Source organism: Meleagris gallopavo, chromosome 3, assembly GCF_905368555.1.
Source record: "Meleagris gallopavo chromosome 3, MGAL_WU_HG_1.1, whole genome shotgun sequence".
Taxonomy (NCBI): Eukaryota; Metazoa; Chordata; class Aves; order Galliformes; family Phasianidae; genus Meleagris; species Meleagris gallopavo.
In genome coordinates, this window is record NC_139406.1 from 72,032,523 (window position 1) to 72,176,226 (window position 143,704).

Consider the following 143,704-nt stretch of genomic DNA (forward strand, 5'->3'; position numbering starts at 1 on the left):
TGTTGTATTTGGACAGTTTGGGTCCATGCAGACCTGGGACATGGCTGGGGAGCTGTGGAGGTAACTCTCAGTTCCCAGATGCAAAATAACAGGCTACAGGATAATGTGGCCACGTTTTATGATACACCACTCCTCCTGGACCACCTGGTGCCAACCATTTGTAGGATAACCCAATACTAGTCGTACTCATGACCTGCATCTCGGTCTGGGCTTGCTTGAGTCTGCCTTGGGCAGCAGCACCAGCTCATGGCTTCTTATCCAGGCTGTGTGCAAGAACTTCTAGTATCTCAGCCTGGCACCTCAGCCTGGTACCATCCTCTTAATGCTTCTCACCAAGATGAGACTCCAAATCCATGTCCTACACTTGTCTTCCTCTTCACCCCTAAAGAGTAAGAGCACATCTCCTCACATCATCTGCACCCCTCGTGTCATGACTATACTTCTTGCTTTAGATCCTATGCTCAACCCGTCCTTCTTAGTCTGATACATAAATAACTGCAAAGATTCATGCAGCAGGGCCAGTTCTGGACTCTGTCAAAATTCCAGCTTTCACTAGAGACAAATGACACCTGCCTCACAACATCTGTAAGATCCCAAAACACAGCCAGCATCATCGTCAGAAGTTTTAGAAGTACTTTGAAGTGCTTTGGGAGTGGTTAGGGACTGTTTTGGGATCCTCTGCTTCCCTATAGCCTATTCGCAAGTTTTTCAAAGATGAGTATATTCCTGTTACCAGATATACATTGCTTTTACAATTTTTACTGTTTCCCTTTACCCTATATTCTTCTTCTACTATCATAAAATATTAAAAGTTGGCTGCAAGTGTCCTGTAAAATCAGAAGATGACTGCAGACTAGTTAGAACTCAATTTTTCTTTTCTATAAGCCATCAGTACCAAAAAGTGATTTTATCATGGCTGCAAGTATTTCAGAAATATAGTACTAGCTGCATCCAGGTCTTAAACACTCCTCTTCCACCCACACAGGCACACATGTATACATGCAGAGCAGAGACCACGTGGAACAATAAAAAGCTCTGTAAAAATATTTATTTTAAAATAGAAGCTGCAATACAGCTCCACATGGAGCTGTGGATAGTATGGTTAGGATGCAGTTGGACTTGATGATCTTTAAGGTCTTTTCCAACCTGAGCAATTCTATGATTCTATGACGTACAAGATAGTTGTCTGTACTGCCTCTCTGCAGGGCATGGTGAAACGCTGCCTGAAGCAGCTGAGCAGGCTGACAAAACCCTGGTGGTGCCTTACAAGGGCTCAGAGCCGTGTTTCTCTCAGTCAGTCAGCAGCACCCCTCCATGTTGACATTGGCAGCACCTCACTGGTCTGTCAGAGGGATGAAGGGAAGCTGGTGACATCATGCAGCCTTCATCCTTCCACGGTGACCCACATCAAAGGAGATGTAATCACTGCCCAGAGGAATGAACGTGCTGTAACACACAATGAATCATGTTCTGAAATCCTCAGAGGTCAGACACAGCTCCTGGCAAACCCAGAGGGGGAAGATGATGTGGATGCTTGCAGTAGACCCTGGAGAGACTAACTAGGATGATGAACTAACTCCCTCACAGGGTTAGCCCTCTTTTGCTGCAATGGCTGGCTAACATGGGATTATTGGGTAGTTCTGCAGGGACACTGATGCATAAATCATGGTGATCCAAAGTGTTAGCAGAGGTCAAAAAAGAGAATGCTATTGTAGATATCCTAAGTAACAAGTAGCACAGTTGCAGATCCAAGCTGTCTGTACAGCCTGGAACCACCTCAGAGCTCTAGGCTCTCCTTTCCAGGCTTGTCAACCCAAGACTGTTGGCAAAAATACAGTCCTTCTGCCATGCTTTCCATCAGCTTACTTTGTTTCAGCAGTGCTTCTGCACCAGTAAGGGTGTTGTGATAATACAAGGGGAAATGGTTTCAAACCAAAAGAGTGGCGATTTAAACTGGATATTAGAAAAAAAAATTTACAGTAAGGATGATGAGACACTGGAACAGGTTGCCCAGAGAGGTGGTGGATGACCCATCCTTGGAGACGTTCAAGGTAAGGCTGAATAGATCTCTGAGCACCCTGTTCAATCTGTAGCTGTCCCTGTTCTTTGCAGGGGAGTTGGACCAGATGACCTTTACAAGTTCCCTCCAACTCAATTTTTTCTATGACTCTATGATTGAAGCCATTACTTCCCCAGTCTGACCATGCTTCACAGAAGAGACCTTGGAGGTTGTATGCTGTACTCACTGCATACCTAAACTCTTCTCAGCACCTCATGGCAAGCTCACTTGAGAAGGCCAGAAGATTTAGAATAGCATCTTTGGAAGAGTAAGGAAACCAAAGATTATTGGCCAGATAGAGCCATAAATGCTCTTCTTTTTTTGTGTGTTTGTTACTGTTTCTCTTCTGTTAATAAAGAACATGTGTCTGAAATGTTTTCTAGAGCACAAGTTGAAAGTTGCCTTACTCTTTCTCTAGAAGAACTGTATAATGTCTCATTGAGTCTCAAAATCAACTTGGAGTTAGATGTGGTCACTTAAATGTTGTTAATTGTTGATCATTTTTATAGACATTAATTTTTACTTAAATGCTTACACACAGAGACAGATACACACATGTATTCTTTATGGCTAAATAGCAAAAAAAAAATCCTGTAAATTAAAGTGTTATGCAAATTCTCTGTATTTCTAGATCCTTAAAATATTAATAAAACATTTCAAAATGTCCCTTAAGCTCATTTTTATTATGCACCAGTAGCTAGGTCTGCCTAGAAGACCAGGAATCCATTGCATGCAAAAAGTGAAGATTATCATATCTCCTTTATCCATAGAATTAAATCAAAATAGAGTGTTCTCCATGAAACTTTTCAAGAAAAAGAACAGGCTCACAAGGCATCTGGTGGCCCCACAGGCTGACCTGGCTCCCTACTGTGGCTAATTAACTACAATCTCTGTGATGTGCCAGGCTTTCTCCGAAGAGAGGTGAGTAACCTATCCCTTGATTTAACCAGAAATTCCTTCTGGAACTGAGATACTTACTCAGCAGCTTCATCTAGGTACTGTTGTATTTTAGAAAAATGCCCCACAATGACATTTTCTGATGAATCAGTGTTTCTGTGAAGCACATCCTATTAAAACCTTGGTCAGCTGGAAAGCAAATGCTTTATTCTGGTCAGTTTTTTAGCTGAACTCATTGAAGACAAACTCATGGGTACCACCTCCACATCTGCTTCAGTATATCTCTGGAAGGAAAGATTATAATGTACAGGAGAGACACAGAGGGAATTTCTGTATGACTGAAATGAACTGAGCTCTTAGGTGCATCAGTTCCTCTGAGCTCCATGCTCTGCACAGCTGATGAGATGTCTGTTGACCATGTGCTGCCACTGTCTGCCTCAGCCATGAGCTGAAGGTGTTCTTGATCCTCAACACGTCACAAAATGTTCCTTGCAGGTACTTCTACATACTGAGCATAGTAAGAAATAGGATATTTGTGAACAGCTGCTTGGGGGACAGAGGTGACTGGAGATCTTTGCTCCTTTTTATGAGTATATTGCAGCTGCTGGCAGGTCTCTGTTTGCAGTTGACAAAGAAGCAGAAGAAAACAGAGGTTGTTGCTTACATAGGGGAGGAGGCCTGTGTCTGCATCTGCAAGGGACTGGGAATCCAAAGATTATTCACCACAGCTGCAAGCTTCATCATGGGCAGCTCCAGCAGAAGGAGTTCTCCTACTTGCCAAAAAGATCATCACAGAGTGTTTAGCTGTCTCTAGCCATACTGAACGAAGCAGAAATGTCATGATGTCTTTGATCAACAGTTCAAAGGAGCACTCAGAATGCTGAGGTTGCTTGCAGACTCATTTTCAGCTGAGCCTAAAGAAGGTAGGGGAAGAGTTTGTTCAGAACTGACAGTTGCCATGTGCTGACCCACTCTCCTAATAAGCTTCCACACAGAAAAGTGAGGACTTTCTCTAACAATCTGTCAAGTGACAGCTCTCTTGAGTCAAGTGAGAGAGCTGCCATTTGTATAAGCTTCTTTGGAAATCCTACTATGTGTGAAGAGGGTTTTTTTGTTGATCTTAGTCTGACCAAACCAAAAGATTGCAACTGCTCAGCAGAAGCGCTCAGATCCCTCTGGCCCTCACAAAGGCAAAGCTGTTGGTTAGAGAGGAGCTGGGGACAGATTTCCCATTGACATCACTTTCCCAGCTGTGACAGGAAACTACGATGCCTTTATTGTTCAGGTGCTTTATGCAGTCGAAACTCTCAGCAATAAAAAATAATGAATCTCAGTATGGATCATGGATCAAACTCCAGTGATATCCAATTCTGTGCAGTCCTCAGGCTCTCTTCCATAGGCTGCTTTTAAAGTTGTGCACCTCTGCTGTGCAATGTTGAAACATCTTTTTTCTACAATATACAATTGCTTGCATTTTTTTCCTGAAGGGTGTAAGAAGACCTCTCTCATCTACTGCAGTGTTTGCCTCTTTAAGGATCTCCAGAGAATGTGTGCATTGCTAAATAAGAATCCAGAGACTCTAGGGACTCCAGATCACACCTACCTGTGGTGCACTGACTTCACTGAAATACTTTCAGAGAGCTCACCACCACTTCCATGAATCCTTCCAACTTTTCTTTTTTGCTGTGTGATTCAGCCAGCCCTTTTAGAAAAACAGATTCACAAGTAGTCCTACTTCTGAGGGCATGTCCACACTTCTGATTAGGCCTAGACCCAGTCCAAAGGCCTGCAGATGGTAATGTCCATATTGCAAGGCTGGTCTGTGTTTAAAGGCATAAATTACCACCTACATACCACAGGAACATAGAATCATAGAATAGCCTGAGTTGTAAGGGACCCAGAAGGATCATCAGGTTCAGCACCTGGGACCATTAATCCCTTTGATCTTCCCTGTGGCAAAGATTATCACTGTGCCAGAAAGCCCTACGCAGTCCTGGAAAACAGTATCAGTTCCCTTTTGGAGAAATACTGAATGGGAGGTAAGTTCACTCTGGGACATGGTAAGCATATTTCTGTTGCTTCAGCCTGAGGCAACTAACCAGTCTCACCCAGGTCCCAGCAGCTAGAGCCTCCCATAAAACTTCTCCCCATCAGACACTAGCTGATGGCTCAGTAAATGAGCAGTGGAGGGAGAACTTCTCTGAGCTGGTTGGTGCCTTCCCATGGAAATTCCTGAGGCAGAGGTTAGATCAGATGCCTAAATGCCTGGAAACTAGTGGCTTAGGTCTGGGTTATTCTTCTTCTAAAATGCTTTGGAAAAGATTCTGTTGTCTGATTATCTTTAAATATGGACAAAACTGTGTGCTTGTTTATTTTGTCTTCTGTGTATGTTTTTATTGATGAACACATGCATATCAGGCCTTGTACACAGACAATACTGTACACCAAAACCAGGTTTAGACAGTGCAGGTCCTTGGCTTTACCGGAGCTCATCTCCTTTAGAGCCAGAAAGGGCTGGGACCTGATGATTTGCAATGGTCAGAGCCCTGAAAACCTCAATTTTCCCCTTTGCAGACAAGGAGAGAAGGAGAGTGCTGACTTTGGCAGCCGGGCACAGCCTGCACTGAGGGAAAATCCATTCCTGGTCCCTGCAGCAGAGCTTGTGGTGCAAGAGGTCTGTTCTCTCCAGTCATTGCTGCCCTGGCTCTGGGTGTTATTAATTGACATGAAATTATCCAGCCATTTTTCAAACTCTGACCCATTGTTTGGATGGGTGACCTCCTGTAGCACCAAATTCCACAGGTTGACTACATACTGTGTGAAGTAATATTTCTATCCATTTACTAACCATTAATTTCTGACCTTTGGGAAATCTGAAATATGTATGATCATGCAAAGGGTCCTGAGCCACTCATAGCTGTGTGTTGTGCGAAACACATTTGCTGTTTAACCAACTCCCAAGCTCATTTGGCTCTGACCTGAGCACCAGGCAAGACAAATCAACCTAGAAAAGCAAGAGGAATAGCAAGAAGCAAGCTGCCAGCTGTTAGATGAGCAAACGGGGAGCTACAGAGATTCCCAGAGCCAAATTCTTATCTTATTTATGCTAGCATTAATCTAAAGTAACTGCACTGAGTTATTCTGTATTTATCCTTCTGTAAAAGAGATCAGAATCTGACACTCACTTTGGAAACTTCCTTCCTCTGATTTCCATTTTTGCTGGAGACAGAATTAGACACCGTTGTGCCACAGCTTTTTCAAATATTTCTGTACAGAAAAGGATCACATAACCTACAGTCCTGGGAAAAAAAAAAAAAAATCCAGCACACAACTTTCAATAACCAACAGAAATCTCCAGTGTTTCAGATGCAGAGGTTGTGATGCCATGAGAACTGACCAGAGCTGAAGTCTGAAGTATCCTGTGTCTCCCTGCCCGGCCACATGCTAACATGAAAGGAAAGAGCTGTGAGCAGGTTTGAGTGTGTGTTAGCATTGCCAGTGTAATGTCCCCTGTTTTTCTTCCTCCCCTCCGTGTCTCTTGTGGCCATATCACACTGTTGCTGTAACAACTCAATACTGCTCAGTTGTGATGCTGTGTTAGGTAGTAACGTGTTGTTACAATCCAGACTGTCCTGTAAAGAATAAAACTACTTCCCTCATTTCTAGTAAAATCCTCAGCTTCATTTTTCTAATACACACTGTTTTCTTGGCAGTGTGCTTTACGCAGGATGTGCCTGATTTGCAATAGTAGTCCTGAGCTGTTTCTTAAACAATTACCTCGCAAAACAATCTGAGACATTTAATTGAAATGGCTTCACCCTGTTTTAAAACATTGCAGTGTTAAATAAACTTGACCTGTAGCACCAAAGCACTCATTTTTCTCCACCTACGTCATGGCCTTGAAATGCATATGCACATATATAACACCCTGCTTCTCCAGCTCAAAGACAAATGCAAGTCCCCATTTAAAAGCAATTGTCACGGAAACTGATGGAGGACAAGAGTCTACGAAAGAAGTGGTTTGGTCTTAATCACTGGTGAGCAATGAGACTGAAGGAGCTACAAGAAAGAAAGGGACAGACTCTTTAGCAGGGTCTGTGGTAACAGGACAAGGGGAAATGGTTGCAAATTAAAGGAGAGATTTAGACTGGATATAAGGAAAATTGTTTTACAGTAAGAGTGGTGAGGGACAGGAACAGGTTGCCCAGAGAGGTGGTGGATATCTCATCCTTGGATACACTGAAGGTCAGGCTGGACAAAGCTCTGAGCCACCTGATCTAGCTATAGGTGTCTCTGTTCATTGCAGAGGAGCTGGACTAGGTGACCTTTAAAGGTCTCTTCCAACTCTAAGGATTCTATCATTCAAAGTATTCCTAGCGGACACCTGTGAACCCAGCCCCTCTGCTGGGAGGAGAGGGGCCAGAATAGGGTGGTGAAGGTACCCCTGTGGCCCTTACAGAGCTCAGTGGGGCACAAACCATCATCTCTTCCCCCCACAGCAGACCCTGCAGCCATCTCTCCATTGATACATTTTCTCAGGTCAGGGCCAAAGGAAGCTACACAACAACAGCTCAGCACAGTACCTGCATAGCCGGGCTGTGCTGTGAAGACCAATAAAACTATTAGCTGCTGGCATCGAGCCAGTGATCCATTAATGACAGACCGGTATCTCCCCTGGAATGTAAAATGTTTTACTGAATAAACACTAAAGTGGGAAGCATTTGACTTCTGTCACTAGGGAGAACTCCGGCACGATTCTATCCTGAGGTGGGAGAGGTGGGAGGTGAGCAAGGAAACTCTGTTTTGCTGATAAAATACTATTTAGTACCAGGAGGAGCAGGCAAGATATATTTTATGGTGCTGGACAGAGCATGATGAATGAGGCTCAGTGCCTTTGGGGGATCAAGCCACTGACTGCAGCACAGAAGGAAGAGGGAGGCAGAGGGCTCCATCCTGCAGGATGATACTCTGAAATTGTGGATTTTTGTATGTTTTTCTGCCTGTGCAAGCAGAATTTAGAAAGAATGAAAGCATCCCTGGAGGTGTTCAAGAACTGTGGAGATGAAGCACTGAGGGACGTGGTTAGTGGGCATGGTGGGGGTGGACCAGTGGTTGGACTAGATGATCTTAGTGATCTCATCCAACCTCTATGATTCTGTGACCTCCATTTAGGGACAGAAATTATTACCCTTCAAGCCAGCTGTCCCATCTGCACCCCAAAGAGGTCCACGCCCAAGCCAGAGCACTGTGACGACACTCTTACGTAGAGTTTCCCAGTGAAAAAGATCTGAATGCTGGAAGTAAGGACAATTACTTTCCTATAATCCAAAAGAAGGCAGCTTACCCACACACAGCTGAGCACAGAAGGAATCCATCTCTCAGAATTCAGGAGGAAAAAAGAATGGACAATGAGATGGCTACATCCTACACATTATACCAGCGAAAGAACTGTGGTGTATGGCAGGTAGGACACATGAGGGATATTAATAAGACTAAGGAAACTTAAGTGGATGTGTCCCATTGTCAGGCTGTGTGCAAAAGTTGCCTGTGGGATACTGCTATCCAGCCTCCAGGGCAGGACGTGGGCTTGGAGGGACATGGAGACAAAAGGAAGGGAATGCAGTCTCGTCCCTGGGGAATGCTTGCTGCTGCCAGGAGCTGCTGTTTGGACAGAGAATGAGTGGTGGTTTGGAGGGTCTGTGAGGCTATTTGCAAGGGGCAGGAGGGAAAAGACTCAGGGAGAGCAGTGCAGAGCCTGGAAGAAGCCCAGTGCTGCCTGAGCTACCAAGCGTGGATCGCTTTGGTGCTCTGGGCCGGAGTCAGAGGTTAGCAGAATGCTTACATCCATGTTTTAAATCTCACTCCCATTTGCTGTCTGTTGGCTTTTAGAGGACACCTATCTGCACAGACATGTACCAAGCAGTTTGACCATGGCTTACACAGGAAGAAAACTGCTTGGAGACAGATCCTCAGCTGCAGTAAGCCAAGCAGCCATGGATTCCAGCCAACAGAGACCATACGTGAGACCTCCCAGTTTCTCCTCTCTTCTCCTGTTACATTAAGCTAAACATTAGCTTCAGTAGCTCCCTTGTTTTTGCACTTGCGATATTTTGCCTGAATCCATGTGCTGGGGTAAATACAAGGAGGATGATCACATCAGAACTGCACACAAATTGGCAGTGACTCACCACCCAGATGACCACCTCTGTAAGGGAAGATGGGGTTAGTTTTCATTTCTCACTGGTTTAGGAAAGTAGAAGTATAGCTCATGTGCTCTTTCTTGCAAAGATACCCTCCCTGAAAGAAGATCTTTGTAATTCTAAAGAACGAAAGAAAGTAGGCTGTCACCATCCACACAGAGATACTTGCTGTGTGCAGCCCAACAGACAAACAGATGAGCAATGGCATCTGAAGGTAACCAGCAGCTGCTGTTCCATGGCACAGGGGGAGCACATCTGGGCCAAGCTGTTATATTTGTGTGTGGAACTTTTTGTGAAATACACAGGCAGCCAAATATTTAGGTCTGGCGAGTTTCTGTGGGCCATTAAGTATTATTTACTTCTCACAAACACATGGCTCAAGAGGCAAAGAGCTGTCCAAAGTTTGAACTGTGTGCCAGCTTTCACATTAAAGTACTTCCTCTATTGTTAAAGATGAATGCTGTTTTTCAAAGAATCATAGAATGGTTTGGGTTGAAAGGGATCTCAAAGTCCAGTCCCAACCCCCTGCCATGTTCAGACCAGCCACCCACCAGCTCAGGCTACCCAGGGCCTCATCCAACCTGGCCTCAAGTGCCTCCAGGGATGGTTCATCCATCGTTTCTCTGGGCAAACCTTTTCACCAAGAGCATAATCAGAGTCAATTTTTGGTGGGAATGCATATGCCAGTCAGTTATCTGGGGGCGTTGGTCAAGGCTTCCCTGTGTTCCCCAGGACAGGAGGATCTACATGCCCTAACTCTAGGTACTCCTTCACCTACAGAAGCAGATCTGTTCCTTGTCAACACTACTACACACTATTCTGCTGCAAGGATTGAGTAAATCGAAGCATGTGTTTCTTCACAAGTTTAACAACAGTGTTTACTTTCCCAACTAGAGCAGGGGACATGAACCCTGCAACTGTCATCAGCTAAACCTTGTATAAACCAACATACAAGACTTGTGTTGGCCCTCACCGCAACCCTGTATTTCACCTCCTCCAGGTGAGAGGTTTCATACTTTGTGCTGAAAGGTTAAAATGGCTGAAGATATTATCAGTCCCAGTGATTAAATTCAATGACAGTTGTTACTGATTGGTTTGAGGAGCTCTAATTTGAGAGGCTTTGAGGGAAAATATTCACAGCATCAAAGCTGCTAAGAATCCAGAACATGTGAAAAATAATTTCAAGCTAGGGACACAGAAGTTGAAATCCCTAAAACCACAAGTATTCCCAGGCTTAGCTGCTCGAGCCTGTGCAGAGCCACCAGCATAAGTTCACCCTTGGCTGTGTAGGAACCCCTGGACATCTCCTTTTTATTCCCAGGGTCACATCACGGGCACACAGGGGGAGATGCGTGCAGCATGCTTTCCAGCAGGCATCACTCTCCCTCTTTTACTTCTTTCATCTAAGTTGGAAAAGACCTTCAAGATCACTAAGTCCAACCATCAACCCAACCCAACCTAATGAGTTGCATCAATAAATCTTGTCCACGTCCACACACTTCTTAAGTATTCCAGGGATGGGGAAACCAACATTCCCTGAGCAGTCCATCCCAATGCTTCACCATCCTCTCCAGAAATTCAATCTAATGTTCTGTCTAAACTTCCCAGGCAGACACTGTTTTCAGAGCTCAATAGTGGAGCTGTGCCACTGAGCTACAACTGGACCCAGACATGACGCAGTATTATCTCTCCTCCTAGTACAGTCAGTTTTAACAAATTCAAAGCCTGAGAATTCTGCAATTTATTTCCACGTTTATATACCTATATGTTTAAATTTATATTTGGTTTTGCTAAGAATAAAAATAACATTTTAAAATCTAATGGTCTTTTTTGCCTGTGGAACACAAACTTTCCAATACTTGATCTGGGTAGTGCTTGTGTTACAGTTTTCAGCCCTTATTGCAGCATGAAAACCTTTAGGAAATATTCAGCACAATTATAGAGTTTGCCACATTGAGACACGATGCAGGCTATCTGTATCAGCAAAATACCAAGCCCTGGGGTCACATACATACTTCTTCCCTTTTTGCTGCCTTCCAGGAAGAATCCCTTTGAATTCATGAGGACAAGGGATGAGCTGCTCTGTGCAAGTTGGGTCAGGCTGGGTCAAGGAGGAGCCAGCAGGGTGCTCAGGAAAGGCAGCATGACCAACCTCCATGATAGTGGCACAGCGGGGCTCTGTCCCTGCTTTGTTGCTGGGCAGGACAGCCTCAGGTTTTGCAAAAATAAATAAAATAAAAACAGACTGAGGTGTAGGGAGATCTGTATGCAGTTTGGGTGTTGACGACACAACACTCACCTTCTTTATTTAAAAATATGTAAAACTTCAAGATTTAGGACTTTCTCATCTTCTCTTATTTTGCTTGGTATCAAAATGACAGAGAAGAAAGAGATGGAGTCACAGAAGGTGGGATTCCACCACTAACTTTGCACAAGCTTATTAATATCAATAGTGAACATTTCTCGGTGATGTCTTTCCCACATCAAAATCCCTCTTTTAATTCTTATAAATCTCTCTCTTCCAGTGGGAGATTTTCATCAAAAAATCACCCTTGTTATGTAAAGATTAGAGAGTAAAAAAAGCACTGGGGAAACAGGTCTTTACACATCAGAGTCACTCCATCTTCACTTCTGTCCTTTTCCCATTTTATTGCTTGGATTGATCTGAGCTATTGGAACTTCAAGAATCCTGTGCTACCGAATAAAATACTCTTCTGCTGCTATGAGTGCGATGAGAGCTTCGGGAGGTGGAGCAGTGGGTCAGGAGGGGTGACTGACATGGAAAAAGCCCCTGCAGGATTAGGAGAGGCAGGAGAATGAGCAGATGGCATCACCCCAGGGGAATAAGGGACAGTGTCTTAAGAAATACTAATGAAGAGACTGGGTAGGAGCTGTGCAAAAGCTGGAGACAAGCGCAGAAGGAATGCAGCCTGCTAAAGACATAGCAGAGGGGAAGGTGTGAAGAGAAGGTTAAAGGATGGGATGGTTGTTTCCTGGCTGTGATGCAGCAGAGCAGTGTTAGAGCCTGGCCAGGTGCAAGGGAGTGGAGCAGAGCAGTAAGCAGGGAACGGCGGTGCTGAAAGGGATGGATCACTGCGGGGCAGTGGTTTACACTTACTTCATTATTTCAAAGTAGGCTGCGGCAGGTAATTACTCATGAGCCTGACCACGAGGTATTTAGCAGCTGAACCACAGGAGGAACTGCACGCACAGCCTGGCAGGAGGCAGGAGCTGATGATTAATACTGCTGAAGCCACTTCACAGCTCACCTCTCAGCAGGCCGTGTTCCTTCAGGAGTGGGTCTGCTGTGCACAGCCCAGATCCCGCCTGCCCAGGGATGCTGTGAAGACTGCTGTACCTCGCAGTGTCACAGGGAGCCAGGCAGAGCTGTAGGCTGGGCACCTGGAGACAGCAGGGACAAGGCATGGGAATGCCAGCCCCACACCCCAGCCTTGATAGGCAGCCCAACCTGTTCATGTGTGTTGGCTTCTGAACCTGCACTTGAGGCATGGAGCTCAACAACAGCTCTGTTCCATTTTACTTTGCCCATTGTGACAACAGGAGACTTCGTTCTGAACAGCGCTATGGAGCAGTGAGATAGATGTAGGTGCTGGCTGACTCCCCATCCCAGGGCTGTCCTGTCTTATGCGCCCTCTCACTGCTCTGGTAGGAGCCTACCAGAATGCAGGACACATGTTTTCTAACTCAATAGCAGCTATCCAGCTGGAGAAATGTGTTTCTCTGAATTATGGCCATATGCTACGTATCCCACTTCAACATATCATATCATGTTCCATTGGCACAGAATTTGACACTGCATAAAACAATCTGCTTTGAGTTTGAATCCGTATGCTTCCTCACACAACACAAAACCTCCCATTGGAATGGCTGCAAGTCTAAATGCCATCGAGCTCCTGGTGGGAGCTGTGCCACAGGCAGAAGGGATCAGAACTGAGAAGGTGTAGAGGAGAAGGCACATTCCTACTGGCCTCAGGGTGATCCCATCTGACTCCATCCAGAATTCAGTCTCCTAAGGAGACCCATTCCTCACTAGGAAGAAAGTCAGAAATATTTGTGAAGTCCTTAAATGGAATGCTTCTTCTTTATCTCCTCTTTCTCACTCTCTCCAGCCAAACTTAGTAAATCTGCTTCATGTTTAATGGCTCTGTCACCTTTTGTCAGTGGTGAATTAGTTTCCCTTGTCTCCCAGCAGAGCAGCCTTTGGCAGAGATACATCCTGGGCTGAACAGTCTTGCAGGACCCTCAAAGAACTAAAAGAAACAGCAACTGAACAACAGCAAAGGGTTGGCACAACTTCAACACAAATAATGAAAAGGCTTGATGCTAAGTATTGGTGAGAAGGTACAGGGATATGTTTTACAGCATTCTAGGTCCAGTAGGTATTTATTTCACACCAACAGAACAAAGCAAAGAAGACTGGGAAGCTGGTGGCATCCTGGATGCTGATCTTCAGTGGTGGAAGGTGGATGTGAGCAGGTGGATCAGCAGGCACTTACATCCAGCTTGTGGCTCTGCCAAGGGCTGGCAGACACCTCCCAGAGCTCTGCAGCATTTCTGGTTCAAGATAGAACAGAGATTTCTGCATGTTTTCATCTGGCCAGTTCAGAGATCTTCATCTGAATGAACGTGAAGAGTAAATGAGAAGAGGAACAGGGATGCCAAAAGACACAAAACCCAGCCTCTGAAAAGTCCTTGGCAGTCAGCTGCAACACATGGCAGTGTTGGATTAAGCATGTCAACTGGGAAGTTGAGATGACAGTTTCTAGGGAAATTAATGACAGTATTGACATCATCAGATCTTGTCTGACAAATGCATGGAAGCCTATCAAAACTGCACATTGTTGTCATGCTTTATGCTATTGTCAGCTTAAAGGCACTCTTCCCAAGGACAGGACTCTACTGCAGTAGAAGTGAACAAAGAGTCTCACCCTGAAGCCATCTGTTTTAAACAGAATACCTTACATTTGTTCCACTCTGCTCAGTGCTAATGGCATCCTAGCAGCAGCACTGTCCAGTTGAGGTGTCCCAATAGGCATCGCATTAAATCCTCCTTCCTCCCACTTCAAGTTGCCTGTATTGTCCAGGGGAGTAAGTTGCTGATGAGTGCATAACAGAAGTTTTGGGAGTACCATGGCTTCCTTTCTCCTTGGTCTCAGTTAGCTAATGATGAAGAGACCTTAAAAACCATGACACTGAGTGCACTGAGCTCCCAGAAGCCCTGCTGCTGTTTCTCCTGATGCCCAGGGACCAAGTGGGGCCCATCCTGGTGGACCTTTCTGAAAATACAGACAATGAAGCCAAGGAACACCTGGTCTGTGGGCCAGAAGCTGCCTGATCTCATGTACTTATTTGACATGCCCAGAAAGCATCACCAGGCCCCAATGTTCAGTACAAGGCCAGTAGACCATTAATGGTCCAAAAGACACCAGAAAATGATCTGCAAGATCCCTAAAACTAAACACAGAACATTACCTGAGCCCTAATCAGTCCAAAGCACTATTAAGTATTTCCCATATGTATCACTTTAGTTATCTTATCCTGGAATATCCAGGTCAACAGGATCATTTGTTATTCCACGTTCAGATCTCATTCCACTAAAAAGCCCACATTTTTTCCTGCAGGATTGTTAACCAGCAGATTTTGCTTGAGATTATTTTGCACCTAAATCTACTACATTTCGCTGTTCTTATGTCAAAGCACAGCTTGAATGTAGCACGATCATTTGGAAACTCATTTTCTTAAATCCTTGAGTTTCATTTCATTCTTATCAGTGAAGAAAAATAGACTAGCTGGGTATGATTTGTTTTGGTTACATTCATGTCAGATGTTTCTATCACATTTTCATTCTGCAGTTATGAAGTACTTGATGTTTTTCACAGTATTTTTCAGGCATTTGAAAAAGCTGAGACAGGTTGGCTGATCTGTAATCCTTGGTAGCTCATAACTCTTCTGTAATCCTAAATGTAACTCTTAGTATTACAAAAATAACTGTGGTTGGTTCTTTAATTATACCAGAGAAACTGTCATCAGGGCTTCCTGAATCATGTGCACTTTATTCAGATGTTCTTTCATGTTTTTTTTTCCAAGGCCTGTGTTTGCATTCCCTTGCTAGCTCTAAGTGTGCTTGGCCTCTTGTATCATGTAAGCTCTATTTGCAAAGGTGCTTCACACCTCAGCCTCCTCTGTCACCTGTCCTTTGTTCACCATTTCCAAGAAGTTATCATCCTTTTCCTTCTTTTCCTTTTACTTATTTTCTCTTCTCTTTTACACTTCTTAAACTTAAGCCTTTCCCTTCTACTAATCCTAGAGCAGTTTTTTTTTCCATTTTGGTCAAATAACCAAACAAGTCCTAATGTGGGCCCTTTGGTTTCATCCAGTGCCACCCTTGCCAACGGAACAGCTTGCTGCAGGGCCATCTATATAAGGACTTTTTCCAAATGACTGTTCCCTGAAGCTGCTTTCCCCTTTCAGCTCCTCTGCGCAGGACCTTCCCTATCAGCCCCATGAACGTGTGGAAATCTGACTTACAGGATCCATATGGTCTCGCTCTCCTCCTCCCAGTCCTCCACTAACGCTTGAGATCCAATTACCTCTGAGCAAGCTCCTCTTTATTACTTATATCTATCACAACCTCATTTGGCCCTGTCTACTACAGCTGACTCTGCTCTTCGAAACAGAAACTTTGAGGAACAGTCTGTGCTCTACTGGGTTTTTTGGTCTATTTTCTTGCAGCAGCTATCTGCTTAGATAAAGTCCTCCATTGCCGCTACCTCATCTCCTTGATACAATCCCAGAAGCTGCTCAGAAGATTGGCATCGACCTCTTCCTCCTCATTAAGTGATCGTTAATAGAGTTCTACGGTTCCTCTCTATTTTATCTCCAGCAGCTCTGTCGGACCCTGCTTTCTCCACACACATTCCTAACAAACCAGATAATGCTCTTCCTTTTCCTCCTGCCTGTCCTTCCTACACAAGTTACACACTGCTAATATTAAAGTGCCATGATCAATTCCGCAGAGCCATTGTGATGCCAATTAAACTGCAGCCTTCGTTGCATCCCAAGACTTCTTGTTCTTCCTGTTTATTTTCCACACTCTTGGCATTAGTGTAAAGACATCTCAGATGTTTGGCAGCTTGCCCTCACGTTATCCCTTTCGTCCTTCTGTGGTCTCCTGCGATTTCCCACTTCCACTCCACAAATGAGTTGTTAACCAGATCTCTGATTTTTTTATTCACCTGAGATCTTTCCTGTACACCTCGATGAAAGCCAATGTCCTTGGGTGCTTCTCACTTGTTCTTCCCTAGCAATAAATTTCGGACATTCTGACAATAGTGACATTTTTGTTAATTAAGCTCTGCAGGATGGAAATTCTAAGTGTCTTCCTAAAGAATGGGGCAGAAAGTTGTTAGTGGAAAAGTAATTTTAGGAAATAAAAGTCTCCAGCCTGATTTCAGCCTTCTCAGCTCCAGAGAGGGCTAACAGTGAACATAATTTAAAAAAACACCATTTTTGAGGCAGACTGCAGTGGCCAATGTGCTTATCTTAGGGTCTTATATTAGAGTCCAGACACAGTATCTGGATGAAAGCAGCCCCAGTGGAAACCCTGGGAGAACCCTTCCCAATTCCCAGCTGTACAGTGCACTAAATCATAGCGTATATTCACTGGGATTGGCACTTTTCAGGGCTGCAGCCACCAAGAAATAAGCGGCGATGAGCAGAGAGGAAGTAAGATGCTGACTCTTATCCCTCGCAATCTCCAACAGCTGGAACATCCACAGTTTACAACCAGCCTGACATTGCAAAGCAACAAGAACAAATATTTGGAAATCTGACGGCCTCATATAGCTGGATGCAGACAGAACCTTACTGCAGAGGAGTTTGCAGCACGTGGCTGCTGTGCAAGAGAGCAAAGAGCACACCACTGCTGTCTGTCTCCCAGGGTCTGGCAGGCACAAACCTTGGTCCTTCCCTGAGGCTTCAGGTCTGCTTCTGAAGCACCGTGAATAGAAGTTAAAGGAAGATGTTTCATCCAATGTCATCAGCTCTGTCTTTCTGCTAACATTTGGAAAACCAAATGATGCTAACGTTACACATTTCAGCAAACAGACTGGGTTATCATCTGCATGGAAGTAGTAAAGAGGAAGCCGGACTTGCTGTTCATGGAAGGTCCAGCATTTTCCCAAAAAAGCATTTGTAAACCTACAGCCCCACCTCCATAAATCAATGTAAGCTTGGAGTCTGAAAAGGAGAAGCAGACATAGAAAGGGCTGAAGCCCGCAGCCCATTCTTTTTTCATTCTAACATCCATTATTTAACCGTTTGATGCATATCTGTATCTCAGAGAAGTATTGGGCATCCACGTGTGTCGGAGCAGTGCAGGCAGAGGTGGATGGGCTGCCCAATGCCTGCTCATGTCCGTTCCCATCACCCAGCAGACCCTGCTCCCTCTTCTGGACAGCGATGTAATGAAAGGAATCATTTCCCCTCCACATGCGTGATTTTGAGCACAGGGAATCGAGAAATGGAAATGGGAATTCATATTGCTTTGGTAGAACACTGAGATCTGAGCTACACATCCACTGAATTGCTATATTTGGAGTTCTCTGTAACAAAGGACTTCGGTATTTGTGGTCAAAGCTGAAAAAATAGTGAGTGGTTTCATTTTGTTCAGCTCTTGGGGGAGGGCGGGAGAGGGGCAGAGAGGAACAATCCCCCTTCAGCCTTGCTGTATCCTTTTGCTTCTCAGTTTTGTACAAAAGAATATTGCAGAACTAAAAAAGGACATGGAAAGAGATGCCATCCTTAGCAAGAGCTCAAATGGGCTCCGATAGCATTACATTGGTTACAGCGTGCAAAAGACATGCACAGCAAGACCAGCGTCTTCTCTCCTTCTCTAAGTCCAAATGGTTTTGCTCCAAAGGAGATGCTGTGACTCTTTGGTGATTTTGGGGTATTCTGCTGAAGGTTAGCAAGCACAGGCATTTGGGAAAAGGGCTTCCCCACCGTTTCTGGCCATGAAAGATGTCGCCTAAAAAAAAAAAAAATCAATTAATGATGTTGGAGAAAGGTACAAAGTACTCTACAGTGCACATCCAGCACAGCAAAATCTTCACTGCTGCTTCCTAAGGGCTTCCTCGTCCTGCTGGACCTTGATCAACACACTAAGGCCACATCTGGGGCTGAGCAGGGAGCAGAGCCTGGTGACAGCACAGCCTGCCACGTGTGGGCTGCAATAGCAGCAGTATCAGGGATTATACTGAAAGGAAATTGCGTTCAAAGCCACAGGGTATTGTTGTAGCCAAAGGATCCGGCTGGTGAAATGAAGGGATCCTCCGTTCAGCCCTCACGCTGCTATGGGTGAATTTGGTACAATCTCCAAGTTTTACATTGCGTCCCTCTCCAGAGAGCACATTGAAGCCTGTCTGGTTGTGGATCTTCTAGGTCATTTTTCTTTGCTTTCCTCTGCAATGAGAGCAGGAAGGTGGCACATCACGATGGCTGCTCAAAAGTGCAGCAGGTAGAACTTGGAACCTGGCTTCAACGCTGCAATGCTTCTTACAGCCGCTCCTTCCAAATCTACTATCAATCATAAACTTGAAACACCAACACATGCCAAACAGAAATACTCCTCTGGAAGTTGTAAAACAACCAGGAACGGGGCCGGGCTCTTCGCAGGACTCTGAGCTGCTGCAATGCAATCAGCATAACCCAGTTCCACAGCCTTTGTTCGACACCCGTCTGGGTGGGAGCACTTTGCCAAGGTGAGAGCAGATTGTGACCTGGTAACAATCCCACGTCAGATGAAGCATTTCCTGGCACTTGGAATGAGGTTTTTCTGTGTGTTTTTGCTGTAGTTTTTACTGGGTTTCTTTTTGCAACAGAGACTCAGCCCCCAGGCTGCCTTCACCCTTCCTCTGCCCAGCGTGATGGGGGGGTTCCCTTCCCGAAACCACCTCCCAGAGAACAGCTCCTCATTAGCTGAGACACAACCAGGAAAGGTTTAATAAATACATTACCCATCGCAACAAAAATAAATATCATTTATAAAACATCCGTTATCTTTTGCTCATCAGCATAATACAGTGCATGTACACGTGCCCAGTACAGATGAGATTTACAAACGGCCGCCCGCATCGCCCCAGCCCATGCATTCCCCCACTGACAGCACCACGAATCACCCCGCTGAATGGAATCAAAGCGCGGCTCCTTCGCGTTTCTCAGCCATTTGCCACACAGCAAAGGTGAAAGGGAGGGTACAAAAAGTCCTCGCATCGGGAGAACGGCTTCAGGGCTCCGGGGGAGGGGGGGGGTCGGTCTGACAGCGGCACTTCAGCTCAGCTCTGCAGCATTCAGCCCACGTTGGGAGCTCAGAGCTGCTGAACCGAAGAACGGAACATATAAAAGCAAGCTGATTTTTTGCCACAAAAAAAAAGTTTAATAATACAGTAATAGTTGGAGTACCGTCCGGTAAAGGTGTATGGTTAAAAAAAAAAAAAAAAAAAAAAAAAAGTTCTGAGTATGAATTCACCTCGGGTAATTTGAGCGTCGTAAATACTTGCATTATAGTGAGGTAGACAGTAAAAAAATTCCTTTCTCCGTTATTAGCGCAGTATTTAAATCTTGCAATAATATTTTAAGGAGGCGATAATGTTAGGTAAGGAGGAAATATCTGATTAATGCTTAATTCTGTACAACTCAAATATAAACTTTTCCAAATATTAGACATTATAACATTTCGAGTGCATATAATGTTTTGTACAATAACAACAAGAAATGCACGCTGTTCATCTCCGCTTTGCACTTTCCAGTCCGATTAAATAAACAAATATTTACAACTTTTATATGAACAACGGTGCATCCCGAGCAAAATGTGCATTTTAAATTATTGCTCCTGGTCGAGTCTTTTTAAGTTGCATTTTTATCACTTTATATTATTATTCTCTTCTTTCTTTTTTTGTTAGTTTTTTTGTTTGATTGATTCCCCTTCCTTCCCCCCCCCCCCCCCAAACTTTCCCCTCCACCGATTCGCAGCTCTGCGGCCCCACACACAGCCGCCCATAGCGATGTCCGAAGGCACCGAGCCCGCTGTGGCAGCGCAGGGATCGGCGCGTTCCTTTGCCGGAGCCGCCACATCCGACGGCGTTTCGTCTCCTTCCCCGCTCACCCCGTCGCGCTGTCCGTCACGCCTCGCTCTTATCACAGCTTTTCGTCGCTGCCTTAAAATGTCACCTATCCGGTAATCACAATCTCGGGCAGTTCTCTCTCTCTCTCTCTCTCTTTTTTTTTTTTTTTTTTCCTTTTGATGGAGTGGGGCGGGCTGTTCCAGGCCCGTCACCCCGCAGGAATGCGAAAGAGAGCGGGCAGGAACGGAGCAGCCCTTCGCTCTGCCCCTCTCCCTCCCCGCCCGTTTCTGGCCGTATCTCCCCCCGTCGGAAGGGCGGCCGGAACGCTGAGAGCCCCGGGGCGGGGTTGCGGCTCGACGGACGTTCGCCGGCCCTTCCCCTCCCGCCGCTCTCCGCCCCGGGCCGCTCCCGGTCTCCCTCCGCCGCCGGAGCGGCTCCGCCAACGCGCAGCCCCCGCCGAGGGGCGGCCGCCCGCTACCTGCAGCCGCACGACTCGACCACCATGTCCTCGTACTGCTTGTACACCACGTTGTTGCCCGCGTCGATGTAGAGGATGCTGATGGGGGTCAGCTTGGTGGGCACGCAGCAGCTGGGCGGCGTGGAGCCGGGGTCCATGGAGTTCATGAGGGTCTGGATGATGGCGTGGTTGGTGGGCTCCAGGTGGGAGCGCAGCGGGAAGTCGCACACGCCCTCGCAGTGGTACGCCTCGTACTCCAGCGGGGCGATGATCCAGTCGTCCCAGCCCAGCTCCTTGAAGTTGACGTGCAGCGGCTTCCTGCTGCAGCGCAGCCGCGCCTTCTTGCCGTGCCTCTTGCCGTGCCGGCTGGCGAAGGCGGTGCGGCGCTGGCGCCGGGCGGGCGGGCGGCGGGCGGCGGGCGGGGGCGCGCCCAGCTCGGCCCGCAGCTCCCCGAGCAGGCTGCGCCGCCGCGCCCGCGTGAACACCACCAGCAGCGCCCGCTCCTGCGGGGCCCGCGGCCGCCGCCCGAAGCCCAGGCCCCGCAGGTCCAGCCAGCGCCGGGGCGGCGGCCCGCGGGCGGCCGAGGCGCGCAGCTCCAGGCACAGCCGCTTCCAAGGCCGGCCCGCCCGCAGGCCCTGCCGCACGTCGAACACCTCCCAGCCCGCCGCCGCCGCCGCCCGCGGGTCCACGCTGCGGGAGTGCAGCGGGCGCGGGGAGAGGCACGGGAAGAGCTGCAGCAGAGGGGCGGCGGCGGCGGGCGGCGGGCGGCCGGCGGGGGGGCGGCGGAAAAGCCGCAGCTCGGCCCCCACCAGCTCCTCCTTGTCCGAGAGCGTGGAGACGTCAAAGAAGTACTTCTGCCGCCTGAGCGGAGCGGGAGAGAGATCGTCTGCGGGAGAGAGGCGAGAGGAGGTCAGCTATGCGGGAAGAGAGGAAAGAAGAGGAGAGGAGAGGAGAGGAGAGGAGAGGAGAGGAGAGGAGAGGAGAGGAGAGGAGAGGAGAGGAGAGGAGAGGAGAGGAGAGGAGAGGAGAGGAGAGGAGAGGAGAGGAGAGGAGAGGAGAGGAGAGGAGAGGAGAGGAGAGGAGAGGAGAGGAGAGGAGAGGGAGAGGAAACTGAAGGACCCACATCATACAGGACGCTCCACACCAGAGGAAGGATGTGGCAACCCAGCTCCATGCACTTCCTTGGCCCCCCAGCCCTGCAGGCACTGCAGTGTGTGTGACCAGCAATGGCTCTGTGTTTGTATGCATACACAAATACACATATATATACACATAAATGTACATGTACATATATACGTTCAGCTCCAAGAGAATGACCTAGACTTCTTTTTTGACACATGGGCGTACAAAACACAGCTCACAAAGCCAACCACATTCTCCTGAGTTGCTTTCCAATAAAATGTTTACAGCCCAGCAAACACAGAAATTCCCCAAGCCCTCGCTCTCCCCAGAAGCCAGTAAAGCCCGTGTATATTTCAACAGTAAAAGTGTCACTGTAGCCTCTGTTGGGCCGCCCCTCTCCGGTTGTCCGTGCTCGGTCTGCTCCTGAGGCAGAGGGAGACCGAAGAAATACACAGCCCACGGTATTTATTGACAGCAGAGGTCAGCGCTCCTCCTCATCAGCGTATTTCACAGCCTCAGCTCCACCTGACAGCTCCGGGGGAGCCTCCTGGGGGGAAGGTGGGAGGAACAGCGGCACGACTGATGCGCACCGAGACCTTCAGGCGTGACACGACGCTGTAGAACCTTACGCTGCGCAGCGCGCAGTGACTCAGCGCGGATTAACGCTGCGCGTTCCCACAGCCCCCAGCGGGAACACGGGGCGGGGGAGGGGGGGCAAAGGGAGCCGCTGGGGCAGAAACCCTCCTGCCTCGAGGGAACCACATTAGTCCCTAACGTGGGCACAGCCCCATCCCTGCCGGGGATGGCTCCAAAGGGCGAAGCTCGCCCCGCTCGGTACAGCTCTTTGGGGATGGGGTGGAGGCGGGATGCTGCTCGCCGCCCCGTGTCCCACGTTGCAAAGGCTCAGCTTCAGTGTGCCGTGTCGAGGCGGGAACACGGCGATAGGAGAGGTGCAGAACTCGCCCCGATCCATCAGTTCCTGGCTCCTTTCTCAGAAAGGGGCAGCGATCGCGGCTGTATCAAAGCAGCAGCCTCGAATCCCATCAGATAAACACGATTTATTCTCTCTCGTAAGCGAATAATTCCAGATGAATACATAATCCTGCCCCTCTCCTGGCTCGCTTCCAGCGGGGCCGAGAGGGTGGGAAAAGAGCGGAGGGAGGGAACACAGAGCGGCATCACCGCCGCCCTCGATGGGGGGGCGTGGGGGGGCCGGCCCCGAGGGGGTGAGCTGCGTTCCCACCGCACGGAGCGGTGCGGAAACACCGTGGCCGCCCCTCCGCCTTTGTGCGAGCACCGCGCGCTGCTCGGGACCTCTCCTCCGCGCTCCCTTCGAACCGAGGGGGCTGAGAGACACGGTTTGAAAAGAGCCGCCCGCCTGGGGCTGCCCGACCTCCGCACGGCGTTGCGGTGCCGGCAGCATTCTTTCCTTTTTGTCGTTACTCCAACGAAGGGGCCGGGCAGCTCCCGGTATCCCCCAGCCCGGAGCACCCCCGGCCACGCAGCCCCTCCCCGCAGGCACCGCGGTTCCGAGGAGCGCGGGGGTTAAAGAGGGCTACGCGGAGTTTCCCTTTTCATGGCAGATCAGGTACCGGGCTCTCGGCCAACCCATCGGGGCTGCGATCTTAACTTTACATCACTGCAAATTATACCCAAACCGCATTCGAGAAGAATTTTCCCATTCCTAATTCTCTTTCAAGCCGTATTTGAACTCGCAAACCAAAAGCACGTTGGAAGTTTAAGGACCCTTCGCAGACGATAAGGTGAAAACGGGTGCATCCGTCCCCCTGGACCCACGGGCATTCCTCGGGCGCTGCCGATCCCGGTGGACCGGTCGCTGTGCTCCTCAGGGGGGACTTTCCCGGCTCTCAGCTCCCCTCTCCGAACGGGCGGCATCGCCGCCGCTTTCTCTTACGGCGCCCGACGAGATTTCAATATTTCGTTCCCTTCGCTATCGAGTAACCGGGAGAGACCGCATCTTCCTCGGATCTAACGCTGCCAAAGCCCCGAGAAACGAACGGAGGGCTGCTTCCTCTCTCCCTCCGCCAGCAACGTACCTCCGTTCCCCTGCTTTCCCGGCACCTCTCCGGAACGGCCGCCTCCGTTGTGCCGCGGCCCGCCGGCCCCGCCGCCCTCCCGCCGGGTTCCGGGGATGCGCCGGGGCGGAGAGCGGCTGCACGGGGGCTGCTGAGTGCCGCGGGGGGCCGTGAGAGCTGTGCCCTTCCCGTCCGCTACGAGAAATCGACGAGAAATCATTGTGCTCCCCCCCCTCTCTCAAATAATAATAATAATAACAACAACAACTAATTGTATAGACATAGATATATAGATATTCGAAATTCGAAATCCCTGAGCTCGGAGCTTAGAGAAGGAGCAAGGGGACGATTTGAAGGAAATTTCTGAGCGGTGTACGGGAAAGCTCGGAGAAAACAAAACACACAGAGCTGCCCTCAACCAACGAGGGCTGGGACGGCCCCTTTCGCCCAGAAGCACGCAGAGGCTCCCGGCTTCACTTGCAGCGCTGGGATCGCAGGGAAACGAGCACTTCGCCGTCAACGGCTCCTTGATTTTTTTTTTCCCTTCTTTTTTTTTTTTTTTTTTTTTTTTTTTTTTTTTTTTTTTCCCAGTAGGGCTAAAGAGGGAGGAGGCAAATGAGAGCAACGAGGCGCTCCGTGCCCGAGCCCGCAGCCGAGTTTGGCCTCCTCGGGCTCCGTGCAGCCGGTGGAACTGAGCAATCCTGGAGCGGAAAGCTCTCTTTTCTCTCTCTAAAGAAAAAACATAAACTAAAACTAAAAGTAAATCCACAGCCTCCTATCAGTCTCACCAGGAGGAATCCTGGATTTAAAATAATAATGATTAAAAAAAATTAAAAAAGGAGAGAGAAATTAAGAACCGAGCAAACGATCGGTCGTAGGCACGGATCGAAAGGGGCCACGGGGCGGCTTTGTCCCCCTTCCCCTCCTTCCCAGTCCCTTCAGGGCGAGGATCCCCGCGGAGGATTCGCAGAAGGGAACAAACGGAGGAAAAAAAAAAAAGGGGAAGGAGGGGGGGGGGGGGGGGGGGAGCGAGGGGGGGGAGAACGGGAAAAAAAATGAGAAAGAAACCAAGAAACCTCTCGCGAAATCAGTGTTTTTTCACAAAGTCTGCTCTCGCAGCGGCTTTGGAGACGGTCTGCCGCTTCCCCAGCCCCGAGCAGTCTCTGCTCCCTTTGCTCCGATTCGGCAGAGCGATAGCAGCACGGCCGAGCCGAGCCGAGCCGAACCGGATCGGGCCGAGCCGGGCCGAGCCGAGCCGAGCCGAGCCGGGCCGGGCCGCTCTCTCCTTCCCCGGGCGCTCGGCTCCGTTTGGAAGCGCTGCCGCAGCGCTCTCCGGCCGTCTGGTCTGCATTAGTGTTTTTATAAGGGGCTCAAACAAATCGAATACAAGGTCACCAAATAATTAACAGTTGTGAATTCCCTCCTTCCCCATTAAAATGCTTCCCCGCTTATATTTCATTTTCCTCTTGCCAACGACAACACCGCCTGGGCAAAGGCGCTGCGCAGATTGCGGTGCGCTGCAGCTCTCGGTCCACCCAGAAAGCCGCTGTTTTGCATAAACGCTCGACACGGGGAACTGCGAGCGGGATTTGCTCTCTCCTTTCTGCCGCCGATCGCAGCTCCTGCGCGGGGCTCTTCGCTTTCTCCCGCCCCCCGACAACAGCGGTAAAACACCGCATATCGGACCACCCCCCTCCTCCCTCCCGTCCCCATCGGCTGCACACGAAAGCGTACAAAGGAACTGGAGAGAACGAGACGATTTCGACCTATTCCCGTTTTCCGTTTTCCCCGCTGCGGGAGCCTTTAGGACACAGAAGGGCACGAAGGCACGAAGCCCCGCAGCCCGCCCTATGGCACCCGCTCCCCTCGGGGCACCCCCAGAACTGCTCTCCTTCGCCCCGCGTTCTGTCCTCAGTTCGCCCGGCGTCTTGCGGGGTTCGCTGTTCGCAGCCGCCGCTTCCCTTTATTTCCACCCTGCCCGGTGCAGCCCCGCAGCCCCTAATTGTAGAGCGGAGTGGCAGTGCTGGGGGTCCCGGGGCCAGCGAGAGCACCATCTGCGTTTTAATGAGTTACTTCATGTGCCAACAGCAATTTTCCTACATTCAGAGAGGTCCTGTCTGATCTTGCGACCGTAACAAAGGGGGGTGGGTGGGGGGGGGGGTGCGAGAGGGAACAGGGAAGGGGGGGAATCGCAGAGCTTTTCCCTTCTTTCTGTGCTCTTTACGCTGAAAATCTACATATAGATATACATATGTAATGCAGCGGCGCGGCTTTCCTCCCTCCCGATGCAGCCTGAAAGCGATCTTGTGAGCTTCGGGAGGAAGGAAAGAAAGAAGAGGTGCGGAGGTCTCCCTCGGTGCCCCCCAGCAGCGGGGCCGACGCTGCGGTGTCCCGCGGTGCCCCACTCCCGTGCAGCCCCAGTGGCTCCATCCCCGCGCAGCGCTGCGCGGCCGCTCCGTCGGTGAAGCGCAGCCCGTCCGACTAATTGGGTCAATTTGGGCGGCTCTGCCGTCTGCAAATGAATGGAGAGAGCCTTCCCCCCGCTTCCCCCGAGCAAAGGCCGTTCATCAGCAGCAGCGCTCCAATTAAGAGGGCTGGGAGCGCACGGGGAGGTGGGCAGGAACGCGGCTCCCACTTCAGAGGAACGGAAGCTCTCTTGAAGTTTTTGGTGATGTGCCATTGGCTGGTCCGCTTCATTATGGGAGACCAGACAATATTCGCTATGTTATGACATGAACACTCAATTAGATCACTGAGTTGAAATATTCCAATCAGTGGCTTGATGCTAAGCAACCCTCGGAAGGTCCAGCAGAAGGTCACAGCCCGTGACACATCAAATCAAAATCAATGGGGAAAAGTGAGGCTTTTCCTTCATCAGAGCAGGACTTCTGGTAGCGAATCGCCTCTACCGGAGCAGATTCTCCCATGCAGCGCAACGAGCTGCGGTTGTTACATTGTCTTTCTTCTGGCGAGGACGATCCCGAGCTTGGCTCCATCCCCACCAGCTCCCCGATTTTTTTCGGGGGAAGCGGCTGAAGTCGTTTTTAGGGCTGAACTTCTAGAACCTCACGCCTGGAGAGCCTCCCCCCGCACGCACCTTTCCCACAACGACGCAAAAAAACGCCCCCGTCGGGGGAAGGCGGAAAGCAAAACCTCTCGTCCCCCTCCGTCCATCGGAAGCACCGCGGCACTGCAGCCCCCGGCGGCGCCCCGAGCACTGGGTGTGACGGTGGGACGGGGGGAGGAGGAGGGAATGCGTGACCTTCCTTAGGAGCCACTGAGTTAGTTCGTCATTAACCAGGATAATGTAATAGTAATTATTATAAAACCTTAATAAATAAGGAGAGGCATTTTGAGGGAAGGGAGTTTCTCTTTTCCTCTAGATCCCCACGCCATCTCCGCCCTCGAGCTATAAAGCAACGAGAGAAAAGCGAAGCGGGGAACCCGGGGGTGGCGGAGAGATCCTGGGAATCCCTGCGGCAACACTGCTGCCTGCGGGAAGCGGAGATACCGGCCCGGCCCCGTCGCCCGCCCCGTCCTACCTGCGTCCCTCCTGGCCCCGGAATGGATGGAGGCGGCCCTCGCATCCGGGAGGTGCAAAGGGCGCGGGTGCGGCCCCGAGCCACGCTCCGTCGGGGCACGTCGGGGCGCGGCGGTATCCGAGCCCCGGGGCTCCGGAGCGGCTGTGTGCCTGCCCCGTGTACCCGTCGGACCGGACCTTTCCAGGTGACCCCGACGGCGCAGCCCCACGCGCAGCGAGTTTGAGCTTTCTATTTGCCTTCCAGCCGAAGCGGTAAGAGAGATCCTTTCTCTTAGGCGGAAATAAAGCAGAAGAGCGATGTTTCCGAGGCTGCACTTCCACCCGAGCTGCTCCCGCAGAGCGGGAGTAGCATTTCCCCGCCCGGTGAGGGCTCGGGACGGCTACGCGTGGTTCCCGCACCACCACCTACGGCCGCCGCAGAGCGGCTTTGCTACGAAACAACACAGCGCAATGCGCCGTTTACCGACAGATCCACCTTTCTGCGCCCCGAAGGGAGATAAGAAAGAAAAAGAAATGAAAAAAAAAAAAAAAGAAAAGAAAAGAAAGAAAAGAAAGAAAAGAAAAAAGGAAACGTGAGCAGAGCGGCGCCGGCTCCGAGGATCGGCAGCGCTGCGGACGGGGCTCCAGCCCCGGGGTGCGACGGGGCGGGCGGGGGCACAGCACCTACCTTGTCCCCTGTCTACGAAACTCGTGATGGTGTTGGCCGACTTGGAGGACTGGAAGAAGCTGGCGTTGATGCCCAGTTTCTCGGCGACGGAGTAGGTCCTGAAGAGGGACAGCATGTACTCGTGGGGCTCCGCCCGCGGGGGCGTCCGGCCCCCGGGCTGTGCCCCCTGCCGCGGCCGGCTCTCCCGGGGGGATCGCGGAGCCCTGCGGCCCCGCCCGCCCTTGGCCAGCTCTGCGGCGGCGGGGAGGGAGGCCGGGCGGCAGCAAGGTAAATCCCAGAGGAGGCCGGCGAGCAAGGCGGCGGAGAGCAGGGCCCGGCGCGCATTCATAGCGATCGCGGCGGGGCGGCGGCGGCCCGACGTGAGGCTCCGGCGGCGGCCCGACGTGCGGCGGGGACTGCGCGGCGGAGCGGCGCGGAACGGGGACTGCACCCGGGCGGGCCCGGCCCGGAGCAGCCCGCCCCGCCCCGCCGCCGCCCGGACCGCCCCGCCGCGGACCGCCCCGCGGGGCGGGCTGGGTGCCCGAGACGGCCGGGGGCGGCAGGGGCTCGGCCGGGCCGAGGAGCGCGGTTGTGCCCTTCGCTCCGCGTGGATGGGAGCAGCGAGTCGGGGGCTGGGGTTTCGGGTGTGGGTGTGCTCACACAGCGGTCGTAGGCTTGGTCCTGTAGCCGGGGCTCAGAAGCAGAACTTGTCACAAGTGGGGGTCTCTCGAGGAGATGTGCCCTGCGAGTAGGCAGCTCCAAGGCAGGGCCTGAGCTCTGGGAGCATAAGGGAAAGTGCATGAGCGAAGAGCTGCACGCTGTTGTCTTTGCCTTAGAACTGCCCCTAAAGGAACCACTCCGAGAAGGGCACGATGCTGGCCTGTGGGCTGGGAAAGGCATTGACAGATTGGCAGCACCTGGGGAGAGCAACAGAGCAAGCAGGGTGCAGGCCCCTGTGCCATCAGAAGGACTCACCCATCCCTTTGCACTGGACTTTTCAGAGAGATGCATCCCGCAGCGAAAGACTTAACTTCCAAATAGTTGCAGTGCTCAGAGCTATAGACAAAGTGGACAAATTGGCATTATCCCACCCATCCTGCTCATTCCTTACTGCTTCTCGACCTCCTTCTTGTCATCCTCTCCAAACCACTGCACTCTTGGTTCCTGCAGCCCTGTCCCTCCTCCTCTGCTCCACCACATTGTTGCCCTCTGTCCCACACCGAGCTTTCTGCTCTCCCCAACTTCTCCTGCTGTCTTCCATTTCCTCACTTCTTCCCACTCTGCTATCTGTCCCAATTCTGTCACTGGTGGATTTTCCTCTCCTTTCAGTGGGAGATGCTGCAGTTCGAGGGACATGTGCAGGCACATGCAGCAAATGCTCTGTCTACAGCAAATAAAGGGAATGTGTCATAATAAATAAAAGGAACTTGACATCCCTGACAATGCTCCTTCTTCAGCTGCAGTTCTTCATGGGCCTTGCCATCATACCTCAGACATTCTTTTTTTTTTCTCACTGCTTCTCATGTTCCACCCAGGGAGGGCAGCTCATGCCTGGGCTCTGGCACTGCTCCCAGAGCAGGACGTGCACACAGGGTGAGGTGAGGCACAGGGGGCAGGCACCTGTCCTTGTAGGTCCTGATTTGCCATGGGGACCTCAGTGCCACCAATGGACAGACCGTGGGAAGGGTGCCAATGGAGATGGGGACAGCAAGGGGACCTCCAAAGCCAATGAGAGGCTCAGTTTTCAAGTTCTTGAGACAGCTCCAACAAGGATCAAACTGATGCCAGGGGCAGGGGCTCACTTGGGTTAGAGAGGGCCGGTCCTTGGCTTGGCTGCTTTATGGTAGGATAGAAGTACTGAGAGATGATGGGAGATGAATTATGAAGAAACTGGGCTACAAAAGAGTATCAGTGACAGTGCACAAATGAGGCAACGTTTCTGTAGAATCAATTCCTTCACTGCTTCATCCTGTTTTTTCACCCCCTTTTATTTATTGTGCTTTCACTCCTCGTGCCTTTTCCCTGTCTTCCCATCCTCCCTCTAACCATTCCCCTTCTTTTCATCCACTGTTCCTTGCTCTGGTACCCCCACGTCTCCCCTCCCATCAGCTCCACTTCTCTGCTGCTCACTTTTGTTTCCTCTGCTCCTCTCTGCCGTTCCCATCCTTTCCGCCCCTCACTTTGCATTTTGGCTGTTTTTTCTGGCCGTGACCCAGTTCCTTCCGGAGCCTTATCGCTCCTCTTTTTGTTTCCTTCTGCCCCCTTGGTGCCCTCTCCGCTCTTTCCACGCTCTTGGCTGCTATCTCCCATCAGCTGCCCAGCTCCAGTTTCTTCTCTGCCAACCAACTTCCGCCCAACCCGAGCCCCCCAGGCTCTTTCTTTTCTGTGATGCTGCATTTCATTGTCCTATTTTCCCTTTTCTGATATTGTTCCATTCCCACATCCCCTCCTTGTGGTCCCCTTGTGCCGCACGGCTCCCACCCCGCTGCGTCGCAGGGTCCCCTACAGCTCCCCGGATGCCCGGCCCTTCCTCCCTTTGTCTCTCGGTCCATCTCTCCATTCCCCCTTTGTTCTCTGCATTTTCCCCCACCGGCCTCCTCTCCTCCCAGGGGAAGGTGGTTTCATACTAACGCAGAGCTGCAAGGGTCGAGTGGTCCCGAGAGCCGCCTCCATCGCTCTGACTTCAATCCTACCTGTGCTACAACCGCCCATGCTGCTCTTTGGTTTATGGCAGCGTCAGGCCCCGCTGCTCAGGGTGTCCTATTGACATCACAGAAGACAATGCCATTGTTCAGGAGCATGCAGTTAATTGTCCTGACAGTGAGCTAAGTGCGTGGCGGATTGAGAGCACGCAGTGGGAGCGGGGCTCTCGGCACTGCTGGGGGCCAGCGATGTGGCCTGTGCCCGACGTCTGGATGTGGGATGGCGTGGGGCAGATGGGGGCACGAGGTCTGGGAAGCAGTGCCAGTGGCACGCAGTGGCCCCGGGGCTCAGTGCACGGCACAGTGGCGGCAGCGGCACAATGAGAGTGGTGGAGTAACAGCAGCAGCCGGAGAAGAATAATGGCATTTTTTAAACTGATTTCCTTTCCGGTTTTCTCAACAATAAAAGTTGGCCACTTTTCAGTTTATAATTGCATTATAGATATTGTGTAACCGTTCTCTATTCGATATACTTTTAAACAGAAGCGATCGGGCGAAGCCTCTGAGCAGTAGTTTTACGAAGAGCTTCCCTGATTCCTTTGCACCAGAACACACCACTTTCACACATTCCAAGTTTTTTGCTTTCTGTCAGTTTGCTCATCTTGGAAAAAAAAAAAAAAAAAAAAAAACAAAAACAAAAACGAAATACCAGAAGCAACATTTGAAAACCAGGAGACAGTTACAAGCAAAAGTAAATTTCTTTTGCCCTTGGAAAGTCAATGGAGATTTCTCTTGTTATAGTCACAAAGTGGGCAGCGATACTCAGAACCGGTGCTAGAGTTGCACATGTGGTGCCCTAAGCAGCACTCTTTGCATCTCTGCTTTGTGGACTTTTGTGAGATTTGCTGAGATGTGCGAGTGGCATTTGCGTAGAGATGTGTGAATGGCATTTGTGTAGAGCCGATCCGTTTGGATCCAGCCTTACTCCCTCTGAATCCTTTTTTTTTTAATAATTATTTTTTGACTTAGAGGCTGTGATTTGTTTTAACGTGAACAATCCATGAATGGTCCACCACTTATGTTTATTTCTGTGCAGTAAAATCCCCCTCTACCAGGATGACCAGTGAATCTATCCAGGCGAAGTGGTAGTATGTGCTCCTTGCCCCTCTACCATAAAGAGCTGTGCTGGAATCACACAGTGAGGATGAAGAGATTCCTATGGGCACAGATTGGGTGCAACGTTTCCATGTGGTTCCATGCGCTGCCTTCTAGTTATGCACCGGTCCCAGCCAGTCCCAACGTGCAAATGGGACTCTTCTTCCAGAGACCCAGAGCTGAGGCATTGGACCCCCATTGCTTTCAGCTAAAAACATACTGAACATCTCTGCTTCCTCGTGGCAGTGCTGCTGCACAATGCCCTGCACTGGCAGGGATATTTGCACTGCATGGGGTCACGGTGTGGTGGGAGCTTGCCTGGGACCTCATGGTGCAGGACTGCCATAGGGCTGCTCCTTTCACTTCTGCCTCTGGGCTGGTATTTCACAAGAAAAGCTGAGGAAGGAACAGGGTAACCCGTCGTGACACTGCTGCTTTTTACGGCTCTTTATTTTGCCACGAAGCAGTGGCAGCGGCGCTTCTCTGCAAACTCTCTGCGTTTCTACACTAGATTGGAACCATATTGTCTCTTGCTTCCAATTAACAGCGTAATATATGGACATGAGGAAGGGAGCAGCTCCTGCCTTCCTGGAGCATCCAAACAGATCCCGGAGTCGGGCACCAAACTGCGGCATGAGAAAGTGAGGGTGTTTGTAGCGTCGGAGCGGTCCTCACTGTGCTCAATCTGGGGCAGAAAATGAAAATTCTATAGGAAATTGTCTTTCCCGTTTAGGATCAGATTTGTTTTCGAGAAATTACTGCTAACTTTGTAAACATTAAAATAGAAGCAATAAGGATGTGAAATTTCACACAGGGGATCTACAATGTTTGTATAATTATAAGCATATGGTTCCTTTACATGAGGTCTCTGTTAGACTTTTATTTACTGCTGCTTTGGGAAAACAGAGGTTCTCAAATTCACTGTTTATTTACATGTATAGGGAATGTCACAATCCCCATTAACCTGTCATAATCCGTAGTTCTGTTTCGGAGCTCCAGCTCTATAAACTCAACCACCGCTTTTATGATGGTTTCTGATTTCTCGGCTGTGCCATTAGCTCAGAGCATCCCTGTTCCATTCCTTGTGCCACCGCTGCTGGATGTGGCCGATGCCATTGTGGTGCCCAGGCAGAGCCAGCTGCCACTGCCAGGGGCGGAAAGGAAAAGCTTTGGTGCAGCTCTGTCTCGCTGAGGAGCTCGGTGGCATTCGCAGTCATTGTTTGCTTTCAGTCTGTCTTTCTGCTAAGCCACCAACACAGCCCGAAGAAGATCGGCGCTTCTGCTTCGGTGCTGGGTGCCCACAGCTCCGGATTCTGCGGGACACAAAAGGAGTTCAGCCTCCGTTTGTGGGCTGAGGAATGCTATTTGTTGGCTTTAATGCTCAGTGGCCATATGTCCAGGACTGCTCTTTGTCTCAGTGCAATGTGTGCAGCAACATACAAGCAGCAGCTTCTTTTTTCTTTTTTTTTCAAAAAAAGGGAAATAATTGACAGAGATGTATTGTACTTTTTCATTCTACAGTACAACATTTACAGATTTGTTAAATTGGGATTAACTCTGCATGTGGCTGTTCTTTATTTCATTATTTTTTGTTGGTGAACACCCAGCTGAGGCTCCCAGCATTGGCTGCAGAGAGATGCTTGCTGCCATGCACAATCTCATCCACAATTCTGCTTGCAGATTAATGTGGACATATAGAAAAGGCCTGTAGAAAAGTCCTGTCTTAAAAACAGAGGAGGGACTCTTTGCAAAGAAATGTACCACTGCAGTTTGTGATTGGACAATACAAAGGGGTTTCTTTGCATCCTTTTATTTTACAATCCCTTCTCCACTCCTCTGATTTCCCTCGCTCCACTTTCATCACTTCAGCCATGTGCAGACACACTGAGGAGTGCACCAGCTGGGTTCTCTCGCGGGCCCTGCCCATAGTGGGAACTTAGAGCTGCACAGTTACCACTCTGTTACCAGGACAGGTTCCTTTGCCCTGTGGATGTTGGGATGCAAGCGAGTAGCTGAAGATGGGAAGATGAGTACCAACTCCATCCACGATCACACAACAACCACAATTTCCCTGCATCTCTCCTTGTTGCTGTTTCTGCCCTATCACTTGTTGAAAATGAACAGCTCCATCCAAGGTGTGGGAGGGAGCCCTTGGGGAACATGTCCTTGCAAAGCAGAATCCCCATCAAGTCAGTGGCAGGAGCAGTGAGTGCTGCTATCCCTGAGCTGGGGGACTTGGGGAGACATAGACAAAGCAAGCCCTGTGCTACCGACAGCTCTTGTGGGAATTCCACTTCTTTCTCTATTTCTTTTTTTTGTTGGACTCTATCTCACCAAATAACCTCATATGCTGAATAGGTTCTCCTTCCCTTCCCTTCCCTTCCCTTCCCTTCCCTTCCCTTCCCTTCCCTTCCCTTCCCTTCCCTTCCCTTCCCTTCCCTTCCCTTCCCTTCCCTTCCCTTCCCTTCCCTTCCCTTCCCTTCCCTTCCCTTCCCTTCCCTTTGATCCATTCTGCCCATTGAGGCTGTCCCATCCCAAGCCAGCCTTGGCATCCTTGTTCCTCCTCCTTCCCAAATTAACTCTGTTATTTTGCAGAGTAAAAGAGGATTAAACAAGTAGTAAGATGTTATCATTAGAAGCTTCCTATTAAACTATTCCTATAAATACTGGCACAGGGAGGACACAGCTTCCTCAAGCTCCGCACATTAACAGCTGATGTTTCCTTAAACACTGTCCGCAAAGCATGTTGGCTGACCCCAGTGTTTATCGGTGCTCCCTCACAAACCCAGACCCGTTTATTTTAAGTTACTCCCATATTTAGTGCAGTAGTGCATTACCTTCTACATAAAACTGCCCCATTAATTGAGTTCCCCAAATGATTTTCAATCCCACAAAGGCAAAAGGATGAAACCAAAGACTGCTGAGGCTCAGTAGGAAGCTCTCACACAGCAGCACTCAGCAAGCCCCTCTGTCCCATCGTGTGTCCTGGTGCCTTTTCCAATTTAATTATCATTTTGAAATGCTGAGCTGCTCTGCTCCTTTGTGTCTCCTTCGCACGGAGATGACACAAACATGGGAATCTCATCCGCAGGAGCTCCCTGTGTGCTGTGCAGCCCACAGTTAGTGGCCACTTGTGTGCCTGGGGATCAGCTCCAGGCTCCACGTTGTAGAGAAGGAGCAGGCACGCTATGACTGCTAAGAACAGGCTGTCCAAAAGGTGTTTTATTAACTGAAGCTGGGGGAGAAAATGAAACTGAAAAGAATACGACCGCATATTAAACTACACAAAGTGGTCGTGACAACTGGGGATCTCTGTATCGTAAAACTTTAACAGCTGGATGCAATCAATGGGGATTTTCCTTTTTTTTCTTTTCTTTCATTTCTTTCTTTTTGGTTAAGCTTAAGAAAGAAAAAGGGAAAACAAGAAAGCAAAGCTTTGTCGTAGCCGAGCAAGCTGGTGGTGCAGCTCAGCATTCTGTGCTCACCAGCAGCAGCTGTCATTGCTGCCCTGCAAACCCCATCCCTCCCACACCCACCCCACGCCATCCCATCCCGGGGCAGCAATCTCACAGCAGGAGGTGTGCAATATCCAGTGAGCAGTGCTGCGAGAGATGGAGACCAAAGGGACGTGCGGCACAACTAATATTCTCCAGTGGGAACACCATTTTCAGATCGTACCAAGTAATTAATTAACATCATATATGTATTTTGTTTTGCCTCAGAGTTCATTGAATATAATTTGAGCTGAACTCCCATTGTAAATCTCATAGTATTTCTTCAGCAACGGGTCTCAGCTCAGAGGCAATGGAAACGCATGGCTGCTTGGCTGGGCATCTTCTGCTTTGTCACCTGTAACCACAGCACAGACCCAATTGCATCTCTTTTACCCTAGCACTTCCCTTGTGTTGATGTCAAGACTTTCTTTGAGGTAACTTAAGAAATATCACAGAATCACAGAATTGTAGGGGTTGGAAGGGACCTCCAGAGATCATCGAGTCCAACCCCCCTGCCAAAGCAGGCTCCCTACACCAGGTCACACAAGTAGGTGTCCAGGTTTTTGCAGTCTGAGATTTATCCGACTATGGAAAAGAAGTAATGGGATTTTGACCAAAAAAAAGAAAAAAAAAAAAAAAAAAGCATATGTTTAGAAAACAAGGCCAGGATTGTGTATAACTTACTGGAATCGTATCCATTGATAGCTCCATTGAGGTCTCCCTTATTCATTCAGGGAGTAATGGGATATTATTCAGCACAAGGAAGTTTGATGGCTGTGAGTCTGACTATTATAGAGCTGCTCGGGCAGCTTTACAAGCCTCTGCTTCCTCTGTTTGTCATTATTTCTGTGTCCGTTACAATGCAAACCAAACTGGGACTTCTGACTTGACACTTTGAAGGTTGCATTTCAATGTTTATCAAAATAACTTCTCATTTATTGATTCCTTGTGAAACCTACCACAGCATGAATATATCAGAGGAAAATCTGCTGCTCGCTTTGTCTTCTGCCCATCCAAATCCAACTTGATGCTGAAGGCAGATTCCAGAACAGAGCTTTGCTTCTGGGCAGACTCCAAAAACCCATTCAAGAGGAGCATGGAGCTCTGTGATCCTGTATTGGGGTTGGGATGATGCTGGAGGAAGCACCAGATGTTGGCTTAGCAGAAGGAGATAAGAATCTCGGAAGCTTCCCATTCAGCTTCTCTCTTTCTGAGGTTATCCCCAATTTCGTGTTCCATATTTTTCCCCCCAGAGTCATTTGGAAATGTCTGTGGAAAGACCAGACCAGGCAGCTGGAGGTCGGGAAGGGTCACAGGCTGCCCTTCACTCATGTACCTGGGGAGAAAGAAGGCAGCTCTGTAGAAGTGCTCTGGAGAATTGTTCTTCTTTAGTGAGGCACTAGAACAGGTTGCCCAGAGAGGTGATGGATGTCCTGTCTTTGGAGACACCCAAGGTCAGATTGGATGGGGCTCTGAGCAACCTGCTCTAGCTGTAGGTGTCCTTGCTCACTGCATGGGAGTTGAACCAGATGGTCTTTAAGGGTCCCTCCCAACTCAGATGATTCTCTGATGATTGTATGAAAATGCCTGGCAGGAGGAGAAGTGCTGGGATGGGGATCTGCACTTTGTATCCCGGAAAACATGTCTGAACAGAGATGGACTTTTGGGTTGGGCACTTGTTTCAGTATCAAACGTCCCCCAGTATTGCTGCTGCGTGGCGCAGTGACAGTGCTGCTGAGTGGCACGGTGACAATGCTGCAGGCAATGCCATGGGCAGAGTGAAGAACTGTGAGCCTCCAGCACAACAGGGGTTATCGAGGGGAGAGCCCAGTGACGTGTGCAGCCTAAGCGGCCAGCACAAAGCCCTAGGCAGCGAGGAGGCTTTTCCTTCCGCTCCGGGACAAATCACAGCCCTCGAAGCACCCGGGAAAAATCACTGGATTTGACTAACAGACCCCAAGGGGATGGGTTCCCACAAGGGAATGCCTTCGGCTGAAAACAAGAATGATGCTTCCACGTGGTGCAAATGCCGGGAGCCCCACGGTCACTGGCGGGATGCGGCCGGGCACAGCGCAGGAGATCACGGCAGATTCACGCCCGGAGGCCGCGCCCGGCCCTCGCCAGGCTGTATCCGGGCCGGCAGCGACACCTCGCGGCCACGCCTTTTCATTTTTATTTATTTTCATTTACTTTCGTGTCTATTTAATTTTAAAGTTTACTTTTATTTATTTGTGGTTTTGCTTTTACTGTTTACTTTTTAAAATTTATTTTTACTTTTTTTTTAAAAAATATATGTTTCTAGTGATGGAGATGTATGGGCAAATTACTGACGTGTGTGGAGTTGACAAAAATGTCTGATCTGACCCTGCTCATTTCTGTGCTCAGAGCAGCACACTCAGCTTCTTGCACTACAAGGATAAACCAGCAACAGCATTAGGGATATGAAGCAGCTGCAAAGCACATCGGGGTGAATAAACATGAAGGCAATTGGAGAAGCAGTGGGCACTGGAAATCCCAAAAGCCACCTCATGGCATGGGGAATGATGAAACAAAGACTTTTTCCAAATAGCAGAGAGGGGAAAAATTGGGCTTTGTAAAATTGAAAGTTATTTTTGTATGCTTAGCACGAGACATAGATTCAGGAACAGTTTCATTACAAGCAGCTCAGAATTAAGCAGCCTTATGAGGAATGGCGAAGGGAATAGGAGTTGTTCAGTCTGGAGAAGAGGATCCTCAAAGGAGACCTTATCACTCTCTACAACTGCTTGAAAGGAGGCTATAATGATGTGGGGGTTGGCCTCTTCTCCCAAGTTAAAGTAATAGGATGAGCGAGAATAATCTTAAGTTACACCAGGAGAGGTTCATGCTGAATATTAGAAAAATCCCTTCTCAAAGATAGTGATGAGGCATTGCTATAGGCTGTCCAGGAAGGTGGTGGTGTCACCACCCCTAAGGGTATTTAAGAAAGGTATGGATGTGGCACTGAAGGATGTGGTTATTGGGCATGGTGGGTGGGGATGGGTCAATGGTTGGACTAGGTGATCTCAGTGGACATTTCCAACCTTAACGATTCTCTGATTCTATGAATGCACCAGTCCATGTGTGCAGTCACCCTGCCCAAGGCTGCTGACCCCAAGTGCGTCTGTAACAAAACTCAGAGCTGGCACCCATGCCTACACTGTTGCAGCTCTATGGGCACAGGATCCCATTGGCCAGGAGGTAACACAGAATGTACTGTGCCTCTGCCTGCCCAACAGGGACATGGGCACCTGAGGGATATGTCACTGAGCCTCATGGTTCTGTGCCTCCTGCTCTTTGGAAAGATTTCTTCTTGATACAGAAGGGCCTTTCCATTATTTTCCTTCTCTAGCATTCACATTCATTTTGTGCTTTCAACTTGCTGATAAATGTAGCAGTCTGCTTTCCATTTTCACAGTGTGTTTTGCCCACAAACTTAATCTTCTCGTCAGATGTTGAGAGCTGCAGACGCACTTGGAGAGCTCTCAGCCCACATGCGCTGCCCCAGACCACACCTTTTCCTTGAGGAATTCCCAGGCTTTCAACTCAAGACTGTGATCTCGGTAAGCCCTTGTCTGTGTTATCTGAATATTTGCAATGCTTCTCATTGTTCAGGGTTTAGAGACAGCCAAGTGCACAGGGCAACTTGCCATCCTCCAGCAGAACAGCTCCAGGACCCCTCCAGCAGCACTCCTTCATCTCTGGGGTCCTCGCTGTCCCCCCATCCCGTGACCCATGTCCCCAGGAGGATGTTGATGGTGGGCATCCCCATGAGCCCCACGGAGCCGTGCTGCTGTCCCCTCTGGAGCAATCTGCAGAAAGGTGTTTGCCTTCAACACGCTCACTCTGCACTTGAGACAGTCCTGAAATGGTGTCTGGAGCCCTCAGTGCTTCCTCAGCTTTGGTGAGAGGCAAGGCAGGGCCCTGGGAGTTCCAATCAAGGAAAAAAGCCCACGGTACATAAATAAGATTTAGGACTAATGGAGCTGTAAGAACAATAATTGCAGAGCTACATGCTGGTAAATTTTTATCGCACAATAATACATATGGCACCAGCAAAGAGAGTCTCTGATTTCTTTGCTTAAGCATATAAAGTACCACACATTTATAAAAGCACCATTCCTATTCTGTTATGCTGTTCGGAATGTGTTTGAAAAGCACATTAAAGTGTGGGGAAGTGTCCAAAAAAGTTGGATTGGTCTGTTTTATGACTGACAGGAAAGGCCAAGCAATTATCTGAACTCCTGATGGGACAATTTTGTTCAGATGTAGTTTGGGGTCAGGAGGCAAGGATTTCATCAGAGAGAGTTCTCCAGATTATGAAACATACAATGTGTCCAAAACAAGGTCTGAAGTTGATTAGACCTAAGTATTCAAAAGGAAATGATTTACATGACAGCACTAAATGTATTGTCCGCTCCATGAGATTGGACCCAGCAGCGCTGAGATAACTCATTTGTGAAACAGGACTTGTGGACCAAGCAAGGAGACTCTTTTTAGTTTATTTTTTTCATAGTAGTGCTTTGTATGGAATAGTCTATGAATCTTCATCATGGAGCAGATGAAAATATGGCTGAATAAGGTGAAAACTCAGCAGGGTCCCACCAACCAAACTGGTGGGCATCAGCAGAGAAGTGGGGACATGGTTTCTAGATCGGTTAAGAGGTGGGATTCCCATGCTATTTATTTCCCAGTGCTTGGAATGAGGCATTTTTGGATGATTTTGTCCCATTTTGAAGTAACTTTCGTGGACAAATAATGGGCTCATGGATATCCTTTCTCTCTAAGATGGCAAAACAAATGTGATTGTGGTTGGCACATACTGCCTGCCGTGGCCATGAGGGGCACGTTGGGATCACCCACACTTTGCTCCAGTGACCATTCAGAGAATGGAGTGTGATCTCTCTGATCCTCCAGGCTGCCTCTTCCTCATCACCTGGAGTGTGAAGTCTGTCTTCTTAGGGAAAGACTGCATCAAACCCTGGGAGTTACCCCCACCGAGGTGATTGAGTCACCATCCCTGGATGTGTTTAAAAACCATTTGGATGTGGTGCTCAGGGATGTGATTTAGCGGAGGGTTGTTAGTGTTAGGGTAGTATGGTTAGGTCGAGGTTGGACTCGATGATCTTTAACGTCTTTTCCAACCTGAATAATTCTATGATTCTATGAAACATACTAATACATATGTTTACATATAATATATGTGTAGTTTTCCAGCATTTTTTCCTCTTCCTTCATTTTTCCTATAACTTTTTATTTAGCATTCTTGTGACCAAAGCGGTCTATTTGTGTTTTATCCTCAGTGTGCTGTTGTTTATTTCTATGGCTTTCTAATTTTTCACTTCACCTTCTGGTACGCATGGTACATTTATCTGTGAAATACTAAGAATGGGTATTTTATAATTGAAACAGGTTCATTTTTGTGAGCTTTCTCCTTCCAGGTGAGATCCCTTTCTCACACCTTCTTAAAGGGCTTTGCAAAGGTCCCTCATGCTTTTAGTGAGACAGGCTTGATTTCTCCGCAGGATTTATGATGAGTCACAACTTAATCAAGGAAGAAGAAAGATTCATTTTTCATGCAACTTGTACAGCATCATCACCTGGGAGACTCGGCACTAGTAAATCTTGCTGGCATACTGTGAAGGGTGATCCCAGATTTTCAGAGGCTCCCCAAATGCAAACTGAAGGGATACACTGCTTTATGTCTCCTTCCAAGCCCGAAAGAAATATGTTTGTGAAATAAGCCCATTATATGGTGATTTAATCTGTGGCAGATGTGCCCAGCAGTGCTGACATCATCCCGAAGCAGGTCCTTCTTCCTCCCCCATGCTCCCACCCAGCTTTACAGGAAAGATGCAGAACGTAAAGGGATTTATCAGGTGTCTCGCCATAAATGTGCTTTATATCCCAAAGTGCCTCGGTGAGTTGGTCCTCCTAGGTAAAAACAGCTGTTAGCTCAAAGTTGGGACAGATAAACAGAAAGAAAGGCTGCATGGGAAAGAAAGAATTTCCAGTAATCATGTATGTTATGGGGAGGTGGAATAAAATCCAATATGTATCTCATTTATCTCAAGCATGTGTTTTCTTTTGCTGTCAGAACTGTAGGTGTGTTCAGATGAAAGTGAATGAATGCTGAGCTGGATTTGCCAGCGAGCAGCAAAGAGACCTTCTCTGCCTGATCCACGGAGCCCCATCCATTCAGTCATCGCCGCTCTGCTGAGACAGCCAGCACAGCAGGAATGCGTGTCACCTCCTGCGGTGGTTTTGGTTCTCTCCTCTTCTGTTGCATGTGGAAAACAACCGCACTGTACTGCACTCATAGGAGAGAAGCTAGAACGTTTATTGATATCATATGGATGCAATACAGCGATTTAACAAAGTTTAATTATAATAAGGCAAAGATAACAAAGCTTACAATCAATCTAAGGTGCAATCCTAGTGAGTCTAACAAAGCCTAAAACTATTACTCATTTACTGAGGATCTGTATCAGCAAGACGTCTTGATGTCAGGGTGTAAGGAATCACTGCACAGGTGTAATTTCCACCTGCTGCAAAATTCATAGAGCGTTCGTTAACATTTGTTATCACGCCCAAGGCAGGCACTGGTTTCAGAGGTTTGTTCCCGCTGCCTCTTGTCCTGGCACTGGGCACCACTGAATAGAGCCTGGCTCTGTCTGCTTTCTTCTATCCCTTCATTACGGACATTGATGAGATTCTCCAGAGCCCCCTCTTCTCCATGCCAAGCAGGTCCAGCTCTCTCTTCTTCTCCATCCAGGATAGGGGTTCCCGGCCCTGCAGCATCCTGGTGGCCTTCTGTTGATCTCTCACTTGTATGTCCAAATCTTTCTTGCTTTTGGGAAGCGTGCTGGAAATTTTGCAGTCTTTTATATTGTGGCCCTACAGACAAAAGTTCAGGGATCCATCCCATACATGATCCCATCCATAGAATGGAAAACACCTGAGCTTTCACCATCCAAACCCCACAGCTTTGTGAAAACATTCCTTCTGCAGTGCTTGATTTTTTTACTCTTGAAGCCTTCAGCCAGCAGCAGGCACAGCATGTGCCAGAGACAGATGAGTGAGTGAGGACAGTGCAGAAGGACCAGTTCTGTCAGTGGGTACCAAACCCAACCTCTTTGGGATGCCTTGGGCTTTGGGAGAGTGGAAAGCTGTGCTGACTGGGCTGAGGGCAGAGTTTATCCAGATGTGACAGAAATATGTGTATTTTCAGAAGGGAAAAAAAAAAAGAAAAAAGAAAAAAAAAAGGATAAAATTAATTGTTACTGTAGCCTTTTAGGACTTGGCTTTGTGCAAACCGTTTCAAGCCACTGCCATTTCTAGGCAGGTCGGTGGGCCAAATCCGATGATAAATACAAACCTTAGAGATCATTATTCCCTCTTTGGGCTTTAACTGATGAAAAGCTCTGTTCTGTTTGGCTGGGCTGCACTCCAAAGCCTGGTGACCACCCCGCTGCAGCAAAATGCTGAATTAGAGTATTCTTGAAAAGCAAAAACATCGCTGGAGCTTTTACTGATAGGAAACAGATAATGTCCGCTGTGTGTCTTTCTCTGATCTTTTGTGTCCTATTTTCCTCCAGGCCTGAAAACCTTCTGGCATCGTGGCCCTGTGGCACAACAGGGCTTCATCCTGGCTCAGCACTAGTTAGGACACATCTCTCTGCTTTTTGAAAGCATCTGCCAAAACCTGGAGAGCAGAGTCTTCATGGGTGTTAGTAGTGAGGGCTGGACTTTGGTTAAACTTATGTTTTACTTCCACAGGTTTTAATTTGGGGCATGAGCTGAGTGTAATTTCAGAGCCAACATTAACAATGAGCCAACATTAACTTGTAGGCTTAATGTTCAGCTCCACCTCGCTTCTGTTTTTACGTGGGAATGAGTATTTCAGGACAAAAAGAAACCCAAGTCCCTCCATCATATCCACCTCCACTGTAGTAGGTGAAACTTGCTTTCCACAAGAATTCCCAAGCACATAATGGCAAATTTCCCCAAACCTGCTGCAGCTGTGCTGGCGGCTGGCCAGCGAGCTGAAGGCAGCATGGAATTGAATATCAAGGTGCAATATACATAGCCCAGAGCTACCAGCACGAATGGCTCTGCCCCAGGTCTGGCGGCAACTGTGGTCGTGGCAGGAGAGAACATGGGGACAGGGTGAGGCATCCCTGGCAGAAATAGTGACACTGCTGAAGTGGGCAGCATGTTCAGGACATCGCAGCCAGGGCCTGGCTGCATTTGGACTTTAGCACCCTCCAGTGTTAGGAATTGCTTAGGGCAATCAGAACGTGTATCAAAAACTGTTTGCCTCACCCTGTGAGGAATGACAAAACGTTTACCTGGAACAGATTCTTCAGGCTTATGTTTGGGGAGTGCCGGCAGCCATCTCTCATGCCTTTGCTTCTTCTCTGTGATACTCAGCACCAGGACAAGAGGCCACGGGCACAAACTGGAGCACAGCGGTACCCTCTGAGCTCCAGGCAGCACTGCTGTGCTTTGTGGTGCTGGAGCACAGGCTGCCCAGAAGCTGTTGAGTCTCCTCCTTGGAGACAAGGCATCTGGGCTCCCTGCTTTGGGTGTTCCTGCTGAAGCAGGGGTGGCCAGAAGGGTCCAGAGGGCCCTGTCAGCCTCAATCTGGATTCTGGGGTGCTCCACCAAGGAAGGCTTCTGTGAGCTTTGCTTCCTTGTAACAGCGACCCCTCTTGGCCTCAACAAAACAATGTCTCTCAATTTTCCTTCTCTGCAAAGACTGCATTAATCCTTTCTTGAATTGAGAACGATTTTTACCTTGACAGAGCAACAGTTTTGCATTCCTCTTCTTTTCCAGAGCTGTAGGTGATGATGCTCCTGCTGGTGGCTGCCAGAAGTGTTGGTGTTCAGCTTGGAGGGGACTGTCGATGAGCCCAGGTGCCCACAAGTGAAGAAGAAACATCAACGAGAAACACTACAATTAATGCATTTTTAAGAGTTTCCAGATAGCAGTCATCAAGAATCTCAATACCTAAACTTATGCCTTGAACACACTGGGCAGCACTTTCCATAGCAGAGCCAAAGTAGATTGGGCTGGGGAGGACAAAGCAGGTGGTGGTACACACCTTGACCATAGCAGGGCATTGAATCTGTCCCCTGTCACGTTCCTGTAAGGACAGCTAAGGAAATGCAGGCCAGATTAAGTCATTAGTCAGTGGGTGCACAAGTGATCAAAAAACATGCTGAACTTATCACAGTTCACCATCGAACTGAAAATTCTTTTTTAATGGGGTCACCCAGGGTCTGTCCAGGGCCTGTTTCTATTTGATATTTTCATTGGTAACTCGGATAATGGAATAAAGTATGCTTATAAAATCTGCCCATCACACTAAGCCAGGAGGATTGTGAGTGTAGTGGGGCCCAGGATTAAAATTCAAAATAGCTATGAAAAATTGGAGAGGTTTTCCAGAATCAACAAATGGAACTAAATAGAGACATGTGCAAAGAGCAAAGGGGTCAAAAGGACTCCTATTGAAATGGAGGTGACTGACTAGATGGCAGAGGCACCTGGGAGATGCTGTAGAGCCAGCATAGGTCAGAGACAACATGGCACCCCTGGCTGTGCTCATGGGGATGGGAAAGGTGAGAGGTGGGGGTTTTGTTGTGGAGGAGACTTTGCAGCTTGATCTTTGTGTCCAGCAAAGTGCATCAGCTTTAAGGAGTGGTATAAACAATATAGATAGTCCCAAGAGACCAATAGAGGAGTTTATAAAATCTGACCTGTGATGAGAGGTTGAAAGAACTTGGGGTTGTTTGTCTAGAGAAGATGGAGGGGGGCAAAAGGGAGCGGCATAATGGCCTTCAGAAATAATCATAAGGAGGAAGAAGATGAGTTGCCTTGAGTTGCCTGAGAGTGGGACAAGGAATAGTAATTTTAATTGGAAGTAAGGGAGATATAGGTTAGATATGAGGACAAACTTATCAGCTGTAATCAAAGATAAGCTCAGAAGCAGGCAGGCAATGTGGGTTGGGGGAGCACAGCCATTACACCTTTATAAGAACAGATGAGGCAAAGATCTGTTGGAAATGGTCTGTGACAGCCCATCTCACACCAGGGATCAAGCCAACCCATCCTATTTTGCTGAGATTGGTTTGTTTTCCCCACAGCCATTTTCTGGAGTTTTGCAGGAGGGAGCTGTGGATCTGCTATTGGGGATGCAGGGAAATGTGGCAGGAGGAGAACACAAACACCTCTCTGGGGCATGAGCAGTCTGAGCACATGGTGCTGGTACTGCATGCACCTTATCCACAGCTGAATGCCTTTGCTTGCAGAGCAGGCACTCATTTAACTTCCATCTGCCCTTTGGTTTCCTTGCTCAATGGGGTGCTTAAAATATTTCCTGGGTACTTGAGGGCTGAGATGAAGTTCTGCTCTGATGCCTCACTCCTGAAGAGTACAAGCAGGTTTAGTGCTTGGAGGAGGATCTCTGGAACTACCCTACTCTGTGGTAGAATTATAGAATCATATAATTATTTGTGTTGGAAGAGGCCATTAAAGGTCATCTGATCCAACTCTCCTGCAATGAACCGGGACACCTACAGGTAGGTCAGGTTTCGTAGGGACCCAACCAGCCTGACCTTGAATGTTTCCAGGGGTGGGGCATGCACCTCCTCTCTGGTCAACCCGTTCCAGTGCTTCACCACATATTTGTAAAAAAAAATTCCTTATATCCATTCCATAGCTCCCCTCTTTTAATTTGAAGCCATTTTCCCTTGTTCTATCACCAAGATACTGCTGAAGACTCTGTTCCTTTCTTTCCTGTAGCTCCCCTTTAGATACTGAAAGGCTGTTATCAGGTCACCTTGCAGACCTCTCTTCTCAAGCTGAGCAGCTCCAGTTCTCTCAGCCTGTCCTGGTAGGAGAGGTGTTCCATCCCTTCGATCATTTTTGTGGCCCTCCTCTGGACACACTCCAACAGGTCTATGTCTCTCCTGTACTGAGGACTCCACATCTGGTTGCAGTACTCCAGGTGAGATCTCACCAGCACAGAGCAGAGGGGCAGGATCACTTCCCTTGCCCTGCTGGCCACACTTCTTGTGATGCAGCCCAGGACACGGTTGGCTTTCTGGGCTGTGAGGGCACATTGCTGGCTCATGTCCAGCTTGCCATCCATCAGTATCCCCGAGTCCTTTTCAGCAGGGCTGTGTTCCATCCTTACATCCTCCAGCTTGTATTGATAATGGGTTGCCCCAGCTCAGGCACCAGACTTTGTACTTTGATTTGTTGAACCTCATGAGCTACACCTGGGCCCACTACTCAAGTCTGTCTGGGACTGTCTGAATGGCATCCCATCCCTGTGGTGTGTCAGCAGCACTACACAGCTTGATGTTATTCATAGACTTGCTAAAGGTGCACTTGGTCCTACTATTGATGTAATTGATGAAGATATTAAAGAGCATCGATCTTGATACTGACCACTAGGGAACATCGGAACACCACTCTTCACTGATCTCTGTCCAGACATTGAGCCATTGACCACCTGTGGGCATGAGTCAGTCTCCACAATGCTGTTCCTACATGAAGTGCCAAAAAATACAATACAAAAGATTCAAATGGCAAAGATAACCATACTACTTTGTTCATCAGTACAACAGAACAACTCTTTGTCTTTCTATTTCTCTATTGTGAGACAGCCTGTGATAAAATGTGATTTGAAAAGCACATATTTAAATAATAAATGCAATCTGCTTGTTATTACAGATCCTTCCCTGAGCCATGAATCAATGCCTTTTCTCTATGACAGTCCTGGATTATTCAAGCATATAGGGCTGTGTTCTAGGAAAACAGTAAAAATTGTCTCCTCCATGATAAATTTTAGAAGCACTTGTTATCACCTCCTCATATCGAGTATTTTTAGTACTAGCAAAGTATCTTCTTTTCAGCTCCCTGGAGACATCTGCTCTCCATATGGCTGCCTTGCTGCCGCTCCCACAGCCTGTTTCTGAGAAGGAGACTCCCGATATGACAGATTGGAATTATTTCCAGCTCCTTGAACCCTTTACTGATTCCTGACTCAGGAATTGAGCTTAACAAATTCTACACGATTCTGTATTTTTTAATCCCTCTCAACGAGGAACTTCATGTCACATTGCTTCTGTTGTCAACAAGCTGCCCTTGGAGTACAGAGCAGAGAGCTGATGTGGTGCTGAGCCCACCTAGCATGGGTCGTCCTTATGAGCCCTTCTGATCCCCTGCAGAAGCCCATAGGATGTGACAAGGGGCCACCATTCCACTGGTGTGGCTGCTAGCCCAGTACAGCCCCTATTAAAAACCCCATTTCTCTGACCCATATCAGAAAATCAAGGCCATCCCATGGTCATTCCGTGGTTTCCAAACCTTATTCTGTAGAACAAAGTTTTGTTCTGCGATCACAGAGTGGGAACATTGGGAACATCTTTTTTTGTTTGTTTGTTTTGTTTTGTTTTGTTTTGTTTCCTTTTGTTGACTTGGCAGTGGATGTTGGAGTATGGATCAAGAGCTAAAAGATAATCACTTGTGTTTGTGTGTTGTGCACATATCTATAGTTACCTCTTATTTCCCGCTGCACCCTGACACGTGTGCACACTGTCTGATCTCACACTATAAAACACATGCTCTGTTCAAATATGTTTCCTCATGCCTTACTGCAGGAGCTGTCAGTGTGAATCTTTATGGAAGTTGTTACAGTAAAAAGAGACAAAAAGCTTTGTCGAGTGATGCACTCAGCTCAACAGAATGACATTGCAAATACCAGAGGGAGAAAACCCCACAGACAATATTTTAAGGGCAAGACCTTTATAAAAACATAGTGGTCAGTGCTGAACGTTAATATTTTTCACTCTTGATCTTTGCATATTGCAGTAACAGTCCAAACACACACTCTCTTTCCAAGTTATCAGGAATTAGAAAGCTGCCTGTGACAAAAACCCAAAAGCCGTGTTTGGGAGTACCGTGCCAAAGCCCCATGGGGCCATAGATCTGGGCAGCACTCATGTCAGAGCAGCATGGTGTGCTGAGAACCATGGCTGCTCTTGTGCTGAGCCAGCACTCATTTTGTCCTGAAAATCTGTCACTTTGAGCTTTATGCACCGTATCATTTCCGTGCTAAAACACAAAGGATACAAGATGTGGCTGTGAGAAATTCACCCAGCCATATTATCTTTGATAGCACAAATTCAGTTGTTCTTAATTAGAAATAAGAGAAGCCAATTATTTTGGCACGTATGTGCCACATACGAAATTCCTGGAGAAAAGCACTCTGGGTCCCACTGACAATACTGGGGACAAAGTAAAAAAATAAACCAGGGGAAAACCCACCATGTTTCTGCTATATTTTTGTTTGGAGAGAAACTCACCTGTCTTTTTATCCACTAACTAAGAGATACGGAACACAGATTGATTCTTGCAAATTAAAATAACATGTGGGCTTGCTTCTTTGATTTGGTTCAGAGGTCTGTGCTTCATGACTATGCAAATAAATCCTACATATGAAGCAGCATATAGGGCACATTCAGTAAGCACAAAACTGCTCGGCTTCTGCATATGAGACAATTTCTGCAGCTAAACAATATTAAACACATTAGTAATTCATTGCATCATTAAGGACCTAACGGGCAGAGATCTGTCAAGTTCGGTATGCTGCTTTGTCTCAACATTTCCTACATCCCGGGTTAGAGCAGGACAATTCAGTGGCATGTTCTCCAGCGCTGAGCCACTGCCAACATTTTCTTAATGGGATTAAGTTGTGCCTTGTTACTGTAGAAAGACATGTTTTAAGTGCGCTTGGCCATTTATTTCAAGTAGGATTCTCTTTAGATCCACTATTACCCTGGATTTGTGAACAGTAAAGTTTTTATTTCATTACTCACCAGAATTCTTCACCTTGAATTTATCCAATTAGTGATAGAGGTATTAATAGAAGAAGAAGTAAGATGAATCATTTAGATCCACTAGAACTGTTAGATGCTTTTCCCTTCCATTAGTATATCTATCAGTAACCAAATAAACACTTAAATTCAGCCTTTTGACGTACGTACAGTTCCGAAGAAAAAATACCGAAGAAAAAACAGCATGGAAGAACTCCAAGTCTTGGAAAAAGTGCTCAGGACATGGAGTGGGACTGGGGATGGAGGGGACTGCCTAAGGAGCAGCAGGGACCAAATCATTCTTGGGCCATGATATAGGTTGCAGTCACAGCTACAACAGTCCAAACATGCTGAAAATACTTCTGTTTGTTTCATCTTCAGCTAGGACCAATACCTGGGTAGAAGTGCCTGGCAAAAGAGTCAGCAAAGGTTTCAGCTGGGCTGAGCAGGGCAGCACAAAGCCATGCACTGCAGACCTCTGTTTGCCCAGGCATTTGGCACGCTAGGTACAGCAGTGCACTGGAGCTCTACAGTAGCTGCAGTCATTACAAGTAGTGGATAGAAGGGCAGCACCTGTTCAAGTGGTAATGATCTCAGGCTGTGCCGGGGACTTTCAGGTTGGATATTAGGACAAATTTCTTTTTGGGGCATGGTGGGGATATGTTAGTAGTTAGACTAGATGATCTTAGAGGTCTTTTCCAATCTTAATGAATCTATGATTCTACCATGGACACAAAGTCTTCCTGAAGGCTCATAAGCCATCACAAAATGTCCCCTACAACATTTTTCTCTAAGAATACATCAAGAATGAGAATCTACACGTTTTGGTTCTTGCAATTGCTCAGTAGTGGAAGTCCCTCACTCGCTTAAACATGGATTTATTACAGACTTCATTATGATCTTATTTCACAGCTATATAATTCTGCTGCTATTAAGTTATCCCAAAGGACTTTTAAACACAACAAATGAATAAGAAAAAAATTAGGAGGATTGCCAGAATGTGCCTGGGGAGAGCATTTGTGTATTTGATTTTGATGTTTTGATGACACCTTATTCTTCTCTCTCAAAGGGTGGTTTCTAAACCAGGAGTGAGTATGTCACAGCTGCGCTGGTGAAAAGGAGAGAAAATTAAGACAAAGTTTTATCTCAAAGATGGATGTTTTCGATCTTTATAGTTTTATTCAAAAAATCTTTCCAGTTCTGTGGACCAAGCACTAGCACTGTTGATCAACTGTAGTCTGTAATCAAGCAGGGTCACCTTGATACTGCTCACACTGGGCCCAGGACAATACTAACAGACTCTGCATCCCCGACAATGGCTTCCAGTGCAAAGGCCACTATTGGTAGAATTAGAACAAATTTATGGCAAAAATTAAAACATTTATATTTTAACATCTCCAGACTTTATTAGGTGTTCTTTATACAGTCATCTGGTATGTTTAAAGAGTGAGCAATCATATAAAAGGAAATATGGTCATAACTGATTGAAGTAATAAAACCCTGAAACTAAATAACATCTCATAACTCATTACACAGCGTATATTAGATTTCATTACATCAGTATATGACTTAGTAGTAAATTCTCCTGTTGGTCATAAACCTCTAAAGTGTTGTCATCCTGAAAAATGAAATTAAAAAAGAAAAGAAGACAATGCCAGGATGCTTTGGTGGTGCTTGTACTGTTGTGGAACAGCTCCACCTGCTGTTGGGGTGAAGAAGCCTTCATGAGCCATGGGTGATGCTGGGGCATTTGGCAAGGACCTCAGAGAACCTGGTCACCAAATGTGTTGCCCACAGAAATAGCAGTGCTGAGGCCTCCTATTCCCCTCCTTTTCACTGAGGGGCACTTACTAACACTTGGCCTATTGAGTCCCAAGGGCTGCCCAAGCCACAAGTGCCTTGTGCTGTCCTTCTACGGCCTGAGCACAGCCCATAAGTCTGGTGCCTTGCCACAAGGCCTTCTGTGCCCATTTTCCTCCTCCATTTAACAGCTTATAATTACACCGAGCAACTGGTCAGCAATTGTGCTGTCTGCAACATCTGGGAGATCTTAAGGCCGATCCCAGTCCAAGCAGCACTGATGTAATTGTTTTGCTGGGTGAAGGATGATAACTCTCCCCACGTGTGTTTATACTCCTTCAAAATAATCCAATGGTTTTTTGAAGATCACTTATGTCAACATGTGCTTTATTGTGTCTTATGTGTTGTTAAAGTGCTGGGTGGAAGCAGCTGGGAGAGAAGTACCCATTCAAAGCATACCTTCTCTTGTTCTTCTCGAAACAGTCTGTTGGATCACTGCAAAGCAGAGAGGCTTTAATGACTGTTTTGGAGGAGTCCAGGCACACAGCAGATCCGTGGGGTTATATACATGGATTAAAAGCTAAACATAAAAATGAATCAAAGAAATCCCCCAAAGCTCTAGGAGTGGAGAAGGCTACTCCCCTCCTTTCCACAAAGTTTGCAACCAGTTAAGAATGAGGCTATGCAAAGCCAGGTGCTCCATACCCCAAACCTGCACTGAATCCAGCCCTAGGGAGCAGCCACAGACTTTCAGGCTCTTCAGCAGGAGCTGCTGCTCCAGCAGAAGCTGCCCTCAGGGCATGGACAGCAGATGGGCAGGTAATGGTGCTCTCTGGAGCAAGCCAGGTGAACCTGGGCTGCTACGTACAGGCTTTAAACAGATAGGAAACATCTGTCATAACTGTATGACCAGCCCTATAATGGGAATAGCAGTCGTTCCTTAAGACAGCTGTACTTCTGAATGCAATATGCTTTGTTAGATTTTCCCCAGAATTTTTTATTCTGTACTTTGCAGGAAAAAAAAAGAAAGTTAACCCCCCCCCCCCACCTATCACTGCTGTCAGTGCAGACTCAGGTTCTGATTTTACCCTTCTACAGCCCGAGTAGTGTTAGGCAGGGATGAATGCCATAATAAAGCTCCAAAATACTGATCTCACTCTGGTAACTCAGGTTCTGCAATGCACAGAGCAGGGCTGAGCCAAACCTCACCTGGCAGCAGAATACATTTTGCTTTTTATCAGAGCCACTTTCACACTCCCACAACAGTCTCATTAGCTCTAATAGGCAGGCTGGGCTCTGAACATCAGCACAGCCCTGCTTTAGCACTGATGGAAAATGAAAGGAGTTTCCTTCCATATTCTTCAGTGTGAGAGTGCAGCTGAGAATCTTTCAGGATTTGGAGAATTTTTAGCTAATTGAGGTAAACCAAACATACCTAGCTGCTTTTATGACTCTTTCAGAGCAGTATCTTTTTAAGCTAATACTCCACTGGGGAGCACAACTCGCTGACAAAAGCCCTCTGAAGTGCCTTGAAGAGATCTGAGCTCTGGGCTCTGAACTTTGCTGCTTATAAACAATCGCTTCAATCTGCGAGGCCACAGTGGGAGTATGAGGCTTCACAAGAGGACTTAGGTGTTGTAACACTGAACGCAGCAGCATTTCACTGAGTGTCTCACTATCCAGCCTCCCCGCGCAATCCAGAAAACTTAAGACACAAAGAACCAGATCCGCACAAGCCAGCAGGGAACCACTTTAGGAAACGCTGAAGAGAGCATAGCCCAGCTGTGCTGAGGTACCTCTTTCTGATCAGGTTTCAAACCCCAGATCCCTTCCCAGAGTAGGAACTGAAGCAGCACACACTCATAAAACAGCAACAGCAATTATAACACTTGCTTAGGCCTTGGGAGAGAAAGATCCAGGTCTCCTTTTACACTGCAGAGATGTGAATATCCACTCCCAGCCCCAGGCTGACTATTGGGATGTCCTCTTAAAACCCTTCTGCTTTTCATGGGAAGAAGCAGATAGGTTGGGCCAGGGGAAATGGATACTTTGGTTATGTCTGGGCACTCTGGCAACAGGACAAGGATAGCTTGGGCCCCTCTCAACTCAGTTCAGTGAAAGATACTCATGTATTTTCAGAGAAGATTGAAACCTCGGTGAGCACCATGAACTGGAAGGGAGCAAAACTAAGACACACAGGTGCACCCTCTCTAGCAGCACACAAAGCTTTTCATGAAGAAAAGGAATTGAGCCCACTGCTTGCCAGCATAAATTAGCTTTGAATTGCTAGTGAATAGAAGCTATTGATGTGGTTCTAAGAAAACCAACACTGCCAGGTAAATAGAAGAGTATGTGATGTCTGGCATCCCATGCTGTTCGATCAGCCTCTCACCTGGTCCAGCACTGAGGTCTTGAGTGAGCCAAGAACTGTTTGACACTGAAGCATGTACAAAACCAAACTAGAGGAAATCTGCACCTCTGCCATGACTTGCAGTAGAATTTCGGAAACTGAGCTTTGGGATCAGGCCTAGTTCTCCAAGGGCACATAGATACTAACCCAAACTGTTTACCACAGAGATAGTCGCCTAAGTACTTTCCAGATCTGTCCTTTGGGGCTTAGACTGGCTGGAGAAAAAGAGGCTAAGAAGTGAAGTCACTCAGGGCCCTTAAGTCAGCTGCATACCCAGAGGGCCTCCGAGTTCCATCTCTGGCCTTCCCCCAGAGCAGTGGTGCAGGTTGCATTTGCCTTCTGTGGATTGCACAGGCAGCCCTTCCCACAGCTGGAGCTCTGGTCCATGAAAGCCAACTACAAAGGTGCAACAGCATCGTGGTGAAATCTTAAAGACAATCTTTGACTTCTGCTGTCTAGAGAGAGAAAACGCTTCAAGTGGGAATGTGTTTACCATATTAATCCTAAAACAGTTCCATTATAATGACAAGCGTGATGTTTCATCAAAATTCTTATGAGATTTATATCTGCTGTAGCTCTCCTTTGGATGGAAGTTGGATGTAAAACAAGCATATGTTTCTTGTTACAGAGCTGCAAAAAACATCCATTGTTTCTGGTTGACTTATTGAAAATTTAAAGAAATGAGTCTGCCATAACAAACATGATCTCCACAAATCCAAATGCACTCTTATATTTCACTGTGTATTTAATAAAGGAACTTAAATGAAGTAAAGGTTCACTGAAAAACAATTAAATGAATTTAAGCTACAACCATCATCAAGCTGCAGGATTAACAATGTTAACTCAGATTCTCTTAATTTGATATTTAGATACGCCTAAAATGTGAATTAAACTAAGAAAAATATCTCCATTTATGGAATCTGTATAAACTTTATATCCAGAAAACTACATCAATGAAGATCAAGGTTTCAAAATCGAGTTTGGATGCTGCCAATCAAGGTGCTGCTGCCTAATATATTATGATATGGAGGTCTCTTTTTTTTTTTTTTTTTGTTTTGTTTTGTTTTGTTTTGTTTTTAACTTCTTCTCTCTCTCCAGTGGGAATCCCTCTTATTTAGGAAGTCTTTTCAGGCTTGTTCAGAGCACTGCTCCATGTGGCTTACTGCACACTATGCAGGACACAGAAGTATCAGCTTCTGTGCAAGTATTTCTATTCTTTACATCATAGGAATAAGGACTGTGAGGTCTTTTTCAAATCTAACAAACTTTAGCAACATTTGCCCCAGTACCATCTGTTGTGTCATCAGATGAATAGCAACACCTTCATCTAATATTCTTCAGAACAGATTTACTGAAATGATACAGACACAACTACTTTGCATTTCTGCAGATAGGAATCAGAACACTGCCTTGTACAGTCTTACAGAAGACTTCATGACAGTACAAGAAAGAAAACCTAGTACTACAAAACTTAATGCTGTTTCCTTCACCATCAGACTATTTTTCATCCTTGTCAATCTATCTCATTTTACTGCAGCCCATGGCTGCACAATCCTAGATCATTCACAGAACAGCACACAGCTTACACAGGAGATGTGCAGGATCCCACAGAAAGCTGCTGAGACAGGTAGGAAGTGTTACAAGGAGGTTATAGGTATTATAATCTTGTCTCTAAATTTTACAAGTTCATTCTTCTCCACCCAAACGTTTTTAATGAAGAAGTTAAGGATTCAAAAATAGGAATCACATGACCCTCCAGCTTGTCATCAATAAGATAAGGTACTTCAATACAATGCTGCTTTTACTTGACTCTGACTCTCAAAATATTAAATATGAATGTTAAGAAGTCAGTGATTTTACCTGTTATGCCAATTGGCACATGGATGCTTTGCACTCTGTTCAACCGTCAGTCTATTTTCAAATGCTCCATGTCATCAAAACCCTTTTTTCCACCCCATTTTTTAAAAAAGCTTTTGAATCACATTAACCTTAGTTCAAAAGTAGGATCAAACAGATACCATCTTTATTAATAAGTTCTCAAAAATGCATTATCAAATGATACGTTTCAATGATAAGGTTTTAAGATAGGAGATGAAAGAAACCTCACGTTCTTAATGTAATCCATTTGCAAAATTTTTACGGAATATTGGTGATATTTTCACACCATTTTGTTTCTACCATGTCAGGCGTGAAGTACTGGGATAAATATTTCACCCAGGAATAGCTGTATTCATTTAGGAGATTGTGTTGTAGAGTCTCCTTCTCTGGAGATATCCGAGACCCATCTGGACACCTACATTGTGTGATCTGCTGTAGGGAATTTGCTATTGCCTAGGGGGGTTGGACTCAATGATACCTAGAGATGCCTTCCAACCCCCACAATTCTGTGATTCTGTAATTTTACAGATGCACGCAATGAAAGGATGAAGACAAAGATCAGTTGGTGTCATGAGCAAAGTTAGAAGCCGGAATCTTGGATTAGAAGTTCAAATGGAATCTAGTGATCATACTAATACAAAGTTACAGTCATGGTCTGCTCCGTATCTGTGTACTTTTTTTTTTTTCCTTTTTTTTAAACTGCTCTATAGCTTTTAGTCTAAGGATATTTGCATTTGTCAGACAAGCACACATAGCAAAAAAGGTATCTTGTTACTATCACGTAATCACACAAGATTGTGTACTTCATACCAAAGGGTATAACAGATCTCAAATTTTGCAATTTGTGTGTAATAACACAAAACTGGCACCAAATTAACACTACCATTAAACTCAAGGCCTTCAGCCAGCAAGGGCTAGTATTTCCAGATACACCTGAATCACTTCTGTGTTTACGTAGAGCCTGAATTATACACATCTCTAATGTTAAGCCTGTTAGCACAATAGTTTCAAATATTTGATGCCACTTACTGTAAACAACATCCTCTAGGCCAAGAAAAAAAAGAAATGGGAAGTTAATTATACTGCAAAAAGCACATCAGCATAGCACTTCTATCCTTTACAAAAATATCATAAGCTGAAGTGAGACAGACATGAAGATTTATATGAAAATTATCTTTTTATGCTTGAACAACACACATAGTATAAAAAGCTAGAGAAACATTCCCTGATTTTATGGTTAAGGAACCACTTCCATTTGTCATTACTGTAATATGTACATGCTTATATCCACAGACTGTTACTTCTGCTGTCTCACGACACCAACACAACATGAAGCACTTGCCCTGTATTCTCACCTCCAGGGAGAAGAGATGAAGGAAGTAGCACCTCCTTTTTAAGTTAACAACTTAACCAGCAATTCTGGGTGTTTCCTACCTAACCCTCCAACTACAGGAAACAGCTGTACTGTGAAAGAAGTAAGAATGTAGAAGGTGGAATGAAGACTACATATTGTTAAGCTAATGTGTAATGCATATGCTCATAGGAAAGATCTGAACATTAGCTTGCTAACATTCATAAAGAAGTCTTCCCAGGAGATTTTATACTTTGACATATTTATTTTAGTTGGACGAACAGACTCAATGAACAAGCTGAAACAAGTATTCCTTCAGCTTTACATGTGCTTCCCTGAAGACTTGAACCAAACTTTAGAAATATCAGAAAGATGTGGCTATTTGCATGAAGTAGTTCAAGTTATTTCTTGTTCCATGCTTCTCTTTCAAGTCGTTCACGGATTACTTCTTTTAGGTATGGTTCAAGATAAGGCTTATCCTGACGAAAAGAAAAGAATACATTTAAACATGTTTATATTTAAAAGGAAGGTCCAGAAATGACTCAAACCATCCCTGCAGGTCACCTCTCTCATTCTTTTTCAGATTTGACTACAAAGCAATCTACAGAGTGAAAGACAGGGGGGGCTAAAAAAGAAAGAGAAAGAATCACATTACTCATTCTGGAAAGATAGACATGGTATCTGCCAAGTCTGCAAAGACAAATTCCCTAATGTAACCACTTCTAATTCCTCATGCCTCACCAGCATTATCAAATAAAATGATGCTTTTAGCTTCACCTTCAGAAATGACATTGGGTTATTTTTGTTTTTTTCCTGTTCTGCTTTTTTGACAAGTATCCAATGATCAAGATCTACTTTAATTACATCAGGTTCATGTAAAATACTATTTGCATGAAAGAAACTTATTTTCAACTTAATTTCTAAACAGCACTGCAAACAGATTCAGCAAAACAACTGACTATGTTCAGTCGTTTGCTAATTTGCTGATAAATTTGTAGTAATTTGCTAATCAAACTGCTGCTCAATCAACATATGCAAACAGATAGTCAATGCAGCATTTACCAAAATATGACCAATAACACAAGGAACAGCTTCTGCTTCTAGAGAGGAATTAAAGCTCGTGTTATCTTCCAGTACAAAGTTTAATGGGAAGATTCCTCTTTGCCTTATCTTTGGAGAAAGATGAAATGGACAGAAATACAAATCTGTGAGTTACTCCACTGCAAAGAAACACTCAAACTACAACTAAATAGGCAGATTTTGTTTGATTTGGCTCTCATATTACAGAAAGACGCTTATTCTAATACACAGTTTTCCTTTAAATTATTCTTCCTTCACATTTTCATTAATTGTATAGAAAATCTTGAGCCAAAGCTTTTATTAAGAAACTCATCAGAAGAATTTCCATGGTCACTAGAGAGTATTTCCTTATCCGACAGCTTAGAATATTTCATCTGAAGACCAGAGTTCTATAGTTTTGAGCTGTCGTTTAAGCTTTTGTCATCCTGAACAAAACATTTGAATTTCCATTGTTAAAATCCAGACTTTTAAACAGAATTCTAAAGCAATGTTATTCAAAGGTATTTTATAAGATATACACTGATTTACTCATTTTAAATAATATGTCACATACACCTCTTCATAGAGATTCGAAGTCCCTAAGACTGATTACAATCCTGTCATTAAGAGCACCTTGAGAACACACTGCACACTTACCTCTTCATATTTTACCCACTGTTCTTTTGGAAGGATCCGATGCTTCAAGCTTAAATCAAGTGCTCTCTTTATGCGAAACATTCTTTCATTGTAAAGATCCTCTGGAAGTCTCTTCAGTGCTTCTTTTACATCATCATCTTCATACAATGTATCATCTCGCATTAATCCTGTGCCAAAAATATTTTTACTGAATAGATACTCCCAAATAAGACTCAAGACCTAACAAATATGTTTCTAAACTTGGATGTAACACTTAAAATGCAAAGTTAGAAAGAAAACAGACACATCTAGGAGAAGAAAAACACTACTTCCTCAAAGAGATTAAAACTGTGAATATTGATTTTCACATACTTTTGTTCCTTTTCTCAAGAAAGAATATGGAAAATGGAGATTTGATTCAAGGTCTTTCATGAGAAATTAAGATCTGATTGTTGATTTCCGCTCTATTTTATATCCTTATATTTCAAATGGCAGTCTATGTAAGAGGTTTAAGAGCTGATCCTATCGCAGTCAGTTGATCACAGATGTGACTACTTGAGTATTTAAGAACAAATCTCTTAAACTTCACTGCTAAAAAAGCCTTGATGTCCATTGACTGTAACAAGCAATGGAAACATGAAACCAGTCGAGTTGTTTGTGTGAGTTTCTACTTCTTCCCTCCAACTGGGATTTAATTCAAGTAGGACCATCTAGTCCTCTGGAAGCCAAAACCACCACATTTTTTTTTGAATGAAGAATTCCTGAAATTCAACCAACTCTGCTTAAAATTTCAGTATGAACAACAAAGAACAAAACGTTTCTTCTGTATCATTCCAAGATTGATGCAGATTATGAGAGTACAGTTACTGACTTGAGGTCTAAGGTTTTGATCTCACATGATTTGAATTGGCAGTAGTGTCCCAATAAAACAGAATTTCTTTTAAGCAACATATTCTTGAACTCAGTTTTGCAGTTCCTTGCTAAAGCACAAGAAGGACGGCAGCTCCTTTAATCACTACATTTCAGAAAAGCAGCAAAAAACATTAAAGTCTTCAAGAATTTCAGGAAGCAGACAACACTGCACCTCTATTAGTGAGACAGTGGCAGAGGAATGAACATTGGTCATTCACTTTTTTTTTTCCTCATGTTCCAGGGGAAAGCATGTGAACTGCCTTTAAATGATTCACTCAAACTACAGTCAGTAGTAGCATGTTCAGATTCTCTTGTCGTTCAAAAACAGTTCTGCAATCTGTACTGCTGAAACAAGCTCTGTAATAACAATGGACAAATTAAGTACAATACCATCAAGGTAATCTCCTTTGCTTAAAGAAACACCACTTTTACAGTTACTTGACCACTAAACAGGCTAGAGAATAAATCCTTTTTTGGAAATTGAACACTTTGCACAAATGTCCCAGATAGACTGACTGCTATCAGCATCAATCTCTCCATTTTCAGGGATAGCATTTGGGAAGGTAATAAGGTTAGCGATGGGTGCAATCGACTTGGTGGGAAAAACAGAATCAAGCTTTCAGGACTGCTTTCCAGAAGTGTCTTCAACAGCTCCAGCTTGATTAACTGTTAAAAGGTATTTCACAGAAAAGGAGAGGAAATACAGAACAGAAGTCACTTTTTTCTAACTTTTTTTCCACAAATAAGTGTAGCAGCTAATATCGATGAGAAATAGATAGACATTTCAAAATGCCTACACTGACAAGTTACCAATCATAACCAGATTGAAGATCTTACACTTGAAAAGCTTTAAGGCCCAATGGAGTACTTACCATATTTGTTGAACCCAGCTGCATTATAATACCACTTTCGAATTCTGTCCATCAGGCGGCCACCTCCTGAAACTACAAACGACTGTCATCAGTTGGAGAGCAGCATAAAAATTCAACATTCCACACCACAACAGCATGCAAATACTTGCCAATGTCTTTCACAGCAGCAATGTGACACCACCTGAACTTACAGACCTAGGCCCCTCTGCTTTACAGTATTGAGAAAGGGATACTCAAAACATATGGAATGAGTGCTTGTTGCGTACGATATTTGGACCTGTTCCTCACAATTTAAATATCAGACTACTTTAAGACTTACGTCACTACTAACCACTCACTACCAAAGACAGCAGCAATAGTTTCAAGCTCGACAACTCTTACTTGAGCTAAAAGCAGTGTCTATCACCACGCTTTCCTAATCTCATACTCTTAAGCCTTAGGACCTGAGAAGAAACATCACTAAGGTACAGAGCAATGCCAGCATTTGAGCAGGTCACCGGAACCCGAGGCCTCCCAGAAAGGCGGCGGCTCCCAAGCTCCTTCCTATCGCTTCTGAGCCCCTCAGCCCCAGCGCTCGAAGCCCGACAGAAGCCCGAGCTGAAGGACAAGGCTGGGACAGAGGTCACGGAGAGGCGACACGGGCCAAGGACACACGGCGCCCAACGCATCCCCAACTCCCCGCCCTGGAGCCTCCCACAGCCGCGGGAAGGACGGCAGGACGAAGACAAGTTCGATGGGACGAGCCCTGCGCCGAAGCCGCCGCGATAGCGATCCCTCCCCCTTCTCACCCGTTGCCCTGGCCGCCATCTTGACCTCGGCGCGGCGCACTGCCTGCTGGGAGCGGCCTGCTGGGGACGCCGCGGCGCGGGGAGAGGCCGCCAATGGCGGCGCGGTGCTGGCGCATGCGCGTGGGCAGAAGGTCCGGTGTGGGCGGGACCCACTGAGAGGGGGCGGAGACCGGGGCAGGCCGCGGCCTATCGGGAGCGTAGCGCTGGGACTTTAAAGAGTGGAAAATAAATAAATAAAAACCCCAAAGCGTAATTACACGACTTATAGCGTAATTACACCAGTTATACCGCTACAGCGCTCCCAGCCGAGCAGCAGGCCGGAGGAGGGCCGGTGACTGCAGGCCAAACGTTTCTTCTGCAGGCTTTTCCATCCTCAAGCCAAAAAGCACTTGGCGTGAGGCAGCTCTGCTGTCCTCTCTCCTCCGTTCTTTCAGCACTTGCATAAAGTGGGTTGTTGTCTTTCTTCGCAGTGTTTCTGGAAAGTATATCTGGCACAAGCATTCAGCATTTCAAAGGAGCTGTGTTAGATGTGGCTGCGGTGTTTTTTTTTTGTTTTTTTTTTTAATATATATATATATATTCAGAAAGATTAAAGCTCAAATTTTAAGCCATCGAAAATGTGGTATGTGCTCCATGGTACCATGGTTTGTTTGTCACAAACCAGTTAGGTGCTGAGCACAGCAGAGTAAATTCACAAAAAAAACCCTCTCATATCTGCATACAAAGCCTTTTCCAGCCTTACTTCTGCGACACAAAGGGGCACTTAATGTTCCAACACCAAGCTTCTAACAAATGGAGACATTTTCATTAAATAAACATAAATCCAAATGAAAACATCTGGATTTTAATTTCCTGACCTACTTTAACTGGAAGAATAGAAGCTTCTAAACAATAAAGTATTAGCTTGCATTTGGACAATCAGCTTGCATTTCGTAATTCTGAATGAACTATGTTAATACACTGATAGTATAAAATATCTTTACTATTCCCCACAGTTCCCATTTTACTTCAATTATAATTGAGCAAGATAACTGCCAATTAACCACATACTACAGTCTCTTTTTGTGTGGTTATTTCTATACTAACGACATACAAATCACATCAGGGTGAAGCCAAACTGCTTCTCCTGTCAACAAGGCAAAGACAAAAGTGACTTAAAACAAAACTAGACACATCCCTAAAATTTTAGAAGGCGCTGGTTTTTTTTGTTTTTTTTTTTTTGTTTTTTCTTAATGTGACTTGCCTAGATTCAATTTACTGTGGTTTTTTTTTTGTTGTTGTATTTCAAGCCAAATTTCAAAGTGCAGCTTTTAGGATTTGAACTTCAGAAGCCAGCTTCAAAAAGAAAAACCTTTAGCCTGTTAAAAAAAACACCCTTTTGTATGAGGAACTTTACATACATAACAGTGTATTCCTCTCCGACATATAAAAGAGCAAATAACATTACTAGCTTTTAAGATGTGAACAGGTTCACTTCTCTGCTACTACATTAGCTTGCTAACTACACTAACTTGCTAGTTTTTTAGTAAGGGGAGGGAGAAGACAGAAGAAGAGACTGGGAAGAAATCACTAACCAGTCTTTCCATCTCCCAAAACTCCAAAATTAATGAAAGTAAAACAGAACAAAAAAATCCACTTTAATTTACTTTTCTGTTACTATGCTCCATCATTTATGCTGAATTAAAAGACAGCAATTAATTTCAAGGATTACATTAATATCAGTCAACATATACCCACCTAATTCTTTTTAAATATACTTTTAAGTCACCGTAAACATTGCTGTAAGCCTTTACTTATGAAATGCTCATAGGATGTAATTTAAAAAAAAAAAAAAAAACACAATAAGAAAGTTGAGACCTTGAAAGGAAGCAGTTTTTAAAAATGTTTCTTTCATAACTTTATTCCTTTCTACATGTGTTCATAATTAAATCGTTTTTAAGAATTTTTCAAAGTCCTGCATGGAGGCTTTGGCAATCTCTGTACAAAACACCTCATCGGGTAAGGACACAAGCTGGTCCAGAGAGATGTAGCTGGGTTGAGTTGGGTCATACTGGGCTCTTCCCAGGAATATAAGAAACATATGTCTCTCTTTGATTCGTAATAGCTTCGAGTTGAAAACCTAAGAAAGGAGAAAGAAAGAATCCTAAAATCATGAAAGAGAATCTTTTAGGTAGTCTAAATTTCAGACTCTGATGAATCTAAAATAAAACATTCTTCAGATGAACTGGAGCACAAAAACAGATAATTTAAATCTTTCCTTCTCATTTTTGTCAACCATCAAGTAGTTTGTATTTATATATAAAATTATTTACATTCTAGACGAATGTTTCAATATAACATACTGAGATGCATACACGAGGAAAATCAAGGAGCAATACAGTGCTCTTGAGCATGATACTTAGTGCATTTATACAAGATAACTACATGCATTTATATAAGATAACTACATTCATGTAATCACAGCCGAAGAAGTGAAGAAGACATTTGGAAACTGAGAAAAAGAATACCAAAACATTTTCCCTCTATTATCAGGAACGCTTTGTTTTACAATCAGATTTAGATTAGCATTGTTATGGGGAAGAAATGAAGAGCTAGTAACCACGGAACAGTGGCAGCAGAAAAGGTGAATGGCTGCAGCTTCTTTTATAACACAGTCAAAAGGCACAGTGCAGTGGTTCAGAACATCCATTTGTTTTCTCCTGCACAACAATGTCTACCTTTGAAGATAATTGTCACGATAGGAACTGCAGACTAACAGAGTGTGAAAATAATGTTGAAATGAATTAGAGGAATATGTTTGAAAGAAGAGAAGTGGGGAAAATGGCAGGATGCAGATGTATCATGACTGGACAATGTGGGAGTCAAAGGGATATGGCCAAGCTCTTCTCAGTGGTCTGCGGGGCAGGACAAGGGGAAACGGCCATAAACTGGAGCATAGGAAGTTGTGCACCAATATGTGAAGGAACTTCTTCACAGTGAGGATGACGGAGCACTGGCACAGGCTGCCCAGGGAGGTTGTGCATTCTCCTTCTCTGGAGATATTCAAGACCCACCTGGACGCCTGCCTGTGCAGCCTGCTGTAGGGAGCCCGCTTTGCAAGGGGTTGGACTTGATGATCTCTAGAGCCCCTAGATCTCTCTTCCAGCTCCTACAATTCTGTAATTCCGTGATTCCATGATGGTAAAAAAAAAAAAAATCTTAACAGCAGAGATCTAAATCATTTCTGCGTACTGGAGAGAGAAGCTGATATACAGAAGGCGATGGTGAAAATAAATGAACATTAATTATTAATGAAAAAAAGGCAGAGTTTTTACTTAAAATAGGGAAGACTACACTATTGAAGAACACCATGAGGATGCAAACAAATTATAACTGGGACAGAAAACACTACTATTCCTCCTCTACCTTCCTAAAATTCTAAGAGAGAAGACAGAGTAAAAACCTTAACTGTTGCTAACTGGAGTTAGCTGACAAGAAGCATGGTTTCAACAGCAGCTACGACATCAGAGAAAATTTGACAAAAAATCCAGTATGCCTCTATTTTGGCATCAGAGAAGCAACAAGCAACAAGAGATGGAGACAAGCATGCACTTGTGAATGCACTAATGGCCAGAATGTATAGAAACTGAATTCCCCTAACCCTGTCCTGAAACCCCTCACTTTTGAGGATGGGAGAGAAGAGAGATGGCTGCTGTTTTGGCTGCACAAAAAACATGGAACGGAAGAAACTCTCCACTTTCTCTCCCAAACAAAATGAACAAAAATAACAAGGTGAAGTACCACAAAGCCACAACAACATAACTGAGAAGGTAGTGAACAAGACTTGTGATCACTTACAGGTCAAGTAAAACAGAAGTGAGATACAAAATGGAGATATAACAACCATCAGTGTCAGGTAATGGTAGATGTAATACGTAAAAAGATCAGTAATAAAAATCCAGAAGAGAAGTCATATTTCCCCCATACAATTTTTGTGTTTTAGTCAATCCTCAACAGTTGTTGAGTTGCCAATAAAAGCTATCTCAAATAGAGTAAAAGTCAGATATAAGTAGAAGAATTGTATGTCCTGCATACAGTGAGCCTCCACTTTCACCAAACCAGTAGTTCAGAAAACCTACTTGTCTTCTCTTGCACAGCAACGTCTGCCTTTGAAGATATTTGTCACAAAAAGAATCGTAGACTATCAAAAGGTGCAAATGATGATGAAATGAATTACTGTGCAAACAGCACCTACAATTTAGATTAACAGCTCACCTGAGGAAAGCGAGTAAGCATGTTGTGGGGAATGCCCATTATGTTGTGCAGATAGTCAAATGTCTGTCTGAGTCTCTTTTTACTCGCAGTTAAAATCTTGGGGGTTTTAAACGCAATCTGCTGAACTTCATTACGTTGAAAACCAAATTCAACTTGACAAACCTGAAAAAGAGAACAATATTCAAAAGTCAGATACAACAAAGTTAGCTTTTTTAACATGCCAGTGAAATAAACTAATTTAAAATTATTATTTTATTACACAGTAATATGAATGCAATCCGTAATAATCTAGGCCTTTGAAGTCAGAGAGCATGAACTGTTTATCCCCCCGTGGATTAAAGTATAATGTGTTTATAGAACATTCTTGAAATTTAGATTACTTGTGTGAATGCTACCTATTTTACAGTCTGTCTGAGATATGAACCAAAAAAACCCTTGTATCTTGGTATGCATGGCGGTTACAAGCATAAAAATCCTCCCCCGAGAGTTTTTCATCACTTCCAAAACCACACTTCCAAAAATACTGACATTTTAGTTGTGGAGCCGTTGAACCCAGTAAAACACAGTAATCAAAGTGACTACTTTTGTTTATGTGTTATTTCTTTTGCTAATGTATTCAAGTCATATTTTCTATATTAGGGACTATAATTTCAATCCTAAACTGAAGTCTACTGAAAGAGCTGTGCAAAACATGCATTTCTTCACTTCATTTTACAGTTGGTTCACGTCTAAAGTAAGATGTCTTTTTCAAAGCCTGCCTTGACTTTAATTATCATTCCTCAAAAGGAAAATAAAACACATTTTTTCAATAAAATCATGAGAACTCCTTCCAACATGCAAGCAGCAAGCAGTTCAGAGCTGTTGATCAAGGAATTTAGCATCCAAGAGCATCTCATAATTCAGCCATTTCTTCTATCCGAATGTGACATTTACAAGGAGCTTGCTTTCAATCGTAGTGGGTATGCTTGCCAGTCAACATAAAGCAGACTTTGAAATCCAACTCAGGTACGTCTTCACAGTTGGCAAAGAAGATGATGCTTTTTGTTTGTCCAGTTTGATGTGACAACACTAAAGCTCTTTTCCAGGACTTCCTAGCAAATGCAAAGCAAAGGGTCTGGAATCTGAGTTTTGAAGACACCTTTTAAGATACCTTTGGCAATTGCTTCCAAAGACGACTGAAATCAGGTCTGCCAACTCCTGATTCTTTTTTATTTGCTTTATAAATATTTGCCTATCATGGAAATACTAACCAAGAGAGCAGTCACGTATGAAGAGATGTGTTTGCACTACAGAGGTGCTTTCCACAGATCTGAGTTGGCAGGGGTAGCTTACTGCATTAAGAATTACAACTGAAAGTATGACCTGGTCTTAAATCAATGGAGATATATGGCTGGCTCCAGTGCAGTTAGTTCTGGCAAGTCTCTTCACCTTGTCTTTTCTACTCTGTGAAACTGAGCAACAGTTTTCTGGACATAAATAAGGAGCTCAATTGTAAATTGCTTTAAGTGTTCAGTTAATACACTTAATGGTCAGTAGTTCTCTATGCCACATGTTAATTTCCTTACTGTGCAAGTCCTAGCTGTTACCAACACACTCTACATGATTCCCCCAACACATCCTGGTAATGCAAACTTTCCTGTTTTATTCTCTCAATGAATCTCAAATTGTGCTTGATGAGAACTTTAGAGGATTGAATAATCTACACCCCTGAGATTGCTTAGTCCATATTAGCATGTCCTGACAACCAGTGTCAATCGTAGCACTTGTTTCTAAACAGCAGTGAGGGATAGCACCGGATCACTTCCAAATGCTGTTAAATGTTAAACTCTGTGAACGCTGCTTGCCCACCCCCAGGTAAGGATACACAGGTCAGATTCTAAGTTGGATTCATCCAACCTCCTGAAAAGATGGTGCTTCTAAGTATCAGTAGATTCCAACATCAAGGACCTAGAATTCCTCCTCTTCTCTCTACGTGTTAAAAGTAGGAATGCTACACTTCACACTTCCTTGTAGGTAGACAAAAGATAGTTACCAAGAACTGAAAGTCTCAAAAGTGCATTCATTGTAATATACTGACTCCCTAGCCTGTGGAAAGAATGTTCGTTAAAAAGAAAGCACTATTAATTGGAACAGTCTGCTACTTTCCAGTCTCCTCCCTTACCACACACACATTTCAGATTGCAAGACTCCCAGTGCTTAATGGCTTCAGAGTGGTGAGTCCGTCTGAAAAATTACATATTTTAATTCATAGTTATGCATTATAGGATAATGGGATTTCTCAAATTGTTAGACTACATCATGCTGTTTGGCCTAGCAGCTTTACAGCACAATAATTAAACCAATACACAGTCACATTTTCAAAGGGGAAAGGAGTCCCTGTGGGTTTAAAGTTATTTACCCAACAGTTGTTAATAATGACCATCTGCTATCAGACAATAGGTGTCAAATGGACATTTTGGCACACTAGCTACCTGCCAAGATGAAAATAATCAAAAACACATTTCTTGCTCCTAAATCTTCATAAACAAACTAAGTTAGCAAAACCCCATAGTAATTAAGAAGAAAAAAAGAAAAAAAACACAACCAAAGACCAAAAGAGCCCAAGGAACAAGCTCTATTTTTCACTCATTGTAAAGGAACGGGTAACAATTTGTGTCATTGGATAGCAACTTTTGGCAGGAAGGGAGTCAGATGAAGTTCCTAACCTACATCAGAACAGAAGACAGAACAAGTCATTGTTCCAAGTACGCTGTATGCTTGCAAACCATAGAGGAAAAGAAGCTGTTTGACAAAACGCTCAATCACTTTCCGTCTTCCCCAGAATTATTTCATGACTTTTTTTTTTTTAAAAAAAAAAAAACAAAAAACAGGATTCTCCTCCAGGAAATTTTATTTTCAATCAACTGTTAAGCTATGTGGATAGGGAGTATACCTTCAACATCTACCAATAAGCTTACCTGAAGATTCTCTTTCACAGGCTCTAATTTGCCAGTCAGCAGCCTAGGAAAACGAATTACCAGATCCTTTGTCTGCAATTAGGGAGAACCCACAGACAAAAGAAAGATTATTATTGACAGCATGCCTACAAACTTATCTATGAAGGGAAAAACTTTATGTACAATTAGAAAAGGAATGGACTTTCACTTGCATTTCATTAGAACTCTAACACAAAAATGAGTAAGTTCTTTGCATCTTGCTAAATTAAATCTTCATGCAAAATCAAATGTATTTTTTTGTTATCCAAATGAACATGACTGTAGCCAGTACAAAACATCTGGAAGACAACAGTAAAAGCATTCCCCAAAAGAAGAAAGCCCTGAAGAGCCCTTTCTCTTTCTTAGTGCTTGAGTTGTTTCTTTTCATCTCTTTAAAAAGAAAGAAGCAAAACACTACCTGATAGAGGCTATAAAAGAATTTTTCAATTGCAGTACTTTGTCCCCTTCAGGATCTACTAACACCATAATACTATGGAAATACAAGAAATTACTCCACGTCTCCTGACTCATGGGCTGACTTGGAATCCACCCCAAGAACAAGGCAGGGACTAAACTCTTTTCCATAGACATCTCTTACCTGAAGCCTGGAAAGACCGAGAACAGGCATTGTGACAGCTATGACTGTTTAGCTAAAGAAGCCAACAGAAAAACACAAGATTCCGCTTGAAAGCTGACATTTATTGCAATCACCAGCTGGTGCAGGAAACAACTAATGCTGCCCACTCATTCTAGGAAGCTTAAAATACTAGTTCTTGTCAAAATCTCAAAGCATGGTGCTAAACCTTCTAAACACCTAACATGGTAGTGCTCTGAGAAGCAGTCTTAAAGATTACTCTCAGTGAACTGAGCACATGACAGCGTTTAGTCTGATTTGTATTTGGAGAATAGACTATTTTTCGCTGATGAGTTAAGTATGTTACAGTATCTTGAAGAAACGAAAACAGAATCTGCTCAAAGTTAAAATGATGCATGCAGTTTTCAGCAACGCATTCAGTCCCATGAATCATCAGGAGTAATAAAACTGGGTACACACGTGCTTGTTTGACAATATCCTACAGCAGATCATCTTCAAGCACTGTATGACTCAAAACTTCAGGATTTTTGGAATATTAGATGCCCCTATTACATTTTTAGAAGCCTAAACGTTATTAGTCCTGTAATTCTCTGCATTACATGGACAGTGTCACTAAGGTTTGTGATGACAAACATAAGTATTCATATTCTAAGGCAGTAGAGATTTCGCTGACAAGGTACTTAAAGATTTCAGAGTACAGTTTTTACCTTTTTTACACTGAGGCCAAGTTCATTTTTTAAGAAACCCAGTCTGTTATCCAATCTTTCCACTGAAAACAACAGCAAATATGGAGCTCTTGAGACCATCTGAGTAATTTCTGCATTACCAAATTTTTTTGATTTTAGGTAAGCCACTCTAGAAACAGAACAAAAACAAAATAAAATCCAGTGATGAAAATTTTATTGCCTCCATTTATTCAGTACTTGTTTAAATTCCTCAGTGATATCTTATAAATGGACAGATGTTCTATCATTAACATGCAACTCTGCCAAAAATAATTAGAAGAAAATCTGCAGTTATCATAAAAGCAAAATACCATCCCTCCCAATTAATTAGAAGTTAAATAAACCTCAGAGCAGAATGTCAATACTGAAGACTGATTTTAATTCCTTCCAGCTGTACTTCAGCAGATAACTATGTTAACCTACATTTAACTACCAGCCTGTCTCCCAGATTACAAACACATTAATAGATCATCGTAGGATACGGACAAGAAGAACAACAAGCCTGTTGCTATTTTAATGAATTCCATTTCTACTGCTGAAAGAACAGAGTAATATACCTCATACATCTCCGTTTTGCCAATAACGCTGGAGAAGAAATATCACACAACAGTGCCATCTGTAAAGACATTGTCCAAAGACATTCCTAAATCAGCTGTTCTGTTACAAAGAGGTCCCTACTTTCAGTCACTGGTCCAAGGATTTTAGTTAGAAAACATCTGCTTGTCAGAAAGGTGAAGGGGCTGATTAAAGTTTTTATATTTAACAAAACTGTCTTTCTTTCCAACTCTGATTTTTTTTTTTTTCCTAACTTCATTGAGTTTGATATGCAGAGCATGCTTGGAGGCCAGTAACTAGCCGTGATCCCCAAGGGTCAGTACTGGGTCCGGTCTTGTTCAACATCTTCATCAATGACCTGGATGAAGGGATAGAGTCCACCCACAGCAAGTTTGCTGATGATACAAAGCTGGGAGGAGCGGCTGACATACCAGATGGCTACGCTGCCATTCAGCAAGATCTGGACAAACTAGCGAGCTGTGCAGGGAGGAACACAATGAGGTTTAAGAAGAGCAAGTATAGAGTCTTGTACCCGGGGAGGAATAACTGCATGCACCAGTACAGGTTATGGGCTGACATGCTGGAGAAGAGCTCTGCAGAGAATGACCTGGATGTTCTAGTGAACAACAGGTTGGCCAGGAGCCAGCAGTGCACCCCTGTAGCCAAGGCCAATGGTATCCTGGGATGCATTAAAAAGAGCGTGGCCAGCAGATCAAGGGAGGTGATTCTCCCCCTCTGTTCTGCCCTGATGAGGTCACATTTAGAATACTGTGTCCAGTTCTGGGCTCCTCAGTTCAAAAAATACAGGGATCTCCTAGAAGGAGTTCAGCAAGAGGGACACAAAAATGATGAAGGGCCTGGAGCATTTCCTGTAAGAAGAAAGGCTGAGCAACCTGGGTTTGTTCAGTCTAGGGAAAAGAAGACTTAGAAGGGATCTGATTAATGTTTATAAATATCTAAAGGGGAGTGGGAGGCAAATGGATGAGGCCAGGCTCTTCTTGGTGGTGCGTAGCGATAGGACAAGGAGTAATAGTCTAAAACTTGAAGATAGAATTTCCATAAAAACATATATAAAAACTTTATGGTAAGGGTGACAGAGTACTGGAACACACTGCCCAGAGAGGGTGTGAAGTCTCCTTCTACAGAGATATTCAAAACTACCTGCGTAACCTACTGTAGGGCATCCGCTTTAGCAGGGGGGGTTAGACTCAATGATCTTTCAAGATCCCTTACAACCCCTGAAATTCTGTGATTCTGTGAATTCAGTGAAAATGAAATCCTGTTTCAAGCACTACTGCAATATTACTGAGGGGCCTGGAGCAAAAGTCTTAGGAAGAGCAGCTGAGGAAACTGGGATTGTTCAGTCTGGAGAAAAAGATGGCTAAGGGGAGACCTTATTTCTCTCTACAACTGCCTGAAAGAAGGTTATGGTGAGGTGAACCTCTTCTCCTGCGTAACTAGCAATAAGACTAGAGGGCACGGCCTCAAGTTGTGCCAGAGGAGATTGAAGTTGGATGTTAGGAAAAATTCCTTCTCTGAAACAGTAGTCAGCCACTGGAACGGGATGCCCAGGCAGATGGTGGAGTCACCATCCCTGGAGGTGTTAAAAAAATGCTGAGATGGGAAAATACAGGGTACAAAAGAGACATGATTAACCTATGCGTCACCTGTATGGGAAATGTTAGGTTACAGCCTGAACCAGTGATTGAGCACCTGGTGAAGGGGCATAGCCAGCCCTAGGAGCACAGGTGGAAGAAATTTACCTGTTTGACCAGAAGGAGGGACCCTGGGCCCACCCCTCCATAATCACATTTAAGGGCTGGCAACCGCAAAGGAAACACCTCTACTTGGAGACTGCCACCTTTGGAGTGGTGCCCTAATCCTTTGAGAGCGATAAATGATTTCTTCTTTATTACCAGACTGTAACCTTTCTTGGGTGATCCAAAACCAGTTTAAAGCAGCTATATCTGCTATTGCCTATCCTTACATCGCCATTTACAAAGAACTGTCCTACCATCTGAAAAGGTTTGCTTTGAATACAGACATTCAGAAACGCATGCAATTGTTGTTAGATGAAAATTGGTCGTATAAGAACTGATTTGACAGCAATTGAGATACCGTCTAGACTGCAGAATGTTCAGCAAATGATGCTTACTCCTAGAGTAGGAAAAAAAGAGGCTGTATTAAATTATATCTTTTTGAGTGAAAAAGTAAAAATACCTTCTAGTCATTATATCTCTTTCTACAAAGTCTCAGAAATTAGATCACAGTGTGCCAAAAACCTCTACAGAACAGACTTAAGAATAAGCTCCAGAAGACCAATTCTTAACTAAGAAGGCATCTCAACTCAAAGGGTAGCAGCCTAGTCTCCAGGCAATATTGACACTGCTGGCTACAGTAGCTTCAGAGACAGAGAGATGACAAGGGAGAGAAATACAAGACTCAAAAATAGAGAATTATTCCTTCATAGTTATCCCATTTTTTTTTTGAATGCTGCAGGTTGGCTGTGCTGTACTTCTTCTGTTCTGTTTTTCAAGGCTTTACCTGTCAAGCATCTTAAAAATACAGCTAAATGAGCAGTCAAAAAAACCAAAAACTTTGATTCTTTTCCTTTTGTTTTCTGTTAACAAGTTATTAAGATTCACACTCGAAGCACTTCTGGGCAACCTGGAAAGGCAAGAATTTTAAAAGAGGGATAGCAAGATTGTTATCAGCTGACTCTAGAAGATAGCACATTAAAGAACAGTCATTCAATCTGACCAAGGCTAGAGATAATTTTGTGAGTATTGGCACTAAGGTTAGCCCTCATCCTTACTGCAGGGGTCAGCAGTTCTATGTAGCATGTTAAGAGTTTTAAGTCATCATTAACAATACCGTAAAAACAAAGCATCTGGTGCAGCTGCAGTACAGACACTGATTTGCAACTGTCAAATTATTATGAATTATGGAATGTTTTGACTTTCACAGTGTTTATCCGAAGTCAAATGCCAAATCTATGAAAATTTGTGTTTTGTTTCCTGGCAATGTGGAATCCATAGCAATAAAACATTCCAGAGTGATGTAACCGATACCACATCCATCTGTGATGGAGTGTTTATATAAAGGTGACACTCAGCTTTCAAAAGACAGCTATTTGAGACATGTTCGGCCTCTGCGGAACACTTACCTTAAAGTTAGTGGAAAGGCATTCATCAATGCCAATTTGAGATGAACTTACTGAGAAAAAAAATCAGGCTATAGAATACGAATAAGAAATTGGATTGCCTTGTTCAGCCCCAATCCCACAGACTGCCACAGAACAGTCACTGAAAAACAGATCCAACTTCACAGGTGAGTTACAAAGTTTACTGCAGCAAAACCTGCTCTCTTCTGGAAAACATAAGTAAGTCAGACAATCTCAACTCAAAGACTACTGCTGAAAAATGAGCTAGGTTAGTTTTGCCTACCGTTTCTAAAAGGCCACTTACTGAATAAGCAGATGGAAGAGCAGAAGAAAAATGAGAAAAAAAATCAAATCTGTGTTAGACCTGAGTATGGTAATATACCTGCTTCCATAAAGATGTACTTTCACAGCTCAGTCTTGGAAAGTTATTACATACATAACCCAAGTAGACAGAGGGTTGTTTTTTTATTTTCTAAATACTAGGATATTTTGAGCCCTTTACAAAGCATGTGTGCATGTATGTGAGTTGTTCTGAAAACAAAAAAAAAAAAAGTGTTCAATTAATGCAAGCCTCTTTGAGGGAGTTTTGACATTGTGTCCATCTCCTGCAGTTTTTTCTGGTCTATAATCAATACACCTAATGAAAGTATAGATCAGAAGAATTAAATCACTCCATTTCAGAATCTAACCCTACTAAAGATAGGCAACAAGCAAATACAGCTGAATAAAGAGAGGTAGAATCTCTATGGCTACAAGATAAGTCAGTGTAGTTTGGTGCTGGTACCTTGAATATTTCATAACTTAATGGTATCCCACTTGTAAACATTTGGAAAGAAGCAGTAAAACAGGAGAATAAAGAGAAACTGTTTCTATCCATAAGCCAACAAGGAGAAAGACTGTAACGCAGTTAGAAGTCACCAAATTGGCACTGTGGCAAGGGGCATTTGCAGAGAAATACATGTTCCAAACCTACATTCAATTACTTTGGCTAAATGAAGAACTAAGAGCTCTTTTTTGAGGAAAAAAATATATTGCTATGTATTATCTTAAATATCTTTAGTATTTTTAATTTGGGATACTTAACTTTAGGAAGGATTTTGTTTAAAAGTGAAGGGTTTCCTGTCACAGAAACAAATTTCATCTTTAAAGTTCTAGAAATAATAGTCCAAAGTTAACAATCCAAAAATACTTAGGACAGACTTTTGTGAATGTATATTCACAGTTACCACCATTATGTCATTATATCTCTAGAACTGACCAGACAAAGAATTGTTAATGAAATAATTACTGTTAAAGAGGATGTTCCACTGTTGGCAGAGAACAGGTAATACTATTAAACAGCTTGATTCAGACAACACTAAAACCAACAAAACTGGTAGTCACACTGACAACTTCCAACACAAATCCCATCACTTTACAAATCATGCTGCTGGAGAAACAGGAGTATATACATACATTTTTCTTATTTCTTCAGTGCTTACTTTCAATCAAGTAGCTATTACATTCAGAACAAAGTGTCTTCTGAAGCATATGTAATCAAGGGGCAGTCTCCTTATTAAGTCAATTCCAAGTTACTACTAAAAGAGACACTCTTTTCTGTTTATTCTCCTTTCTGAAGTATGTGCCTCATCTTTTTAATGGAGGTATGGCTTTAAATCTTGTTTAGTCAGACTGAAAACTTGAGCAGTAAAATTTGATATGATGGTCAGTTTTCAAATGGATCAGAGCATTGATTTGACTTATGACACCACCACCACGCGTTAATGCTGACTGATGGGAAAAGGAAAGTGGAGCCAGGAGCTTGAATACATGTGGCAGCAACATTCGTTCAGACAAGCTTAAGGCAATTGGGAAACTTCAACCCTAAGGCCTTAGCACCATGTTGATACTTTATGGGCATACCTGGTTTCTAGAGCTTCCAGATCTTCACCAAGGATGTATGGATTTTTGGTCAGGAACGGTCCCAGTTGACTGTCTTCTATACCCATATCCTTCAGAAACAGAAGTATTTTAGTTATATCTTTTTCAAAGTCCAAGGTCAATAAGAGTTGACCTGCCTTTTGACGTTTCTCCACTTGAGATAAGTCAACTCCTAGAAACAAATAAAATGAGAGATTGTTTTAATTAAACACAGACCTGATTTCCCATAAATGTTTCAGGAAGTCATGCTGAAGTTTCTAAGGAGTTGTGTGTTTGTGTGTGCGTGTGTATGTGTGTGTATATGAAATTTTCCTCTTATTTAACATACCTTGCTCAACACACTAAGGCTGTATATTATGGAAATGTTCCAGATAAAACGAACAGACTTTTCAGACTCTTTTGCTAAATTTGTTTTCTGAAGGGAGATATCTTCAGTGAATCTCGTATGTGAGAAATCGAACACACTAGTATGTACCACATGCAGAGACCTGTCTTGTTGCACAGAAATATGTACAAGGAACTCCTAACTCCATTACACAAGGGAAGGGGACAATTTCATAGTGAAGTATCCTTGGTGTGTGACTCATCCACAGCTAATGCTTATCGCATAGGGCCAGATTTCTCCCTCTCAAATACATTTTTACCAACCTTCCTCTAGGATTCCTTAAACTTTTGGGAAAGAAGGAAGGCACCAGAACCTGTGAACTCAGCTATTCTTATTGCATGGTGGTCCAAATGCTTTTCAATCAAAGTAAAGTGCTCTCCCACTCCTTCCTCTTTTCCCTTTCAGTCTACTGTGTCCCACTTCTATGGTTCTGCATAACAACCATTCTCTTTCCTTCCTAGGATGGAGAGCTGCAGTACTTTTTCCAGCAAACTAAAATAACCTTACTCAGGCAAAAATAAAAGACCAATGAAGTTAGACAAGTTACACAAAGAGCTCCCTATTTCCAGAAGCTCTGGGAGACACATTAAGGAACAGCCCTATTTTCAACTAATATAGCATTGCTGTAAGTCATGCAGGTAACTACCTGTCTTTTTCCATTCACCCTGCATAATATTCTGCTGCCTTTCTTATTGGTCATCGTTTCTACAGCCTGAAATTTTTAAGTTTAAAAAACCACCAATAAGATCAAAACACAAACTGCAGGCACACAGAAAACACGTAAACAAAAATCACACACACCTAGATGGACAAGCTTGGTCAGGGTTTCTGAGTGATCAACATAATCTCGAAGTGTGGAAGACTGAGGGGGAAGAAGTGGATCTGCAATGATCTTCACAGCTTCTTCCTCGGAAATCTCCTCCAAAGCAGATGAAGGTGGAACATCATCCCAGTCTAAGAAGTAAATACAGAAGATTAAGGTGCATTTTGTGAACGACAAAGCTGCTCCCCTCAAATGCTATGGAGATCTTCTCAAATCCATTTCAAAAAGCAAGAACATTTTGCAAGAAATAAACAGCTAATCTATTGTTATTTGAAAGGACATGCAAAAAGATTCTGCTCCCAGTTTTTGCCTCTGTGACATTTCCTTGTACTGTCCATCAACTCTTGCTCATAACGCTAAATCTGAGTCAAATGTCCAACAAGCCTGCCTTCAACCTCCAGCTTCATCACTGCAGACAACAGATCACATCACTTCATTGAAAAAATACTTCTTTTTTGTCTTCCCAGATACATTTTTGCCTGATCACATCCAGATCAAAAGCTACTGGAAAGATTATTTTTAATTACCTGGTAGGTCCACTGTCTTGCACCTCTTCTAAATACAGTGCTTGAACTGCAGTTGTTTTTAACTTTCAAGGTATTTCACAGCCACCTCCAGTTCTTCTATCATGTCTTAACCATTATAGAAGGGCTGCTGACTGCCACCACTTCTGACAGCTAAAAAATTTGAGCTCCATTCCTACTTATTAACATTTCCAAATAAGCACCATTGTGTTTGCTCCCACTCACCTGTTCAGACACAGAACTTGCTGCCTTTTTTGAAAATATTTCCTCTCAACTCATCTATTTCTCAAGTGACAGGAACTTGCAGCTGGTAAATCAAAATTGTTATTTTGACGGCTGCCCATCAGCATTCACCTCAATTGTTCAACAATTGATCAGCAGCACTAATTATAAACTCCCCTGGATGAGGATTTTTTGTGTCCTGTACCTTACTTAGCACAGTGACTTCCTAGACACTTGGGTGAGACTCTTAAGTGGCAAAAAACACAAACCTGAACTATGAAGACAGGTTCCAAAATAAGCAGGAAGATTCTATTGTTCTAGGAAGAGTTGCATATTCAAGAGTTCAATTGTTGCACCTCTTGCCACTTCAAAGCCTTGGCAAAAAAAGCCCAATAAAACATTTTTAGCAACACTTACATCTTAATAATAAGAGCTCTCCAGGAGTCTATATGGATATAATATTCAGGAATAAATAAATATAGACTACGATTCATTCTCATATCACAGATGCACTTTTTTTTCCCCCGCAGTCAAAGTTCTTTAAATTTCCTATCATAAAATAGATCTCAAATTAATAAATAAATCATAATTTAAAAAAATAAGCTATGTCTCTCCCATTACGTACTGCCAACTGGGCAAATTGCTTCACATACTTGCACAACAGTAAATGTGCCTGCAGATCAAATCTGGCACGTAAACAAACTGTGCTGCAGGTGCAGAGACACATAAGCTGGCTGACCTGTCAGATCTGGTGCTGCACTGTTTCCAGAACCAGCTGCACAAACACACAGGTCTCAGTTGCAGCTCTGAGCCACCCCAAAAATAAGCTCTGTAGGATCCAAGCTGTCTGGGTTCAAAGCTGAATCTGAATATATAAGACTGCCTTATAACTCCAGATCATGTTTCCTCAGCATACTGACATTATTTTCAGATAACAGTATTTTTTATTTTTATATCCTCACTCAGACATGAATATAAAAAAAGGCCACTAAAAATATTTAGTAGAGAAAAGTGAGGCAGACAACACAAAGATCTATCTCCCTCAGGAGACAATTTGACAAGCACTTCTCATTATGGCAGTACTTCACACTTTGTTGTCTCCTGTTGCCTAGTCTGGACCAACTCTCAGTGCTGTGTGAATTGCGTTGGATTAGTTTCCCTCACCCCTGCCCAGCTGCTGCAGATAGTTATGAAAACAAAATGCCTTCGAGGATCTGCTCCAGCCCACCGCATTACAACTTCATTTTGGATTAGCTCTATTTTGGGATTTTGGATTTATATGCTAAGAGCTGCAGCAGGAATTCTACATTAATTATGGGAGTAAAACCAAATGAAAGTCAGGAAAGTCAGATAAATGTGAGGGCTGCTCTGAAAATAACGCCTCCTATTTTATTCTGTTGGCCTGCAGTGTCAGGGGTGGATATTGGTGGCATGGCAGGAGATGTTGCACCTTCCCACTGATATTTTGGTACATTTTGTTGCCGTGTGACAGATGGCAGCAGAGACGCAGTCTGACAGAATGGCATTAGCAGAAGCGTGATGAAGCAAAGATACATCATTGAATTCCTCCACATGAGAAAAAATGGTTTCCGTTGACATTCACTGATGCTTGCTGAATGCTGATGGAGACCAGACAGTGGATGTGAGCACAGCGAAGCAGTGGGTGCTGCATTTCAGTGGTGGCAACAGCAGGTCAACTCCACTTGTGTAGATGTTTACAAGCGCTGCATGTAGGCTCTACTTCATCAATGGCAAAAACACATAGCTAGCAGTGGCAACTATGTTGAAAAACAGTGTTTTGTAGCTGAGAATTTGCCCCATCAAATAGTTATTGTGCTCTTCGTACCTAGTGTAGTTTGCATGGAAATGAATAAGAGGCATTACTTTCAGAACAACTTATGTACTTCAGTTAAACAGGTCAGGAAAGAAAGAAAAGAAAAAAAAAGAGTGCCAACAGCAACACTGAACGCAGGTCTCCCTGAGGCCTCTTACCTTCATACAGTTTGGCTGCGCTCAGGTCAGAGACCATCTCTGATGCTGCCTGCTCCTGCTTTACTGCTACAGGCAGGCTGCTTCTGGGAGCACAGGCCTCACCCTTAGCACGGGAGGGCCGGGCACAGTCTCCTACAGACACACGCAGCCTCCACGGAGGAAGCCTGTGCCCACAGAGCAGCGCAGGCAGCGGGGCCGCCCCACAGCACGCCCGCGCGGCGCCGCCGCGGCTCCTCAGGCCCAGCAAGCCGGCGGCCCTCAGCCAGCCGCAGCGGGCGGCCATCCGCACCCACATAGCCATCCACCGCCTCCGCGCGGCGTTCCGCGGAGCAGAAGAGGCGGAAGGAGCGAGGCGCGCGCACCTCACCCACGGGGCAGCATCACGGCCCCATTCTCTCAACCCCTATCGGCCTCCCCAGCCCAGCAACCCCTGCGCGGGGCGGGGGAAGAAGAAGAGAGCAGGCGAGACCACTCGGGAGAGGGGAGAGGGGTGGCAGAGGGGAAAAAGGTCCGTCCCACCGCTTCCACTGGGAGGCGGCTCCGCTCCGCCCACCCCCCCGCCTTCTCCCGTCGCGTGGGTGAGCGGCAGCGCTGGGTCCGCCCCTCGGCGCGGCGGGCGCGGCGGTTTTCCCCTCGGCGGCGGCGTCGCCGGTGCTCGGGCAAGTCGGGCCGAGGGGAAGAGGATCGAGATGGCGGCGTGCGTGGGGAGCCGGACCCTGAGCAAGGACGACGTGAACTATCGCCTGCACTTCCGCATGATCAACGAGCAGCAGGTGGAGGACATCACGCTGGAGTTTTTCTACCGGCCGCACACCATCACCCTCCTCAGCTTCACCATCCTCAGCCTCATGGCCTTCGCCTTCACCAGGTGCGGGTGCCCCGTCCCCGCGCCGCGCCCCGGGGTGAGGGGGAAGGAGAGGAGGGGACGCGCGGGGTGAGGGCGGGAGCTGTGCAGTACCGGGCCCGTGTGCGCCGTGCTCTGAGGGAGCCCTGCGGGGAGAGCCTCCTCTGGGCGGCCGTCCTCTGCCACTCCCCCTCCTCGGGCTTGTCTGCCGTTTTGCGGCTTCCTTTACGAAAAAAAATAAAAGAGCGTGTGCTTTGAGCAGTCGCCAAAAATGGCTCTCCTTAGGCTATCAAGGAGCTCAGCGATGACATCACCCAAGTAGATAATTTACCAAGTGTGCAGCGGGCAGAAGCGGCTGCTTTGTGCTCTCGTTTTCACGTAACTTACTTTATCTGAGGGTAATCACACGTTGACTTAGGCCCCTGTTCTGATAAGCTCGGCCACGTCCTTTCCCCACCGCAGGAAAAGCTCTGTGGGTTTCACTGCTGCACTCATTTATGGTGATAAAGCTGAAAGTGGGCACAGGTAACTCCAGGAGCCTTGTTTGTAAACAACGGATGTAGCAGTGCTCTCCGTGGGGTATGCTGCACTGCTTTTCCAGGTTGTCCATACATTTTACTCCTCCTATTGAATGAATCTGGGGATGTGATGGTGTTATGATCCTCCTCAAAGCGATGTCATGCAACCTCTGATAGAATTATAGAATCATTAAGGTTTGGAAAGGCTACTAAGATCATCTAGTCCAACCATCAACCCACTTCCACCATGCCCACTAAAACCACATCACTCAATATCACAGAGTCATTGAGGTTGGAAAAGATTAAACAGTGATTCCTGTGAGGTTCTAACTAAACTAGTGCATTGAGTTCTGGACTCATTGATTCTTTAGTGCTGTAATATGTATTTAATCTCAGATTGCAGTAGCCTTTGTCAGTGGAACATCATTATTTATGTCTAGGACTGTGATACAATTTGGTGTGTCATTTGTATTACTCTAAAGATTCCAATGGGTAGGTTATATCAGCCGCAGAAGTAACAATCATGTCTGAGCTGAGAAAATAGCATGAGGAAATGTAAAAGAGTGTAGCAGCACATGTCCCTCAGTGTGTGTGTTCTTGTTGCTTTCTGTATATGGCCCCGGTGAAGGTATTCTTGATAAACACACCCCTTGTTCTACTCAGGTGGCAAGATCTTGGCTGAGGCTGACTCTCTGAGAGATCTCTCTATAATTCTTAAATTAGAAGTATGTTTCTATGCTTTGGTATGATATTAAATTAGGAATCTTTACTATGAGGGCCCTGTCTCTCCATCTGGTAACTTGTCCTGTTGTAGGGCTGATTTAGGTCAAATTTATGAGTTACTAGGGAATTCTCATTCAAATATCATTCTGAAGGATTAATGGAATTGAACACTCACCTTTGGGAGAAGAAAGGACTCTTACCTTTAATTCTTCCAAGTAGAGGATGAGTCAGCCAGCAAGCTCAGAACTACAGAGTCTTCATGGCCCTGGGAATATTGCTTTAATATCGTAGTGGCTACTTGTTCCCCAAGAGGATTGCTAGCTTTTATTTCCATTTGTCTTGGCAGCTTTCTAGCTGACTTCGGTTTCATTTTCTTCTCCCTATCTGCCTTTCTTCTCTGCCTCACTTCCTGTGTTTAAGTACTATCAGCTTCTCTTTAACTCTTCTCTTATTCTCTTCTTGTGAGAGAAGAGAAGGTTGTGAGAGTTACTCTTTTTTCTTTGTTTGCTTTCTTTTGTGTTAATTTTTTTTCCTCCTTTTCTGCTATCTCCAACTGTCTCAGGCGTTTATGGGGTCTAAGTGGGGGTGATACCAACATGCTGCTTCTGTTGCCTTATTTGGAACACAACCCAAACCATATGTTCTGTTTGAGAAGCTGAGGTGGAGAGGGAATAGTACCCAACGTGCTATCAGCGTGTGCTCCCAGCTCTCATCTTCCTACTCCCACCAGCTTACTGTGTGAATCTGCAGTGACTGCATTTGGATTTCTACCTCAAGGGCTCTAAGCACTGTGCATAGTTAAGATGTGACAGATTCTTCTTCTTTGCTTCCTCTTTGCTGTCAGTTGTTCCATAGCACCTCTGATCAATTATATTAAGCAAGGGATTTTCCACAATACATTCATCTTCAGTAAATTATTTTTGTTTTCAGGAACTGCAGTGCAACTAGAGGAAATTCTGCTTCCTTTGAAGTCTCCCGCCTCTTCTGTAATTGTTCAGTGTCAGGAATACAAGAGGGTTCAGGTCAAATTAGAAAATACTTTTCCCTTGGATGCAGCAAGCCACAGTGTGGAATCTCCCTTGGGATCAATGAGAGTAAGATGATATTGATTTTGAGCTGACAATTGATGATGAAACTCTGCTTCAGATAGCAGTAACATTCTCATATCAGTAATCATAATCCAGAGAAAGAAACGTGTTTTTAACTTCTCCATTTTAAAGTGTGGAGTAGTGGGTTATCTGTTTTTAAAGCTCATCCTTCTAGTGCCTCTGACAATGGCTGCAGCTGCCTTGCTTGTTTCCTGCTGAATGAGCCAGACAGCGGCTCCTCTGCTTCCAGGCTGCACCCCAGAGCGGAGGAGTGGAGTGGCTCTAGCTCTCCTTGTTCTTTTCCTCCCTTGAGAAGGGAAATGGTGGCCCTGCAAGAGGGCAGATTGCTGCTGGAGGAAGGACTGAGGGAGGTGGCAGACTGGCAGTTTCTAGCATGAAGTGCGTGGCTTTATAGGAACAGGAACAAGACCTGTGAGGGTGTTGAACTGTAGTTTTTTACATCCCTTTGTTCAAACTGGATTATTATGCATTTAGGTGCATTTTTGGAAGACTCTCTCTTTTCCTCCCACTTGCTCTAAATTTAGTGCTCTAACTATTTTTATTCCAGTTCAGTGTCCTCTTTTTTTTTTTTTTTTTCTTTTATGATGTGATAACTTCTTATGTTTTTGTAACGTGTTAGTTTATTACAGTGCTCTGGAACAGTGAGATCAAGAGAGAGGAAAAGGTTGTGCTGATATGATACACTTCGCTTTTTTTATTATATGCAGAAAGCACCAGACTTGAAAAATGCATTTGTGAAGTGGGTTTAAGCTGTAAGAATTTTCTTCTGCCCTCCCACACAAGCTTCATTTGTGCTGCGTGAATGCTTATATTTCAAAGTCAGCATCAAAGTTCCTAAGGCAAAGTGAAGAGATGATTTAGCACATTTTCCTGATTGCAGCTTGTCATGATTGCCTCTTTCCTCTGACAGTTATTTTGCTTCTCTGTTTCTTTTGGTGTTCCCCAAAATAACTCTTCCAGGAAAGCGCTGTAATTCTTATCCTAAATATCTCCTACTGCTGCCTGCTTTTACCTGTTCTGGCAAGGAGATGGGGTGTCTATGCCTTCTCAAAGGTAACTCTGACCAAAGTGAAATGCTTCTACCACTCACTTGGAATGAGAAGCGGTTTAACGCTTCGTGCAATATCTCTCTGGCACTCTTTTCCCCCTAAACCAATAAGATTAGAACAGCTTTCCTGAAACTGAGTGATACCCTGAATGCTGATAAGCAGAGGTGAGGGCCTTGGAGTGAGAATCGATTGATGCGATCGTACTGTCCTTCAGTTCTTATCTGGCTGCACTGAACTGTATGCTGATATGATTTCAGTAACTTCTTATCCCTTCAGAAAATAATAAGGAATCCCCGTACTCGATGACACCAGTGACAGCATGTGAGTGTGTGTTATTTGTGTATGTTAAAGCAGGAATATGGCTTCGTCTGAGCTGTTGGAATCTGGGGCTCCGTCTGGAAGTGCTGTGGATGACATGAGGCTTTTGGGGTTGCCAAGGATGCCAGAGTTAAGGCCAGGAGCTCAGGATTCAGCCTGTGCAGCATGGCTGCAGGAAAATGACTGGTGTATCTGGAGTCAGCTGGTTTGAGAGAAATGCTGTATGGAATCCCAAAGGCCTGCAGAGGAACCATTCATGTTTAATGTACTTTTTCCTGCCATACAGATGAACTAACACAGTGCTTAAGTGCCTCATCATGATGAGGGTCTGCTATGGAACTGTTAAGGTGCAATTTTGAGGGAAAGGAAAATAATTCAGCAAAGTGAGAAATATTTTATGACTGTAGCATATATCTAAGGTGGAACACAATCTGTCACAGATTCTTTGCTGAACCATTCAGCAATGTGCCAAATGCTCTACCAGGAAGAGCTGTAGTCCCTCTAACACTGATTGGGATTTTTTTTTTTATTTATATCACAGACTGAGAATAAATAAAATAATTATTTAAATAGATAAACTGACCACAAGTACATAAAAGTACCAAGATAGTAAAACTTGGAGTAGTAGTAGCTGATACATTGTTAAATATTACTTTATATGTTACTAATAATGTGCTTATTATAGTTGGAAGTTTTTCCATGCCTATTACTGAAGTCTGCTAGAAGCTGACAGCTGATGAGACTTGCAGATGTTTTTTGGTCATCTCGCTGCTCTATATCATTTATTTTCTCACAGCTCGAAAAGAAAGAGGAGCTCAGTCAAGTGTGCCTTGTTATTCCAAACTGAATTCTTAGATCTCTCTTCTGGCCATAATATGATAATAGCACAAATGTTACCTCGTATTTCATTCAAATCTATGGCTTAATAGATCACAAAACGGGTTAATATTTTCCTCGGGTTCTTTTAAGTTCAATTGTGTCACTGTTACACGCAGTACTTTGCCTCACATACCCTAGAAACTATTCTGTGGGCTTCCTCCAGCCCCAGCAAAGGGACTCTCTGGGCTGTGACTAGGGTACAGGAAGCTGGGGCATTAGAATATTAAATGCTGATTATAATAATTAATTGCCCTGTCCTGGCACTTGCACCAGGTATTTGTCATTGGGAACAGGCCATGGGAACAAAGGGGATTGCAGAGACCACAAAAACAGGGATAGCCAGAAGTGCAGTGAAAGTCACTCAGTGCAATTCCTATCTTGACTTGGTACATAGCCAGCATGCTTACTTCTTGTACTTTTTTCTATGTAATCTTCATTTAAATAATGATATACTCAGTGTCTTTCAACTTCAACCTTAAAATGACACTTTAACACTTTGATGCTCTCTGTCTCTTCAGGGATGATTCTGTCCCAGAGGAAAATATTTGGAGGGGTATCCTCTCTGTGATTTTCTTCTTTCTAATCATCAGTGTTCTAGCTTTTCCCAATGGTGAGTAAGGTTCATACATCACTTTTTGCAACACGTAAATTTCTGTTTATTGCCACTACATTTATTTGGATTGAAGTACCTCTTTGAAATGTATTTTTTTTTAACTTCTGAATTCCTTTGTATTACAGAACAGTCTAAAAATGGGTTCCAGTCACTCTGAGGGGAGATAAGTTATTTATAGCTTGTCTTTATCTAACAAGGAAGTCAGGTTTTCACAATCAGTGTCCATATTTGCAGATGCACAGTCACAGCTCACAGTTGCTAATAATGTTGCCAGATCCTTAAGAAATGCATTAAATGAATTTACCTTTACTTTTAGCAGTGTCATTCTATAAATTCTTAGATATGTAGCACGGTACATAAATCACCTAGTGATAGTTAAAAGCCATGTAAATAATATTACAATGTAAAATCACAGTTGTTTGGTAGAAATTAAAGTCAGATGAAAGTTCTGGTAATTGTGTGGGCAGCAGAAAGTACAAAAGGGACAAATCGTTTGGGTGACAATCCAGTGGAGGAAATGGCATCTTTCCTGATTTGATTTATTTATAATTTTTGCTTATTTCTGTCTGCAAGAGATTAATTATTGCATCAGCTGCAAAGAATCTCAGGGGTGGCAGCATCCAGAAATAAGTGAACAGTGATTGTGCTCATGACTGCTTTGTAGTTCAGGATTGGAATGTATTTTTCTTGAGTTTGAACCTCATTAATTGATGGCTTTCAAAAGTAATCCCTGAAAAACTGAATGTTAGAGAAAAATGAATTTCATGCTTATAACTGTGAAAGAGTGATCCTCAGTGTGCACTGAAAATTCAGCCACTTCTTGTGACCTAAATGTGTAATTCATGCCAAAGTGGAAATGTCTAAACCAGACTTACCTCTTCTGCTTTTTGGGCTCAGAGGTTTTTGATCTAATAAAGTCAGTGTAATCACTGGTTCTAAAGTATATAATTGTGATCCTGGTAAAGAATACAGGTGTCTTAAATCCTATTAGATGTCTAGTATTTAGTCTGCAAGGTTTTTTTGTATGCCTGTTTGTTAACATTTTAGTAGTCATTAGAAGGCTGAGCACCATTTTTCTTTGATAATGCACAAAAAATTGTATTTGATGACTTTAGTGATAGCAAGCCATGTCTTAGTTGTGGTCTGGAATCCAGATTGGGGGATTTTTAGCTGAGATAAAGTATCTGCTAAGCAAGTAGTATATTACTGTTTTGGAAGCAGCTCCCATTAAAATAATTGAACACTTTGTCCTACCAATAGGCAGTGTCTTGTCCTTCTCAGTTCTGCTGCTGCCACTTTTTTTTTTTTTTTTTAATATACAGCAAGGATCCCCAAACTTTATGGTATGTTATACACCTTGATGGAGAATTTCTCAATGTTTGTGCCAAATCTTCGTATGAGAACTCAGAAACAGATTGTGTGGCACTTATTGACTGTCTTGTAATAGGCTTTTTGTTTACTATCCACAGGACCTTTTACACGCCCCCACCCTGCAATATGGCGAATGGTTTTTGGTAAGTTTGTCTTCCTAATTCATGTGGTGCTTCTGTGGGACTGATAGTCCCCACTCCTCCCCCCAGATGAGATGAATAGGTTTGTCATGAAATATAATTGTGCATTATACTTCTGTGAATAACTCTTCCTTCCCACTTCTGAGCAATTACTGATAATCTGTTCTTAATTATGTTGGGAAATGTCAGTGGAGTTTCTGTGTCAAGATGGTGTAAATTAAATTGTCAGAGAAGGAGCATTCCTTCTAATTAGGACAAAACTGGATTATAACAAAGAATTCTGTTCCCTCTCTAGCATCATTTCGTCCCATTCTAAAAAGTTTTTGTAACTGTTGTATGAGCTAGTTGACTTCTGACTAAATCCAGTTCAACAAGGCACTTCTTTTCATTATCTACAAAATGTGCTATTCCTTTATTTCTTACAAGGCAGAGTTGTGCAGCTCAACATATGTTTGTCTTCCTAATATGTTTTTTTTTTGTTTTGTTTTTTTACTTTTTAACTTTTCCTTTCATAAAATTAGTGTAAATATTAATTGCATTTATAGTTGGGGAAGGATATTTCCATTAATTAGAGAAATTAGAGTGAAATCCTGATCCTTATACATCTGAATTACATGGCAAAAGCATAAGAAATTGTATTTGTACATAATTCAGAGTTCACAGAGCATAGCCTAGCCATTAAACTTGCTTACAGAGAATTAGGCACATTTGCTTTAAAAGCTGATCCCTCTTTTATTTATTTATTTTTTTAAGGGATTATGAAAACTTCTCTCTCAGGCCACCTTACGTAGCTAAAAATAAGTAGCTTCCAAAATTGGTTGATTACTCATCTGTTGACATTGAGCGGTACTGCTGATTAGATAGTACTCCTTAATGAATCCTGATCCTGTTGGGGGAAACACAGGTCCTACTGCTCCCTTCTGAACAAATACAAAGTAAAAGAACATTCTCAGAGCCTCTGTACTTCTGGCGGGAAAAACTGCAAACATTCAGGAGCAACATTTTCCCCTCTGTAATTCTGCTTCTTCTGGCCTGAACTCTCACACCTGTGCAGTATGTGAAAGGCAAGAGTAGCATGTCCTTGGTGTTTCGGGATTCATCCCACCTGCAGGCTGTGCTCATGCCAGTGTTTGTGGATCCAGAGCATCTGTGTACTGTAGTGTTTTCAGGATGCACTGCAGAGGGCAGTATGTGCTTCCTGTACATGCGTGTGCACTTGAATGGAACTTCTCTTGCACACTCTGGCAGTTAATAACTTCATGTCCGGTTGCAATTTTTTTTTTTCCCCTGAAGAAATGCTATAATTTATTTTAGATGGAAGATATTAAGTTTACTCATGTTAATTTTTCTGCCTACCGTGACATTGCAGGACACAAGTAAGTTTGAGTATTAGACTATAGAACTAGTGTTAGTGTTTACGTGGTCTTAGATGTCTGTGAACTTGTGAATAATGTAAAGATGTGCTGCCATAAGCACCTTGGTCTATCCATAGGTCTATGCAGGACTCTTTTTAACTTCTTACAGGTTTTCATTCTTTTAATAAAGCTGTATTTTGGCATTGGGAAGAAAGAGGAGATGGTCTCAAATGCGGTAGTGTTTCATAGTGTATAGTGGTGTAAAAACATATCGTTATCTTTATATTGAGAAGTTTGAAACAGTGCATTTTCCAACTCACAGAGCTAACTGATCATGCCAGTATGCTGGTTTATGTTTGTAGCTGTTCTGTGTTGTAAGCGCAGCTCAGAATTGCCAGGTGGGATTAATACATTGATCTTTGTGTTGGAAAAAAAACAATCCTGTGATCCTAATCTACCATTTACTGCAGAACTATCTGATCACAGGCTTGTGCTACTTGTGCTGAAACTATCCAGACCGATTCTTTTTTGGCTTTTTGGTTGAGTGTATATTATATAATGAGAAACAGGAGGTGATATGAAAGAAAAGCTGAGTTGCTCAAAGATTATCACCTCACTTGTCCCTTAGGTTTTTGGGTGTAACTGCTGTATGTAGAAAACTCATTTGTGCTAACCAGGCACGCACTGGGTATCAGTTGGAAGACAGCTTTTTGGACTCTGTGGCCCAAGGAGTTTTATGTGTGTGATTCTAAAGCAAAGTCTTTTTGCAGGTCTCAGTGTGCTGTATTTTCTGTTCCTGGTGTTCGTGCTCTTCCTTAACTTCGAGCAGGTAAAAGCAGTCATGTACTGGCTGGATCCTAATCTTCGATATGCCACAAGGGAAGCAGACATTATGGTATGTATCCTTGGCATTTTATTGGGCATTTTGGCTACTTAAGTGTGTTCTACCTGAGTGGGAAGGAATGCATCTTAATTTGCTGACATGACAGGCACAAACTTGCATTGCAAAAGAGGGTGTGAACAATTGAGTACCAGAAAAGAGTTATTTTAGGGAGAAGCAAGAGTTGTTGGTTTACCCTTTACTGTCACATCGAGGTGCTCCACCTGAGCAGCATCTCTTTGCTCTCTGTTTTGTGTTTTTCTGCACCATGGTCATCTGCTGTCATCTGTTCTTGCCCCCAAGAGTAAGCAAGTAAACTGATTGTCTTATGTAGTAAGTTTCTATTTGCCAATGGCAGTTACCACGGCAGCTGCAGAACTCTGCCCTGTAGCATGTAAGAAAGAATGGAAATCTTTACAGTGCACTTATGTTAGTTGATTGATAGTGAGAGCTGCATATACGCTCCTTCTGTGGAAAACTGAATGCTTCAGATGTTGCACCTTAGTTAATCTGCTGTATTACTGCAGTATACTGTGCAGCTCGAAGATCCAGAGGTGACTGTGACTTTGGTTTGCAGGATATGTGGTGGTGGTGAGGCATGGACAGCTTGCTGCCAAGGTGCTGGGAGGGCACATTCCTAAATGCAGCCTGTGCATGGGGGTTTGTGACGTTGCTGAGCAACAAAAGGGAGCTGACATGTAGAGTCTGTTCATAAGCCAGGCTCACCTGGCACTCCTGTCACTTGAGCTAGAAATAGATTCAGGTCAGAGGAGGACCAGTAGTAGCACTGTTGCCAGATTACTGTACAGCGGGTGTCCTGACTGTAGTGGCAAAAATTTGACTCTGTACTGTTGATCCTGATATGATCACTTAAAGAAAGTTGGAATAAATTTGCAACAATAATGAAGGCTGCAGCTTGGTCTCTTCTGGTGTACTGGCAGAATAAAAGGAAGAACACAGGTTGTACTTGAGAATGAAAGGAAGTTAAACACATTTCACTGTATGACTAGCAGAGGTGCAGTTGAAAAGATACGGTACAGCATAAAAATAAAAGCAGAGAAGCTTTTCTCTTGTAGTCTGTATACCAGGGCAAGAGACTTGAAGAATAAGGTTTTTTTCCAAAATTGCTTTTATGGTAACCTTATTGCATCCAGTCATCACAAATGTCAGGTATCATGATGTAACTAGGAGCCTGTCGCTTCCATTTTACGTACGTTCTGTGCTTCTTGTGCTTTTGTTCAGGAAATGAAACACAGTGGCTTTAGGTATTGTGTATATATGTAGACCAAGATACATAAGTGTCTTCAACTCAGTGTTTCCTGGGATTTGAACCTGGATATTTTTCTCTATATGTGTATGAGAGAAAAGAAAAAGAAATGTAGATAGCAGCTCTGGTATGTGTGGATTTCTCCAACTCCTATGCCAAGGTGTTCCCAGTTGTACTTGGAATGCAGCAAATAAGTTTCAAATCTCTGGGTATCTGTGATAAAGCTACAACTTTGCATTCCTTAGGACAGGTGGCACACCTTTCTCTGAATGATGAACAGCAATGGCATCTGCAAGAAGCAGTGTCATTCTTTATCATCAGGGAGCACCACCGGCAAGGAACATTTGTGGTTTCATAGTGGGACCTAGCTGCCTCTTAACAGGGAGCGTAAGAGATGGGCAATGTATTTGTGTGAAATTGTGTTCTTGTCCTCATGGAGACCAGGATTTAATTATTTATCTATCAATTCTTGATCATGGTTTGGGCCTGAATCCTTTAATTCAGCAGCACTGAGCAGTGCTGTTTTGTCACCTGCAGGTGGCAATGTGTATTTTAGGAGGGTTGGAAAGCAGAGGGTTTTTTTTTTTTTGTGAGCTCTAAGTTCACTTTGATTGTTATTTTTTTCCCTTCAGTCCTATGACTGAACGTTCTCAATATGAATATGTTAATTGAGTAAGGAAAGGAAGACAAAAAGATATCCAAGTGAATATTGAGATTAATATCTTAGTGTCTCAAACTGGTGAGAATTAACCACCAATGAGTATTTCTGACTACGAGACAGCATGACAATGGGGAAAGGTGGTTATTGCAAATCAGAACTCCAAAAGAAAAGCAAAGAATCTGTTTTTTCAAATACTGCTGCTTTTGTTATTGATCTTATTGTTCCTGCTGTTCCTTTGTTACCTAAGAAATATATGCTCCTCCAAGCATGATCTGTTCTCTCTCTTTGAATTGGAACTGCGTGGTAACACTGAGTCTTAACACTGCAAGCTTTCCCACAGAGTTTAGGAGAAAAAAGGGGAATAATATCTTTATGGCACTGGATAGAAAGTAGTTACTTCATTTTAGCATTTCTGCATTTGTCTATTTATTGAAGGCTTTTTGTTTGTTTTTATATTCTGTCTTTAACAGGAGTATGCTGTGAACTGCCATGTTATCACTTGGGAGAGAATCCTCAGCCACTTTGATATATTTGCTTTTGGGCATTTCTGGGGCTGGGCAATGAAGGCTTTACTGATCCGCAGCTATGGCCTGTGCTGGACTATTAGCATCACCTGGGAGCTCACTGAGGTAAGTCACTCACTTATCTCAAGTGTAAGAAAATGTGTGGGACTTTAATTGTTCTGGGGGAAAACACGACTGTTACTAGAAGAATGACATAGTAGTTCTCAGTATAAATTTATATTTTAAGCCTTATCAACTAGATGTCAAACAATTGGTGCAGTTGCTTTTGGGCTTTAGGTAAGTTGGGCAGATGATGGCTTTCTGTTACCAAAAAGGAGGCTTACTCTTATCTGAAAGGGGGGAAATCTCAGCCAGTATATTGGTGCCATCTACTCTTTCTGCTGCTATAGAAGCCAACGCTCTTGTGAATTCAGATGCTGGTTTGTATACTCTGATTTAGATCATATATTACCCTTTTCACCTTGCAGTATCTACTATCTCTCCTTGCTCCAAATATAACAATATTTGAACATTTTTGTTCAGTTGTGAATACTGTACAGCAAAAAGGAGTTGCAAAGAAAGTGAGAGACCCATGAGGAGAAGTCTGTATGGAATGGCAGGACATAATGCAGTGAGATATTTTCTATCATGTGGCTTGAGAGCCTCACACAAGCCACACTTGTTTTCTTTCATCATACTGCAAAGCATTGATTATTCATATTCACTGACATAAAAATGTAGTTATTCTAATCCAGGATCTAAACTAATTCACACCTATTATAGAACCATGTACTATGGCTTGGGGTACCACGTACTATTTTGTTTGTTTGTTATCCAGCTTTACAGCAGTTCTCCCAAGTACGTGCTTAAGTTGGTTGGCTTTTGACACTTTTAAATCCTATTTTGATGTAAAAGCATTCTGATACTTAAGTCAATCACTAGACTGTTGCTTGGATTGCTGGTCCTTATTGTTGAATTTGTTTTGAGAATTCAGATTGATTGTTTCTTGTTTCTTCAAGTATTATCTAATTTGCATGTAACCTAGAGGTTGATTAGTAGAACGTGTCATCTAAAATGTAAGGATGTGTTCCTATAAAAAGTGAGTTTTATTTCGTTATGTTCTTTGACTGGACAATTCAGAGCAAAAATAGAAAAGCCTAGTTTTAATCAGCTTTGGAGACAATGTAGTTTAAAATGTCACACTTAAAGCACTAAATACAGAAGTAAACACCCAAATTTAATCTTTAAAATCTGTTTTCTATAGAGGGCATTTATAATTCAGAGACGTAGATAAGGATCTGGTTGTCTGACATTAAACTTCAGGTTTGGAAATGTTGATGTCTTGAGTTCCTTTTCAAAGAAATGTTTTTGTCCCGTGGCATTTGATGATGTTTTTCAAGTCATTTTGGAGCTGTTTAAAATCAGAATTTCACAAGTACCCAGCCACAAAGAATAGCTTTACTAGTTATTTTACTTATTTTTTTTCCTCTGGAAAAGAAGTTTAAATTTGGGGTTGTTTCACACGCTCTTATTGTTCAGACACACAACCATTGTCTTCAATTTGACACCACATGGGTTGTCTAGTATTCCCTGTTGTTGAAAGGCAGATCATTGGATCAGACAATATGCTGGGTAAGGTTCAACATATAGAAGGGTTATCACCACCCAAATGGATTTTTAATGAATTAGTTAATTCAAAAGAGTCACTAGAAACCTGCAGAAGTTATCAGGGCAGTTACGTGGGGATTTAGCCGTGCATCTCCTATTAGCTTTAATGGTTTTCAGCTGGCTCCCCATCCTGAAATGGGACACTTGGCTCATGCTACTGTCTATCAGATTAAAGTTGGGATTCAGGCAGTCCTTGATCTCTTGTTCTGGGAAAACAGCAAGCACTTCAGAAACGGGCTGGCTAACACCTGTGGTCTGTTTTTCACTGCCTCACTGTCTGTAACTTCTGGTGTCTTTGGCTGCTTTATTGCACATGGAGATTCATAGCCTAGTGCCCCTTTCATGTTAAATCTACTTGAAACATGAAAGGGAAGCTGTTTGTAGCAAGACAATGAGCAATCTTGTATAGCTTGGTTCCTGCAGGAAAACTCCAAATTTCCTTTCTACAGGTTGAAATTCATGTAGCTTTGATAAAGAAGACCAAGCTACTTTGATACAGTTCACAAGGATTTTCAAAGGAAGGGTCACTTGACACTGGTCACTGTAATTTTTATAAATTGACCTCTATTCATTCTTGCTGTATACAGAGAACATTCTTCATGTTCTTTTTCACACATCTGATTTTTGGGAGAGAATATCTTATTTCTACATTTATCAACCAAAGATACTCTATTACAAAATCATACCAATAATCTTCCACAGATGCACAGATCATGTATGTTTGTTAACTCTCCCATAAACGTGGCACAAGTTTTGTCAGTTAACGAGTTATTTAGCTTTTGTGCTTTGTAAAGCATTTCTGTGTGTACACCAGGGGGACTGCTTGACATAAGGATGTTTTGGTTTTCAGTCCACAACTAGATATTTTCACTCTCTGATTTTTGGGTTGCTGTGATTTTTTTTTATTATTATTATTTTTTCCTCGTGGACTAAAAAATTCAATTACTTTCTTTCAAATGAGAATGGGTAGAGGTGAATCCATTGCTAGCTCACAGTACACTATGCTTACATCTTGCCTTAATTGGCTGTGTAGCCAGTTGTCTTCCTTCACGCCACCAGAAGCTTACAGTGACCAAATGTATCTGCAAATACTTTTAATTGCCTTACTGGTGCCTCATTGTGGTCTTCAGTTAAGTTGTAGGTTACATTCAGAGGGAAGCCAATTGCTAAAGAAGTAAATTATTCATATGCTTTCCAGGGGAAGCCTAAGTATGTTTTGATATATCCCAATCCCAGCAGCTTTTTAGTGTGATGTTGGCTTGTTTCTGCCCTATTTTCCAGTATCTTAACAGTATCTTCACAGTTAGTGCTTATCAGAGACTAACTAGGAAGAGGGATCTAAATGTCCTCTCAATTGGCTTGAGCTGTTCTGGATCAAGTATTACAGCAAATCTTGCAGTGTCTGAGTTATTGGCAAACTCTAAATCTTCTTATGGTCATTATATTTCCTATAAATAATAAGTGAAAGAAAGAATTTTGAAGTGTTTACATTTGAACAACTTTTAAGTCTTAAATTCCAAAATGCCCTATTGTTGACAGTTATTTAAAAACAGATCCATTCTACTTACTGCAACTTACTGCTTGTTTAGAAGCATACTACTTCAAATAGCAGAAAAGAAAAATGTTCTTTTATAAGCAGGAAACACTTGCTTTGTTCCAGAAAACAACACCAAATAGTAATTTTGCTTGCTTCATTTCATTTCTGTGAACATTCTGTGTATCCTCTTTGAGGCTGAAAGCTGAACACTATCCTTATATCTGACACAGTCTTGTATACAGCATAGCCCCAACAGGGAACTGGGAGAAGGAACTCTGTGATCTTATCTCAAGGCCTTCTAAAATCAATGGAAGGACTCTCATCAATTTTCAGATTGTGGCTTGTGTCCTTGAGGTATGACAAATATGAAAAAGCTGATCTTTTTTTAATGTGTTCTTCAGAATGAGTTTATATGACTTCTGTGCTGTTCCTCACCCAAAATCTTTTTGCTGTATTCTGTAGCTCTTCTTCATGCATCTTCTGCCTAACTTTGCTGAATGCTGGTGGGATCAAGTCATTTTGGACATCCTGCTTTGTAACGGGGGTGGCATCTGGTTGGGAATGGTAGTTTGTCGTTTCTTGGAGATGAGGACCTATCACTGGGCCAGTTTCAAGTAGGTCTAAATTAAAGCTTGATTAAACATTGTTAGTTTAATATTAAATTCAGTTCTTTGGAAAGCAAACTGTCTTTACGTATGCATGTAGTACAGAAATAACGTGCAATCTGTATGTGCTAACAGTGCTGTAAATTTAATTGTTAAAAATCTATCTAATTAATGTTGCTACGGAGCATATATTCTTAAAATATGATTACATATATGTAATTTTCCTTTGCAATCTAAGTTACAGACATTAATCCTGAGTTTTTTTAAAAAAAAATTGAGTTTTTTTTTTTTTAAATTGTTGTTTACATATTCAGTTTATTGTTTATACCAATAAAACTTTGAAGAAGACAGTGAACAAAGCTGGTTGAAGTTATTTTCTCCTTATACAATGTTTATAATAAACACTACACTGGTGCTCATCTTGATGAGATGTTGGTCTGGCAGCACTAGTTATCTGTGCAGAAGAGAGATCAGGCTGGTTGTACATATGCTGTGAATTGCCTTACCCTGCTATTAACCTTCTAAAATAAATCAGATTGCAAAATTAAGACATTTCTGCATGTGGCAGCTCATGGCCCAGTAAGTTTCAGTTCTTCTCTCTCCCAGGTTTGCTTTCTTCCATAGTTTTTGCCCTTCCTTCACCTTCCCTGCCAGTAAGTGGCAAGCATGGTTATCTGCACATTACCAATAGCATAGATGAAGCTAGTTGAAATGAAATGGTTTGCCAGAGCTCAGTGCCTTGAGTTGATACTGAAGAAGGAAAAGGAGCTCGAGCCCTGACTTCCAATTTCTTTCCCTGTAAGGACTTCTGTCCTGCTTTCTTCCCTCACAAATACGTACGTTGTTCTGAGAGCCATCCAGCCTTTAGTCTCGATTCAGTTTTCCCACATTTGGAAAGAATAATGAGTTCAGAGTTCACTGAGAATTAAAACAGTAGAATATCTTTGGCAGAACTATTTTTTTCTTAAAATTTTCTGTTTTTTTGGTGCTGTTACTTAAGCGAATTGATGTTATCAAAAGCAAAAACCATAACATCTGTCAGATGAACCTCCATTTACGTCCCCTTTCAAAAAGGAATCTAAAAGTCTGCTAGCTTGTAACAGTGCTATTGCACTTCTTTCCAGAAGATTCTCATGCTTCAAATATGAGACCAGGATGGGCTGTAAGTGCACTGTGTCCAAACTTGTGCAGCCAGCCTCTTATGTGCATAACGAATAACAAATCTGATCTCTTTGACAGATATCTGTGAGCTCTGAAAAAAAAAGAGGCATTGGCTGGAGGAGTACACTATAAGGATAAATATCCTCTAGATTTTCCAGGGCATTTTTAGAACCATCATGATTGTTTCTCTTTCCCTCGTGGAGAGAATGATCGATGAATTTTGCTTTTAGACTCAAGATTGAGAAGGGCAGCCTTTCATAGTAGAATGGCTATTGCTTTTTTTTTTATTTCTCTTCCTTGCATCTTCCTTGTTTTAACTCCAGCCATTCTCTTTTTCTAGGGATATTCACACGACCACAGGGAAAATCAAAAGGGCTGTATTACAGTTCACCCCAGCCAGCTGGACCTATGTCCGCTGGTTTGACCCGAAGTCTTCATTTCAAAGAGTGGCTGGAATCTATCTTTTCATGATCATTTGGCAGGTAAGAAATAAGTTCTGTGAAATCAAAGCTGCCATCAGCTTAGTTACTTACTGGCTGTGTTTGGCTAGAAGATATTCTAATGCAATGTATGTCATCATTGAAATGCACAATTAAATGAATTGATTATACAGAACGGGTCAGGGCATTGTTCACAGGAGTTACATGATAGTTCAGGAGTGTAATTACAGAATCTCTAGGAAAAAAAAAAGTTATAGATTGTTGTACTGAGTATCAGATTTCTCTTTGCAACTGATACAGTTTTTAAAACTGCCATTTTTGTGGGTTTTTTCTTTTTTTTTTTTTTTTTCTTCCGCGTTGAATATTAGATGACTCTGTGGTACCCAGAATTCTGGCTGTGATCCAGCAAGACTCTATAATATGACCCAGGTGCTTGAGCATGTAGTCATGCAAATGCTGACAGATCTCACTAAAGCCATTTTTTCAATTTGTCATGTTTTGTTTTTGAAATGAGATAAGAAGTGTTTAGTATATTTTAAAATATATATATATATATATATATATATATCTATGATCTCTTCTGTCTCTCTTACGAATTAGTCTTAATCATTCTTATCTGATTTAGAATATGAAAGGTTCCAGAAGACATCTGCTTTAGTGTCTGATCCCCTTAACAAGTTGCAGGAAACAGACCAGATGCTTTCTTAGAGGTGTCTGGAGGAGAATTGTGTGTTTTATTTGCACATTGTTCCTTATTTGTCCTAGGCTCTGTAAATTCTCAGCCTAACAAGCATGCTTACAGTGAAGCATAAACAGTTTTTTTTCTCTGTTTTAGTGTTTTTTGGTGGTAAATCATTAGAGGTTATGCAAGTTGAAAACTGTTGTCTGACTTTTTGTTTTTGTTTTAGCTGACTGAGTTGAACACATTCTTTTTGAAACATATCTTTGTGTTCCAAGCGAGTCACCCTTTAAGCTGGGGGAGAATTCTCTTCATAGGAATCATTACTGCACCCACTGTAAGGTAATTTTGTTGCCATGGTATTTCTTCTTACCTTAAGAGTAGCTTAAATTACAGGTGCCTAAGAACTGTGTGTAATATGTGAAAAACAACATTACGTTTCAAAACAGTACATGCTTTTGCTACCATGAAAAACAAAGTAGTCATCGTTTTTCAATGAAGTGTCTTTTCTGCTCAGTAAGCTGTTGAGGTACACGTGTGTTTCCATAAGGATGCAGAGTCTCTTGTTCCATCTGTTGTTTGTATAGAATCTGCTATGATTATATACATAATCTATGTTATCCTTGAGGACCCTGTGCAAAAGTAGCTGAGTTGTTGAGTCAAATGCTCACGAAACTGCAGATGAGGGAAAATAGAGCTGTTGATTTTTCTAACTGAGCTCCTTATTTTGCTTGTCTACAGGAAGCGTTAGCAAGTGAGAAGAAAAGGTAGAACGTTACCTTATTCGGAATGACATAACAGCATGTGTGCACTGTTAGCAAGTGTAGAAACATTAACCTCCTTTTAGTCATGCATTCACTTTGTCCTCAGAATTTTTTTCCTATGACATAACTGAAGGTAAAATTCACCCAGTTTTGAAGATAGGGTCAAGCAATTTCATATTCATGAGTAAAGTGTTGTTACCTTTTGACAATTACATAGCAGATGCATTGCTTTATTCATAAAATACAGTGGTTTTTATAGCTGGTAATCTCAGAAGTTATATGCAGGGATTTTGCACTGCTAATTAAATCATGTCAGACATCCTGTAAGCTCTTGCATAAATGATTTTTTTGAGGCATTTTACTGTACTTCACAGTCTGTAGAAGTCTGTTTTTCTTAAACAACCCTAAAATTGTTGGATTAATAATGCTTGGCTTCCCTATCTATCAGTGGAAATCAGAGACTGAGAAAAGGAACTTTGTTCTTATTTTGGGGGGGATTCATCGCTGAATTCTTCTTAAAATTTAGGAGCTTAAAGAAAGCAGAGCAGAACGGTCTGCAGGCTGTTTTCAAAAATAGTGAGAAATTCTAATCTGTTCTTGAGAGGAAAACATGCTTAGAGCACTTGCCCAGGATGTGGCATAGCCATGTTCGGTTACTTACAAGATTCAAACACACAACTGTCAAGAAAATGCAATTGTTAGCAAATTAAAAAGGAACTGTGAAAAAAGTAAGGGATTTTCTAATTCTTCTGAGACTATTTATTGTATGTTGCCCAGAGGAACTGGAGATTCAGTGGAGAGGCAGGAGGCAGATTTGTAGCTTTACTCACCTAGTTCAGGTAATTTCCCAGTCCTTGCTCTCAGAATTGTTTTCTGTGTTGTTTCAAGCCATTTGATCTGTATGATAATCTCTGCTGCTGGAATTGAAGCCATCTGGTAGATATCCAGGTTGATTGCATGTGAATTCAAGTATCAGCACTTCATTTTCAGTACAAATCCACTTGTAACATAAACTACTTTTCTAAATGTAAATGTTCTGGGAACTTTTAACATCACTGAAGAATTTTATGTTTTCCTTCTCAGGCAATACTATGCGTACCTCACAGATACACAGTGCAAGAGGGTGGGAACTCAGTGCTGGGTGTTTGGGTAAGTGTTCTTGCTGCAACCTAACCTTAAAATTGGACAGGTGTGAAGCATGATTCCAGCACAGAAACAGGTTTTTGGTAAAACCAGTGTCTGTCCTCTGTTCTTTGTAGTATAAAGAAGAGTACAGAGAGATTTTCTTTATGCTACTTCAGAGGAAAAAGAAAATTCTGGATTTAGAGGTATTGAAATGGGAAGTGATGGAAAGAGTAAGGAGAAAAACAGAAGGAAAAACTGGAGACTGCTGGATAAAGCTAGCCTCTTTCAGAGTAGCATTGGCCTTGCTGTATATGGACATCTCAGATGAGAAGGATAAAGCTTTTGCACCTATTGCCTTCCTGTCATTAGAGTAACACTTACCTGGCTGTCAGGGTGGACGTTGCCTCTGGTCAAGTAATTGCAATAAAAGATGGTCAAAGAAACCGCAGTTGACAAAAATGCTTGTGCTGCCCTCAAAGAGGGGAAAGAAGAATACTCTGAACAATTGTTACTCTGTCTGTGATTTCTTTTGCTGTCCCTTGGAAACCTTTAAATGAAGAGTTGGCAATATTGCTTCTGGTGAGAATTTTCTTCCTCTGGCTTGACCAGAGCAGACCTTTCTTGAAACCAGAAGTGTATGCTGTTGTTCCACTGTAACAGCTTCTTGTAAATAAGCAACGCAGTAATGTCTGGTTTGGTCTCTGATTTGGAAACCTACAAATTGGCAAGCATAAGAAATCCTACATCAGGTCTTGTGAAAAAAATATATATTTTAAGAAACTAGTCAAGAAACTCTTTTCTGATTGCAATGAATTGTAAATTAAAACAGCTGTTTTATTATCATTATCAAGATTATTGTGTCTTCAGTTGTCTGAACCATTTTTGCTTAATAGAAGAAGCTGTTGCTGCTTTTTAAGTTAGAATAGCACTTCAGTGATCCATAAAATGTTCAAATCTTATTTAGAGACAGTGCTTTGGCAAACTTTCTCACCTTTGCTGTTAATCTTAGTGTTTCAGAAAGTGTTGAGGCAACAGGTTGGTTTTCAGATGCACCATCATAAGCAATACCGTTTGCAACAGTTAATTGAGGTGAGAGCAGAACATGCTGAAATTCAATTAAAGGGATTTCTAATCTTGTTTTAAATGTACAATGGAGAATGTGACGTGTCTCCTTGAGTTTGGATGAACCTAAGTTTTGATTTCTTTCACTGAATTACCATCTTCCTTGATGGATCTATTACTGTGTTCAGCTCATGGTCATAACTTCCACTGGATTTTCAAAAGGTAGTAATGTTCTGTTCTTGTTTAGCTTTACTGCTGCTCTATTGGAGTTTGTAATATTTTCTGTATGCCTCTACTTACCTGCAGAGGATCCTCCTCCTTGGAACATGTGTTATGATTGATAAAGAGAGATTGTAGCATACATAATCCCCAGTAGCATTTTTTTGTGGTAATCATTGCAGTGTAACCTGTCCTGGTTTTTGTATGGATGGTGCTTTAGCACTGAAGATAACTCATCAATCATACAGTTAACATGACTACTTAATTTACAGTTAGAACCAAATAAACCTGCTCTGTTTGTGCATAAGCATCTTAGTAGTTAAAGAGCAGCTGAACTAGCATTTCAGGTATTTGAATTTAAACACAGACGTTTTTCTGAAATATGGAACAAATCATTTCAGTATGTACAAACATGTCAGTTCTCAACTACAAGTGGTAAACTACAGGTTTAAACTATTTAATAATTTGGAAAGAAGAGTTTAAAAGTTCTGTGCTACTAAGAAAGAAATATGAATAGATGTGAAGTTAATCCTTTGTAAGATAAAGGGAAACAAGATTCTGAATGTTTACTTTCTCTGTCTGGAAAATCACTAAGGGGTATGGTAAGCATATCAGCCTTGGCTTAAAGCTCTCCCTGAGCAAATTAGTGTAATATGTCAGAAAACAGAGTCAAATATTGCATCATAGGAACTGTTATTAAATATTTGTTGAGAGTCTGATCTAATTGTGCAAAGAATGCATGGAGCAAGTACTCTTCATACTGCTTGTTGCTGTAGTCTGCTAGCAAAAAGAGCAATGTCAAGATGCTTGCAGGGAAAACAGCACTAGTAATTTAACTACGTTGAGTATCGTTCTTGAAATGATTAAAAGCACACATATAGAATATTTGTACTGTGATAATCAAGAGGTGGTTCCAAAGTCAGAGATTGAATTTTCACATGCCTAAGCGTGGAATTAATTGAAAGCAGTGCTTTGCATTCATGTTAAACAGTGCTCTGTAACTTAACAATACTGTACAGCATCACTTGGTGGCAGATGGACAGTGAGTAATATAAGGCATGAACAATTCCAGTGCAACGTGTCTACTGGAAATGGCACCATTTTCATTAAGGTAAATCCTTTAAAAATACAGTATATTTTTGGATGTTAAAAGATTGTTTCTATTGAATGCAAACTTAGATATTCAGTTCTTCAGCCCAGGAATCAGTGATGTGAGTATTGTCATCACCCTCCAAAGGAGCGCTACGCCTTCCTCTCTTAGCATTCTTCTGTGTTCTAATCTCCTATCTCTTGTATTGATATTGTATATAACTGACCAATTGTATAATGCATTTAGGCCAAGTGTTCTTAGGAAGAATCAAGGATATAATATATAAAACAGCAGAAACAGCTGTATCATTTTTTGAGTCCTTGAACATAGCCTCCTATTTTGTTTATGCCTTCAAGTGTGTCATACCCTTCTGTGTCTGTGTCCTGGTGGTGCTCTTTCTTTTCCCACTACTGTGGCCGTATCAGTAAGAGCAGTATAAAACTAAGAAAGAAAAAAAGCTGGTGACCAAACAAAGTAACACAATTCTCTAGTTTTTACCAATATGCACCTCAGCAACTTGCAGCTTTTGTGCAGCTGGTGTTATTTTCCTCCTCTTTCATGGAAGATCTGGGGTGTACTGGCTGTTCTTGGCATCTGCTTGGCCTGGATCCATAGTCCCCTCATTCCATACCACGTGGTAGACAGGACTCCATAGATCTCAGCCTCAAAAATGTAAATATCTAGTGATGAGAGAGATGGAGACACTTGTTCTGATTCTTATAATGCCAGATAGGGAAGTAAATATTGCAGTTTTCTTCATAAATCCTCTGGTACTGTAGTGTGGACCTGGCTTTACACAGAAACCGGAATAAATATGCAGGTTCTCAGAGAATGTCTAATACTCATCAATGTTATTTTTCTCATTAAAATCCATCTGAAGTGAGCAAAGTAGTCTAATTAGAGCTGTAGCAAATTTGTGTCCTATCAAGAAATATCTGAAACAGTTTTCACAAAACAGGGAATCTGTTGGCTGTTCAGCATGGGAAGGACTTTTTTTATCTGGTGAGGGCTGAGGCATAGTGGTTGGTATAAATAGAAATTCTCTGCTATTGGCATACACTCCTGCTTGCTCCTTGTACAAGCAGAGAGTTGTGGAATTCTGTACTGCTAGATGATCACTTTTTGTCGGCTGTTTATGCTGAAGAAAAGTAAAGAATAAAAAATAGATTTCCCGGAGTCTTCCACTTAATACTGTCATAGGGGAGCTGTGTGCTAACCAGAATGTAGCTGTTGTTTAGAGCTGGCAGTCCTGAGTCTGGGTTGTGAACGAGTGAAATTTTTTTTTATTATTATTATTATTTTTTAATAATCCCCCCTCTCTCTTTCCTTTACTCACAGGGTTATTGCTTTCCTTGAAGCTATTGTGTGCATAAAATTTGGACAGGATCTTTTCTCCAAAACACAAATACTGTATGTCGTGTTTTGGCTTCTCTGTGTGGTAAGTGAGACTTCTTTTGTGAAATGTAAGGCATGTGAAAGCATCAAAAGTACCTAAATTGGCAGCAGGGGGTCACTGTGGGGAAATGCTAGTAAAGAACTTTGTGCACATCCTAGGAAAAGCAAATCCAAAGTTATTTAGGATGTTGGAGGGGCTAGAATAACTTTTTTCTCACAGTTCTCAACAGAACGTAATGTAGCCACTGTACTGGTACTTAACAATGAGAGCAACTCTAGTTTGAGAGCTTATCTTCATGAGAGAAAATGGCAGTACAATTGAAGCTAACTTTGGAGATGCTTCCAGTGGTGCCCTTTGGAGAGGAGCGGGAGTGAATGACTAACACTGATGAGTAACACGTGTTTCACACTGAAGTCTTACCACTGCATAAACCCTGCTTTATCAGGCAAACTCTGCCTTCTGTATTTCATTGTGATTAGTGCAAATGCAGCATGAGATGCCCATTTTATAATGTATGCTAGTCATGCCAGACTTGTAAATCCTATGTCAAACATATTATTAATTGTCACTGAAAAATAACCAATAAGCACTTCTTCCTTCTAAATGGGAATGCAGCTTTGAACAAGTGGGAGGGAACTGGAATTGATTTTCTGTTATTTAGCATGATGATTTTGTTCCAAAGACTTCAGAGGAGAAGTACTGAATTGCTGCCCATATCAGAACACTGCAGAACCAAATGTGAAAGGCAGCATGAAATATGGAGCAAGAAAAAGGAGAATTCTTTTCTCCTAGACTGATTGCTCCTCGTACATACCTACTAGTGTCAACTGCCTGATTATGGTGTTTGTACCAGGTCATGTATGTGAGTTATTTCTATGTATGTATTCTTATGGACTCATGGTCATGAAAGTCTCCAGCTGTGGGATGTCCAGGAGCTCAGATCATAGAATGGTTCGGGCTGGAAAAGACCTAAAAATCAAGTCCAACCACAACCTAACCATATTACCCTAAATCTAACAACCCTCTGCTAAATCATGTCCTGAGCACCTCATCCAAACAGTTTTTAAACACAATTTAAGATCTTGAACTAGCAAAGAATTTGACCAAAAAAAAAAACAAACCTTTTTTTTTTTTCTCCTTCTTTGTTTTTTTAGGCCTTTACAACTTTCCTGTGTTTATATGGCATGGTTTGGTACGCAGAATACTATGGCCACCGAGAAAAGGTACTTTACTGGAAAGCCTGTTTTTGTTTTATACCTAATAAGATGTTAGAATTCTTTACCAGAGCTGGCATATATGGGGGAGAGAGGGACAGTCCAGGGTCTAACTGAAATCAATAGAAAGAGCTCTGAATTCAATGAGCCTTGAACAGTTCCCAGATTATACTATATATATGGTTTCTAAAGAATGCTCTTAGGCTCTCAAATTTAAGCTGTGATTTTGTCATAGAATTTAGACAGGGAGCTGTTGGAGAGGGTCCAGAGGAGGGCCACGAAGATGATCAGAGGGCTGCAGCACCTCCCCTATGAAGACGGGCTGAGGGAGCTGGGCTTGTTCAGCCTGGAGAAAAGAAGGCTGCGGGGTGACCTCATTGCAGCCTTTCAGTACCTAAAGGGAGCCCACAAACAGGAGGGACATCAACTCTTTGAAAGGATTGATAACTGCAGGATGAGGGGAAATGGTTTTAAGTTGAGGGAGGGGAGATTTAGTTTGGATGTCAGGGGGAAAGTCTTTACTATGAGAGTGGTGAGGTGCTGGAACAGGCTGCCCAGAGAGGTTGTGGATGCCCCGTCCCTGGAGATGTTCAAGGTCAGATTGGATGGGGACCTGGGCAGCCTGGTGTAGTATTAAATGTGGAGGTTGGTGGCCCTGCATGTGGCAGGGGGGATGGAGATTCGTGGTCCTTGAGCTCTCTTGCAACCCTGGCCATTCTGTGATTCCCACTGTACAGTTGGTACGCGAGGAGAATAGCAAGAACATTTGATTTCACAACAGATTACCTGGCAAGTAGCGAGTTGTTATTGTATCATCTACATTGTGTCTCCTAATTAGGAAGGGAAAGGTCCTAAGTACAGGCTGTATCAGAATTTGCCAGAACGTCTGCCATGGTATAAATTTGTGAGTCTGACTGTGAACTGGAGAAGTACTGATTTCAAGAACCAGCATCCTAATGACACATGTCCCTTTTGTTTTTCGCAGACTTTATCAGAAAGTGAAGACAGCCCATACAGTCCAGATGCTTCCTGGCTTCATTCTAAATTCAGTAAAGGTATTGGCACTCTTGCACGTATATTCTCAAAGTGGTAGCATTAATGCTTAGCATTAGGAAGTGAAACTTGAGAAACTTGAAGACAACTGGACTTCCTTAATGAGCCTGCAGGAGCTATACAGATAAATCATCTGCAAAGCTATTTGGCTTTACTGCCTTTTTTCTTCCAACACTTGCAAATGTATTTATTTTTTCATGATGTAATTACATTTTTGTGCTGCTATTATATATCGTTCTTGTAGTTTTAGGACATTATGTATTTAATAACTGTTCTCAATGAGTTTTCTACTTGAACATTGCATATTTGATTTTAAACATGTGAATGTGGATTATGCTGTTATTTCTGCTTTTTATCAAGAACTTGGCCAGGAGCTTATGATCTTGTCATAAACAGCTTCCTCTATACTAAGCAAAGACAACCCATTTCTCTGATATCTTTTCCCTACCCTACAGCCCAGTTAAGTTACTTAACTCCTTTTTTATTTGTTACTGTGGGCTTGCATATTGAAAAAAAAAAAAAAAAAAAAAAAAACACCGAACTTCACATCTAGAAGTTACTTGTCAAAGCTTATGTTCCAGTTGTGCTTATAACATTAAAATACCTATGCATCATATGTATCATAAATTGAAAAGCACCCCCATCAGAGCTTCTTTTTATATGTGCTATTATGCAACTTTCCTAGATGCTGATATTAACTTATTCACAGTTTTGTGTATTGGTGGATTTTTATGTGGATTTAAATTGTTTGCGGTCAAAAAGTCTCTCTCACGTTGCTGGACAAATCTAGCCAAGCAATTATTTATTTTCTAACTTTATCTGTTTCTTCATTAACTGCACACTTCAGCCTCTTTCATCTTTCAGTCTCTGTTGTCTCTCTTTGCCTATTCAGTGTCACACACGGGCTGTCATATAAAAGACTGGAACAGGAAATGTTCTCTCAAAGAATCTGTGACTTCGTAGCTCGTAGTCTCTGATAGTAATGCTTGCCAGCAATGACAGTATGGATATCTCTACTGCTGATGTCATTTAAAATGGATGATGTTGCCCTGTTATATTTTGTTATAGAAAAGTTCTAAAATTTCTTGTAGGATGAGGAATTTTACAGAAATCTTCACGATTTTTCTTTTATTAGGCCACTAGATGGAGTACAAGTACCAGCCAGTTTATATTAGCTTGAGTTATTCCATATAATTCCTCACCAGCTCTAGAAAGCTTTACTGTCTTTTGGTCAAGAACTTAGTAATGTCGAATAGTCAAATATATTTATTTCTCAGCAGGTGCTGACAACAGCCCACCAAAACAAGCAGTCAATAGTGAAAGCCATTCATCTCGAAGGAGGAATCGACACTCCAGATCAAAAGTAACAAATGGAATTGGCAAGAAATAAGAATGGTGTCTGAAGATATTCTACCATGAGATGACAAAGAAATTCAGATTTGGCTCTGAGTTTCCAAATGGAAGATTGATTTTAAATTTTAAAAAAGTTGTTGAAGATAAGGATGGTCATGACGGAGCCACCAGTGTTGTGCAAATCATTGCCTGTTGATACTTGCCATTCACTGATTTAAATCTAGTTTCTTCAGCATGTGGCAACAAAAGCTAACGAAGAGTATGCTGGAAAGAATATAATCTTGTCATAGCAGGTACACCCTGTTTTGTGTTCAGGTGTTGCAAGTTTTTAATATCTTAGTTGAGGACATAAACACAAAGGATAGTAAGCTGATAATCAGTTTGCACGGTCGATGGGATTGTTTTATTTCACTGTGTTTTTGTTGTTGTGTAAAAGAATATGCAATCCTTTGACTAAAAGCAACTGCCAGTCTTTCTCAGTCTCACAACTTTTCTGTAAGGGATTCCTTAAATATTTTAAATTTCTGTACTCATATCCAGCTGCTTGCTTTTATTTAAAGGCTCTCCACACCTGGTGACAGTGTTTTACCAGCTAAGAAATGGGTCCAGATTTCTTGTAAAGGATGTGAAATTGCCCTTCAAATATGACTTTTTAGTTCTGTGTTGTCCATTTGCTTAACTGTTACGTACTCTTATTTCTTCAAGCTCTGTTAAATACTTAGATAAAACCTATTGCAAAGTAGAGAGGGAGGGCCGTGCATCTTACACTCAGTGATATCATTTAGTTGTTTTTACTGCAGTACTTAATTTTGCATTTTCAAGTTATTCTTTTAGCTGTATCATCTTGTGTTCAGTGTTTCTTTCCACTCTCCTTTAATTTGCCTCTGCCTCAGCCGGAACCAAGAAATCCCAGCTTCTTCAGACTGACAGCAGAAATGCTTTGGAGGCTCTGATGTACAGCCAGGCCTGGTGATAAGGCAGGTTTTCTGCTGAAGTTGAGTTGCTTACTGCTTCCATAAACAGTTATTTGCAAAGACTCTGTGGTCTTTGGCATCTGAGAGGTAGCATGATATTACTATGATATACCACGTTGATTTGGTATTTTCTGTCATGCAGTCAGATATCCAACAGCAAAAGGACTCTTTCATGCAGGTGCTGGGTTTTTTTGTTTGTTGTTTGTTTTGAAACATTAATTCTGATGTCTAGCAAAGTGGATAATGCACCATGTGTGAACAGACATTGTCAAGAAGTAAACAATCAAGAACAATCCATTCCTGTATTAAATTATCAAAATTATCAAAATGGTTTTGTGCCAATTAGATTTTGGGACTCATGGACTTCGTAGAAGTAGGTAGCTTAAGCTAATACCCATTAGTCATTAATCTGCAAAAGAGACTGGGGTTTTCTTGTTCCATGGTTAAGTTACTGTGATTTGCCACAGAGTAAATACTGAAGTAAAGGCAGCAAAGACTTGATACAAGTGTATGATACTGTAAATAGGAAAAAAGTATCCTGTGTAAGCCATGAATTCCTATGTGCCACAAATCGACATTTTCAATGCACTTAACTGTGTTGCTGCTGAATTCCTCAGAGGCCCTTTGTTCCCCTCCCTTTTCCAATCAAAGCAAGCGTACAACTTCAGAGGTAACATAGAAGCTGCTATTTAATCATTGATACGGTAACATTAAATGTTACATGAGAGAAATGATAGGAAGACTTTAAAGCTTTCCTGAAAGTACTTGGTTGTCATTCACTTCCATGTATAGTCTTTATTTGTGGTGTGCTGCATATTGATGAATGTATTTGTAGATTTCTTTGGATCTTCAGGCTTGTTACTTTTTTATTGTTTTGATTAATAAGTCAGTCTGTGTAAGACTGAAGAGTGGCATTGTAAATTTTCTATCGATTCAATACCAAAGCAAGAGGTTGGAAGTCCGATGGCTTGGATACATTAAGTAGTGTGGTTTTGAAAGGTGAGAGCCTGTTTTATACTTGCAACTGTGTGTACAAGGCCTTGCATGTGCACGCAGATGCTTAAGTACACTATCTAGTTGCCTGTGGGGATGAGCACACATTTTGTAAATGCAGACCTGGTGCTTGCACTGCTGAACTGCACCCTAAAAAAATATTGAAAAGGCAAATACAAAGTGTTGTCCTGGTGGAAGCTGATTCTGTATGCTGTTACAACAGCACTGGCCTAGAAGAAATGTTGTGTAACAACACCTTTTAAATATTTCCTAGGATTTTTCTGTTTGGTTGACTGAGTTTTCTTTGCTCCTTAAAAGAGGGAGGGCTACGGTGAGCATAAACTTAAGTCAACTCTTCAAACACTGCTTGGAAAATGACGTTTCCTGTCCTCTGTCAACAGTTCTGGCTGGAATTCACACGTGTTCTCACAAGTCTTCTGCTGACTGACAACTGTATTTTCAGCCCCATCATCTTTGGGCATGAGCTTTGTGCTAGCTCATGTTGGAAAGGTGCTTTTGATCACCGTTGTAAACTTAAAGTGATCCCACTTTTATCATTTAGTGTGCTATTGCTGAATTTGGAGTGTGTGATACCTACAGTGGCAAGTCACTGAGCTGTTTAGCAACAAGCATCCATGTATGAATTCTGCTGCTTGAACAGTATTTTGAAATAGTCACAGATGCACTGCTCCGTTTTCAACTACTCGTTCTGTCTCACTTTCTCATTCTTACTTTCTTGCTTCTGATGTTTTTCTTTCTCTGTCCTCTGGTGATCTCCCCTGCTGCTAATGACAGATCTGAATTGGCCTTCTGGAGGCTGTCCATTGATGCTGTCAGCCATTGAAGGGAGGCTAATTTGGGGCAGCATGGCATAAGCAGAGGGTCGTGGCATGAACTTTATGTGGTGGACTAAATGAAAATGAAGAGTTTTAAGATGCAGGCATGAAGTGAACCAATGCTAGCCTGGAGTACTTGATTCAAGTGCTAAAGTTGCTGTATAGATTATATACAGCACCTAATTAACTTTTTGGAGTGTGATTTTGACCAGTGCTTCTGTTACTCTTCTGTGAAGATGATGATTCGATGTTCCAGCTGTTAAAACTTTTAATATTTTTTACCATGTTATCACAAGAGGACACAAGTGTTACCATGTATTTAATAGTTTTGAATAGAATTGCTCTGTATCAATTGCAAAGTATTGTATTTTGCAATAACTCAGTAAATCAACCCGTGTCACCCTGTGTGTGTGCTTGTCTGTACCTGTAAGGCATAGGAAAAAATGACATACTACCTTCAGAAGTTACTGCACTATTGTGTGCAATTTCCTGCTGACAGCTAAAGCAGTTCCTCAGCAGCCTATTGCAGACACTAAGGTTTTACTGTGATTTATTATTTCCACGCAGCATATCTGATAGTATGAACGCTTGAATGTCTTCTGAAGCTTCTGTATTTTACAGGATGAGTCTTGTCTTAAATTTAGTTACTCTTTAGGAATTTGTTTTACTGTTGAGTGGGAGAACTGAGTTGCAAAATGGACTCAAGAATCACAGAATCATAGGAGTTGGAAGGGACCACTGGTAGGGTCACATAGTCCAGTCTCCCCTTCTAAAGCAGGTTCCCTACAGTAGGTTGCACAGGAAAGTGTCCAGGCAGGTTTCGAATATCTCCTGAGAGACTCCACAGTCCCTGTGGGCAGCCTGTGCTGGAGTTCTGTGACTCTCAAGCCAGCTGATGTTCAGAAGTATAAGCTGTGTTTGTGTGGAGGAAGATCTGAGGAGGAATCCCTACTGAGGACTGTTTACAATGGCTGATAGCGATAGGACAAGGGGGAATGGTTTTAAACTGAGACAGGGGAGGTTTAGGTTAGATATTAGGAGGAAGTTTTTCACACAGAGGGTGGTGACACACTGGAACAGGTTGCCCAAGGAGGTTGTGGAGGCCCCATCCCTGGAGGCATTCAAGGCCAGGCTGGATGTGGCTCTGGGCAGCCTGGTCTGGTGGTTGGCGACTTTGCCTGCGGGGCATGAAGACTAGGTGATCATTGTGGTCCTCTTCAATCTAGGCCATTCTATGATTCTATGACTATCGTGGCACGGTGGCAGTAGGTAGAGTATACCTGCTGTGAGCCATCTGCACAGTCTCTAGGCAGAGTTGGGGGGGGGGACAATAACCAAGTCAGGTTTTACTTGGCACCATGTCTGCCTGCTCCCAGTTCCTTTTGGAGCTCCTGGTATGCCTTTCACACTTCTCAGCCCATCTGGGTCCAACAGGACTTACTAGTGAAAGCGTGAAGATAATAAGCTTTAAGGTTTACTGCATGGTTATTTTGAAAGGTTTTCAAAATGTTTGGTATCAAATTTTATTTCCAGCTCCTTCCTACATCTTTCATTTGGATTGTGTCTTCATTTGATTCTATCATCTCTCAGGCCGGAATTGCTGTCTCATGTTTGGACTTTGCCTGTCTCACAAAGATGCAATCCTGCTGCTCTCAGTGGTCTGATTTGTTTTATGGTAAGGCCAAGTGAGCTTTTACTTCAATTCAGGGAAGAAAAAAAAAGTCTGGGAAAGAATGTCAAATGTAAACATTGAATTCCTATAATCAGCAACGATGTAAGTGCCAGACTATACTGAGCATACACATGGGTTTAATTTTCATAGTTTTTGTGGTTCTCAGCTTGCAGATGATCATGGAATAACTGGATAGTTTAATTTATTTTTTATTTATTTTTTGAGTAGGGGAATTTATAGCAGTAGCATTCCAATGGATGTGATCCAAAATACGTTCTGCAGTTATTGTACCCCTCTAATCCAGTTCGTTGGCGGTTCTTGCTTTAAAAAAAAAAAAAAAAAAAAAAAGCAGTAAATGCATGTGAGTATGTAATATACTTAGAGTTCATTTGGTAGATACATCCCACCGAAATATTCAGAGCCTGATGGAGCACGGTCTTTGTGGCAGTGGGTTCTTACTGTGTGTCTGCACACAGGAGAGCATCTGAACCGTGTGTACAACGGGTGTTAATCTGCATCGCAGCCTCTAGGTGATGCTGTAACACAAATGCACAAATGCATCTGCGTTTTCAGATGCTGCTTCTAATTTTGGGCCACTAACTTTAGCCAGCCTGGCTCAGTTTTAAAGCCTTTTTAACTTCTGTTAACTTTAATTATGTGTGCTATATACACGGGCCTGCAAAGTGCCCATGTTGTCAAACTTGCCGCTGGACAACCAAAGCAAAATCAAGTCAAATGAGTAGCTTTGAGGAGGCTTTTAATTAAAACATGAAATGATAGCTGTAATCTTCAGAGAATAAGGAAGAGAAGGACTTCTATTTTGGTTGCTACCAAATGCACAGGCTACCAATTTGTGCCTTTCCTGTTTGAAGGCAGTGCTGCTCCACCAGAAGGACTCTGGGCTGAAGCTCTGGGCAGGGTCCCTTTGGCTCTCCTCCTATACCCTCTGCCTTTTTTGCAGGACTATGGGTCAGGACAGGGTGACCGCTTGTTTGGTCCTTGCTCCCAGAGCAGTGCTGCTCCAAGCCCACAGGCTCCGGTGCTGCGTGCTCGCCTGCACTTTAGCCCATTGCAATGCAGCCACAAGTTCATCTGCCTGATCAGATGAGCCTATCCCTCATCCGTGCACTTTGGGAAGGGGAAGCCACTATGTGCAGATTACAAGGGCTTTGTCTCTTTATGTGGCTCAGAGTTCACAATGGTTCAAGTAGGTGTTCAGAACTGCATACCATATGCAAAGAATTCCCCTTTTTCCTATAAAAGCCTTTTGTCAATCAGCGTTTATTTACTTATTTATTTAGGTTTAGAAAAGCCTCTCAGTCCCAAACCTCAGCAGGGCACCTGGCTTGTACCAGTTACCTTGACTGCTAACAGCACTGAGGTGTTGCTCACATTGTGAATGCAGTTGAAATATCAGGACTGAGAACGGGGAGGAGAAGCCAGATGCATTACGTAGAGCTGAATTGCAATTTCCTGGTGCCATTCTCTAAACAGCCCAGAATATCTCTCAAACTGAAGCGTTCCACTTGTTGACTTCAGGTTTAGGCAGCACGTGTCATTCATTCAGGCCCATTACATTTTGCAGTGATGATAGCATGACTGGCAGTGATGATCATTCACGCTGTCCGCTTTTCTTCTTGCACCACTTCAAAATCGAAGCATTTTCTTTCAAACAGTGCATAGAACGTGGCAACGTTGATGGGGCGGTCAGCAAGTTTGTGCTGAAGATTAGAAATGGGGACAAAGGGTAAGTGCCTTGTCTACATTTCCTCAGGAAGCTGAAGACAAAGACTAGAGTAAGATTCCAGATCTTTGGTTCCCATGCTGTAACCACAAAATTATCATGGGATTTGCTTAAAAAAATGTGTTTCTGTAGTAAATCCAAGAGTGTTATCTGCATTTCTTAATCCCTAAAAATGAAGACATACTGTGCTTTATAAAAAGGAAACAGAAGTGAGGTGACAGTACTCCCACCCTTTTAATATATTCTGATGTTTGGTTTGTTTTCCTGGGTTACTTCAATTTACCCACCTTTCCCAACGAGCTTTCATGACCAATGCCTTGACTGTTGATTTAAAACTCATGTTGACAGAAGGTAGGTAAACACATGTGGGGCAAAGTAGAGCTTCACACTGCAGTTTTTGTTAAGAGTGCAGTCATTGCTCTCTGGCTGCTCTGTGATTTGTGCTTTTGCTGTGCAAAGGCATGTGGAGCACAGTGCTTCCTGCCAGCTCTGTATTTTTCTGTCTGATTCTTGTTGCGTATGTTTGGCTTTCCAAGTGATGAAGCAGGCAAGCAGCTTGTGTTCCTCATTGCTCACCAATACAGATGATGCTGGTTGAATTAGAGCAGAACAGGCATCATGCAGAGGCTTGGAGTGAGGTTCTCGTGTTGGTTTTGAGTTGAAACCCACTTCAGGGGGAAATATTTGCCTTTTGGAAGACTAAAGCTTATAGTTTGCCCTCACATACGTGAAAAAAAAGACAGCTGGAACTGTCCTAAAATAAACAGTGTACAAACAGTGTGTTGATCTTCTGGGCTCCTCTCTGCTTGTTAGGGCATATGCAGAGGTGTGCTACGACTGCCCTGAGGTGTGAGATTATTTCAGACCTTTCCCTTTTCTCAGGTGTGTCCATTTGTCTTGAGCCACTTGTTGTCAGTCACTTGTCTCGCAGCTTACTTTCTGCAAAGTTGTACCTGTTTGGGGCCTCCATAATGATCATCACTTCTTTCTTGTGTGTCCAACTATCTACTTCCAACAAATCTCCAGAAAAAATTTCCAAGGAAAGCTGCAGCAACTGGTTAATGGCACAATCCTGCAACTCAGCAGCGCAGCTTTCAAGTGTTAGTGTTTGTCACTGGAACATGACCTCAGTTATGGAGGTGGCTATGGATGCTCCTTCCACGCCTCTGCTTGTGTATGAGGGCTGAAACTCCATGCCAAATAACCAGAGATTGCCTAGCTACTGCTGACTTAAAAATACACTGCTATACTTCACCAGGAGCACCAGCACTGACCCATCAATTCTCTTCCTGGAGGGATTTGATTTCTGCAAAGCCCAATGCCAGGGTAAGGTAGCACTGGCCACTACATATACTTAAACTTCCATGTAATGAGCAACTCTACAGAGTTATGGAAAAATGTGTTTGCTGTGGGTTTGTGTGCCCAGGCGTGCATTGCATGCTTACACCTGCACGAGGAGATTGCAGTGTGTGTCAGTTAATGGTTTGGCACAGTCCTGCCATGAATACCCAGAGTTTAAGGCCCTCAATTTTTTGGTTTTGCATTGCTGAGTGGCTGATTACCTTCCTGTCATGCTGTTTTCCTTATTTGGTTAAAACAAGAGAAACTTGTTTGTCCAGAGGGTGCACTCAATCCCACTGTTGATGTCACTGATGAAAGTATTAAAGAGCACCAGTCCCAGTACTGACTCTTGAGGGACACCACTTGTCACCAGTCTCCATCTGGACGCTGAGCCATTGACCACTACTCTCTGGTACGATCTCACAACGAGTTCCTCGTCCATCCAGTTAGCCTGTCAAATCCTTATATTTCCAATTTTGAGAGACAGATGTTGTGGGCGACCATGTTAAAGACCTTACGGAAGTCCAGATAGGTTACACTGGTGGCTCTTCCCTTGTCTGCTGAAACAGTTACATCATCATAAAAAGCAACAGGGTTGATCAGGCAGGACCTGCCCCTGGTGAGGCCGTGCTGGTTATCCCACATCACCTTCCTGTTTTCCATGTACCCTAGCATAGCTTCCAGGAGGATCTGCTCCATGCTCTTTCCTGGTGCAGAGGTGAGGCTAACAGGTCAGCAGCTCCCTGGGTCATCCTTTTTACCCCTCTTAAAAATAGGTGCTAAATCATCTTTTTTCCAGTCATGACTTTTCAAGTATCCCTGAGAGTGGCTTGGCAGCTACATGAACCAATTCCCTCAGGACACTGGCATGCAGACTTGTGGATGTTCAGGTTCCACAGGCAGTCATAAACCTGATCTTTGCTTACAGCAGGAGGAGCAGTGTTCCCCCAGTTCCCACCTTCAGAACCATCCACCTGAGAGCTGTGTGTAGAGCATTCACTGGTGAAGACTGAGGCAAAAAAGCTGTTGAATACCTCAGCCTTGTCCTTTGTTACTAGCCTGTTTATGTTACCCACTAGGGAGAGCACATCCACCTGGACTTCCCTTTTCCAGTTGATGTACCTGTAGAAGCCTTTATTATCCTTCTTTGTGCCCCTTGCAAAGTCCAGTTCCAGTTGGGCCTTGGCCTTCCTGACCCCATCGACCCCTGCCCAGGGCAGGGGGTTGAAACTAGATGATCATTATGGTCCTTTTCAGCCCAGGCCCATCTACGATTCTATCCCTACGCAGCCCAGCAGCATTCCTATACTCGTCCCAGGTTACCTGTCCCTGCTTACACTGATGTATTTTCTTCTTGCTCTCATCAAAGTCTCTCATCTTTTCATACTTGACAGGAGGATGCCACCCATTTTGAAGAAGCATGAAAATTGCTACTTTTGTTTCTGACCTGAGTTCCTGGCTCATCTCTGTCCTTCAGTCTAACATGAAAAATAAGGCTTCATCTTCCAGTGTGTGACAGAGGACAGTGGTGTCCCTCAGCTTCTCATCTCCTGTTCCATTCACAAAGGCCTTAGATTGTGCTAGATGAGGTTCAGGTTGGATATTAAGAAAAATCTGTTCTCAGGAAGAGCGGTGAGGCATTGGCACAGGCTGCCCAGGGAAGTGGTGGAGTCACTGTCTCTGCAGATGTTCAAGAAACGTGTAGATGTGGCACTAGTCATTGTGGTGTGCTGCTGTTTTCCAAATGCTTTGGAGAGCCTTTGGCATATGTTATCCTTCTTTCCCCTCTGAACTCTCCCCCAGGTGTAATTCATATTCCCTAAAGCTTCCAGCTTTAGGATCTCCCTACAGCTGTTAGAAGAGGGTTAAAAAGCCTCTCTAGGAAGCAGAGAACTTTATCATAGCTAAGTAGGATGAGCACACACGTAATCCCCTTACAAAGCCACTTGCCTTACAACTCTGGTGCATAAAAATTAGAAAAGGATTGGATCAATGTTATTTTTCTCGTATCTAATTCGAGAACAATAGAGCATATTAAGTAATTAAAATGTTCACCTGTAAGGTGCTTAAAAGCAAAGCTGCCAGCAGATGTATAATTAACTGCAGTTAGCTGCTTGCTTATTTACTTCAGTTAATTTGTCTAGTGTGGGGTCTTTCGGCTTTGAGCTTTATTTAGAAAATGCTGTTGCATAAGGTAATGCAGAGGAATAGGTGGAGATGACAATTAAGAAGACACAAAAATGATAGTTTATTAGGCTAATGTACATGGTAAGTTAGGGCATTTCAAGTCTTCTTTGTAGTGTCATCTACAGATGTTGGCAATTAATCTTTTGTCAGAGCTATAGTCCTTAATAGGCTGCTTAAAATCACCCCAAATGGTGATTTTATTGTGTTGTTGGTGGATTTTTTTTTGCATAGAGGCTGCAATTATCTCTCTCTCCATGAGCTACAGGCATCACCACTTGTGAGTAAGGCCCATTCATTTCGCTTCTTTTTCATCAGGTATCTTCAAAATCCAACCACAATGGGAAAGTGGTCCTTGGGGGAACTGTCTGCAGTTTATTTATTGTTCTCATGCTATGTGTGAATGAGGGATTCCGCTGAGGAGCCACAAACAGTGTTCATGGTCTGGATATGGCAGGCTGGGAGATAAAGATTGACACTGGGGCAGAGGGGAAATATCCCTTGTTATTGTACTGGTGTTTTCCTAGTGTTGTAGAGGAAGTGAGCTTTTGCAGTGCAAAATGCCTCACCTCTGAAATGATAAGTAATGCCTTCAGATATCAACTGCTGGGATCTGCTGCTCTTGCTGGGCTGCCTTTGAAGGATTGGGGGCTGCTCTGCTCTGGGTGCCCCAGGGAACCTTCCCAACCTCTCCCATCTTGACAGCTGATCTCAGCTACACCCCCAGGTCTGTAAATGTTTGTATTCCAACAGCGATAAAAAACAGTGTTTTTGCACAGCATAAATGATTGTATTTCCCTGTAGGTCTCCAGTTCAACAGCCACAGGAGACTGAGCCTGTCAGCAAATGAGCCCTGCCTGGCTTTTGCTTTCTTAGCCAGGTGTTGATTCTGTGGCTCCTGACAAGTGCATCTCAATGTAGAAATCATGTGTGTGAGGTGAACATTTTTCCTGTCCTGTTGAATATTTTTCAGTGCCCATATTCACAGTGTTTCTCGGGGTCTGAGGAGCAAACCCTACCATAGCAGCTCTTCTGCTGAACCTAGGACTGCTCCGTCCCTCCCAGAGAACCACACACTTCTAATGACCACTTGATGCTCCAGGGCCTTACCCAGACTGCAACAAAGTGTGTGCAGCTGCTGGTCTGCAATAAGGTTTGCAAAGATGGTGGTGTTTTTACCAAAGCTGTATCCTTCCAATGGGTGGGATCTACCCCTCCCGCATTGCTGACCCTGCTGAGCTGCTGCTGCTTTTCCCAGCTGACAAACAGATGAGTACATGGAACCTTCAAACTTGATTTGGCCAATGCTCCAGGGGTGGAAAGAGGACAAATCCTAGGCATATGATGTTCCCCTGCTTTTCTGTCCTCTCTAATCGTTCCTATTTGCTACTGAGCCCACATCAGTTAATCAGCTCTCACAGGACGCCTTGAGTATCTCCAGCCTCCATCTGGTCCTCACCAAATGATGAGGAAGCTGAGGAGCTTGCACTTCATCAGACAGACCCCATGCTTCCTTGTATCTTCTCTGAAGGTGACTCCCAGATGTTTCTAAGCCAACTGATGAGCCCTTGGGCACCCCTGCAAGGTTCTGTCATAGAACTGGGAGACTCCAAAAGACATTTGAGTTGCGCCCCAAGACTCTCAAGGGTTGCAGGAAAAAAACAGGATCTTGTGTCTGCTAAGCACAGGGCCAGCTCCTCACAGGTATGGGCAGTGGTACTCTTGAGTATTGTGTAAGCCCAGCTCACAGCACTCTAAGTCAGCAGCTCCAGAGAAATGCCTATGTGAAAGTTCAGTGTACAACAGGAATTTTAAGCCACATGTCCTGATAAGAAACTAGGAACCTTAAGAAACAGATTAGGAAATGAAACAAAAGCAATTGTGTTTATCACTCAAAGGATCTGCCTCGCCCTCTGACTTCACCCTTCCTATAGGAGCTGGGTCACACTGACCTAGTTTTTAGATGATAGGTCTGGACTTTGTGGAACCATGATGAAGCTCCGCTAAGGAAGAGCTTTTTCCAAGTCCTGCTGCTTTTCCTTACATTCCCCCATTACCAAAACCAGCTGCTATGGGTTGTGTGGGCACCACAGCTGGAGAAAGCCAATTCTCCTCACAGGCAGGGATAAAGATTAACTGGGCTGTGCAAACTAATTTAAATTCAGCTGCACACGGCCACAGATCACACCTTTTGTTCCTGACAAATACGAACACAATGTTTGCTCTGAAATCTCTCCATTTCTCATGTATGATCTTTCCCCTCACTGTTCATCTCGGAGACGTGGAGTTTTGCTTGGCAGGAGGACAGTGCAGGAGGGTGGTCGGGGTGGGTGGGAAGCAGCACTGCCTGGGATGTGGGATTTCCTCTTTTCCTCTGAATTCACGTGCAACTTCTAATATCTTGGTGAGATGCAAACGGCAAAAAAAATCTTCTACCAAGAGCAAAGGGAAGAAGACGTGCTCTAGTGAGAGCAGGAACAGGACTGTGGTGGATAAAACTGGTTACAGAGGGCTTGTTGGAGCCCTTTTCCAGTTTGGAGATTGGATTCAAATAAGGGAGCTGTCAGGGTTCCCAGCTGTTTTCCAAAGGTACACTGTTAGTTTTTTAGCTGCCCTCCCTGCCTCACATCTTCACTCTGGTTATAAAGGCACAGTTTCATAGAATAGAATCATCGAATGGCCTGCGTTGGAGGGGACCTCAAACATCATCAAGTTCCGATCCCATTGCCACAGGCAGGGTTGCCAGGTGCTAGATTTCTTGCCTATCTGGGGGAAATATTGGTGGACAGTCAGACTGGATGATCTGAGAGGTCTTTTCCAACCCTGGTGATTCTACGATTCTATGACTTCACTCAATGGATGGTTCTCATCAAGGAGCACCCATCATGAGCAGCATGTCACAGAAGCAACCTGTGGTACCCTACAAGGGCTATCAGACACACAGGAGCATCTCTGCTCAGGTACTCAGCTGGCTTTACATCTGCCTGGCAGAGCAGGTAGAAATTGCTCCAAAAGAAGTCGTAGAGGAATTCGTGAAGGATTTAAAAGAAAAATTACTATTTTTTAAATTATCAACTATGTTCTGTGGAAACTAGGAAATGACTGCATAATGTGGTCAGGCAGAGTGTTATGAGAAATTTCTGCTTGAGCTTGGGAAATAATGGGAACTCTCTCCAGGTGAATGTTTTATGTTGTAATGTCAGAAAATGCACATACTTATAGTGTAGTGAATGTTTGCAGATCATTTCTCTAGCTCTGTGAGCCGAGAAAATAACAAAGAAAATGAATTAGATAATATGATGCTGGTGACCACAGAGCTGTTTCAAGGCTGTTCTCCAGCCTGTTTCCCTCTGCACAGAAGGGTGACTTCACATTATGCCTGTTCCAAAACTCATCACATTCAACACAGGACAAAACCACATGCACAGAACTGAGGAGCACAGGAGAGATGGAAAAGCTTTTCCAGAACTTGGCAGTTGACAGCAGGATCCTGAAAAATGATTTGCTTGTATTCAGTGATACTTCTACTTTGCTCCAGACAGGGCTTTTCTAGGACACCGTTCACTGTGGTTGAACCAGCTGAAATTCCAGCCAGATAAAGGAATTTAGAAATGGCTTTCAGCAAGTTCTGCTTTCCTGAGTACTGCTGTGTCCTCACCCAGGCTGGGTGAGGCTGCCCATTATAACATTGTCAATGGTTTACGGGCTGGTTCGGCCCCGTTCCATGACTAGTGGGGCAGAGGGATTTCGCGAATCCGTGCCTCCGGAAAAGGGAAACAGGGGACCCCAAAATAATTAAAAACAGCAGCAACGATCTGAGGAGAAACAAACTAATTTACTAAATATGGCATTGGAATGCAAGATAACACACTATAATACAATATAATTAGAATTAAAGCTAATGAATCAAATATAATGAGAGAGAGAGTGTCCGAAAGGTGGATAGGCCTCACCATGACGCTGAGGTGAGATGTGCAATCCGGTTGAGCAGCAGGGAGGAGAGCCTGATGAAGAAGAGCACATCAGGTGAGCTTGCCAGGGGTTATATCTCCTCTCTGACCACAAAGTAGTTGTAGTTCTTCTCTTCCAGACAGCTGCCCCGAACTGGAGCATTAACACTTTAACTCCCGGTGCACTACATGATGTTATGATGTGGAATACAGATAACAAAAAGTCATAAAACCATGACAAACATCAATCTATTCATGCCCTAATCAGGTGCCTCATGGCCTTATGCTGTGCCTGCTTTAACTTGTTCCTCCAAATGTCATCGTTCCTCAGCAGGGGGATCTTACAGTGTCACCAGTGGAATTGCACCTTTTAGCTGGATGAGTCCTGCTTGAAATGAGAAATGCTTGAAATACAAGAAGTGTTGTGCAACCTGTATCAGTATTTAAGACTTCAGCAGTCCAGTCGCTGTGGTTAATTGCAGCAGAGCATGTTCAGGACAAGTGTCAGGGCTTGGGCACAAATCTCAGAAGCAACACAGAAGTGTGGGCAACAGGTGGAAAGCCAGAGGAGATGTCTAGCCTGAGAGCAGCTCTCTGGGGGTAATTTATTAAGCCAGAGAACTTCTCCTGATATTGGTACAGCTCTGCTGGAAAAACTTTGGTGATATACTAGTAGGTTTCCCAGGTGAGCTACACCAGGGAAAAGTTTCTGATGTTCCTTACTTTACCTACTGGATTTCTGCCAGCATAACACTATTGATCTTACACTACTGGGGCTGTCAGCAAACCCAACTGGTGGTTATGGCTGGCTGATGTCTTTGACCAGGAAGCCAAGGGACCAGGAGTCAGAGGTACCTACTCAAGCCTTGGGTTTGAGGATGGGCAGAAAATTGCCTGGGTGAGGAAGCAGTGGTGCTTCCTCATCAGAAAGCAGTTTCTAATGAGTTCTTAGCTCATTCTGGAGCTAGCTGGTTACAAAACTTATTCATAGCATCGCAGGATGATTTGAGTTGTAAAAACCTTAAGATCACCTATTCCAACCTCTCTGCCATGAGCAGCCACTAGACCAGGGTGCTCAAAACCCCATCAGACCCAGCTTTGGACAGATCCAACGGTGGGACATCCATACCAATCCTGTTCCAGAGGCTTGCCATCCCCAGGTTAAACACAGGCCCAGCTCAGGCTGGCACTGATGTCCTGGCCCTGGTGCAGCATGCAACATGGCAACATGGGGCCATCCAAGGCTGGCATGCTTGGGGTCCTCATGCCACAGAGGCACTTGCATGTGCTGCAGACTCTTCACTGATGATTAGATAATAGGAATTGCCCATTTACTTTCATTTCAATTGTGCGTGACTGGATCAAAGGATGCATGCTCCCTCTGCTTCAATTACGTATTTTGGTTTAATGTAGTCCAGATGGCTATTTCATCTCAGCTTTTATATTTATTCATGGCCTTTCTATTTAACTTCCCTAAAATAAATACTCACTCGTAGGTGTATATTAATTCAGGGACAAGAACTGCCTCAATCAATATGTTGAGGTTAAGTTCCTATACCACAATAGGTTCTATGTACATAATTTCTATTTTTATTACCCCATTGCAAGCCTCAAATATATGACCAACGTCTTTAAAGAGTTTACTTTGATTTTTTCTCAAATTTCAATAAATTACATCTATCTTGATCATTAGATTTACAATATGCATATATTCTTTCTTTGACATTTTGGTTAAACCCTTCTGCAAACTTTGGGTGAATGGTAGTAAAACAAGTAGCCAAAATGTCAGATGCCTCTGACTGCTGCTCCGGCATCCAGCAGAGGTTTGTTGATTTGTTGCTGATTTTTTTGTAGAATTCTGTAACCAGTGTGTGAGCGAGAAAGAAAGCTTGAGAGGCCAACAAATTAAATACTGAGACTTTTCAGCTTCCAACCACATCGTTGTCAAAGCTGATGTTTCCAAATGTGTGCTGTGTGTTGGTATGGATGTTTCTGTGGGAACCTGAAGGCAGCACTGAGAACAGTGGAGTGTGGGACCTGGAGGGAGTCGGGGCTCAAGCTGTAGGATGGCAGAGGGGGAGCGGGATGTGGAAAGCAGGAAGGAGCAGTTTGATCCTTCTGGTATTTGATTTGGGCTTTTAGTTCTTGTTTGGATAACAGGATTGCAATTCCTCTTGGTACACTTATACTAAGAACATCTGAAACTCAGCCGCAGCCAGACAACAGACTTTCATTTTGTGTAATCTGATTTTAGCTCCAGTGATTAGCTGCTCTGCTGTCAGCAGCAAAATCTAATTGTCATTGTAGTTTCTCTTTTGGAGCCAATACGTGCAAACATCTTATGAACAGGGTTTCATCTCACTCCTTTTCTTCTCATGTAATATCTCCCTAGACATTAGCAAACAGGAATGTGCAGGGCAGAGGTAATTTCAGTCTGAGGTGTGAGGAAGCTGGTAGCAATCGCTTGCCACTTCTTCTATTGCATTAAATGGGCATGGGTGAGCTTTCTTTTAATATTCTGAGCACTAATAATGGCCTGAAAAACTGATATCTGTATACATCTTTTAGCATCCCTAATATAAATGTATCCTTCGTGATGCATATTGCATTAGGAGTTCCAGAACAAAATTCTGAATCGGATTTTAGACCTAAGTGAGAGTGACTCCTCCAAAAATCAGCCAGAAACTGACTGAAATTTTGTTGAAAGTTATCCTTTGTCTGTGAAATTATTTCCTCCAGAGGTTGTTTTAAAGAAGGATAAAGAAAAAGGATCTTTCCCTTTCCTGCCAAACCCATTAAATCACAGATCCAGATGGTTATCTTAAACACGAATCCTAAACCTGGGAGGAAAAGGAGGTGGCAAAGAGTGGTGTGAGGAGAAGCATTCTTGGGACTTGGGATAGCACTGCTAATGCCACGCGTGTGTGACAGCATTTATGTAACAGCCTTTGGAACACCTTTCCATGGAATTCCCTTTAGGATACCTTGCACTCTTCCAGCTTAGCAACAAGTTAAAGTCACCCCCAGTTCATGCTTCAAAGAAAACCCTCCAAAAAACCCACATGTGAGAAAACATGCACTTTCCAGTGAAATGACCTTAGGCTAACTGGAAAAGCAGGAACAGTACATAGTCATCCTCAATGCAATGGCATAAGAGTTTGCCTGCGCAAATTAAAGTCCACCTGTTTGTCAATATTTCTGCAGTTGTGCCCTCGGGATTTCTAGGGCACACATGTGTTTGTTTATCCCAAGCCCCAGGCCATGCCAACCACCTCAGACAGGACATGCTGCTTGATGCTGCCAGTAAATGAGGAGGGCAATACTCACTGTGCTGGACGCTATCCCCACAAGTCTGATGGAATGTCTAGGTGACTAAACCGCTCTTACCCTAGTGATAACATGCCTGAATAATCTTTGCTCATGATCTCGTGAGTAAGCCTGGAGCCTTGGGCACTTGGATTTGACCCAAGTTGGAACCTGCATGGTTGGCCTATCCAATGTTTTCCTCATCAGCTGGTTGAAAAGTTCTGCATGTGGGTGAGAGTCCGTGCATGGCCCATAGCCAAAGGGAGGACAGGAGATTGTTTCACTCAAAAACCTACATTGGTGAAGGACTGAGCAAAGTCTCGGTTGTAACTGCAAGTTATAACTTGGCTTCAGAGTTATAGTGTACGCACTCTGGGCAGTACAAATACTGCTGTGGTTATAAGAAAAACTGTTAATTTGTCAATCTTCTGGGTAAACAATAAATACACATGTTAAAATAAAAACCGACCGCAAAATTGCTGGTCAGAATTTCTGTCCCTTAAATATAACATCTTTGTGAGCATGTTCTCCAGCTCTCTCCCCAGGCTTACCCAGTGCCAGCCACCCGATGCTTTAGAGGGTGTAGGTTTGCCTGGAGTAAGCTGCACAGCCAGCATTTTTGGTTACTCTCATGAGGCCCTGTGTTAACGGCTGGAACCTTCTGCAATTATTTGGATTATATCTATCTGACACGCACGCACACAGTGATTGCATAGAAATTTAAGAACAGTTGATGGTGCTGAAAAGGGGAGCCAGATTTCTTGCTGCTTGCTCTTATCCTGTATTCACTTTCCTTTATTGCTATGATTTTCCTTCCTCTGTTTTACCTCAGCCCCATACACCATCTTTAGTCAGATTACTGACAACTGATTTAATCGGTCTTATGGGGATGTACTTTGAGAGGCTCTCATGGAATAACATGAGATACTTGGTGCTGGCAACCATTCATAACATGCCTCACTTCATTTTCCTCTTCTATTAATTTTTGTAGTGTTGAAGGATGGTGCTCATCTTCTAAGTGGATTGTTTTTGGACAGAAACAGGATGCTGCACAGTTTTGAGAATGATTTTGCTATTGCTTTTAATAAACGTCACTGTGCTGCTAGATGGGAATTTAACTCATGGTGTGTGGTGCTGGAAATCAAGAAGCCATCAGTCCTACACCTGGCTTGGCTGATCAGGCTGTGACTCAATTCTTTTCGGTAGGTTGTTTGAAACACAGGGTACTGGGGAATGGACCCATGGTAGGCAGCTTCACTTGGAATAGGTATGGCTCCCTTGGCAAGCTGCTGGCTGGGGAGAGCTATTTGTGTAGGCTGGTGCACAGTTAGTGGTCACCAGCTCTTTCGACACGAGATCAGTATCTTGGAAGCAATAATTTTAGCAAAAGAGAGTGACCTTGTTGAAGGAGAAGTAGATGGAGAGCTCTGAGTAAGAGACACATGACTGCCAAGGAGCACGATTGCTTCTAAATTGTGAATTAAATGAAAGTGGTTTGTATATTTTTTTTCTTTGGTAGTACTTATAGACAGTAGTTATAGAGCAGCACTTGAGTGCTCTCTGGAAATACGTTGTAGACCACAGGAAATAGCTTAGTTTAAATAAACAGGCTTATTAACTAAATAGGGTATCTATAAAGACCAGACTCTTTGTGATCACATTTTCCATTACATTCCAGTAACAATTCGAGAGTTGGGCAAAAATCCCAAAAATCCAAGTAGATGGAACTAAATGATTTGTCTCTGACTTCAGCACGGCTGCATAAGCACACAAGGTGGATCCTGCAGAGGGTCCATAGCACTGACTCACGCAGTAGCACTGCAAGATATCTCCCACAAGTTTCACAGCATAGGATCTTGCTGTTTCACTAAATTTTGAATTGCAACTGTCCTACTTTCTTGCCATTTTCTCACTTCCCTTACCTTGTTACCAACCTTAAGTTCACACTATGGAGCTAATTGCTCCCCACGCACTGGGATGTGGCACTCTCAGTGTGCCAGAAACTGCTGTAGCCAAGCATGCTCACTTCCGAGAGCCCACTGAAATTATTTGACTCACCTTGGAAACACTGCAGGTAATAGCAGAATTGTGTTAATACTATCGTGAGGAGAAAACAAATCCCACAGAAACAGGCACAAGAGGCTGATAATAGGAAGTGCTGCCCACAAGACATTAGCAAAATCTCACGCTGAAAAATTATTGTTTTAAAGCCATTTGATTCCTTGGTTTCTTCCTTGGCAATGTGAAAGAAGTTGAGAAAAATGTGCTAGGAATAGAACAGAACTAAAAAATACTCAAGTTCGGGAATAAAAAGAAATCTTTTGCTGCAGTAGTGTGAGTAAGGATTGACTAAATGCCATCATGAAATGTTGAGAGTGGTACTGCATTTCTGTAGCTCTGCAGAGTGCTCCAGGAATTAACTGGCCGATGCTGCCCATGGTTCTCTGGGAACACAGCTGGTTCTGCACCAGTAAGAAAACATGGAGCCAACAGCTTGATGAGCCTGGGGCACCCAGGTCATTGAGAAGTGGTCCAACAACTCACAGAAGTCATTTACTTAAACGCATCCAACTCCAGCTCAAGACTCTTCAGCTCCTTTTGTCCCCACTGCCATAACTGGGAGCTGCTCCAGAGCCGCAGTGTCCTTGGGGGCCAGAAAGGGGCTGCCAGGCATTGCACAGGCCCTGCTCTTGTAGGCCTCCGTCAGGTCCTGTTGTGCACCAAGGCCTGCAATGGAATTCCTTCACACCTGTGCACACTAGATGTGACCTACTGCTCTTGCCCTGTGCTTTTTCTAGCCTTAGTTCATCCTTTCTGGCTGCTGGCAGCTAGAACAGAACAGATACCACTGGATTACCAGTGTCTTGAAAATAGGATCAGCAATTCTCCTTTCCTCTGGATATGTTTCAGTGTGTTGGTGGTGATTTACAGCCAGCCAATAACTGAGACACCTGCAATTTTTCTGTCTGCTATTACTTTTAATTCCAGGTTTATTGTAGGAATAGTCATTTCTGATCCTTAAGTGCCTGAATTCCCATTTGTTACCTGTGCCTTCATAGGCACCCTATTCCCCCCATCAAATATCCCAGTCCAACCTGACAGTGTTCTGAAACTATTCTAAGCCACTTCTGTGTTTTGCGTCAACACCATTTCTCAATATACAAAAAAAAAACAGCTCTTCAGTATGATCTTTCTACCTGAATTACCCTCTAATTTCTTAATTCCCAATTAATAGTTCTTCATTATCTATTTCTTTCTCATTGCCTTTCTTACTGAGATCCCCTCTTCCCCATTTCAACAAATAATTTCCGTTTTGTTCTCCCATCAATTTGTTCATTGAAGTCTAGATAGATGAGATTTGTGATCTGTAAAAATTCAGTTGTCTACACGATCAGCTCCTTAGTAAAGAAAAATCTTCAATTTTATCCCATTTTCCTATTAACTCCATGGTCATAATTACTTTTCCCTGCAAAATATGTTTTAAATTGTGTAGAGCCTTCTGGAACTTGACTTTAGAGGAGTTACAGAAATAGTCTGGGAATTGCCTAGATTGATTTTCTCTCTGGTCCCTTGTAAGATATTAGGCTTTCATTCTCTTTGTTCTTAAGCCATACAGTACTATTCCTGAGTTGAGAGATTTACTACAACCTGCCATTATCAAACCTTCACTTTCACAGAGGAGATCTTGGAGGAAAACTTGAGCAGACAGAGCTCTCCATGCATCTCTTCTCCCCTTGACAGGGCAGGATTTGATGATAATGCAAGTGGCCAAATGATGAAAAAGGTGGATTGAATGGGAATGGGACTTGGAGGGGACGTCTATGCCCTGTAGGGATAGAGCAAGGCATAAGAGCCTCAACGAACAGGAAATGTTACAACTCTGTCAGGTGGCACAGGGTCAGCTGAAGGCTCCGGACTGCCTTTGAGCAGTGACTGCTCTTGCTTGCCTTTTTGGGCTAAGCCATGTAGAAGATCAATGCGCTCAGCTCTGCACCATCTTTATTCAGCACCAGGCCACAAAAGGCAGAACCGAATCTTGTGCCGCAAGCAGGAGACATCCCTGAGCAGCCAAACAAGAGCAAGGCTGGCTCTGCCAGGAGGAAATGAGTTTAGGCTTTCAAGGCAGCACTGGTCAGGTTACTCATCCTCTGTGAAAAGGAGTTTTGATGTGTAGCTCTCTCTCTGTCCGACTAAGAAGCAACATTAATGAGCGCAGTCTTGCCCACAGGCAGTTGACCATGGCCTGAGCGCCTGCACAACCAAGAAGCACAGTTCTAGGATGAACCCAGGAGAACTTGATCAGTGTCCATGTTCAGCCCTGCAAACAACTCCAGAGTCAGTATCTTCAGCAACTTTTTAAAGAGACAGTTTTTGACACTGATTTCAAAGGAATTGTGAATCGCTTGTGATTTGGTATTATAGCCACGTTACGCTTGAAGGCAGAAGTGTCCACAAGGGTTTTTCAAAAGCTATTTTTACTTCTGCAAACAAAGAAGCCCTTGGTACCATACGAGTGACTATATCCCCTAAGTATGCCGGCTTGTCTAAATATGGAGATATTAGTAAGCATTTATTTTCATTGTCCGAAAAAGGAGGAATTACTGTTTCCTTTTTTTTTTTTTTTATGTTAATGGAGAGTTTTTTTGGACAAGGGCACTTTTTTGTTTTTCCCAAGAAATAATACTCTTCTCTCTGTGCACAATATTGGCCTTGCTTCCACAACAAAAATATTCTTTCAGGATATTTTGATTATGTCCCCTGGGAGGACATCATCATCAGCTGTTTTCCAGATGTTTTCATCTTTCTTAATCATACTTTCTCACTGGCTGTGAGATCTGATTCAAAACCAAAGAATGTCATCCCATCCGGCATAGCTCTTCTGAGTCCCCAGGAAGTGTTTGTTTTTGCAGCTTACATACATGAATTTAATTAAAAGATGAAGTGAAATCTATTTAGAGCGTATTTATATACGTGACACTTCACTGGCAGCTTAGGTCTTCCAGCATTACCAGTAGGAGGTAAATGATGAGGAGAATTTATCACGTGTTCTCAGCAGGTTGAACTTTACAGGTTTACCCTTGGGAATGCCAAATGCCCCTTTTGAAATCTTTAGGGTCACAGCACTTTGCAGAATCGTAAGAACAGCATGATGTAACCATCTCCATCAGCAGTCTGGAGAAAATGAAGAGCGGGACAGGCACACATGGTACTAACCTTCAATTCTCTCTCAGCCTCCAGCTGCTTTCAGACAGAAGCCTCTTGAACCAGAAGAAGAAATTCTTCCAGGATTTCCCCCTCACCACCACGCTCAATCCCCCTGAGTCCTTCCAGCAACTATATGCTTCTCAGTCAGGAGGTCTTCAGACACTTCTGCCTCTTTCTGGTCTTAGACATGGCGCTGAGGGACATGGTTTGTGGGCATGGTGGTGATGGGCTGATGGTTGGATTAGAATACCTTAGTGATCTTTTCCAGCCTTAATGATTTTATGATTCCATGATTCATCATGATCATCACATTGTAAAAATTATCTGTTAAACCTCCCCAGTGCATGCATCTCCTTTCTACACAGGGAATTGCCCACTTGCTCCCCTGCTCCCTGCTTGGCTGCTGTGCCTCATCTGCCATCATTTTTACTTGCCTCTACACCAATGCTCCCCTTGGTCATGAAGGGAAAGGGCTGCACCAAGACACAGCAATTGAGCAAACTGTGGAGTTCTGCAGTAATACTTTCTATTTTGTTCCTAATTCCCTAAAAGAGTTCAAATTTACTTTTTGCACACTAGCAAAAACTGAGCGGAAATTTTCAGAGAACTATTTGTCATCCCCACAGAACAGATAGTTCCTCAGTAGTAGGAGTAGCTCAGAACCCATGGTTTTTTGTGAAATTAAGATTTTTCTTCCTTCTTTCGTCGCTGTAAATCTATCTACATTGAATTCAACCCACCACTTTATTGACATAGTCATCCAGTCTATTCAGGCCCTTCTGCCATCCTTTGCTGGTTGCCCTTGGGTGCTTACTGTCATCAGAAAATGTTCTCACCTTGCTGCTTACCTTCTTGTCCAGGTTGTTTACAGTATGTTGATCAGCACATCCTAGCACAAATTGCAGTCTGCTTATAAACCTTCTCCTCGGCAAATGGTGGAGTTCAAGATCCTGAGTGGAAGAAGCAAAGCAATAAGTAGGATTGCTACCCTGGACTTTAGGAGAGCCAACTTCGATCTCTTCCAGGACCTACTTGGAGCTATCCCGTGGGCTCGGGTGTTAGAAGGTAAGGGGGCCTCTGAGAGCTGGTCAGCATTTAAACAGCTCTTCTTCCAAGCTCAGGATCGGTGCGTCCCTGTGAACAAGAAATCGGGAAAAGGTGGCAGGAGACCTTTGTGGATGAGCAAGGAGCTCATGCGCAAGCTCAAAGGAAAGAAGAAGGTCCATGAAATGTGGAAAAAGGGTCTGATCACTTGGGAAGAATATAGGAATGTAGTCAGGGCCTGCAGGGATGCAACGAGGAAGGCTAAAGCCCATCTGGAATTGAATCTGGCTAAAGTGATAAAGGATAATAAAAAAGGCTTCTTCAAGTATGTTAATAGCAAAAGGAAAACTAGAGAGAATGTGGGCCCCTTACTAAGTGAGGGGGGGGTCCTCGTAACGGGGGATGCTGAGAAGGCAGAGATACTGAATGCCTTCTTTACTTCTGTCTTCAGTGAAAAGGCTCTCCCGCAGGAATCCCACACCCTGGAGGTTAGTGAGAGGGTCTGGGGAATGGGAGACTTCCCTTTAGTCAGGAAAGAGGACGTGCGTGAGCGCCTAGGCAGTACTAAGGTCCACAAGTCCATGGGACCTGATGGGGTGCATCCACGTGTGCTGAGGGAGCTGGCGGAGGTCATTGCCGAACCGCTCTCCATCATTTTTGAGAGGTCTTGGACAACAGGGGAAGTCCCTGAAGACTGGAGGATAGCCAATGTCACTCCGGTCTTCAAAAAGGGCAAGAAGGAAGATCCAGGTAATTATAGGCCTGTCAGCCTCACCTCTGTCCCTGGAAAGGTGATGGAACAGCTTGTGCTGGATACCATCTCCAGACAACTGGGAGAAAAGGAGGTTATCAGGAGTAGTCAGCATGGGTTCACCAAGGGGAGGTCGTGCTTGACCAACTTGGTGGCCTTCTATGATGCTGTCACATGCTGGGTGGATGGGGGAAGAGCAGTAGATGTAATCTACCTTGATTTTAGAAAGGCATTTGATACTGTCTCCCACGACATCCTTATAACAAAGCTGAGGAAGTGTGGGATAGATGAGTGGACAGTGAGGTGGGTTGAGAACTGGCTGACTGGCAGAGCGCAGAGGGTCGTTGTTGGTGGTGCAGAGTCTGGCTGGAGACCTGTAGCCAGTGGTGTCCCCCAGGGGTCTGTGCTGGGTCCGGTCTTGTTCAACATCTTCATCAATGACCTTGATGAGGGGATAGTGGCCACCCTCAGCAAGTTTGCTGATGATACGAAGCTGGGAGGATTGGCTGACACGCCTGAAGGCTGTGCTGCCATTCAGCGAGACCTGGACAGGCTGGAGAGCTGGGCAGTAAGAAACCGGATGAGGTTCAACAAAAGCAAATGTAGGGTCTTACACCTAGGGAGGAAGAATTGCATGCACCAATACAGGCTGGGGGATGAGCTGCTGGAGAGGAGCTCTGCAGAGAGGGACCTGGGCGTCCTGGTGGATGACAGGTTGGCCATGAGCCAGCAGTGTGCCCTCGTGGCCAAGAAGGCCAATGGCATTCTGGGGTGCATTAAAAAGAGCATGTCCAGCAGGTCGAGGGAGGTGATCCTCCCCCTCTACTCTGCCCTGGTAAGGCCTCATCTGGAGTACTGTGTCCAGTTCTGGGCTCCCCACTACAAAAAAGACAGGGATCTCTTGGAAAGAGTCCAGCGGAGGGCCACAAAGATGGTGAAGGGCCTGGAGCATCTCCCCTATGAAGAAAGGCTAAGTGAACTGGGTCTGTTTAGCCTGAGAGGGGACCTGATCCAGGTTTATAAATATCTGAGGTGTGGCGGCCATAGCGGTGAGGCCAGTCTCTTTTCAGTGGTACGTGGAGACAGGACGACGGGAAACGGACATAAGCTGCAGCATAGGAAGTTTCGCACGAATGTGCGTAAGAACTTCTTCACGGTGAGGGTGACGGAGCACTGGAACAGGCTGCCCAGGGAGGTTGTGGAGTCTCCTTCTCTGGAGATATTCAAGTCTCGCCTGGACGCCTACCTGTGCGACCTGGTGTAGGGAACCTGCTTTGGCAGGGGGGTTGGTCTCGATGATCTCTAGAGGTCCCTTCCAACCCCTACATTCTGTGATTCTGTGATTCTGTGATTCTGTGAATTCATGAAACCCCAGAATGGCTGAGGCTGGCAGGGCACCCTGAGATATCTGGCCCACCCCTGCTCCAGCAGGGACACCCAGAGCAGTGGGCCCAGGCCCACAACCAGGCAGCTTCTGAACATCCCCACAGAGGAGACCGCACTGCCTTTGGGCAACCTGTGCCAGCGCTCCAGCATCACACAGCACAGCAATGCTACCTGGTGCTCAGAGGGAGTCCCTGTGCCCCAGTTTGTGCCCACGGCCTCTTGTCCTGGTCCTGGGCATGACTGAAAGTCATATTCTGCTTCCTCTCTTATGACAAAGTCTTCGGTTTCCCTAAGATCCTGCTGAGGAGTTTCGTCAGAAGCAATTGGTCAAGGGGCCCTGCAAGGCAGTCTTCTGCGGATTCTTTGTATCTGTTGAGAGATTATTCCACTAGATCCATGATGCAAGATTGTGCCTTTACTCCAGGCACTTGATTTTATGTTTTTAGGCTGAAATTCTCCATCAAAATGTCTGATTTCCCTGCTGACCCATACTCCAAATTGCTATCTATTTCTGCATGTAATAGAGGTCATCTGCTCCTTACTCCTTAATCAAAATGGTACCTTCTCCTTTCATTTCATAATGCATAATAATAACTTGTGTATTCCTGCTCTTAAAAGTTAGTTGGCCGTGCATATCTCGGTGGGTTTATGCAGGACCTTGTTAGATGAAAATGGGCTTCCACAATCCCACTGAAAGCCAGACAGCAGCCATCCTGAGCAAACCAGACCTTGCCTGAAGTGCACTTGAAGCATCGTGGGACATACGATCAAACCAGCAAAACAAAACGAATGAGAATTTTTGAGAAAATAAAGTTCTATTTCTAAAAAAATCACATCAAGCATTTTTTTTCTTAAAATATAGTTTTTCCAGTAATTTCTATAATAACCTAAGAATTTCTTTTCAATGTCTATAAAATCATCCTTCAGGAATCTTTATCCTAAGACATATTGAAGTCAATGAGTTTCTCTTGTTTTCTTTCATACAGGCCCAAATGCTACAAATGCCTGAGCACAGCAGAGTTATACAGACAGAGGGCACATATAATTTTGCAAGCACTCTGTGTGAGGTTCTTGTATACACACATGATATTTTTTTATTTTTATTTTTCTCTGTAAAGGAGACAGGGTACACACGATCGTGATTTTGTAGATGATGAAAATAAAGATGTATTTTTAATGGATGTCAAACTTTAGGCTAGCAACCTTGAGACACTCCTACAAATGCAGATGAAGGGAAAACTCCGTAAGAAGTTTCTACATATTTTACTCTGGATTTTCTTAGTTATCAGCCCCCTTGGGATTTGCAGTTTAGGGAAGAAGGATGTGGTGTGGCCCTGTGGCTTCAGAGAGCCTGAGACTGTATGAGGTGTCTTCCAGCCAGACTGAAGATAGGACCCATCATCTCCTCTCTGCTCCCCCAGACTTGCTGGTGGGCAGAGCAGTCACAAGTCAGGCTGGGGTCACAGTGCTGCAGGCAACCTGGGATGAGCTAAGGAAAGTGATGCTCCTGGGCTGCAGAACTGGCTGTGAAACAGTCCTGCTGGGCTGTTCACGATGTATATGTTTGCTCAGGTTTCTCTTCTTCCTTCTTTTCCTTAGCCACATTAGACACAAATGAATATCTTCCCAAGGATCATTACTAGTCTTTTCAGAACACACATTTTCAACATTTCACCCTCCCCAGCCATCCTGTTGTCTCTTTCTCCTGAAATACAGGCTGCCATCCAGCTGGGACACTGGGCCTTGTTTATGTGTAACCTCAGCATTTACACAGAATCACAGAATCAGGGAATCATCTAGATTGGAAAACAACTCCAAGGTCACCAAATCCGGTCTTCAACCTGATCTACTGAGCCCTTTTATTAAACAATGTCCCTTAGTGCCACATCCACATATCTCATAAATACCTCCGGGGATGGGGACAACATCATTTCCTTGAACAGCCCATTCCATTGTTTGACCACCATGAAGACATTTTTCCTAATTTGTCCAATGTAAATCTTAGTACAACTTGAGACAGTTTCTTCATGCTTCTTTGCTTCCGCATAAAACCTGGGTCTGACCCTACCCATTCATTTTCTCCTTCCCAGAACCAGAAAGGAGAAAAGAACATCAGCATCAAAATTCTCAAGAAAACTAGGCAGAATATTTATTTTCCTTGTAAGATTTATCATGTCCACCATTTATTTTTGACATTAACCTATTGCCATTGTGGGAGGAGAAGCCCGGGGGTGTAGATGGTATGAGAGAGAGGCCTTAGACTGTGCAAACACAACAACAGTTGTGACATGGATTCACCTCCAGTGGCTGTGGGGTTTTGCAGGGTCAGAGCTGGAAGTCTTCCTGACATTGATACCCTGAAGCCATCTGGGCACCTGTTAGCTTACTGCTTACTTCCACAAGCCTCAGTTAGAGGAAGATAGAACCACAAACCACAGGAAGAAAACACACACACTGGAGAGCAATAATTGTCCATTTTTTGGCTTTTGCAAAGGAAGTGGATGCAGGTGAGTGCAGACTGGAATGCAGTTTCTAATTTGTTGACATTTGGTTATTCAAGTGCAGAAGAGGTAAGGCAAAACTTGCTGTACAGTTTAATACCGTTATCCATTAGAAAGTACAGACTGTTTATTTCAGTGCTACCTCTTTCTGATTTATAACTCCCATGTGAACTCTATGCAGACTTTACAGAATAGAGCAGTGCCAGGTTCAAGGATTAAGATCTTTACCATACATTTCCATTAATAAAACCTTCATATTTGCCAGAAGCAGCTGCTAGTTTGTTTTCATAAAAAGGAAGCGCTGTGAACTTCTCCACAGAGTTTTCACTTACAATCTTCCTTATTTTACTTCTCCTTAATCTTAAAATAGACTGTTTCAGCTGAAAGCTGATGGTTCCACTTTGTACAGGGAAAGCAGAGCAGAACAGTGTGAGATGAAATGTGGGAGCTGGTCCAGAATGATGCAATGAAGAAAGCGTCTTCAGCTGCAAATGTAGAAGTAGCCAAGATGCGCAAACCACCTTTCTCCTTCAAGCTGGAATGAAAATGGAACTGAAAACATCATTTCTGAGAGGCATGAGCAATAGTCTCAGGACCTGCTGTAAAAAAGGAAGCTGTTTAAATATACAAAGTTTGCATTAGGAGCTGTTGGAAGGCAGACGAGCAGAAATTACTTGCTGATCATGTCATGCATTTTTAGAGGTTCTCCTCATTTATCCCGGTTACATATGTGCTCACTGATTCTTTCACTAGGAAGAGCTGTTCAGCCCACAGAGATCCACGTTTCACCATTCATGCATTGTAAAACCGCTATAGGAAGAGTGTTTAGTGAAGAGTTAACGGCTTCCTTAGAAGGATAATACAGTTAACATGGAGAGGATGTACAGCTAAATATGGCCCTTATAAAACTTAGCAGATTCCATTAAAAAACAGACGTGCAGGAAGTGTCTAGTTCCTATTAGAACTGATTGTACACAGTTGCATGGGAAGAAATAAATTTAGTGTACAGAATTTTACATCACATCCTTTGAAAGCAGTGAAATTCTCTGGGGTCCACAACTCTGTGCATCTGGTCCACATGCACATAACATACACACACAAACAATTAACTGGTGTGCAAGGACTTTAAAGGAAAATACACATCTACAATTCAGCGCCTACATATGCTGAAGTGAATGGCAACACTGTGACTGGCTGCAATGGTCCCAGATTAGGTTGCACCCAAATCCACAAGAGAGATGCTCCTCCTCCTGATACTGCACTCTCCTGGGGGGAGCTCCATGTGTATATGAAGGAGGGAGAAACCCATTTGTGCACTTTGTGTGCTAGAAAAGCCATGCCATTCTTTTCTTTGGCCTATTTTAGAAATAAGACAGGAGCTAGTTAAAGAATTTTCATTGTTTGGTAGATTATTTATTATGAGCAGAAAATTGGATTTGCCCTTACTCAAGTTAACTGATTCTATGGGATTCTACATGTTTATTTTGGGGATATTTTCAGGAAAAATATCTGGAGCCAGAATCATCTAGCATTAAATGGTGGCTGTTCACAGGAGCCTGAAAAAGCTTTCTCAAATGTGTTTGAAATGACTTTTATTCATTTGCGAGGACATCAAAGAATCAGTTTGCCTCTAGCCTCAGTTCTGCTGCCGGCAGGTATTGCCAAGGAAATGACCCAGACAGCATCAAGACAAATCTATGCTGAAGTGCAAGGTAAAAATGCCTACCAGCATAAAGATCTGGACACCGAGTATGTTTCTGGACTCAAACCCAAGACTTTGTTCCCAGAAGACTCACTTCCCATCAGTATGTGGTGAAACTTCAAGCCTGTACAGTGAGGATGTCCCAGTTGGGCACAAGGCCTGAGCAGGAGGAAGGCTCCAGACCTCTTTCAGATGGGAGATTGGGTTGTTCTGCAGTCCCCAGTGGGGACAAGAGTCATGCCTGGCTCCTCACAATGCCCTGTGGCCTCTGAGAACTGAGACAGCAAAAAAATAATGTTAAAAACCAAATATTGTTGAAAGCTGTTAGGTTGTAGCACCGCAGAAGAATCCCCATCCTTTGGTGCCCAGTCCATAGTAAGGAAAAGGGTTAAAAAATGCAGATTGTCAGATCAAAGCAGCAGCCACCATACCATGGACAAGTCCCTTGACAGGTGGATAATGAGGTATCTCCTGTAGTGACATATTACTATATGCTAGGAAGCAAATTAAACCAGGATGCCCGGTCCATCTGGATTCGCAGCACCAATAAGAAAGAGCAACGTGAAGAGAATCACTATGGCAAAGAAGAGGGTATGGAAGATGAAGAGGACTTTTCCATACAGAGTCCGTGTTTTATGTTGTGTTTTTCTTGCTACAGATGGCTCTGTGTGGAATATGGCGGCTGTCCTGCTGTGTTGGAAGAATTACATTCAATTTAAATGCCTGGATTTCCAGTCTACAGGTTTTGTAGGAAATAAATAAGCAGTTTAATGGAAGATATAAGCAGAAAACTCTCCGCTGTGCACAGTATTTACAAATCATTTTTTGGTCATTTGGTATTTAATTGAATTTTTATTCTTGCATCAAGAATATTGAGACCAAAAGCGAAATTAAATGACTGATGCTGGTCGGTATGTGCTGCTGGGGCAGAACGGTTTTTTTCTCTGATGAAAGGTATCCATTTCAGCTACTTTGGCAGCTCCAAAGTTCAACTGCCAGCATGCAGGGTTGTTTCCATTGGCATCTGCCGCTTTGGATAAGGCTTGCACAGCAAATCCCCCATCCACAGCAGGGCATGGGCAGGCAGGCCTTTACAATGAGGTTTCTTCTCAACTCCAGGAGCATGCTACGTAATGAGAATTCAAAGCAGCAGCAGAGCATTATTGAACAGTACGCCTAACACATTGCTACTACTTACCATCTGGTAAAAATTAAATTTCATTAATAAATATTATTATTTACTGTGGATTTCAGAAGCCTATGAGAGCCACAGGAAAATCTACCCGAGCAGCAGCAAGTACTCTGATGTTCTTCATAGTGGCTTCTTTACAAAGTCTAAATAATTTCCTGTTTAGTACTATCCAAGCAACAAAAACGCTCAGAACAGGAATATATGTTTCATTTTGTACAGTGTTTCTTAGAGAATTCGTCAGCTGAATTTATCTGGTGAGCACAGAGCATCACCATATTAAAAGGATGACCCCCTCCACTATACCATCTAACCCATGCTGCTTTGTGTGACATCAGTAGATTAGAAATGTTACTTTTATCCACTAACAGCAGCATCAAGCTTCTAATGGGAAGGTTTGTTGTCACAAGCAGCACTGGCAATTCCCTTCTTAAAAGCCCCCCCAAAAAAGGAGTGGAGTTCCCAGTATGTCTTGTCACATCCTTTTTCCAACTGTGCCAAAGTGCTTGGGTTAACAGCCACCTACTTGTGACACTAGCATAGTTTATTCTGAGCTGGAGGGATACGTTTATTTCTGTACATATATATGAATATAGGCATGTTGTAAAGGTGTTGCTTGGAAACTATTCACAGCAACAGGATGGGCACGGATCTGCTTCTGTTGAATCTGACTTGTAATTACCCAATGGAGTAATGCCAGCTGCTGCTCAACAGGGCAACAAGTGCCTGTGTGGTTCCTGTAGGGGTGTCACCACTCAGCCTTCCTTCCCTAACCAGAAAACCACTAGCACTGCTGTTAGCAAAGAAAAGTATGATCACGTACAAAAAAACCCTTGTTATTCACCCTATTTGCCCAAGATGCCAGTGAGGGCTCAGGAGTTTCTTGTCACTTCTGGTGAGAATCAGTCTCCTGGTCCAGTGGCAGAGAGCAGCTGCCCAAGTACTTGGCAGTTCTGCTGCCCTCTGCAGTCCCTGATTAGAGCTTGAACCTTGGAGGATTCCCTGTTGTCATCAGGGAGATTGATCATCAGCTCAGTTCTGCAACGTCACATTGCATCAGGTTTTCTAACACAATGAGACCAGAGGTCACAGCTGTCTGTGAAGTCCTCTGAAGCAGAGTGATTGTCTTAGCAATTTCTTTTCCCTCTCAGGGTCTGGAGAAGTTTAGACATGGGATCATAAGGGTTGGAAAAGACCACTAAAGTCACTGAGTTCAACCATCAACCCATCCTCACTATGCCCAATAACCATGTCCCTCAGTGCCACATCTCCACATTTCTTGAATGCCTCCAGGGATGGCAACTCCATTACTTCCCTGGGCAGTTTATTCCAATGTCTCACCACAGTTCTGCAGAATAAATGTTTCCTAATATCCAACCTGAACCTCCTGTGACACAACTTAAGGCCACTATCTCTCACCCTATTGCTGTTACCTGGGAGAAGGGGCTCACCCCATCTCACCACAGCCTCCTTTCAGCAGTTGTAGAGAGCAATAAAGTCTCCCCTGAGCGTCCTCTTCTCCAGACTGAACAATCCCAGTTCCCTCAGCCCCTCCCCATAAGATTTGTGCTCCAGACCCTTTACAGTTTCATTGCACTTCTCTGGATATGCTCCAAGGCCTCTACATCTTCCTTGTACTGAGATGTGTTCACCCAGGCTGATGTCCTCATACAGTAAAATGAATTCCTTGGTCATTCTGAGCAGGGTATCCTTTGCCAAAAGTCTTTCTTGTCACAGATTAAATCTGGTATACTATCTTCAAGACCCAAGATATCTAAATAAAGATGATGAGGATCAGAAAAAACAGAGAGGTAGATTTTTATATTTATACTAAACACCGAATAAAGAAATTAAAATTTTCAGAGCTGAAAGTATGTTTTCTTGCAGTCAGTTTTATGTAGTAGAAGTGTGAGATGTTGAGACTCTGCACGTACACCACCACAATATTGAAATACCACCACTCAAGAGCCGCTATCCCACATCCCTCTTGGCAGCAATGGTGGATCAGGGGGAATCTTCCAGGAGGTCCCCATGCTACTTGCAGTGAGGCAGCCTGGCAACTCACATCATCCCTAAGAGTAAACCCTAGGGCTGCTGGGCTGAATGACCACTAGGCAAGTTTAGCATGACCCCAGTGATACGCTCCTCGGAGTACATCTCCAAGAGTTCTCTCTCAAAGTGTCCACCAAGGTTTTCCTTTGGCCATTCATCTAAACCTGAGGCCACTACCCTCTCTCTTTAGTGTACAATCACTGTTATCGGGCCTCTACAGATCTATGTGCAGAGATGGGCTATACTTATCATTGAGTTGGCAAAGCTGTGGGACTCCAAAATATCTGTTAAGGGCTATTTTGCTAAGAACGATCTCATTAAAGACAGGCCTTGGCTTTGCCTTAGGCACCCACACTTGTCCAGAAGGTGCTAGGTGGTGTACTGCCCTGAAAGATCACAGGGAAGGCTCATAAAGTGTGTCCAGACCACCTAGGAACCAGCCACAGTGGAGAGGGAAGATACTGACCAAAGCAGTTGTTACTGAGGCAATATAAAGCAAACTGCCCACCTGAGCAGTGACACCTGTGAAATGGGCTGAGAAGGAGAAGGAGGTCCTGCACTCATCACAACATATCAGGAAGAAGATAGTGGGGAAAAGATGTGGAGGGTACAGCCCAGGCTAATTGCTGGTGGCATCCACCCTTAATGGGAGTCAACCCTAGCCCTGATTTTCTAATAACAGGCTTAATAATGATTAACTTTAGGTTGGATGAAGAGAAAATAAATGTTAACTAACAACCTTGATTTCCTAGTGCACACAACACCAGCTTATTTATGTTGGCTCCTCTTGCCTTTTTCTATTTTCCTGGGAAACACCGACCTCATGCATGCCCCCTTTCTTTAGCTTTATACTGAGGGAATGATGGAAAATCAGGAGTGATGAATCAGTGATGCAAAGCAAAGCCTACAACCCGCGAGCATCTGTGGGTATGCAGCTACACTGATGGAGCTGCAGATCCTTTTCTTCCTCTTACCTTATGAATTAATTTGCCATCATGTCAGTCCAATTGTAACTAAACTGGCTTCTTTTCTTCCGTTTTTTATGATGCACTCTGCAGTGCTATGCTTAGCCTGAAGGTTTCAAATGGCATGTAAATGGATATTGCCCTGCAAGCTGCATTCTGCCATACAATCACAACCGTCTCCTAAGTCTTAAAAGCCAGAGCATGATGTGAATTATAGGCTTTTCTTCTCCATGTGGGGCTCACAGCTCATAGTCCTAAATTACATTTTGTCAGCCTGTTAACAAAGCAAGATAGAAGACCATTAAAAATAAGCTGCCATTATGTAAGTGTTCACGAGTGTCTAAATATTAATGTCAGGACTCCGCATTATGGAAGTGCTCTAAATAATCCTTTTTAGCCTTTGTAGTTTAATCTTTATTCATATTTCATCCATTAGTTACCTTTAAATAGCATGGTTCTTTTGATAAGTAAGAGGCTGTGCATAACACTCACTGAAATTACAATATCCCTGTCTTTCAGTGCCGCAGTCAAAAATGACTGTATTGCTGGGGCCGTGTTGTCTTTGGTATTTCAATTGCAAATGAACTGTGCAACCTGCAGCAGTTTAAACAAAAAAATCTCAAACATCCTGGTGCCCACCTCCTTCCTCCATCCACCATCTGCAACAGTACCAAAATCTCAGCCCACTGCTCTTGTCAGCGCTTAACTCGCGCCGCTATAACACCCCATGTTTTTTACTGGTTTCCAAAACTTGCCACCAGAATGCTACCTTGATGACATCAAGGTGATGAGATAAAATGATAAAAAGCAGGAATTAAAAGCTTTCACGCTGTGCCTCACTAGCTGCCACTGTCCACAACCGATCTATTGTATCAGGGAATTGCAGGGGTTGGCTGGAGGCCACAGCAATGTGCTCTGTGTTTGCTGTGATATCCAGCAGCAGGAGAGAAGACATTCATTTATTTTATTTGCTCTCAGTATGGCACGATTGCTGCCCTACCAGGGCTTTCATCTAGAAAGCACACAAGCAATAGCAGAATGCAAGGAGTATAATATTTGCACATGAAGAAACAAATGACCTCAGGTGATCATTAGTCATGTCATGGCAAAAGGCAGAAGGATCTTGTGCACAGGTGGCTACAACATTTGCTGGAGCCCAGAAGCTGCATCTCCTCCAGTCTTCCTTATTGGTCACCATGCTGGTTAACATGTGACAACAACTCTGCCACAACCGGTGGTACTTGCATGCTAAGTGTGCGTTCACCACAGACGGTTCCTCCCTCCACCAGGATGGACCACTCAAGATTTGGGTGAGGCAAGAATGAATTCTTGCAGTGAGAAGACAGTCGTGTTAATATTTTGTAGATGAATGCCTGTATCGGCTGGTCACAAAGATTTGAAATCTGTCTCTAAAATGCTCCATTGTTGATTCTTTAGTTGAGATTGCTCTTACTTAAATAAAAAGAGCCGAGCAAGAGGGATTGGAACACTGTGAGAAGGGGGATTGTTCCAGTTTATTTCACTCCATCAGGCTGCCCAGAGAGCTGTGGGTGCCCCATCCCTGAAGGCGTTCAAGGCCAGGTTGGATGGGGCCCTGGCACCCTGAGCTGGTGGGTGGCAACCAGCTCACAGCAGGGGGTTGGTACCGGGTGATCTTTAAGGTACGCTCCAAACCACGCCATTCTATGATTCTGTGATTCTATGATCATCACTGTTTGGAGCCATGGTTACTGTCTTGTCTCCCAGTGTCATGGGAATACAACACAGACAGAGGAGGGATCGCCTCGTGAAGGAATTCCTCACCATTAAATTTATGGACAAGGATATTTTCTATGACAAGGCACAGTCTTGGGATCCCATGGTGAAAGTTTTGCTGTTACAACTGGGTTTTTGAGGAAGTAGGGATAACATTATGCACTGATGAGGAAGTCCTCTGCATTGGTGCTAAATGATTCACAGGGTCATGCTGGAGCGGACTGTAGAAATAGCTGCTGGTAAGGGAGAGAATCCCAAACTGTGGCCTACAAAGCAAATCCTACTGCGTGAATCATGTGGGAGTCATTCTCTCCCACTGCTTCCAGCTGCTGAATTGCTCAAAATGTTACTAAAAATATGACTGTTGCTTAATATAATCCTTACATGTAGCATTTCTGCAACATAATCTTGTAAGTTGTATGGGGAAATCCTCCCACTCAAGCAACAAAAATATGTGATTACTCTTCAGTATCTGGATTTTTCAGGGGATGCATACATTTTCCCTACTTTAAACAAATTCTTCATCAGTTAGCCAAATGAATGTGGTTCTTAGACGACCAGAGAAACAGAAGGAGCCCCAGAGGGGCACTGCCAACATTACAGGGACGGGGTCGCTACCCCCAGCTAAAACATCTCGCATCGACATCCCCATTTTGAGAAACACACACGTGGATGGATGCTTTTATTTTTCTTTCAGGGTTTCAGTTGATGGTAATAACTTTAAATGAGAACATAAATTTTCACTCCTATTATCCAAGCTCTCTGGAGCACCGCATCATCTTGAATTATAGCAGAAATAAGTAATTAGGTTCCATCACAGTGTCTAAATGTTATTTGATTTTGAACACTAACTTCCAGGAAATCAATGACAAATAAAAATTTAGTTCTCTGAATTGTTATGGCTGGGATTACTAGTTATAAACAGAGGTACCAGGAGTACCAAGAGAGCATCCAGAGATTTTGCACCATAGCAAGCAGCACTAAACATTTCTTTAAGCTTTGCAGAGAAAAAGCACAGAAACAGTGTATGCAATATTTGCACAAGGGTTGTATTTTCTTTACATTTGTGCACCCCCCCACACACCCATGCAAACATGAAGGCTGGATAAATGTAAAAGAAACCTACAGTTTTGATATTTTTAAAGCCCCATGTTCCATTCACTATAAATGGCAGAATTATATTACTGACATTTTGACAGCAGTTGGACAACTGTTGATGCCTACAAAAATCTAGTCGAAGGTTGATGAACTGTAGAGCAAATGTGTCTTCACTGCAGAAATGCATTGTTTTCTGCGCACCATTCTCTTCTCTTCTTTTTAAAATACTTCAGCCATCTAATCCAGGATCAGGAATGACACCGTGTCACTTAAATTGCCAATCACATAGAACACGTAATGAGCAGTGAGTAGCTGAAACAAAA

The 143,704-nt window shown here is 43.7% G+C and overlaps 4 protein-coding genes across 6 annotated transcripts; 1 reads left to right on the top strand and 3 right to left on the bottom strand.

The window, feature by feature from the left end:
* Positions 1–19,658: 19,658 nt before the first annotated feature.
* Positions 19,659–28,602, bottom strand: GDF6 (growth differentiation factor 6). Its single transcript, XM_085221445.1, has 2 exons — positions 28,124–28,602; positions 19,659–21,643 (listed from the first exon to the last, which is right to left on the bottom strand). The coding sequence occupies exons 1-2, from the start codon at positions 28,449–28,451 to the stop codon at positions 20,775–20,777; spliced, it is 1,197 nt and encodes a 398-aa protein (XP_085077571.1). The 5' UTR covers positions 28,452–28,602; the 3' UTR covers positions 19,659–20,774.
* A 28,380-nt stretch (positions 28,603–56,982) lies between these two features.
* Positions 56,983–61,144, bottom strand: UQCRB (ubiquinol-cytochrome c reductase binding protein). Its single transcript, XM_010709153.4, has 4 exons — positions 61,005–61,144; positions 60,217–60,288; positions 58,454–58,620; positions 56,983–57,216 (listed from the first exon to the last, which is right to left on the bottom strand). Exons 1-4 carry the CDS (start codon positions 61,021–61,023, stop codon positions 57,139–57,141), a joined length of 336 nt encoding a protein of 111 aa, XP_010707455.3. The 5' UTR covers positions 61,024–61,144; the 3' UTR covers positions 56,983–57,138.
* A 1,729-nt stretch (positions 61,145–62,873) lies between these two features.
* On the bottom strand, positions 62,874–79,581 carry MTERF3 (mitochondrial transcription termination factor 3). Its single transcript, XM_010709197.4, has 7 exons — positions 79,138–79,581; positions 76,378–76,530; positions 75,174–75,363; positions 69,536–69,683; positions 68,216–68,287; positions 65,259–65,420; positions 62,874–63,123 (listed from the first exon to the last, which is right to left on the bottom strand). The coding sequence occupies exons 1-7, from the start codon at positions 79,436–79,438 to the stop codon at positions 62,929–62,931; spliced, it is 1,221 nt and encodes a 406-aa protein (XP_010707499.3). The 5' UTR covers positions 79,439–79,581; the 3' UTR covers positions 62,874–62,928.
* Positions 79,582–79,683: 102 nt separating this feature from the next.
* PTDSS1 (phosphatidylserine synthase 1) lies at positions 79,684–109,941 on the top strand. 3 transcript variants are annotated; one of them, XM_010709154.3, is made up of 13 exons: positions 79,685–80,005; positions 85,096–85,187; positions 86,660–86,704; positions 88,827–88,951; positions 91,335–91,493; positions 95,035–95,186; positions 96,679–96,820; positions 97,687–97,799; positions 99,305–99,370; positions 103,056–103,155; positions 104,268–104,336; positions 105,313–105,382; positions 106,658–109,941. In XM_010709154.3, exons 1-13 carry the CDS (start codon positions 79,827–79,829, stop codon positions 106,768–106,770), a joined length of 1,425 nt encoding a protein of 474 aa, XP_010707456.1. In that variant the 5' UTR covers positions 79,685–79,826; the 3' UTR covers positions 106,771–109,941. The 3 variants fall into 3 exon arrangements, 2 of the variants coding, with proteins under 2 accessions (XP_010707456.1, XP_010707457.1); XM_010709155.3 differs by having other exon boundaries at positions 79,686–80,005; positions 106,661–109,941; XR_002113499.3 differs by lacking the exons at positions 104,268–104,336; positions 105,313–105,382; positions 106,658–109,941 and adding an exon at positions 99,481–101,738 and having other exon boundaries at positions 79,684–80,005.
* The last annotated feature ends 33,763 nt before the right edge of the window (positions 109,942–143,704 follow it).

Coding starts and splice junctions, on each gene's coding strand:
- PTDSS1 (XM_010709154.3), top strand. CDS start 79,827: ATGGCGGCGTGCGTGGGGAGCCGGACCCTGAGCAAGGACGACGTGAAC. Junction 96,821..97,686: donor TTTTCATGATCATTTGGCAG/GTAAGAAATAAG, acceptor TTTTTGTTTTAG/CTGACTGAGTTGAACACATT. Junction 103,156..104,267: donor TGTTTTGGCTTCTCTGTGTG/GTAAGTGAGACT, acceptor TTGTTTTTTTAG/GCCTTTACAACTTTCCTGTG.
- GDF6 (XM_085221445.1), bottom strand. CDS start 28,451: ATGAATGCGCGCCGGGCCCTGCTCTCCGCCGCCTTGCTCGCCGGCCTC. Junction 21,644..28,123: donor TTTCGTAGACAGGGGACAAG/GTAGGTGCTGTG, acceptor TCTCTCCCGCAG/ACGATCTCTCTCCCGCTCCG.
- MTERF3 (XM_010709197.4), bottom strand. CDS start 79,438: ATGGCTATGTGGGTGCGGATGGCCGCCCGCTGCGGCTGGCTGAGGGCC. Junction 76,531..79,137: donor CGCAGCCAAACTGTATGAAG/GTAAGAGGCCTC, acceptor TTTACTTCTTAG/ACTGGGATGATGTTCCACCT. Junction 75,364..76,377: donor GACCAAGCTTGTCCATCTAG/GTGTGTGTGATT, acceptor ATTTGTTTCTAG/GAGTTGACTTATCTCAAGTG.
- UQCRB (XM_010709153.4), bottom strand. Junction 58,621..60,216: donor AGCTGGGTTCAACAAATATG/GTAAGTACTCCA, acceptor TTTTTGGCACAG/GATTAATGCGAGATGATACA. Junction 57,217..58,453: donor AGTGGGTAAAATATGAAGAG/GTAAGTGTGCAG, acceptor TCTTTTCGTCAG/GATAAGCCTTATCTTGAACC.